The sequence below is a fragment of the Sinohyriopsis cumingii genome, chromosome 2 (genome assembly GCF_028554795.1).
Source record: "Sinohyriopsis cumingii isolate HCF-2022 chromosome 2, ASM2855479v2, whole genome shotgun sequence".
NCBI lineage: Eukaryota > Metazoa > Mollusca > Bivalvia > Unionida > Unionidae > Sinohyriopsis > Sinohyriopsis cumingii.
This window is the reverse complement of record NC_142962.1, coordinates 26,601,801-26,726,460: the sequence shown is the minus strand read 5'-3', so window position 1 is coordinate 26,726,460 and position 124,660 is coordinate 26,601,801. Positions and strand designations below refer to the sequence as shown.

The 124,660-nt window shown below is 36.2% G+C and overlaps 3 protein-coding genes across 5 annotated transcripts in view; all 3 read left to right on the top strand.

The window, feature by feature from the left end:
* Positions 1–3,698: 3,698 nt before the first annotated feature.
* Positions 3,699–25,926, top strand: LOC149804512 (HHIP-like protein 2). 2 transcript variants are annotated; one of them, XM_089940941.1, is made up of 9 exons: positions 3,699–3,850; positions 5,988–6,724; positions 10,880–10,962; positions 12,381–12,571; positions 13,687–13,833; positions 14,346–14,475; positions 22,714–22,853; positions 23,150–23,237; positions 23,518–25,926. In XM_089940941.1, the coding sequence occupies exons 2-9, from the start codon at positions 6,272–6,274 to the stop codon at positions 23,630–23,632; spliced, it is 1,347 nt and encodes a 448-aa protein (XP_089797067.1). In that variant the 5' UTR covers positions 3,699–3,850; positions 5,988–6,271; the 3' UTR covers positions 23,633–25,926. The 2 variants fall into 2 exon arrangements, with proteins under 2 accessions (XP_089797067.1, XP_089797059.1); XM_089940933.1 differs by lacking the exon at positions 3,699–3,850 and adding an exon at positions 3,872–4,068.
* Positions 25,927–38,998: 13,072 nt separating this feature from the next.
* Positions 38,999–88,001, top strand: LOC149804511 (HHIP-like protein 1). Of its 2 annotated transcripts, none has more exons than XM_089940914.1 (8): positions 38,999–40,356; positions 48,979–49,058; positions 49,530–49,708; positions 51,132–51,278; positions 61,632–61,761; positions 79,536–79,675; positions 80,124–80,205; positions 87,196–88,001. In XM_089940914.1, the coding sequence occupies exons 1-8, from the start codon at positions 39,829–39,831 to the stop codon at positions 87,293–87,295; spliced, it is 1,386 nt and encodes a 461-aa protein (XP_089797040.1). In that variant the 5' UTR covers positions 38,999–39,828; the 3' UTR covers positions 87,296–88,001. The 2 variants fall into 2 exon arrangements, with proteins under 2 accessions (XP_089797040.1, XP_089797047.1); XM_089940921.1 differs by having other exon boundaries at positions 39,004–39,657.
* A 33,867-nt stretch (positions 88,002–121,868) lies between these two features.
* The window catches only part of LOC149804510 (neuroglobin-like), a 12,655-nt gene continuing 9,863 nt past the window's right edge, over positions 121,869–124,660 (top strand). Inside the window, exon 1 of the mRNA XM_089932737.1 lies at positions 121,869–122,167. Within this exon, the coding sequence (XP_089788863.1) occupies positions 121,941–122,167 (227 nt within the window). The 5' untranslated portion in view covers positions 121,869–121,940. The remainder of the gene's footprint in view (positions 122,168–124,660) is intronic.

The following is a 124,660-nucleotide window of genomic DNA, read 5'->3' as shown; positions in this document are numbered from 1 at the left end:
TCAAACCCGTAGGTAATGAAATCTGAAACCACCGTATACATGTTTCGATACCAACACGTTTAACAAAATCTTACCGTATTTACCTATCTTAGGGAAAATTGTAACTTCTGCCTAGCCGTCTCAAACATATTGATGCAGATGTTGTTTGTTTTGTCAGCCCAAAGGGGTTTAATAATATTACTGAGGTTTCTCTCACGTTTTCATATGAATATATGAATGTGTACCTTATGGTATTGTGTCTCGGCGATAACGCCACAGAAACGGATCAAATGCCTTCAAACCTGTCAGAAGAGGTGCTTCCTTCCCTGGTTTGGCAACATTAATTGATGTTGTAGTGTTGTTCATTATATATGTATCTTAAAATGATAAAATAATCAAAGTGTTGGAGCGATTGCTCGACACCGAGTTTTTTATCATTGTGTTTTTTTTTTAAATCTTTCACCTTTTACCTTCTTTTTATGAATGTAATTTTTGTTTCTCGAGCCTCAAGGACTCGGCTCAAACAACCCGGAGGATAATATTAGGAAAGAATTTTGAAGTAAAAGAAATAAGATTGAAATTTTCTCTAAATTGTGTTAAAAGTAACTTTTCATTAAATTATATTGAAGTTAATTTTCTACAAAAATATATTGAGATTAATTTCATTTATTTCTGTATTACAACTATATACTATTTTAATAATGAAGATTGCGCCCTTATGAACAAAGGCAAAACTCTAATGCACTATACTTTTCTCTTGTATCGTAAAATCAGCAAAAATTACAGTCGGTACGTTGTGGAGGTTGCGATACCAGCGATATCCAAACCTTTCTTCTGAATAATTAAGCAATCTTGTGTGACAGAATTGTCTGTCTGATGACGTAGTCAACAGTCAGTTTATGTGAGAAGAAACAGAGCCTCGTTCTGATTCGAGACGAACGAACGCAAGAAATCTAGATGTGTGTCCATATTTGGCCATGGGCATATGTTCAAAATTGCGTATAAATAGAGAAAAGCTTGCGCAAAATCAGAATCGTTCGTCTAGGAATCAGGAGCCTCCGTCTGTCTTTTCTTACAGATAAGAATCGTCTGTGTTAGTAACCGTCTTTAAAGAATATGCACTTTTTAATATTTTAGATTTGAACGGTAAAATTCTTATTTTTGTAACATTATTCTGAGTTCCTTTATTTTATATTATAACGTAATGGAATGTTTAATTTTTTTTAAAGAATTTATATTCATTTGTATTTATGGTAATTATTAATGGAAAAGACGAGTTTGTTACCAACTCACGTTTAGATTTAATGTGGAAATAAAAGATTCTTTAGGTAATAATGGGTAATGTTTAGTAACCTATTCCAAATTAGTATTCTATTTTAAATTTAGTAAAATACATTTCTTCAAAATGATTGTTGCATTAATCGCATCTATTGAATTTTATACTCTTTGGCTATCATCAAGTTAATCAAGATTTAACTATCTGTATTATATTCTAAAATGCAGAAATTATATAAAAGTATGAAGTTGGTACGCTCGAAAGAAAAGTGTAATCTTGTACGTATTTCGTGTATTTTAAATATAAAGGCTTTATAGATGTATCTCTAGAATGTAGTATTATATATATAATATAACGTACCTCCGTTTGCCATTTTTCCTAAGTTGTAGCCGTATCTACACCGTTATGAGTAAAACCTATTTTAAGATAGTATGAGCTTCTTCTTCTCGCTCTCCCTTTCTTTCTGGTCATGGAAAACAGAATTGCTAAGAGTTTATGAGAAAACTATTCTCATAAAATATACTCACCTAACTTGAACTGGGACGCAATATATTTTCCGAAAAAAACTAATGGAAATGTTCACTGACCCTTAAGCAAGGTTATGCCCTGAACTTAAATGCTGACTATACATATTGTAATAAACAAAATCGGGTAAGTAAAAGAAAATAAGTACGTCTCCCCTCATAAGGAAAAATAATGATTCATACAATAAAGCTTTATTTTACAGATTAGTCGCACATAAACATGATACAATAATAATAACAATTACAAAAAAAGATGCACAAAATTAAGAAATATAGTACTTCTATATACTTGCAAAGGCATCTGCAATCACATTATATTTTCCTCTGATGTATCTAATGTCAATATTGTATTACCGCAGCATCAAACAAGATCCATCTTAACAATCTCTGATTTTTGTTTTTCATTTTTTAAGTGGGTTGTCAGAATAGAAAGGAAGAATTCAAAAGACATAGTATCGTGAATTAAATCCCAAATAATCCTATATGTCCTATATGCAAACGTAAAGAACGTTTCTGAATGAATTCCAATAGTCTTGGATGTTTTGATGCATCTTAATGATATAATCCTGAATGTTTATGAATAAATTCCCAATCATCCTAAGGTAGTGTTTTAATCCAAAATGTCAATGAGCACTTTGTAATTCCAATCATTAATTTAAATAAATAAATCTTCAAGAATGATATATGAACACAGCTACAAACTCTGATAATAGATTCCCAAAGATGATATGAAATAGGAATGAAGGCTTTCTTTACAAAACCTATATTTACTCATTTTACTTAACCTAAGTCACAATAGAATTTCTTAGGTAAAAAAATAATCAATAGTTGAACTCAATTTTTTGTAAACATTACCACAAACAAAACATGACAAAAATCAGATAGGCCAAAACTCTGCCCTCAATCACGACACACGTGAAGCACGTACAATAAATGAAATATTCATAATGATACGAAGCTATCAAGACAATCTGAGATCTATTTATTGTAGATTCGAATGAAAAAATCCAAAAGATAAAGACTTAATATTTACTGAATTTTACAGCAAGGTAAATTCTGAGTGTGAACAGAATTCCAGGTAATGTAGCGGAATTCACTCGTCTACACTAGTCCGAGTCTCGCTATCTTTGGGTTCTTTAGGATAGGTCTTTATATTGGAGAGATACCACGCTGTATATGTCATATTCATGGTTTCTTCTCACCGCCTGGTCGCCAATTAGATCGTCTTCAGGATCATAGTCCAAGCCTCGACTGGGTCGCACATACATACATACATACATACATACATAGTCACTATTTATGCATACGGGGATTACATTAGCACAATTTGCACTATGTAGTGCCAGTTAGACGGCACACCAGCACACTTTTTGCTTTATAATGCCAGTTAAGAATTAGGTAAAGGAACAATAATACAACGTCTTTTTGAAGATGAACCATTAAAAAAAATAAACATACATTCCTATCCAGTACAAAACGAAAGGTAAATACGACGTTAAATGATGTATATAAGAACGTCCCCCCACAAAAAAAAAAAAAACCGCTCCGGTGGCCTAGTGGTTAGAGCGTCCGTCTCGGATGCATGAGGTCGTGGGTTCGAACCCCAGCCGAGCGATACTAAAGACATAATAATACTACTAACAGCTGCCTCGCTAGGGGCTCAGCATTAAGAGGTTAGTGTTAGGAATGGTCAACCTGGTTTCAGGATAATGTGACCCAATGAGACATCATGCTACATGTCTACGGCATGATGCCCCAGTGCTAGACATCACTATAAACTGCCACGTTGCAGACATCACAGCGATATCGCTGAAAAATTTGTAAAGCTACGTTAACAAAAATCCAGAATTTACCTTTGCTTACGGACCATAAAAATGTGACTGCGTGTTCAAATTATACCTTTTTTTAAAAAGCAAACCAGAATTAACACCTTAAAAAAGTAAATCAACTGCATAACTCGGCCGGTTAACAATGGTATACCGACCAGAAGTTAGACTGTGTGACGATGGAAGTGTTATTGTCTCGTATGGTTTCTACATGAAGACATAATCGTCAAGTGCGTGGCCTACAGGTAATTTATGTTTACAGTTCCGCTGAGCTTATAGTTTGGATTTTTTTCATCATGTATGAGCCACATTCCATCTAATTGATGACAACTTCCTCCAGCGCCTTGTACATGTATTGATGAATGAATATACGGGTAGATCATAGTCTGAGGGAATGATGATTTAAACTCAATTTTCGGGGTGCTAGCCCGTATGTTCGGTGTGCCTTGATGACATTAAACAGGTAAGCTAGTTTATTATAAATCTCATTTCTTTTATATCTTTAGGGGCCATCCATTTAGTACGTACGCATGGAGGGGTAGGGGGTTAACCCAAATGCGTAGGCTTGCGTATGGGGTGGGGTCTACTGATAATGTACGTACACATAGGAAAGGTGAGGGGTGAAACATCGATAATAATTTGTCTAATACGTAACCTATTCGACTGGGTTCAGTTGGCGTTTGAATTTTAGCGGACACTAGACAGACTTTTTAAGGTTACGCAGCTTATTTCCTTGATGCAGCCAGACATTCAACGTCGGTGGACTATCTGTTTTATTAAACACGTTAAAATTAATAATCCTTGATCGTTTCTGCGTGTATTAAATATAGGACGTTCTAAAGAACGGGGAAGGGTGGCGTCAAGCGTATGTATGCGGGTGGGGGGTGGGTTGGAAAAAGTAGGCATGTATGTACTTGGGGGGAGGGAGTCAATCTTTGCCAGATTTTTGCGAGCGTACCAAATGGATGGCCCCTTACCTCGTTTATGTCCCGGTTATTAATCGTAAACCATTGAAAACGATGACCGACCCCACTTGCTTCGTATAACACCCACCCTCGTTTACCCCAACACACACACACACGCACACACATACACACACACACACTCTCTCTCTCTCTCTCTCTATCTCTCTCTCTCTCTGTACAATAGCCATGGTCGTTTGAGTTATCTAGGACTGTCACTTCTACATTGGCGTTCTAATTTTAGGGCTTTTCTAAAGTGGATAACCGCTCCCGTATCCTAAGTGGTTAGAGCGTCCGCCTCAGAAGCGAGAGGTCGCGGGTTCAGTCCTCGGCAGAGTCATACCAAAGTCTTGTAAAACGGTACTAGCAGCTGCCTCGCTTGGCGTTAAGCATTTAGTGGTTAGTGTTAGGACTGTCTGGTCTGGTGACAGGAGAATGTGACTGGGTGGGACATGATGCTACATGTGTGCGTATTGATTCCCCAGTGCTGGACATACTCTAAACTGTCACACTGCTGACATTGCAGCGACATGACTAAAATTGTTAAAGCTACGTTAAAATCCTAATCGCTCTCTCTCTCTCTCTCTCTCTCTCTCTCTCTCTCTCTCTCTCTCTCTCTCTCTCTCTTCTTCTTCTTCTTCCACTCACTACCGCTCCGGTTGCCTAGTGGTTAGAGCGTCCGAATTGGATGCGGTAGGTCGTGGATTCGATCCCCGGCCGAGTCATACCAAAGACTTCTAAAAATGTCACTAACAGCTGCCTCGTTTGGCGTTCAGCATTAAGAGGTTAGTGTTAGGACTGGTCGGCGTGGTGTCAGGATAATGTGACTGGGTGGGACATGATGCTACATCTCTGCGGCATGATGCCCCAGTGCTAGACATCACTATAAACTTCCACACTGCAAACATCGTAGCGATATGACTGAATTAAAGCTACGTTAAAAATCCAAATCTCTCTCTCTCTCTCTCTCTCTCTTCAGTACTAATCTACGCTTTCCATATTTGTACACAAAGCTGAAAATGTTTGCCTTGTAGTTGCAGTTTTCCATTTATATCCACTTGAGTGGACCCGTCTATAATTACTGTTAATTTGTCAGTGCTGTTTTCCATTTATATACACTAGAGTGGATCCCTCTTTAATTACTGTTAATTTGTCAGAGTCTACACAGGGGATCTGGCGGGGGGTGGGTGGGTAGGGGTATGAATTTCCTAAAAGCTTTGTATGCTTAAAGCTAAAGAGAAAATCATGAATGTTTTCAGGTTCTTTATTAAAATCTTTTCTTTCTTTCTTTGGGGAGGAGACGAACTACCTACAGTTAAAACAAAAAAGTTCGCGTAAGCTTAACAAATGAAAGATTCGTATTACTTAATACACAGGTGCCACGCAAATTTATTTCTTTATATGCATTTTTATTTTGCAGATGGTTGTCTCACGTTTCAGATGTGACTTACTGAAGACCTATCAGTAAATATGTGACGTTTATATTACACTGCCATGGATAGCAGATTGAATCAAATTTACTAATCCCATCGACAAGTAGACTGTACGAAATTCTCGTTACTGAAATTCTAATTTCATTCTCTCGTAAATTATAAATTAAATTATTTACTTAAGTTGGCTATTTGTGTTGGGATTAAAAGACACAAAATAAGTCATATATATATCTCTCATATCTTACACGGCATCGTAACTGACAAATTCAAGATGGAGTGGACGAGAGTAGCTGTTATCAGCTTGATAATGGCGCATGCTGCGTCTTCTTCAGATAGCGGATGTTTCTGTCTAAAAGAAATCGCATCAAATCTGAGAAATCCATTGTATATGGCCCATACAGTCCTAAATCAGGAGGAAGTGTATTTAATAGCAGAACAGACAGGAACCATCAAAAGTTTAAACGTAAAATCCAGTATAGTCCAGGACTATATTGATCTTAGAGAATTGGTTGTCATAGAGAATAGATTCCGGGAGGAAAGAGGACTCCTAGGGTTTGCATTGCATCCCATGTTTGTGAACAATCACAAATTGTACACTTATTCAGTCAGGAACTTTAAAAAGGACTATGCCGTCATCAGTGAGATAAAAAAGTCGGGGACCCTTTTGGATGAGAGAATTCTACTAGCAACACCGATACCGGGAGAACAGCGTAATGGAGGACAGGTATAAGAATCAAATGGTTTTTAATTAAATATCTTTTTTTTTTTATGAGACTAAATTTTAGTTTCACTTACATATTTGTATCTTTATCGCCTTGTACGTGACGAATGTTGCAAACAGAGACCATGCACCTCAAACCTTCGTGGTCTGCCTTTTAAAGTTTGAAAATGGCGAAATCAAAGAGATTGTTACTGATTGAATAAAGATTTAACATTAAAGATCAAAACGCTTTATTTCATCTTAGAAATTATGAAACTAAGGAGTTGAGTACATGCCCACAACTACTGAACCGTATACAACCACATAAAACAAGCCTCAGACTCTTTTTTATTATCATGGATTAAAGAACATTCCTTGTCATACATACAAAGACAGAGACATATGACAGATGTATTCAGACATACTTTTGTAACATTTGATCTTCGTTCTGTTTGCACAAAACGGACGAAAATGTTTTAATGAAATCCCCAAAATATTTCGAACTTGATACAATTTGTAACTGAAGTCCCAAAACGTTTCGGACTTGATACTGTAACTGTGAAGTCCCAACAATTGCGGACTTGACTTTGTTGTTGTTGTTGTTGTTGTACGGTTTAACGCCATTTTCAGCACACGATAGGCTATACATGGCGGCCAGTATTAATTTTGTAACTGTGAATTTAAATGTTAATGAAACCATGCATTTGACATCGGAGTTAATATAACAATATCAGGGTTGTGATCCTTTAGTTGACTGAATGCACACCAGTCAGTCCAAATTTGTTGTTGTAGGGTTTAATGCCATTTTTCACCACAGGATGGGCTATACATGGCGGCCAGTATTAATGGTGGAGGAAGAACCCGGGAAAACCCCTGAAAGAACCACCGACCCTCGAGGAGCTACTGGCACGTTTTCTCACATACCCACACTGGCCGAACCCGAGACTCGAACACACGCAGACAGAGGTGAGATGGTAGTGATCCGTAACGGTGAGCGCTTTAGACCACTCGGGGCCCCCAGTCCAAATTTAGTTTAATTCATTTCAATCCCAAATCAGTTCCATTTAGTTCAAAACGTAATCGAGTTAATTATGTGCAATATAAAAACAATTTTTAAGCAATCTTTGGATTCGAGAAGACAACTCAAGTTGGTAACAAATCGGTATGTCTTTGAATTCGTGGAGACAACTCAAGCTGGTAACAAATCGGTATGTCTTTGGATTCGAGAAGACAACTCAAGCTGGTAACAAATCGGTATGTCTCTGGATTCGAGAAGACAACTCAAGTTGGTAACACTGGACAACAAATTTTTACAAAAGTCATGTTACTGAAATAAAATTAGTCAATTCTTATCAATTTTTATGTGCTGAACACGAATATGACAGTCAAATTGCAAAATTGGCTCTAGTTTTTTTGTAATCTGCAAGAAATTAATGTTTACATAACGAAATGCATTCCAATAGTAAAAGGTCAACTGTAATAGCCTACCTATAAAAAATCAAGTCATTGACTACATCTTAGATTTCTTCGCCTGTCTCTTGTACAGCTGTTCGGGAGCATCTCTGAGGAGTGTCCAGCAGTAGTCAGCCAGCATTGTAGTGGACCATTTTCCCTGGTATCTTTGTTCCATTGTTGCGATATCTTGATGAAAACGTTCGCCGTGTTCATCACTAACAATACCACAGTTGCTAGGAAAGAAATCCAAATGGGAATGAAGGAAGTGAATCTTTAGAGACATATTGCAGCCAAGTTTCTTATACTTCATCAACATGTCTTCTACTAGTTCCTTATAGTTTTCTGCCCTAACATTTCCGAGGAAGTTTGTAGAAACTAGGCGAAAAGCATTCCATGCTTGTTTCGCGTCACCTTCCAGCAAGTTGTTGAACCGGTCATCTTTGAAAAGCTCTCGAATCTGAGGACCCACAAAAACTCCCTCTTTAATCTTTGCTTCGCTGAGTCGAGGGAATTTTTCATGCAGGTATCGGAATGCTGGCAAAGTCCGGTCAATGGCTTTCACGAAGTTCTTCTTCAAACCTAGTTTGATGTGAAGGGGTGGTAGCAAGATTTTCTGAGCCTCAACCAGAGCTGGGTGTTGGATATTCTTCTCTCCAATGACTACATTCTGCCTGTGAGTCCATTCCTTCCTCATGTAGTGCATTTCCCTTGCTCGGCTATCCCACTCGCATAAGAAACACATGTATTTTGTATATCCTTGCTGCAGTCCCATTAAAAGGGCAACTACCTTCAAATCACCACAGAGGTGCCAGCTGTACTTGTTATACTCAATGGAATTCAGTAGCTGCCTTAAGTTATCGTATGTCTCTTTCATGTGGACAGCATACGCTACTGGAATAGATGGAAGAATGTTTCCATTGTGCAAAGGCACAGCCTTGAGACTCAGTTTCGAAGAGTCCACAAATAGTCTCCATTCTTGTGGGTCATGAGTGATTTTTAAAGCATTCATGAGGCCCTCAATATCGGAACAGAATATCAGATTACTTTCCTTTCTGAAGAAAGGCTCCAATTGCTGGTGGCGCTTTCGATATGCAGTAATTGTGACATCTTCTTCTAGAAGATTCCATTGTTGGAGTCTTGATCCTAGCAATTCTGCCTTGTTCTTTGATAAGTCCAAATCACGAATCAGGTCATTTAGTTCTTCCTGTGTTATTCTGTGTGGGGTTGATGATGCACCACAGTGAAAATCTGGATCACTGCATGCTGATGGACCAGGAGAAGAACAGGTCGACTCACCTTTGTCTTCGTCAGATGAATCAAGAGAATATTCTGCTGGAGGTTCTGGAATAGGAAGTCCCTCACCATGTGGAACTGGTCTCAATGCAGACGGAATGTTTGGGTAGACTATTCTCGACTTCTTTCGCTTCGTTATTCCGCCGGAAAGAGGAGGAACCAAGCAGAAGTAACAGTCATTTAGGTGGTTGCTTGGCTCTCTCCACACCATTGGGACTGCAAACGGCATTGATGACCTTTTGCAATTCAACCACTGTGAAAGCTGTGTTGTACATGTAGCACAGCATATATGCGGAGCCCAAGGCTTGTCTTGGTCACCAACCTTGCATCCGAAGTAAAGATGATATGCCTTCTTCACTTGAGAATTGATACTTTTCTTCTGGTTGGCAAATGTCACTTCCCCACAAATATAGCAAAAATTGTCCGCGGTATTAACACACTTTCGAGGCATTACTGTTCTTTATTGTACGTAAATGGATAAAATAATAAGTTTTATGTAACAGTAGCTTGAACTGTCTCGCACAACGTCTAAAATATTTTAAATGCTGAACCTATCTGATTGGGCTTTATATAGTACACTGCTTACGTCAGCTTCAGCAGCCGCCTGGCATTAGTATAATAGGCCTACACATGTATAGTACACTGCTGACGTCAACTTACTTCAGCAGCCGCATGGCATTAGTATTGCGTTGCATCAGAAAATGATGCAATCAACTGTGGATGATGTGAGCATGATGGTATTATGCAATGTTACATCATTATTCCGGATGTTGCTGCAGTCCTACTGGAGAAATTTACACAGTGAAACATAGAAAATGAGGTATATGAATATCTTCAAAACGAGAGCCAATACAAATTTTTCACGGTTATATTCGTGTTCGGCACACCAAAATACTACAGATTAGGGCCTTTTCAAGTCAGTAATGATTTCACTGTTGACCAGTGTAATAAATCGGTATGTCTTTGGATTCGAGAAGACAACTCAAGTTGGTAACAAATCGGTATGTCTTTGCTAAAGGCATTTAGCTCCTAGTTCCTCAGCATGACATGTCCAATAATGTGTTCAAAGTGCCGTTATATACCAACCAACTAGCAACCTTGCTTTTTAAATAAACATTGTCCAGTGTTCGAATCTGGATCATAAGGTGTACAATATTGATATTAAGATTCCCCCATCGTAAAAACTTTCTTAGTCTTCTTATTTATACTTCTACTTATGTGACAAGCAGAATAGGACTTGCACTGAAGCCTGTCAACTCCGGACACTGGTTCTACCAGATTTATGATAAAACGAACGAAACAGGTGTGCAAGTCCTCCTTACTAGCTAATAGGGAAATATATTGGATCTACTCCGACTTATCCTATGTTACTAACACAATTTCTGATCAAAATATGTTCTTATTAGATGGGTTTTACTTAATCTCTTTCAGCTGCTGTTTGGGATAGACGGGTACCTGTACATATTTATTGGAGACGGATCAGAATCATCGAATACATCAAGAGCACAAGATCGGTTAGGACAGAACTTCGTTATTCTAAAGCTACATCTTTTAGCTCACCTGTCCAAGGTCACGTGAGCTTTTGCGGTGGGTGGGATGAATTTTTCGGATGGGCGGGTCCGACGCGCATCCTCGTCCTAAAAATGAGCGCGTAAGAACGGGCACGTTTCCTAAAGTAAGTTTTCTTTACAGGTAGATGGTTAAAATTGTGCGCTGGAAATGCTTAAATTACAGGAGCTTTTCAGGTACACCCCACCCACACACATACACACCGGTGCCCATACCAGGGGTTTTAGCTCACATATTCCTTGCTTACTGGTTCCCCCACAGTGCCGGATTAAACCCTGTGGAGGCCCTTAGACCATTACGCAGTCGAAATTTTGGGACCCCCCTCTCAAATTATCTCCCAATTCGTTTTATCAATATTATTTTGATCCGTTGTCGCGTGGCCCCTAGGTCGGTGCCTACTCTGTCGATTTGGTAATCCGGCACTGTTTCCCCATTCCCAACAAAATATTCCGGGATCGCCTATGTTTTCGGATGTCCCTTGGTCAACCCTGTTGCCGTATGCCCCAACGTCCGTCAAGCGTCTGTCCGTTCGTTTGTCATAATTGGTTAATCTCTCAAAAACAAAGACAGAAAAGCAAAGCGTGTTCTAACTTACTGTACGTGTTCCCGAAGTTTTATCTGAGTTGACTTCCGCGGCAATGTTGTTGCTTCTTCAGCAATCTGGTAAAAGCCCCTTTTCTGGTTCTCCAACACTTTTCAGGTAATTTTGATTAGCTTGGTCTTCTTGCTTGTCAAAATCACGTTTGCTTATTTCTCCTAATATCAAAAGGAAATTATTATTTTTCTGTTTATTGAGCTTTGTGATAAATAATGAAACGTGTTGAAACAAAATGCATGCAATATGAAAATTATGGATAGTAAAATAAACAATTTAATTGTGGATTTGTGTCGGTTGCCTGCCGCCTCCCCCACCCCCTTCTCCTAGAGATGTAATTTTTAGGACAAATGAACATTGAAAAATGCTTGATACACGTTTTTCTTGTAAAACGATACACATTTTAAGAACATATTGAAACCAATTTCCATGAATATTAAAAACATATCAACGATAAAAGTTAGTCGAGCTATTGCACTTATCAAATCGTGGTAACTGTTGCAGTAATCTTTCGTGAATTTCCCAATAAAACAGTATTTCTTTAACTCTTAATTTTTTAACTGTACGTTTTTTCTTTGTCTCTCAAAGACTTACATTAGTCTACGATAACATTTCGCATGTGAAAGGGCTTGTGAACGAAAATAATTTTTATTTGTAGGATAAGTTGTGCTTCAAGAAAGTCTTTGGCATTTTACCAAGGCGAATGCCTTATCCTGACGATCGGAAACGGGAAAGCTATTGATGCACTTAATTTTATTTTTTCCACAGAACAAGTCTTTTAGGCAAGGTTCTTCGTTTGGACGTGGATTCTTTTGAGATTGTGAATGACAAGATTCAGAATTACAAGGTACCTGAAGAGAACCCCTTCGTCAACGATACAGACTGGAGGCCAGAGATATTTGCTCTCGGGACCCGAAACATGTGGCGCTGTAGTGTCGACAGGGGAGACTCAGCTACAGGTTGCGAATGGTCAATATTTACCAGAAGGTGGGGGAGACAGCGATCTAATTTCGAAAATGTGTATGGATATTTTGCACTCTGTGTAGAACGTACGCCCTTTGCGATGCCAAATGTGGGCTATAAGTTTACCTTGCAGGTTAATTTACGATATTTTATGTGACTGTGTTGGGGAAAAGGTCGAATTTGTTTGCAAAGTAAGGTTGTTGTCTCTCCCACCTCAACTCATGCCTCCCGCACTCCCTTTCGCCAAGTCTCATCTCATGCTCACCCTTTAAACTTCACTCTCACTAGTTTTTTTTTTTTACCCCCCTACTGACAAATAGCCCAATAGTTGTTCCAGGTCGTGAGAAGAGCTCACCTCGAAATCTCCGTAATGGCAGGAGATACGCTCCTTGCATTAATTATGCCATCATTTGGCCATCGGTGTATTTTATGTCCCTTATCAGTAGGGGCTATGGGAAACCAGATTTTACAGTCAAATAATAAGTCCCATCGTCAAAATATACGGACTTCGTTAACCGTTTGTGGCCATGGGTTCATAAACATTTAATGAAATGTCAATGGCTGATAACATCTAGCAGAGGACGATCACATAACATCGAGCCAGAGCGTATAGTTTTCCATTTCTTTAGAAGGAAAGCAGCGAATCTTTTGTTTTTAATTTATGCATTTTTTTAAAAAACAAATCCCCAGGCATCTTTCAGAAAGTAATTTTTTGTTTTGTATTTTTATACATACAAATATTTGGCTGACCAATATTCAATAAATCGAGCGACCAAGTTCGATCTGTATTGCGGACAGCCTTGTAGATGATCCATGTATTCCAGAGAGCATATAATAATAAGTAAATTAAATAAAACTGTATCGCTGCTACGTAGTGTATTTGTGTAGATCACCCAACAGCTTCACATAATAATATGGTTACTCCATGCACATAAAATCTTGTTAATCCATGTACATATAATCTTGTTAATCCATTTACATATAATCTTCTTAATCCATGTACATATAATCTTGTTCATCCATGAACATAATAGAAGATGGAGCAGTATATTTCTACATCACACGTTGTCTCCCACATTTCAAGCTTTCTATCTTTTAATAAATAATTCAGGAGAAGGAAAAGGGACCATATATTGCGGCGATACAGGGGACGATTTGCAAGAAGAAGTCGACATAATTACCAAGGGCAGCAACTATGGTTGGAACTACAAAGAAGGCAATATTTGTCTGAATATTACAATGTGTAGTACAATTGCAAGTACGTTCTCCTTAGTTATGAATTTTTTTTTTTAAATGACCAGATTTGTTTTCCTTTTTTAATTTTATTTTATTTATCTTTATTTTATTTTTAATGGGTGTACGTTGTTAATTTTATTTTAAAAATCACATTTCTGCAATAAAAAAGTCATTGCAAAAGCATCTTGCTAATAATAACCTGTCTGTATGTCTGTCTTTCATTGCTGCAACAGAGGATGGCACTCCAACAACATGTTGCTAGTAATACCTCTCTCTCTCTCTCTCATACACCCTCCTCCCATAAAACACACACACACACACACACACACACACACACACACATACATTGCTGCAGTAATGTATATGTGTATGCATGTGGGTAATTATACACCCATCTCTCTCTCTCTCTCTCTCTCTCTCTCTCTCTCTCTCTCTCTCTCTCTCTCAGTAACTCATAATTTTTAATCGTATCCAGTGTCGTAGAGCAGTGATGTGTGAATTACTTAGGACTTGCGTCAACTGTGATTTTTCCAGATGAAGGGCATCCAGTACACACGTTTAACCACTCGGATGGGATTTCGGCCATTGTCGGGGGACCCGTATACAGAGGTACTCTGTTTCCAGGTTTAGCGGGAAAATACATATTTGGTGACTTTGGTTCTGGGTAGGTACAGCTGAATTCGTAACAAAGCTATATCAGAAAAGAAGTGCATATTTATTTAGCATTATTGTTTTGAAATTGAGTATTACAATGTCTAATATCAAAATAAAAGAAATGCACATAACAAGTATACGACACAATTTGATTAAATAAACCAAGTGAATTCATACCATGTGATTTAAAGTAACATCTACCTACATTTTTGCTGGTGTAATGCAAGAATAACTGGTACCCTATCGTGACGAACTGGTGTCCTCCATGGCGTCACAAATGTAATGTCGCCAATTTCAACTTCTTCAGTGACGAAACGCTCATAGCAGAATGGTGAACCAGTTTGTACGATAAAATTAGAAGGGTTTGTTATTTATTAATAGACAAATACTATACCCGTCTCTCACGAAGTAGATAAGACAGTGTACAGGACAAGAGTCTATTTTTATCGATGATCTCGTGTCCCTTTGTCGCCCTTTACGCGTGATGGGATCTACGGAAACAAAATCATCAGTTTTAAATCACGTATCGAAAGGAAACGTAATAATAACTGGCTTGAAAAGCTTGATCTAATTTTCTACATTAAATCCTCCTTAAGTCAAATAATGGGTTTTATAGTGTCTGCACAAAGAGAGTGGAAATACTTAATACATTCCAAATAGATTTATTTATATTTTCTTTATTAATATCCAAAGAAATATCATCCACATTACATTAATGTAGCATAGAGGTATGCCAACATTATCTCCATTGTGCATGTTTAGAATACAAACAACTTTACCCTACATACGTCACTCTCTCTCAAAAGTACATAATAACTGGTGAGCGCCCCCTCAAGTGTGTAGTCTGGATGCCGCAGTGTGAAGTCTGAGACGAGAATAGCAGGTAGACATCTAGACGCTTTCACAGTAATTTATGTGGTAATAAAAGACTGCTTACTGCTGCCGCCGATGAGATGAAATCTACTTTTCTTGTTTAACTGGCTATGCGATGTTTTTGTATTGTGTCCTGTAGACAGGCGAAGCAGGTAAGACCATAACAATATACCACGACTGCTATAAAACTGATGAAATGAAATACAGAATTCAATGAAATGAAAGAAAAACGAATGCTTTATTTTTCGGTGTATTTAATGATAATTGTAACAATGACCGCTGTGAACAAAGTTTAATACCATTACGGTCTCGCTGAGTTCCTCTGATAATAAAAATGAAGTAAATCTCACGAATTTATGAGTTTCTGGTAAAGGTTTAACCATAAGGCATTTTAATGTTCAGGGTATTCAAGAAAAGATGCATCGAGTGAAGTTACTGTTAACCTGAACAATTATCTGGACTTACAGAAAACCAGGGTGAAAATTTATTGTATGTCAATGGCTATGACAAACCTTTTTCCTAGTGATGGGAAAGCAGGAGGAGGTGGGCTCCTTGTGTATTTTAAAACTGGTACGATTGCTGAACGAAAGGAAGAAACACAGGAAGTTAAACCGTACATAGTTTGTTTAGTGTACAGCCCTTCTCCCCCACCCCCACCCCCACCCCCACCCACCCCAAAAAAAATCAGTACTGATTGGTGTGAATACATTGAACTTCAAATACATAAAATGTCAAGTGAATAAAATGAACTTTACAGGTAATGCATTTATAGTGGTATAAACAAAGGACTTCTCGGTGATCCAAATAATTTGATGAATTTTGCTTCTTTTTGGTATGGGGTAGCTAGTAAATGAACCCACTATAGAAACATCTTCCTCTGAAACAACGTGCATACTCTGTTTATACCACTACAGTGCCATGGAAGTAATGGTTTCTAATATTGGTTTAAGTCACGACTTTGCAATTTTTATTACACGTAAAGTCAATCGAAATTCAAAGAATTTATACTATCCATAAATCCATTACTTATAGATTAATTTTTAAAAAATCATGATACTACTCAATTTATGAAAAAGCTATATCAGATTCCATTGAACAAAATACAAATTTTTAAAGCGATTGTTGATTATTTAGGTACGGTACGTGGATGGATCATATCATGGAAACAGTAAACATTCATGTCCATTTATAAAATCACACAGGATAAAGAAAGAACATAAGCCAGGTTGGATCACCTCATAAATTTTAAATGCAATGAAACAAACTGACTGTCTTAAAACTGTTGGAAATTAAGCAGAATACACATTTGGGAAGAATAAAGCTAATCAAAAAATAAGTCTTGCCAAAAGAGGGCACCACAAAAACGGTGTTGGATGAAAATAGAAATAACCCTAACTATTTGGGCAGTTTGTACCGAGTTTGGTAGAGTAAACCGTATGGGCAGTTTGTACCGAGTTTGGTAGAGTAAACTGTACTGGCAGTTTGTACCGAGTTTGGTAAACTGTAAGGGCAGTTTGTACTGAGTTTGGTAGAGTAAACTGTATGGGCAGTTTGTAACGTGCTTGATAGAGTAAACCGTACGGGCATTTTGCACCGAGTTTGGTAGAGTAAACTGTACGGGCAGTTTGTATCGAGTTTGGTTGTTGTTGTTGTTGTTGTTATGGGGTTTTAACGCCATTTTTTCAGCACAGGATAAGCTATACATGGCGGTCAGTATTAATGGTGGAGGAAGAACAATGGAAAACCCCAAAAAGAACCACCGACTCACGAGCAGCTACCGGCAAGCTTTCTCACATATCCACATTGGCCGAGCCCGATAATCGAACCCATGCAGACAGAGGTGAGATGGCAGTGATCCGTGACGGAGAGCGCTTTAGACCACTCGGCCATTCGGGGCCCCACCGAGTTTGGTAAAGTCAACTGTAAGGGCAGTTTGTACTGAGTTTGGTAGAGTAAACTGTAAGGGCAGTTTGTACCGAGTTTGGTAGAGTAAACAGGAAGAGCAAAACTGAAATCTTATCCGTCAATCATGAGGGCATTTATGCTGATTCAAGTGATATCTCAACTATTTTTAATAACGTTTTTGTTCAAATTGCTGAAAAACCTTCAAGAACCTAATATTTCATCTGACCATCCGGAACTCAAAAGCTTTGTTCTGACAAACTCCATAATGACATAAAGTTTGCAATTCCTGAAATGATTTATGAATTTGTGCTGAAGTATATTTAAAAATGGATGATTGTAAAGCCAAAGGACTTGATCAGATTGGACCAATGCTACTAAAGGCAGCTTCAGCTTCTACAGTAGAGGATTTTTATTTGCGGTGGCATTATTCTGTCTAATGAATTTACACAATTTGAAAACCTGCCAAGGTAACTCCAGTGTATGACACTGGAACAAAAGATGATGTAAATAACTGCAGATCCATCACTATATACATATGCAAGGAGCACATTGTGTTGGTAGGAGGTACATACTTTATGGCTCTGGTCACGACGACAAAGGTTATAATCGTCATTTAATTGCTGCGTTCAGAGATTATCAGGACACCGAATTGATCCTAAATAGTGCTAAGACTATGCTCAACAAGTTAGTACATATTCATATGGATTATCCCAAGGAGATTTCCAAAGCTAGGAAAATAGTATGGCCATGATATAGGTGGCCAAACAGAACGGTAAACTTACCTCTGTTAGATCAGAGCCGCAGACATGATTTGTGGGTCCTTGGAAAAATGCTCCAGTAGGCCCATTTGAATTGCAAATTGTGACGAAGGTTGGTCCACGGAATTTTGTACTTGCTGTCCTACCCTGTCCGCGGCCTTGTATTAGATTCGATCTAAACTTATTATTGTTAAAGCAAAGCTAGAGCACGACATGTTCCCAGACGGGATGAGGGATAGTCGCTGCGTTTTTTGGTGGTCTTGACCTAGAGAATGAGTCTACGTACCGATATTGATGAGGCAGAAAGCGTCTTGTACCCACTACCATAAGCTGTTCAGCAAGATTGTTCAGCAGAGATCTATGATCCAGTTGCCTCTACTCAGAAGTAGGAAGTAGGAACCATGACTATGTTGTCAGAGGTCATACAACCCGTTTTGCTGTCTTGTATCATCATCTAGACGCAACTATTGGATCAGACCAAAATATGTACGATGAGAAGTCAACAGATTCTGAGATTCTCAGTGATTTAGAATAACCTGTTTTATCAAAGCCTCAAGGAGTTAAGCAGAAAACGATAATTAATAATAACTCTACTACTCTGAGATTGATGGATTATGGACCAAAACGACCAGTATATGTACCAAATAATGACAAGAGACGATTTTCTAATCAGAACCAGACAATTCAGCCCACTAAATCAATTTTTTGAACAATCATAAGCGCATGTTTCAAATACAGAAGATACCTAGTCAGAATGCACCAACCAATCATGATACCAATCATGAGAGACAGAACACGGAGAAAAACAGGACGATTCCACCATGGCTACAGGAGGACGAATATCACAAAAACAATTAATTTATGAAACGGGGAGAAGACATCGTTACGAATCGTTCTGTTCAACGTACAAGAACTCTCAAGTAAATCGCTAAGTAAATTGGAACTAGAAGAATTGAAATAATTTTTTCAAAATAATGATAGTATTCTTTTTACGGAGACTTGGACAAACGAACATCCTCAGAAATGTTAGAAGTTTTAAATCTATATTAAAAACCTGGTCTGGAAGCTTACTGTATAATTGCTCCTTATGTAAACACAAGTAAATAATTTACTGCGCTACCAAAATCGGCTTCGTGCTCAGTTTTGTTAATTTTAGCTTAAATGCTTCTAGTCGAGTGCCCTAAATGTTGTATACTTAGCTTTGTAGATTTTAGCTTTTTCAAAATCATTGTAGCCGAGTGCCCTAAATGTTGTATATTGAATTGTAGCTACTGATTGTGTAACTGTTGGATTGAGTTGTTTACTCGTGGTGATGGACGAATTTATACCCTGTATGTGTGCATATATGATTTACAATGTCTGATATTGTCTTTGTATATATTTAAAACCAGCACTCATGTAAACAATGTCGTTGGATGTTGTCGGCCAAGCAATCTTAAATCAAAATATTGTAAAAACTGTGCATCATTTTTATGTACATTGACATCTATGCATTGTATTTTAATAACAGATTGTACGTTTGGAGGATGAAATTAGCTTAAACGTTTATTGGCCAGCCGTTGGGATTGATTATATAAGCACTGTCTTAAAATAATGTAAAAATGAACACTAATAAAAAAAACTGATTTTTAAATAAAGAGTTATTTATTGTTTATAGCCGGTATAATAGTTCCTACAAACTTATGTTTCTTATTGTGTAATCCAAACTCCGACTTTAAATAAAATTTGTCTGTCTATGTCCAACTTTCAGAAGTATCTGTTGCAAATTCTAATTTTTTTTGCATTGCATCGAGTTCCAAAAAAAAAAAAAAAAAAAAGATTTATTATGGAGGATTATATTTAACTTCAGAAATTCAATTGCAATTAATTCCGACTCTGATGACTTCTTATGTATTCACTTATGATTTTTATACGTGATGAAGATATTTATATGTATTTATGTTACGCTGTGTCCGAAGGCTCAAGTCGTCAGGACCGCTCCAGTAGCCTAAGTGGTTAGAGCGTCCACCTCGGATGCAGGAGGTCGTTGGTTAGAACCCCGCTCGAGTCATACCAAAGACTTAAGAGATTAGTGTAAGGACTGGTCCACCTGGTGTCAGGATAATGTGCCTAGGTGGGACATGATGCTACATGTCTGCGGCATGATTCCCCAGTGCTAGACATCACTATAAGCTGTCACACTGCAGATATCGTAGCGACAAAACACACACACACACACACACACACAAGTCGTCAAGACATGATTGATGTAAGTGTATCGGAAAGATTGAATGATCACATAAAGCATATTGATAGCTTAACGTTGCTGGCATTTATTATGCGGGGATTTGAATGCAAGGACTAAGACATTGCTTGACTTGGTAGCAGACGATCACAGCATTATAGGTACACCGTTACCAGACAACTGTGTGTCCAGTTATTACATGCATCGAGCCTCAGGGGGGACTATGGTCAAGTATGGGGTCATGCACGTTTAAAGCTCTGTAAGAACGTCAGTGAGAATATCTTACGGACGAGTATGCAATGATTCAGATATAGGTGAATTTACCTGTTTAAACACGAGAGTTAGAAGTGTCGTCGATTATGTAATGTAATCAGTCGCTGTTACCGTTGTTTAATTCTTTTCTTGTAAGCCCAGCGAGATCATTTTCTGATAATTGTGCTATAAATTTAGTATGAAAGTAAAGAATTCTTCTTCATTGGGGTTTTAAAAAAATCTTCTCAAAATGATTTTTTGTAGGGTGAGTTGGGAAGGACACCTTTACAGATTGATAGATATTACCGTATTTTGAAATGCTGGACTAAAATTATCTCCTTAGATACTAGAACATGTATGTGTGTAACCTAATGCTTACTGACACAGAAAACCATCCTGGAAAGAAAATTTGGGCATCGTTAGTCTGGAATTTATCAAACAGTCTTGGTCTGGGGAAGTGTGGATACATGAAGTTGTTGGGAACATACGGTTTTTCTTATCTTTAGTTAAACAAAGATTATCTGACCCGTTTATCCAGAACTGGCAATCAGGAATTAGCTAATCTTCAAGAGCTATATCATAATAGAAAATTTTCACAAAGTTTCGGCTATAAGGTCTGATAGAAGTAAAATTACATTATACCAAAGTCAGTGAAGTAATTGTTTATAAAGAGTTTTCAGCATAATGGCTCACTTGTATGGAACAACATTCCAAGGGACATAAGACAGGCTACTGACATTTCTTCTTTTCATAAGGAATGTCTTAAATGGATGAAATCTTACGACAGTCGAAAAGTAATATAAATACCTCCATCTTTTATATGCTTTTACATTTTTCTCACAGATGAACTTTTAAATTAAATACAGTATGCTATTTCATGTGCTCACTGAAGTTTTTGCAAGTGTTACGGGCCTGAAACTTTGCTTGAATTTAAGAATAAACCAGTTTTTTGTGAAGTCAAATTGTATCACACTGTGCTGTATAGAATGTATATATTTTACATAACAAAAGGTCTCAAGGTAGACTAGTTCCTGTAACTAATTAACTAAATGAGTTACCTTCTCTAAAAATGTCGTCTCTATTATTATTATTATCTTTATCATCATCATCATCATCATCATTTCCTCTTGGTTCATTCTTAGCACAGACATACAAACTTCAAAAGCATCCAATTGTAAGCGGGAGAGAAAATACCTAAATGTTTAATTTGGTACGAATTCATATTTTATGTAATATGTAACTCGCGTCCTCTTTCGTACTTGTCAACAGTACCGATTCCTTTCTTGTTTTTCTTAATCTGGCTCAATTCGATCTGCTAATAGTATATCGTCCGATATCGAGTTCGTGTCTGTGGAACTAGATTCAATGACTAGTGTCGTAAGTTACCGCGTTGACACTTGTCACCAAATCCAGTTCCATTATCACACAAATTAAATAAACATCAGCATTAGCCTCAAGTGTAGTCAATATATTCTATACAAACGCTGGTTTTTCCCTCAAGTGTAGTCACTACTTTATGCACAAACATCGGTATTTCCCTCAAATGTAGTCACTATATTTTATACAAACATCTCTATTTACATCTGATATAGTAACTATATTATATACAAACATTTGCAATTCCCTAGTCTCTGTATACAAACATCAGTATTTCCCTCGGGAGTAGAAGCTATATTATGTACAAACATTGGCATTTCTTTTCATTGTAGTAACTATAATTTTTACAAACATCGCTATTTCCCGTTTTAAACAGTACTTGAAACGGTACGCCTGTGTATGGCAACACCCATACTATCACCTAAATATGTTTCAATGCCGCACCTACACTTTCCATCCACACTCTGAGAATTCCATACTCCATCCACACTTTTTTTCACACTCTGGGGTTTCAATGCCCCATCTACGCTTTCATTCCATGCTTCTGGCTTTCCATGCCCCATCCATACTTTCCTTCCACAGTCCGAAGTTTCCATTCCCCATCCACACTTCCCTTCCACACTCCGGTGTTTCCATGCCCCAATTCACACACACACTTTACTTCAACACTCACGGGAACTCGGCTCAGAAAATTACGATAAAGCTAGCTAGATGACAGTATATTGAATGTGATGCAAATTTTGTATACTTAGTTTTTTGCTTTATATGCTGTGTAAATGGCGACACATCAGTGAAATTAAGTTTCGGGCTTTATAGTATTTGTTGAAAAATCTAACACCGAATTCTTTTTGTTCATCAGACGCTTGTATATGCTGCAGCACAACTCTAGTCAGAATTGGCAGCGGTCGGAATTGAACTTGTGTCTTAAAAGTAAATGCGGCTGTAAGGCTCACGCGACACCAAAGCAGTTCTTGCTAGCGATAGGAGAAGGAAATTCGGGTAATAAAGCTTTTGTGATTTTGTTTTCTTGTTGAACTGATTTTGATCAAATTTAAGCTTTTCATTGGCATAAAATCGCACGTTACAATATTTATTATTATTATTATTATTATTATTATTATTATTATTATTTGAAAGATAATTTTAAAGACAGAAGATGAAGGTCATACATTCTTTTGGTAGTGGTAGAGTTGTCAATTTGTCGTTCTATTGCAAATGAATTAATTTTAACTGAAATATATGGAAGCATTTAGTATTTCAATTTATTTATCTTGACTATTTTTTTTTTTAAACAGGCGAAATGCTTCTTCTTATGACTGACAATATAATGGCTCAATCTGCAGCCGCAGGAGCTGTATACGAACTTGTTCCTCCTATGGATGAGTAACTATCTCTCTCTCTATCTCCCTCCTCTCTCTCTTTCTCTCTCTCTCTCTCTCTCTCTCTCTCTCTCTCTCTCTCAATATTCCGAAGTGTTGACCTAACCGAAACGAAATTTATGATGTTTCCGTTTTCATACTTCTCGTTCCTAATGATTTTTTAAAAAATAATCATCATTGAAAGTTATAGTATTGATTCTCTTTAAATGGAATTATGTTTTTTTTAAATTTATTTATTTATTTATCGTCGTTCGAGACATTCATACTGATGTAATTATTTTCAGCACCAAAACTGCGACCTGTGGATCTGGATCGAGCCGATCTTTCATTGGATTACTGCTGGCGTCAACTTTCCTCTTCCTCCTCGATCATTTCCAAACAATATTTACTGGAATCTAAAGGAATCTAAGTCTTCTCTGTTGCTATTTAAACCAAATGTTAGAGTCCCACCCGCCTTTAATCAAGCCAAATGTCAGTCCCACCCGCCGTGAAACAAGCTAAATTTCAGAGTCCCATCAGCCGTCAATCAGGCCAACTGTTAGATTCCCACATGCCGTTAATCAAACCAAATGTCAGATTCCCATCTTTGTTTCACTTGGACGTTAATCTATATTTGTAGTTGACAGTGGAGACTGAACCTTCTGAAAATATGCATTGTAGAGTTTACTTGGAATGAACAGAGGTTTATTCCAGATACATTAATCGAAAGTATATACAAAGTTTATATTCCAGTTTGTTCTGTTAAACTCTATGGTTTTAAACTAAATAAAAGAAAAGAGCGAAAACCAACAAGATTTGTAAAATGCAACAAATACTTTATTTTCCTGGAACATAAAGTGAAAATTTAAAAACGAACTTACAGCGTTGTTAATTAAATCCCAGATAGTCTATACAATTCTATCACAAATCCAAATGTATGAAGTTCCACCTGAATTCCACTGGTATTTTAGTTAAATTCCAATATTGAATGTGCTGATGTATGATTCTGCTTCAAATGCTAAGGCAAAAATGAGTAATTTTTCAACAACAAAAACAAAAATTATATAAAAGCCAAGACACATTAACAGAACCAGGATGTAGGTCAGTCTTCTTTATAAAACATTCAAAGTTGTCAACACGTTTAGGAATTTCCAAGTGGAAATTTGATGCCCTAGACTCAGTCCCAAATAAACATGTTTATAATGATCTGAATATTTTGCCAACACTCGTAGAGAAATATTAGCTATGTATTACGTTGCTTACAAAATAAATTTCACTGGACAGGTAAACAGTGAACTTAATTTTGGACAAGGTCAGATACTAAATACAAATGTATATAACATATAATCATAACAAAAGGTCGACAAATAATACAAATCAAATTAAAAATACATAATAGTTATATATACAGGTGTCTTACAATGGTATTTAATTATATGCAAATGAGTTTAACATGTTTTAATTTGTATTTTTAATGGCAACAATTAATTTTGTATAACTGTACTTGTTTCATTCTTTGATGATTCCATATAATATATCGTATTTAACATCTGTCCTACTGATATGTGTGGGACGTTTCTCCTGACAACAGGTTGAAAAAATGCACAGTACTCTTGTGATGTTACTCTTGAGAGTACCACGAAAAAATGCCCAGTACTCTTGTCACATTACTGTTGCCAAACAGTTAAATAATATACAGTACTCTTGTCAAATTACTCTTGAAAACACAATTAAACAATGCACATTACTCTTGTTATAGTACTCTTGACAACACCATGAAAAATGCATAGTAATGTTAATCTGGACAACGTCATGCAAAAATGCGTTGCTCATGACAATACCTTGAAAAAATGTATAGTACCCTTGTCACACTGCTCATGACAACACCTTGAAAAAATGTATATTACCCTTGTCACGTTGCTCATGACAAAAACCTTGGAAAAATGTATAGTACCCTTGTCACGTTGCTCATGTCAACACCTTGAAATAATGTATAGTACCCTTGTCATGTTGCTCATGACAACACCTTGAAAATGTACAGTACCCTTGTTGCATTTCTATTGACACCCCCATGAAAAATTGTATGGTACTCTTGTCGCATTTCTAATGGCAACGCCATGACAAAATCTATGTTATTGTGGTTTTTTTTGACAATACCATGAAAAAACACATTCGCGTTGCTCTTGCCAACGGCATAAAATATTTATATTACTCTTGTTGCATTGCTTTTGGCAACATTGAAAAATATCACGTTGCTCTTGACGAAACAATGAAAATGTATACTACTCTTGTCACATTACTCCTGACAACTCCATGAAAAATCTGTAGTACTCGTGTCACATTACTCTTGACAACGTTATGCAAAATGCACAGTACTCTTACCTCGTTGCTCTTGACAACGCCATGAAAAAAATCTATAGTATTCTTGTCACATTACTTTGGACAACGCAATGAAATAATGAACAGTACTCTTGTCACATTACTCTCGACAACGCCTTGAAAACTGCACAGTACTCTTGCCACGCTGCTCTTGACAACGCCATAAAAATGCACAGTACAGTACTGTTGCCACATTACTCTTGACAACGCCATGACAAAATGCACAGTACTCTTGCCACGTTGCTCTTGACAAAGGGTAAAATGAAATGCATAGTCCTCTTGTTCACACTTTTATACATATACCAAATTCAGATTAAAGAGTTGTATACTTATAATCTATTTTCTTTTTCTTTTGACGTCTTCGCTATACAATATTCGTACAGTATCTACTGCATATAGGAAATTGTTTATGCTCTCAAATACCACACTATGTGGGCACCATATTTATTCTACACTTATTAGAAGCTAAAATTCATAATTATTACATTTTGACATATGAAGTATAAATTCATCTTTATTAAATTTGACAAAAGAAGTCACAATTCATCATTATTACACTTGACATAAAACCTTTTTCATCATTATTACATTTGATATAAGACCTTTTTCATCATTTCATCATTATTACAGTTAACACAAGAAGTCGTAATTCATCATTATGACATCTGTCATACGTAAAATGTTCATTCATCATTATATAAGTTGACATACGAAGTGTTAATTCATCGTTATTATATTTGACACAAGTGTTAATTCATTATCATTACAGTTGACAAGTGTTCATTCATCGTTATTACACTTACATAAGTGATTATTCATCAATATTACATTCGACGCAAGAAGTAATTTCATCATTATAACGTTTGACTCAAGAATGATTATTTCATCGATATTATATTTGACACCAGACGTATTAGTTCGTCATTATGTGTGACTTCATCATCATTACATTTGACATGCTGTGTATTAATACATGAAAAAATATGGGAATCATAATTTCTAAAGAAAATTAGGATACTATTTTCACAATTCATACATATTTACTCCATTCAGACGTCAATAAGAAAAGCATGATGAATAGGATGTTGATGACGTGAACTGTGAAGTACAAGAAATATGCAGTATAAAAAGTCGTCTGCCATGTTTTTGATTTCCTATTCTTCATCATATTTACTAGGCCTATATCTTTGTTCTAAATTCTCAACGTTAGATTACCAGAAAGTAGTGAAGGGGGGCAGATTAGTGTCAAGGGGGTTTAATGTTAAAAAGGGGTATATCGAGATTAGTGTTAATGGGAATTTAACGTGGGAAATTTTAACATGGAGTGAATTGTATATAAATTGGCGTCAATGGAAATTTTTATTTTAACATGGAATGAATAGTTTATCCAAATTGGCGTCAGCGGAAAAATTAAGCTAGAACGCTTGGCGGGACGGGACATAGAACATTCCCTATATAGGTGCGCTAGCGTCTGTCCGCAGTGAATCAATGCGACAGAGTTTTCAAACATGACGGAAACTAAGAAGACGATGAATTGGGGTGCACCGGCCATTGAGACAAGAAGCGATGGCATAGCCGGGGCTACCAAAGTAAAAACTTCTCCACCTTCTCCTCCTTTAACGTACGTCGAGGATTTTAAACAGAGACAGAAAAAAGAATCGGGGAGTTTTTGCAACAGCAAAAAGAAGCAGAACAAGCTTTATTCCTTCAACAGCAACGGAGAGAAGAAGAGGCAAGAAGAAAGAAACGAAAGAAAGAAGAACAAGAAGAAGAAGAAGAAGAAGAAGAAGCAGAGATGAAACAAGGTCTAGAAGAGAAGGAGGACGGTGAAAGTTAAACAGTGACGGAACTGTTAGACATTTTGGCAGAGTTAAGGAGTCTGAAACAAGTGTATCAGACTTCTTTATTACAGCACAAGAGTAAAAAGAAACCTTTCCGAGCCAACAAAGAGAAGCAGAACTCCTGTTACAGTTAGCGAGTCTATCCAAAGACTCACCCTGTGGCATTCCTGAAATGCAGAAATTGCAAGATGTCCTAGCTTCACATTACACCTTGAAAGTACACCCTCAAGAACTGCGCGGACCTCTGTTGTTTCGAGGCAAAGATTTCAAAGACGGAAAGTACTTTCACGTGTATTATCACGATGAACATTTCGATGCCATCACCAGTATCACTGCATTCTTGGGATACGGTTATTACTGTGAGAAATGTCACTGTGGCAATAACAACTGAGAGCGACACAAGCATAAATATTCAGTTATTCTGGGACATACTCAATGATCTTTGCACTGTTCTTTCCTTCTATGGCCTTTCTACCCATCACACTATGGTATAGGTATGACGGTACCTTATAGAATGTAGTACCGTTGTCAAGGAAGAAAAAAGGAAGATTTCCAAAATTAGGCTTAAAAAGGAACGATGTCCTAGCTCGAGACTTCATTACGACAAGCATAAGACAGAGCCCAAGATTAATAGTTCATTATAACTACCAACACCATGCGAGAAAGATGAATCCTTTCAGACAAGGACAAAACTGGTTCATACAGTCACAATTCAAGTTCGGTGATTCTCAAGTGGAGTGCGATGCTGTGCCTTGCGATGACAGGGATGCCGTACACTGTGACCTCAGCGATTCAGTACCACATCATGGGAACTTTGTTATGACTACTTCATCAGGACATCATGGGAACTTTGTTATGACTACTTCATCAGGACATAATGGAAATTTCGCCATGATTACTACTACCACTACACCTACCATGTGCGTGTCAAACCTGACGGATGCGAAAGCGATGACACTCGTTATCGTGGACTCTTTACTGGTTTTCACTGTGGATGTCAACCTCCACATGAAGCCATGCAGCTATCACCCTACGAATGTCATCCAACTCCAAGTAAACTCCTGCGGAATTCACCGTAACCTCATCGAAATGAGCCTGTGAAAGACGAATATTTGATCCCTGTACGTTCGCATTAATTCTGCGACTTTAAAAGTCGATTCGAAAGGTTCCTAGAAAAATGGCCTAAATATCTGGGAGGACCTACCCCCCCCCCCCCCCAAGATTTAGCCAGAGCTGGATTTATCTACTTGGACAAAGGGGATAAAGTCAAGTGTTTCAGTTGCGGTGTGTCACTTCACGAGTGGGAGCAGAAAGATTCGTCTTACCTGGTCTCCGGACTGTCATTACTTACCTTTAGTGGGACGACCTTAGTAATCTCTGGATGAGTACTTTACAAGAGAACATTCATGGTTTGCCTATGGAGTTGAGAGAATGCATTTACCGAGAGTTGGTCAAAATACAAGTCTAACGAAAAGAACAATTGCATCCGTTAAGTCACCAATGTTGGAGCCACTGTTACCTGAATGTTATCAGAGGACTGATTCATTTGGAAGCGTTCCAATGGTCAGACATTGTTCAACTTAACGAGGACCAGAATAATTTGGTGGCTACTCATTCTGCTACTTATATGGTGACCATACTACAAAGAATTCCAGTGGAAGAGTTAAAGGATTACCAAAATATATTTTACGCTATCAAATTTTGTCTGTAGAAGAAATTTCTATGCGATGTGTAGTGCGTGAAATAGTGACTAAACATTTTCGATTCGCTACTGAGTATGATCCGTTCTGTGCAAAAAGTCCACTTATTACCTCAGTCAAAAGAAAGGCATTGTTGGGAATGTCTAGTTTAGAAGAGGACGTTCAGAATCTAGCTCTGTAACTGAGAGAACTCATTTACCGAGAGCTGGTCAAAATACAAGTACAACGCAAAGAAAAATTGTATCCGTTAAGTCACCGATGTTGGAATCACTGGTACCTGAATGGTATAAGAGGACTGATTCATTTGAAAGCGTTCCATAGGTCAGACATTGATGAATCGCGTGAGATTCATACAGTTGTGGATGCCACTTATTCTACTTACAAGGTGATCCTAATATACCGAATTCCAATGGACGAGTTAGAGGATTGACAAAATCTTGTATACCAACAATCCTGGTTCAAGAGGAAACTTCTGTATGACTTATAGTGTGTGAGTTAGTGATTAAACAATTTTTGTACGGTACTAAAATAAAACCGATGCTGTTCAAAAAGAACACCTATTACCAGACACACAAACCACCATGCCACGACTTTTATCACCCTTGATACAACGATTGCCGCGGAAGGAAATCAATTACAGTATTCAAACTTAGGAGGATTATCAACACTTATTACGAGCACTGTATCCCGTGAATTTGGGTCGTCGTGTAGTGTACGTCTTAGTGACTTCCTTTCTGGGATTCGTTTACTAGCCGTTTCCTTGTGGGCTCTATACTATTTGTGCAGTGAGGTACCGCCGAAAACCCCCATGAAAATGGTGCTGAAGATGTGTACGACGATGTGTGTGTAGCTTGTGACTTACACTATCACAGGACAGATGTACGTGATTGGAAAAGTTGGGGTTTCTAGGATTGGGACCAAAGAAGTGGACAATTATGCTCAAGAGTTGTAATCATGACTTTAAACGTCCAGTGAAAAAAGTAACTTTTAAACCTGTGTTAGTGACAGTGTCAGAAGAAGAACCCGTCACATAGGAAAACCATTCCCTTCAGGACATGACTGTCAGGGACATTCCCGAAAGGCCATTCCGGGAGGACACCTGTGTGACTGTACCAATTGAAGAAACTGTAAGAACATTACACGCTGTCCCTAGGACACCTTTGCTACTAAAAACAGGTTGTACAGAGACCTGTTTATATTACACTTTGATTGCTTTGATGTGTATTTTTTCGCTGTACTTAACCATTTGGCTTTCATGTTTTCTTGTCTTTCGTTTTGTTCCATTTAAACAAATCAATAAACGTGTCCTGAAAAAAGTAAAAAAATTCTTGTTTTGTCTGTCCTCGTGTCAAAAGTGACATTTCCTACATTACTATGGATACCTCTGCCGTCTCTGCTCCCTATTCATCCACTTTGAAAGTCATCGACGAAAACGTAGATCGTGCTTGTTGGGAGGCCTTGTATCTTCGCCATCCCTTTAACATGTTAATTGCCGGACTCAGTGGTTCAGGCAAAAATGAATTTGTGAAACATTTGATCGAACACAAACATAATTTGATCGATCGTCGACCTCAACGGATCGTGTGGTGTTACAAAGAGTGTCAATCAGTGTACAGTCTCTTGCGATAAAGTCAATGCGATTCCATCGTGTTCGTGGGTGGATGGCATTCCTGGCGAAGACGACGGGATCGTGCCTGACCCTAGTCGAACCCATCTGGTCATCTTATGAGAAGACGAAAAAGAAATTAAATCATAATGCCAGTGTCATTTACATTACTTAAAATTTGTTTCAACAAAGTAAAGTCCATCGCACCATCAGTCTCAATGTTCATAACGTGGTCTTGTTTAAAAGCCCTAGGGATAAATAGCAAGTAAAGTCTTAGCCAAACAGTTAGGAACGCCTTGGCTGACTCATGCGTACCACGATGCCACTCAAACCCCACGCTCCTATTTACTCGTGGATTAAAACCTTCCAAAGCCGATTATTTGCGATTTCATACCCATTTGTTTCACCACTGGTACCAAGACGGAGGACCTGTCGTGTACACGTCCACGTCGACTTAACAAAACAATCAATAAAAACCTCGGACACTTTGTGTTTGTCTCTTACAGCGACAACATGACGTCCCTTCAGTTTCATATTCCCGTCAAGTTGATTCGTGCCATGTACGGTATCAGTCGCGAACAAAATCCACAAATACATCCTCGTGTCTAAGAAGCCAGTCTCAAAGAAATCTTACGATAGTTTGCGGTGACAGCACGTCAATTACTGCAAGGCATCATTCAAATTCCACATCAAACTCAAACGCTTTTTGACAGAAACAAAGTAGCCTTGACGCAACTGGCTGATCCCAGCATCGACACTCAAACCAAAAAGCAAATCATTTTGAAACCTAGAGGTAGCGGTTTTCTAGGTGTCATCATTCGCTCCCTCTTAAAATTGAATCATAATGCCTCCAAAATCCTCCTCAAGAAAAAACCACTCCCCGACGTACCCAGAAGAAGACGTAAAAGAGTAATGATGTCAAGACCAGGTCACAGCCTCAGAAAAGGAAAAAATCCCAAGAAAAGACCCCCAAAACAGCTTCTACCCGAAAGAGATGTACTTCGGCCAGGACGCAACCTTACATTCGCAAACTGCGACCACGTATCATGTAGCATCAGGCTCTTCCACTTCTCCGTTGATGGTGATAGCAGCCAAACTCAATTCGACACCCGCTCTTCCTCATTTGATGAAACAATGGAAACACCTTTCTCCAAGAACTTCTACTTCAGCGGTGAAACCCTCTTCCTATCTTGCTGCAATGGCAGCTGATCACAAAGAACCTGCCCCCAATATCAAAACCCAAGAGAGATAGGGCATGTTTAAAAGTTTACTGGATTTATCCAAGCAAGAACTAAACTGATTTAGTTCTTTGTAAGCCCCATCACGACGCGTATGGCCTATCATCAAGTTGATACGACGTAAAGACAACCAGTGGCGACATATTCCAGTATAAAAAAAGACCTGAGGCGAACGATGTGAATCAGTGTTTTTGTGCTCCTGAACGCTCAAAGATTCCCCACTCAAAGAAGTGCACACCGTAACCCTCTCCGTTCTGCTGTACAAAAAGAAAAAGGAAAAAGACAAGGACATTCTCGTCATCCAAAACAAATCGCTTAGCCAAGCATCGACGTCACTCCCAGAAAAGACCCTATCGTCCAAAGAAAAGGAGAAGCCAGCAAAGGGGAGAAGTTTTTGGCATAGAACATATGGACAAGCAGTTTAAACAAAATCTTGAACAAAAACCTTTTTTAAAAAACAAAAAAAGACGCGTGTGAAGCTATTGACTTCAGTGTATTTTTGTGTGTGTTCCTGAACGCCCAAAGATGTCCACTCAAAGAAGTGCACACCATCACTATCGTCGTTCTTCGGTCTAAAACCATCATCCCAGAAGGCAGATTCTACGTGCGACGCGTGGAAGTATTACCTAAAGTGGGAAACGACATCGGCCACACTTTGAGCAGAACGACCGCCAAGTATCCAATACGAAGCGTGGAAGTAAAAACCTTCACCATTCCCGCTAAGAGTGATCCATGATCGAAGATCATCTATTCCAAGGACAGTTACTTAAACGTTTAATCATTGGTATCGTCAAGAATTCAGCCTTCAGTGGAGCCCACAATGAAAATCCTTTCGAAGTTAAGCACTACATAGTGAGCAAAATTGAAGTTAGTCGCGATGGCAAGACCTTGTGTACCAGAACGTTCGAACCTAACTTTGAACAGAAACATTACTGAGCTACTGGACAGTTAGGGACCAACACAAGTCGCAGCATTTCGTACGTGGATTATGCAGGAGGCTATGCGTTGTGGGCTTTTGATTTTACTCCAGGCCAAGGTAGCGACGAAGGACATTTCCACTCTATAAAATTCGACCATATTCGTGAGGAACGTCAGTTTGCAATCCCACCCGCAGACCACACGATGAACGTCACTTTGTATGCCGAATTCGATAATACGATAGAAATCAACATTTTGAGAGAAGTCCTTCTAGATTATTAGAAGCGATGGAAGACATATATCCCTCTTTGAATGATGGATCCTCTTCGGAAATGGAATGGGAGGATATCGTGGAAGTCGTGGAACACTAAGAAACCGTGGATGGTATAGTGATGAGGTCGTGATGACCAGAACAAGAACAACATTGAGTTTTCTGTTTTGCCGAACACCTGGCAGAAAAAATTACGGATCTGATCAAGAAAGATTGCAATGGATGTCAAAACGATCATCCCAGTCGAATTCAACACGATAAATTATGATGATAAGTCAAGAAGAAAAGAATTGGAGTAGCATCTGGAGGATGCGTGGGTTCTCATTTCGGAAGAAGCAGTGTTACATCAGTGGTATAAAGACTTACGTGATCGTTCCTCTCCTCTAGAGATCCATCACATCGAAGCTCTCTTGGCTGGAAGACGAGGCGAAGAAACGGTTACTTGTCAGAGATTTTTAAGCAAAATGTCAAAATTGATTTAATGACTTATCATTATCTGTGAAAACGACAAAACAAAAAATGGATACCTGGGAACCTTATTACCTTTCGAACAACAGTTCGTACTCTGCTTCTTTGAATCATGTCGTGTGTGCTAAAGATGAAATGCCTCATCGCAAACCTCAAGACCATCAAGCTTATGTCATCAACACGGACGACAGTTATCTCCCACGAATCCACTGGGTAGCCGTCTACTTCCCTAAAAATGGTTGTATAGAGTATTTTGATTCGTATGGATTGCCATCTTCGGAAGACAGCATCGCCTTTATGAGAAGAAATGCCCAGACGACACGATTCAATAATGTGAAATTACAAGGCACAGATTCCATGGTGTGTGGACAAAATATTCTGTGTATTTTCTTCATCAATGCAGTCTATGATATCCCTTAGAACATTTAGTGACTTTTCCTCCTATGAAGACGCCTTCTTATTTAGCTAAACTAAACGAAGCCTACGTGCATTTGCATCCTGTCAGGCAAAGCCGGATACCCATGCCTGAAGAGATGGAGAATGTCAGGATGCTGAAAGTGGCAGAAGACCTGCTGGAAGAGGTCTTCAGAGAGGAAATCAAGACGGATAAAGAAGAATAGACGGAGAGGTACAGACTTCAGAAGCAAAAAGAGCAGAGAGAGCAGCAGTAGCAGCAGCAGCAGCAACAACAACATGAACCATACATAGGATTTGTCGACTGCCGTGTAGACACAAAATAGTTCTCCTTCTCTTTCTGAAGAAGCAGACCTTATCCTGTTGGAAAGCCTGCCGCCACATGGGGACGCAATCTTAGACGAGAAAAGATTACCATACTCCCCGTCCACAAAAACAGTCCTTTTCAGGGCTACCCTAATACTCTAGAAAAGAGATACCAGTCCGATTGACAAAATGTGTGTATTTGTGTTCTTCTGTACGTTAAATATAGAAGTGTGGCTAGAAGCACTTCGTTTCTTTGTCCACGAAAATAGAAATGTGTCTATAAGCACTTCGTTTCCGTAGCTTGTCAAATAGTATGTGTGTTTTTATTTATAGTTAGTGATTGTAGGTAAAAAAGTGAGTGTTTCTTTTAGGTCCGCGTGTTCCACATGATGGATAGTAACGTGGGTCTTGTAAGGTTTGGTGACGAGATGTTTTCCTTCAAGTCAGCGCTTCACAAATATAAAGCGAAAGCGTTCGACAGTCTGGCCATCCATCGTTGATTCGTGGACTACGAAGAATGAGCAGTAGAATTGTTTAATTGTTGGAATTTCAGATGTACTTCAGTATGCGAGGCGCCTCCTTGACGAACTGACCATGGAGGCTATAGCCGAAGAGGCTAGAATTGAAGAAGAGGATGAGGACAAGTACTGAGACCTCTTTGTGAGGTTAAGCTTGAGGTGAGTGCACCTCTACAACTAGCACGACAACCAGTACCTGCACCACAACCATTATCAGCACCACAGCCTCGTCATCCACAGGTGTGGCATAGAAGAAGAAGGGAAGTCTTCACAATCCCAGAAACGGAAGATTGTGATTCTGAAGCAAATCAACCCTCGCCCCCCCCCCCCATGCACTCCCAAGAGCAAGACTAAACTGGGAGCAAGGCTGGAGTAGAAGATGTATGTGGCGCCCGGCCTGAAAGGTGGCAGCATTAAGCTGGTGCATCTGAAGTATAAAAAAAAAACTTTTCAGGGTTAACCAGATCTCTTGAAAAGAGACTGTTCAAGTTGCCAATTCGTGTGTATGGGGAGTAGTGTGATTATAAACACTCACTCATTTCCTGATATGGGTGTCTGTTTGCATGAGTTCGCGTACATTTGTTTGTAAGTGTGTTTGTATGCGTGCGCGTACGTTGTGTGAATAGTATATTTGAGGTTTGTTTTTTCATCTACCCGTGTGTGGATAGTATATTTGGGTTTGTTTTTTCTCCTTCCCCTGTGTGGATATTAGATTTGGGCTTGTTTTTCGTCTTCCCGTGTGTGAATAGTATATTAGGGCTTTTTTCCTTCCCCTGTGTGGATAATATATTTGGGGTTTATTTTTTCCTCTTCCCGTGTGTGGATAGTTGTTGTTGTTGTGGAGTTTAACGCCATTTTTCAGCACACGATAGGATATACATGGCAGCCTCTACCCGTGTGTGGACAGAATATTAGGGCTTTTTATTTTCTCCTTCCCCTGTGTAGACAGTAGATTTGTTTGTTTTTCCCCTCTTCCCGTGTGTGGATAGTATATTTGGGGTTTGTTTGTCCTTCCCCTGTCTTGATAGTAGATTTTAGGGCTAGGGGATAGTACATAATGGCTTTTTTCTTCCCTTCTGTGTGGATAGTAGTGTTATTTATATTTGATTTAATTTATATTTGATTTAATTTAATTGTTTGCGAGTTTTTAAAAAAAAATTTTTTTTATTATTTCATTACATGTTAAGTAATGTAATTTTATTTACTGGAATCTGATACTATCCAGAAATTAGTTTTACCTGACTGTTTAATCGAAATCACCTAAAATAGAACTTTGTATCTGTTTCCTGACCTAGTTCCTGACCTTGATTAAGAATCAAGTAAACAACTTCTTTTTTTACTGTGGGATACATTGAGTGAGATCGAGACTGTACTGGAATACGTGACCGTAGACATGTAAATAGCTTCTATCCTGTTCTAGAAGGTTATCACGTGACCCTCTACGGGTATCTTTTTGCGTCTTATTTGACTGTATAACCTTTGCATATAGAGAAATTAGCCAGTTGACCTTTTATACTTGAAAGTGTTTGTTTGTGACCAGTTTTGAGTTGAAAATTTATGGAATTAATAATTCTTTTACCTGGAAATATTTGAGTGCTCATAGAGAATTCTTGGACAAAAACATTTCTTAACATTTTATTCGGAAATTCAAACACCGGAATATTGTTTGTGGATCATCAAAGAACTGTAGATACATCCGTACTATAAAGGCTACAGTATACGTCATCGCCTTCCATTTTAGATTTTTCATCGGGACTGGAACCTGAATTCATAACATTTCATTACTAGGACTTCTAAAATTGAATTCGTGGATTATTCTTCGATTATTTTTGGATTTGATTCTTAAAACCGTATGTTCTTTTTTTTCTCATTCTCACATTGTTTTTCCAGGGAAATAAATTATTTGTTTAGTTTTCAGTTTTCACTCTTTCTTTGCAACTGTTTATTATAGCCTAAACAGGTAACATAAGAGTAGGTAATATGTGAAGTTAGAGTAAGGGATGTTTTCGTTCACATCCATGCTTGACACATCTGAAGTCGAGCATTCGTCATTCGAGCCATTCTACATTGAATACAAAACCTTGACAAAATGAAGAGATTGCTGGATATTATGGACAATTTAGGCATGATAGAGGAAATGCAAGTGAAACTTGATAATGATTTTTATTACAGTCCCCACAGAGTGAAGATGGAGATAAACAATCAGAGAAAATCAAAGGATATGTTGAGAGAAATGATAAATGAAGAAAAGAGGAAATGGAGGATGAAGAGGACAGAGGAAGAATGAGGGAATGGAATGAAAAGATATAAAAGGAAGAAGAGAATGAAAGAGGAAGAGGAAGAAAGAGGATAAGGATGAAAAGGAGAAATAGGAAAAAACGAGAAGAAGAAGACAAAAAGTGTAGGTCAGAAAATAAGAAGCTGGTGGAGGAAAAGAAGAAATTAGAAGAATAAAAGAAGAAGAAAACCAACGGCCCTTTTCAGGGCCACTCATATGTGTCGAAAAGACTTGCTCTCTTGCCTAAAAATCCTTTTTATTCGATTTTATACTTTAGATGTGATAGATTGATGTTCATCAATATATGTATGTATGTATGCATGTATGTATGTATGTATGTATGTATGCATGCATGCATGCATGTATGTATGTATGCCCCGTCCTGCCAAGCGGTCTAGATTTTTTTTCCCCGCTGACGCCAATTTGGATGTACCATTCACTCCATGATAAAATAAAAATTTCCATTGACGCCAATCTCGATATACAATTCACTCCACATTAAAATTTCCCATGTTAAATTCCCATTGTCGCTAATCTCGATATGCCCCTTTTTAACACCCCCCCCCCTTGACGCTAAACCGTCGCCCGTCACTACCCCAGAGAATTCCGTTTTCATGTACAAGACAGGATATATGCCTAAACGTTTCACAATCATGACCATTATAGTCATCTGCATAATTCTTTTCAGCATTTTGTGCACGTTTATGGGGTAGGTCAGATGTACGAGTCGGTGAAAATCCTCCACAAACTTCCATTATTTTTGTTTCGTGACAAAACTTAGTCGGGAAAAAAAGAAGAAAAAAAAATACACCACAAAATGTATTCGAAATACATATTTAAATTCATCTGGAATGATTTTGCTTTGGTCTGCTTAAATAAACTGATCAAACGTCCTTAATGAATCCCAGTCGGTTTTGCAGACTATTGTTTCTATCCGCATCTATTGATGAGAAAGACTTTTTGTTTCAATTAATGAAGCCAATGAAAATAATGGGACTCCAGCATATATGAATAAATGTATTTAATTTCATAATTTATCTTCGTTTGGGACTAATTTAAATCAGATAAAATTTATTTCACAATTAAAAATTAATGACTGTAGGTAGGAATGTAAATCAAACTGGTGCTAGAATAATGCAAACCTTTGTTATTCTCATAAGACAATCCCTTTATTATTATTATTATTATTATTATTGTTATTGTTGTTGTTGCTCTTGTTGTTGCTATGCCCAAGAGGTCTCACTACCGTGAGAATCAATTTCTTTGTGAATCTGGCTTTGACAGTCCATTGTTTGCTATTTCCAAGGACTCCAAGACACATTCGTTGTCAAAAGATATGTTCTTGAACACGCAAAAAACCACCAATGCACACGCAAACACCACAAATTACATTTTTTTTCTCTAATCACATATCACGAAACCTTCATCATTTCATACATGCATGATTTTTTCGTGTTTCACATTTGCATGATTCGTTAGTAAGGATTGAGGGGTGGGGTGGGGCGAATATTAGTACTTCGCGCCATTCAATACAAAACACGACCCAGGCACCGAATACAAGCAATTTTTCCTAGGTCAAATGAATAATGACATATAAATAATAATTAACTGATAATTCCTATTGGTCCATTTTATGAAACTAATTCATGCTGTCATAATATCCCGTGATTACTGCACATTATGACGTCTGCACATGGAAATTGGCTAATTACTCGGGTCGAGTAATACTAATATCATCCCAACGCTGATTCCCCATAATCAATAATCACTAGACGCAGAAACGGCCCTAGGATGTGCGGGGGCCCAAGGCAGCAAACAATGAGCGGAGCCACAAGCAAATCATTGCACTGGGGTGTTGATTTCCGTCATCAGCGCGGGGCCCCTGAAAGTGAGGGGCCCAAGGCGATTGCCTCGTTCGCCTTGCCCTAAGGCCGGACCTGACTAGACTCTAACGAAGCTATAAACTGATACGTAACTACAAATAGCACATAACCTGGTTTGTTACAGAATTATTTGGATCGATTCCTGGTAAAACATCGAATCTGACTCGGCTGGGAACCGACCATGTGCTTATCATCATAGACTGTTCTGATATGGATGTGAATAAAGATAGAACACGACCAAAGTGACGTATCTAAATGCGGTCTCGCGGGATATTCATTACCTTTATAATGGTATGTATTGAGATATATTTAGCAGCCAATCGATTAATACATATGCCTCATCTATCGTGCGTGACTTGTGACAAGTGCACATGACATTAGCTTGTACCGTAACACCCACCAGACTGACGTTATTCCAAGTATTCAAAACCAAATATTGATATACACACGTATATTTATAGGAAAATGAAAATTACAACTGCATATATTGTGATCACTTGACATGTAGGCTCTATAAATTTCACGGGAAATGTTGTTAACAATGAAATCTTGTGTGATTTATTTTGCTATTACCAAGAGGAGCACACATTGAAACAAAGAGCAGATAATAGCTGTTTCGATACAGGTATGTAAATAAAGGAAGTGAATGATCGTCACTTACAATCACTTCTATGCACAGGTAAACCCTTGTGTGGATCAAAAAGAAATATACATATGTATACGTGGCAGGAAAATATTACATAGAATAGTGACGATAAGTTAGTGGAAACTTTATTTTTATGAGCATCTTATTATAATGAATTCATTCATAAACATGGCCTTGTATGATATGGTTAACCAATGTACGCCTAGATGCACGTCCGGTCGCCTGATTTACGTAGCTTCTATATCGCTATGTTGCTTGATACTAAGTGCACAAAGTCTAAACGAGGAAACCAGCTGTTACTGTCTGAAAGAAGTTCTTTCAAAATTAAGAAACCCAATTCACATGGAACTTACTCAAATTGACGGCGAAGAGGTTTACATTATAGCAGAACAACCAGGAACGGTATTGCGTTACAATCCAAGAACACGACATATGGACACGTACCTAGATCTACAGGAGCACATTGTAAGTGATGACGGATCCGAGGAGGAGAGAGGGCTATTGGGATTTGCTCTCCATCCAAACTTCACGCAGAATAGAAAGGTGTATACCTATTCAATAAGGAATTTGGACAGGGAGTGTGCAGTAATCAGCGAGATACAGAGGACAGAGTTGACAGTTAACGAGAGAATATTACTAGTAATTGAACAGCCTACCGAACGTCGTAACGGCGGACAGGTAACGTCTTCATATAGTCTCAACTATGCTTTATCAAAGTACGAGGACAGCGACTTCGCGCTGTCGACAATTGCAGCCCACAATGTATCAACTTCATTATGAAAACCGTATATTTCGATGGCCATTAAAACAAAAAATCTGCCACTTCATGAAAATTGTGTTCGTTTTTGGTCATTCACTACAAATATCTGCCAACTCATGAAAATCGTATTTATGGAAGGCCATTCACACATAAACTTAGTCATTTCATGAAATCCTGTTTATGGTCATTCGCTACAAATATGTCAACTCATGAATATCGTATTTATTTATAGTCATTCACTTCAAATATCTGCCAACTCATGAAAGTTGTCTTTATTTGTGTCATTCACAACAAATATTGCTCAACACATGAAAATCGTATTTATGGATTGCCATTTACAGGAAAAATCAGTCAATGCACGAAATTCTGTTTGTTTATGGTCATTCGCTACAAATATGTCAACTCATGAAAATCGTATTTATTTATGGTCATTCTCTAAAAATGCCTGCCAACTCATGAATATCGTAATCATCTTTTGGTCATTCACTATACATTTTATTGACCGCTCCGGTGGCCTAGTGGTTAGAGCGTCCGTTTCAGATGAGAGAGGTCGTGGGTTCGATCCCCGGCCGAGTCATACCAAAGACTTACAAAAATGGTACTAACAGCTGCATCGCTTGGCGCTCAGCATTAATAGTTTAGTCTTATGAATGGTCGGCCTGGTGTCAGGATAGTGTGACTGGGTGAGACATCATGCTACATGTCTGCGGCATGATGCCCCAGTGCTATACATCACTATAAACTGCCACACTGCAGACATCGTAGCGATATGACTGAAAAATCCAAATGACACACACACTATACATTTTATTTGCAACATTAACAGTAGAGGATCTGCGTTGTGTATTATCTGCATTCAGCTAAATACTAATACTGCAAAGCCACACAAAATCTGACAAAGCCACACAAAGCCTGACAAAGCCACACAAAGCTTGACAAAGCCCTGCAAAGTCAAATTAAAAAAGTGTATTTATATTGTTAATTATATTGATGAATAAATTAACCAAACCGAAAGACTAGTTTTCAACATAATTATGCCAAATATATTTACCGAAAACAGAGTTCAAATTCGAACAATGATTAAGTATTGATAAAGTCTTGATACAATTATATCTGAAATGCTTGTTATTATTTTATAAATTGTTCTTTCGACTGATTATGGACAGAAAATGCAATTTTCCAATATATGTTATTACGAGTTATCAATTTTTATCTCTACATTTGTCTACACAACATAACAAAGGTACACAAAGCCAGAAAAAGTCATATTAGGAAGGTGTATTTATGTTGCAATATCAGATTGATGAATAAATCAACCAAACCAAAAGACGAGGGTTATACACGTACCCCATTAATAGACCGCTAATTGGGAGATTAATTAATTTGAATATAAAGTCAGACAAAATCATATTTGAAATGTTTTGTATTTGTATAAGTTTCTTGGATAAACTATTGAAATAAAATGCCGTCTAATTGAATTAAAAAATATATTTTGGCAAACTCAACAAGTGTGTCGATGTTTGACAAAGAATAACAAAGGCACACAAATCCTGGCAAAATCGTGACTAAAATGTTTATTTAAAAAATATATATTCAAGAAATTATCGACAGAAATGGATATTTTTCATATAGGGACACAATGTCATACAATAGCAGACAAAATCATGGAATGGCATCACAAAAGGTATTGTTATCATTCCTAACTTGAAAAGTACCCCCCGCCCCTAAATGTAACACATGTATATCTTTGAATACCTAACCAACTAAAGGCATGCAACATGCCAAATGATGCCTATTAAAATGCTTGGGGACACGTAAATATTGGTATATCAATTAAAAAAAGTTACCTCGTGTTAGCTTCATCGTATTTTTCTTACATCTCTCTAAATTATATCTCTTGCTTATATTTAAGAAACATCTTATTTATGTTTAAATTCGAAAATGCCTAGTGATTCCGTTCGAACAATACAAAGAAAAAAGAAGAAAAAAAGAACTGGCCTTGTGCTGTACGTGGACTTAATTGTGCTGTTGGTTCCTTTATTTGTGATAAGTGCAAGTGCTGGATGCATGCAAAGTGTGATGGGTTGACATCTGATGATTTAAAAACCATTTCTGGACAATATCCTTATGAGTGTCTTGTGTGCATTCGTACAGCCGACAGTGGAGCTCGACGTACAGTCCAAATACGGTTATTACACTTATTATTATGTTGATTATCAAAAAGTGTTTGTCGGTATTGACATGACAGAAACTCACTTATCATAAATTAGTAAATGAAAATAGTAGTTAAACGCTTACTATACCAAAACTCGTATATGCAAATGCTAAAGATTGTGTGAAAACACCAAACAGCTTTGATATAAATATTTAACTGCTCAGCCGAGGTAAGGCAAGGTTGTGTTTTATCACATATTTTATTTTGATTATTTATAAATGATTTAAAGACACATATTTCTGACCAGAATAAAGGCGTATCAGCAGAATCTATGAATAGTATGTGTGCTGTATCAATGATATACCACGAAATGTATAAAATTTTCATTAAAAGGAAACGTGGCTTGCACAACGAGTGGTACGTTGTGGATACAGCGTACATACTGTGCATGTATTTTATTTATATCACATACAAATACACATATTTGAATTTTGAATGGAGTTCAGACTGACTACGGGCAACTGTGTATTGACTGAGTCAATGAACTCGCATCCCTGCCGAGTGTGTCCGCTACAAAATGTAGTTCTGTCTTTTTGTGCCTATTCACAATCACCTTTTCATATTGATAAGTTGATTGTTTTAATTTTTTATTTTCTATTTTTATTCGCATTGATTTGATTTATACATGAAAGATGGTTTTTATCAAGAAAATATGGCACTACAAACTCATAGATTATTGAATAATGAACGCTCATCAGTGCGTTGACGTGCAGGCCCATGAATATTACCGTGGAATAGAATCTAAGCGAAATAAAGAGCCAACATAAGGTAATTAGAATATTTTAATATATTTAAAGTTGATCTAAATCATTGTTCTGCCTTAATCAACATTATTTCCTACCATAAAATTCTCTCTCTGTCTCTCTTTTTGTCTGTCTGTCTGTCTCTCTCTCTCTTGCTATGGATGGTTTGGCTTAACATTTACCATCATCCTTCATAGGTCCAGAGACATTGTGGTATTTCACAAGCGAAAATCCTCTATTCTTGCCTTTTCATGGATTTTTGCCTTTATCTTGATACGATGGTCAACAGAGAGAGAGAGAGAGAGAGAGAGAGATACGTCTTAAGATATTTTACAATTTAATTAAAAATAATCGATTTTAGAACCATATAATAGGTCTAAGATACAACAACATCAACAAAGCCTTAATACATTACATATGTGTGTCCGTAACCAAGACATTTACCTTACTGTGTCGACCGGCATTTGCAGTTCTGTATCATTGATTATATAAACACTTTAGATGGGTCCCAAGGGAAGTGTACACATACCGTTATGACGAATGATATTCTTGTAGGTTACTTGGTGCAGTTTCAATAATTTCAATGTTTTTTTTTTTTACAGCCCAATTTATTTTTCTCTCTCGGGACCGTGATCGTCTTTTTAGATGATATAGTTTCTTTTCTTATTCTCAAGATAAATATTTTTTCGTCAAATAATAGCATGAATATAATATTTTGTTTTGGTATACCCATTTACAAACGTTTTTGTGGTCACCAGCTGTAATTATTATCGCGTTGTTTCTTTGGCTATGGGCAGTGTCGCGCCCAATAAGCATCGTCCCCAAGACGTATCGGTCCTACTAAACACAGCAAAGACGCGCAAAGACAGGGAAACTAGTGTGAATTATGTCAAATATTAAATCATGCATTTTCTCAAACATTTTCTTATTATTATTTGTACAATATTCTAACATTCTAAAAATATTTAATTATGGTTAGTGTAAGTTTATACAAATATCGTCCAAGAATAGAGAACGAATTTTCTTATTTATTAATTCTACTCTTTCTCCTTTTGTTTGACAGTGAAACATCCTCGTGTCAATTTATAAAAATATTTAATTAGGTGAAGTGTTGGGAGAAAAAACGACAGGATCACGACGGCCAAATACATGGCAATTACTTACAATATTCGAAAATATATAGTGTTGATACAAAATTTATATCAATAAATATAATGGAATTAGAAATATTTACTTTGTCTATGATCATTGTTTTTTATTATCTATTTAACTCTGCACAAGGATAGAAACGTTTTTAAACTTACAATACTGATATAAAATTTACGGCATATGGTAGTGAAGTGCTACTGTATTCCATTGACACGCGTCAACGCCTGTTACAATCACAAGTAGGTGAGTAGGACCGCGCCACCTTTAACTCAACACATTTATATTATGCCATTTTATGACATGGTGTGTCTGTGTGAAAAATAACCATTTATATCGATAGCTTATCATATACAGACATTTAAAAAAAATAAGTCTGTGAGGCTCTGTGTGCCTTTTATGAGATTCAGTGTATTTGGAATTTGTCTCCCAATTACCGGTCATTCATTATGGTGTGCGTAGCAAATCCAACATTTTTCTTGGTAATTTATGCGGCAAAAACACCATACAACAATAGTACAGTTTTATTATCACTTTGTATGACTTGTCAGGCTTTCTTATGAAACATCGAAAGGTGTGTTCAGTTTGTCAACCTATGTTTCGACAATTAGTCAAATGAACAGTTTATAAAATAACAAACATTTCAAATATTATTTCTTTTCAGACTTTATCAGTACTTTATCATTATCTATAATTATGTTGAAAACTAGTCCTTCCGTTCGGTTACATTTTCGTCAATATAATTTACAATATACATTTTTCTAATATGACTTCGCATGACTCTGTCAGGCTTTGTGTGGCTTTGTCGAGCTTTGTATGTCAGGCGTTGTATAATTAGGACATATTGAGATATTGTATTTTCTTCCGATAATAACTCAAATGAACAATTTATCAAATGATAAACATTTTACATACGATTTTCTTATTATTCGAATTCGAACTTTGCCGCCAATGGTTTTTTTTTTTAATTTGGCATAATAATGTTGAAAACTAATCCTTCAGTTTGGTTAATGTATTTGTCAATATAGTTTACAATATAAATACACTTGTCTAAAATGACTTTTATGACTCTGTCAGGTTTTGTGGGGCTTTGTAAGGATTTGTTAGGCTTTGTATGACTTTGTCTGGCTTTGTGTGATTAGTATATATTGAAAAAATTGCACTTTCTTTCGATAAGTTCATTAAAAAATTTACAAAGTAAAAAACAGTTTACGTATGATTTTTTCATACTTTGTTATTACTTTTTCATTATTCGATTTCGAATTTGTACTCTGTCGTCCAATTTTTAGTCATTTAATTTTGCATAAATATGTTGAAAACTAGTTTTTCGGCTTTGTTAATTTATTCATCATTATAATTAACATTATAAATACGCATTTTTTATATTTGACTTCTCATAGCTTTGTGTGGCTTTGTCAGGCTTTGTGTGGCTTTGTCAGGCTTTTTCGGGCTTTGTCAGGCTTAGCAGTATTTAGTTGGACCCGGTTTGTCCTAAATAAGACGTAGAACGCATGTGAGGTGCGCGATATACACAAATAAATGTGGAGCGTTTATAAACTGTTTGGAAAGTCCTTATGACTTCAGTCTTCTATAATGAATATACTATTGAATTACCTCTCCCTAATCGATATTACAACATCCCATTTATATGCATCCTTTACATAATAACGAATTACCGCTTTTCCGCTCCCTAGTCTATATTTCCACGTCCCATTAATAAGTATCCTTTACATAGTAATGATTTACATCATTTCCCATCCCTAATCTATATTTCCACCTCCCATTAATAGGATACCTGTATGTATCATACGACAAAATAAGCATTCGATGACAGCTCTACCCCAACACACTCACCCACACACACACACATAATGCCCAATACAGCTATAACCAGTTATAATTAGTTTACTTTATCTTGGTTTCTCGGTTTCAAAGCCATATTTACCATCACTTGAATTCCATCAGAAGTTTTCCTTTATTTTCATCCCCACCCTTGTTAAATCCCCAAATCCATTTCCAGTCCTCATCATCATTTGTATAACTTTCCCTAATTAAAACGCAAACTTGAAACTTAGTGATACACATTCTAGATTCTATATCAAACTGGAGACTTAGTAATACACATAAATGAAATTCTATATCAAACTGGAGACTTAGTAATACACACAGATGAAATTCTATATCAAACTGGAGACTTAGTAATACACACAGATGAAATTCTATATCAAACTGGAGACTTAGTAATACACATAGATGAAATTCTATATCAAACTGGAGACTTAGTAATACACATAGATGAAATTCTATATCAAACTGGAGACTTAGTAATACACATAGATGAAATTCTATATCAAACTGGAGACTTAGTAATACACATAGATGAAATTCTATATCAAACTGGAGACTTTGTAATACACATAGATGAAATTCTATATCAAACTGGAGACTTAGTAATACACATAGATGAAATTCTATATCAAACTGGAGACTTAGTAATACACATAGATGAAATTCTATATCAAACTGGAGACTTAGTAATACACATAGATGAAATTCTATATCAAACTGGAGACTTAGTAATACACATAGATGAAATTCTATATCAAACTGGAGACTTAGTAATACACATAGATGAAATTCTATATCAAACTGGAGACTTTGTGATCCAGATAGTCTTAGAGTATATATCAAACTGAAGACTTGTTGACACACAAAGTCTAGATTTACGTCAAATTTATTGACATACATAGTCTAGATCAGAGGTGGGCAAACTTTCCAGTGCAAGTACACAAATTTACACCTTGTCGCAGGCCGCATAGTTCATTAAGTAAAATAATTAATATTTGAAATAGCAAAAACAAAAGGTTTTTCTAATCATAATTAATTTTCAGTTGTTAATATTTTGTTAATATTTGAAAACTTAAACTTAAACTTCAAAAGAAGCACGTTTATTTGATAAACAGAGTAAAATAAACAGTGTCAGTGCGAATAATGACTTTTTCCTAGGCCGCATGAAAACCCTTGGCGGGCCGCATGAAAGCCCTTTGCGGGCCGCATGCGGCCCGCGGGCCGTAGTTTTCCCACCCCATGTCTAGATTCCATATCAAACTGAAGACTTATTGACGCACAAAGTTACATCAAACTGAAGACTTATTGACACGCACGTTCTACATTTTATATCAACCTGAAGCATCAGAAGAGTAGAAGACCAGATGTACTACATAATGTCGTTTATTTGGTGGGGTATATCTTCCTATAGCATCTTCTTACAATTCTTTAAATTTTTATATTTACCTTTTATCTTGTAGTGCTTCGTGCTTACGTTCTTTGTAAGGGCTTATCTTATTTTCGTGCAGTTTTTCATATTTACATGTATAGAACTTCACCTTTAATTGGCACCATATAATCATTATTGTGCTGACGTGCATGTGAACCATAATATAAACAATTTGAAGATCCATTTATTATCTGCCGAGTTTGACAGAAAAACGTCTTCTAATCGTTATGCTAAAAGAAGGAAACTTTGTATTGGAAGTTTAACGGAAGTCATTCGGTACACGCAATCTGTAGGCATGCTACATCTTAAATGTGATTTACTCTATGTCAAGTGATATCATCTTAAAATTCTAATATATGTTAACACTGAAAGAAACCTACCTGCTTTTTATAGGTTATCACACTTTGCATAACACTTATGGTTAAGGGTCGGGGATTATAAAAGTAACCTTTATTTGGAAAAGAACTAAACTAGATCTATAAAAGAAAGATAAAGAGTTTAGCACACATGCTTGTACGTTTTGTTGTCTACATACTGTTTACTTCGTGCGCTTGTTTCATGTAACAGATATTTTTATAACCTCATATTGAAAATCGATATTATACTTTAATATAGTAACATTACATAAACTCGTATCATGATAAAAATCTTGTAGATTTACTTAATGGGATTTTATTGGACGTTTAATAAACGATAATTCTAAGTTATTTTATCAGTCAGATGGAGTATGCTAATTAACATCCGTGGAGACCGTCCTTGACCCATTATGGCAGGATTTCCGTACTAACAATTGTATATATTGACATTTTGTTGATCAGATTCAACCAAAATGTTTCACCAACCCTCCCTGCCCCGTAATCCTTAAACGATATATCATTTTATATCTTAAAAAATGTCCAATTATTTAACAATGTTTGTTCAATGAGTAGTAGACGTAGCAGTAAAAATCAATCATACAACAACAACAACAATTACTACTACTACTACTACTACTACTACTACTACTAATAATAATAATAATAATGAGATTCAAAGATACTAATCTATAGTCAACAATTAGAAAACACTCAAATGGCTATTTCTCTCAGGATAGAGCAAACACGTTTCGATATACTGTACACACGTAAGAATTCATGAAGGAATTACTTCTATATTTCAGCTGTTATTTGGTGTAGATGGGTACCTGTATATTTTCACTGGAGACGGCGGGCACATGTCAAAGTCGAAGGCGCAAGAGAAGTACAGCTATTTAAACTTTGTATAATTAACATTTGTACTTCTTTGAGCATTTGATATAAGTAAACATAAATTTATTTTATACCCATCTGAAAGATCAAGCAAACAAGTAAATGTTTTCTTCGTTGGTACCACACATTTTTTAAATTTACGCATGCACCTATACTATATTTATCTAAACCATAATGGTTTTAACATCTTGAAAACAACAAAACACAAACTGTCAAAAGTTTGCGTGCAGTTAAAATCCACATTTTCCATTTCAAAACCACATTGGTCTAATTTAAAAAGTCTTTTACATATACATGATATATGAAGAAGAGCAAATGTAATAATTCATCTCTATGATGCCAATATATTGTTACGGCCTGTATAGAAATATCCTTATACAAAAGTTTTAAACAAACATGCTCTCATTGCTGTCTGTCATTGTCTGTTAAGTTTTCCTAATGTTTTTATGTCATAATGTTTCAGGCGCAGCCTTCTGGGCAAAGTTCTTCGCGTGGATATCAACTCTTTTGATGGAGTCAAGAATTACAAAATTCCAATGAATAATCCATTCTTGGATGTAACAGAATGGAGACCAGAAATATTCGCTCTTGGCGTTCGGAACATGTGGCGTTGTAGTGTGGACAGAGGGGATCCGAATACAGGTATAATAAAATGGCTAGTTTTATCATCAGCAGACATATTTGTCAACCTGACATTTTTGTATGTGTATCTATATTTTTTGTAAATCCTGGTGCATAATTTTATCTACTTTTTGTAATTTTATTCATTGCTGTAAATTGCAGTGAATATCTATAGTTAGATTTTGCTTTCATGACTAGGGTCTGTTTTAGGAATATCAAGAATGCTGAATTGCATAGGATAAATAGATACTTACATACAAAATTCAGCCAATTTCCCATTGGACAGATTGGTGAGGAGGTATCATAGAAGAATTAAGTTAATTCTTATTGGATGAATTAGGTCACATGAATGGGTATTTTAAAACACCAGAACGAGTGGTATAAAACCTGTCATGTAGTCGCAATAGAATGGGCATATAAGGAGAGGACTGAGCAATCAAACTTCGTTCCTATTTTTTGGAGTCATTCTTATTTATATTGTTCCTGTTGTAACATCAAGTCTGCAGACATGTTTTTTGTGTGCGAAGATATTATTTGAGAGGAAAAAACATTTGTTTGGACTGTTCTGAGATAGAAAGTGCTCAATTGCACTATACTATTATTTTGGAGCTTTTGTTCATTATTTCAAGGAGTTCTGGACAATGCCATTTTGACAACGTCACGATTCTTTGATGACCAGTACATTTCCAGTTTTCAAATGTATACGAAACTTTTTTCTTTTGGACTTTCATAGAACTTGATGTGGTTTATCTTGGATTCACTTCATAATACTGTATGTTCCTCTCCATTTTCATTTGTAATTTTAATAATTAAATTATTTTTGTTAAGTTTTACAAAACTTGCTGGCCTTGCTTCTTCTGGTACATAGTTTAGGACGAAAGATTAGTATCAATATGTTTTCAAATACATTTACTGACAATATATTTAAAACTTCAATAATACTAGTTACGTTCATACATATGAAATTATTGTGCATAAATTAAAACTAATCCAAAATCTTCGTATGAGATTCATTTTTCTTTGAAATCTGTTAAAGTTATTAATTGCATGATAAAACGAAAATATAAATGCAATCTACTAAACATATTACTCACATGGTAAATGAAAAGGAAAAACGAAATCTGTTAAAATTACTTTCATGATGAATTGAAATGATAAATGTAATCTTTTAAAGCTATTACCTACATGCTCAATAGAAAAGATAAATGAAAAAGGGAGTTATCATAAAAATATACATCTATGATAGGGCAATATGTTGTCAAATCGAGATCATTTATAATCAAAATCAATACTGCCGATAATTATAAGCACCAAGCATCAATTATTTTATTTCAAAGATGCTATTTAAGACAATTTCAAAGATGCTATTTAAGCCACCTTTATTAACATGGTTTTATACACATAAAAGTATATGTATAAATAATACATGCTAATTTTATATCAGGAAAGGGTAAGGGGACAATATATTGTGGAGACACCGGAGAAGACCTCCAAGAAGAAATAGATATTATTACAAAAGGAAGTAACTATGGATGGGATTACAGAGAGGGTGCCATCTGTCATGAGAGCTATTTATGTGGTATTATTGAAGGTATGTTGCATTGTTAGATGTCTGATTAGTGACCTATGCATAATTGTCAACCAGTTACTGCTTACAACTTGATTCTGACCACCCAGATTGCTAGTCACATACACAATGTTTAATTACATTTCTGTTGCTTGTTTGTCACCGCCATGTGATTGAGGAATGTCATCTATATAGTTCCTATCGTGTACTATATTCCAGTTCTTAATTTAATGAGTTGGACTGTTTCCACTAAAATTTTCCAGTAAGATTTAGCGCCATTTTTCAGCACACTATAGGCTTTACATGGTGGCCAGTATTAATGGTGGAGTAAGAACCCGGGAAAAAACCCGGAAAGAACCACTGACCCACGAGAAGCTACTGGCAAGCTTTCTCACATACCCACATTGGCTGAATCCGAGACTCGAACCCACGAAGAGAGAGGTGAGATGACAGTGATCCGTAACGGAGAGTGCTTTAGACTACTCGGCCACACGGGGCCCCTCTAAATAAATGTACCAACAGTATTGTTAAACTGCGTCAGTATCTTTTGTTTGGTGGTGGTGAAGTCTTGCAATTTACAGAAGTAAATGTGTTAATAATTATAAGAAGCTTTGTCGATGTGTCAATGTAATACTAGACTGGTACACTTTAAACGAAAAAGAAAAATTTTATATCATCTCAATTTCTTGACAAATTTTTGTAAATCACACACAAATTTAACGTATTATTTAATAATAATTTCCAGCAGCATTGAGAAAGCTTGCAAATTTTCATATATGATGTCCTTTTAATTTATTCTAGACTGATTGTCTGCGTGATTCCTTAAGATATTTTGCGTATCTTTATAATAATTGAATATAATTATTGTCCAAATCATGAATGGGTACATTGTCTTTACTAAAGAATGCAATGTTTTGTTTTAGCATTTACCTGAGTAATACTTCTTTCTCCCACTCATGTATCTGTTTTTTTCTTTCTTGTATCAAATATATTGAGTATTCAATCCTCCCTCACCCGTTCCATATGCTCATATTCCTAGTTTCCTTACTATATTTTAGAAAATAATATGCTTAGTAGATCTCTTTCAATAATAATAGTAATACCGTATGATATATATTGAATATGATATGATTGTAATAGTAATACTGTGTAATATCTATATTTATTATATGCTTTTTTATATTTTTTTATCCGTTAACTTTACATTGTCAGAATCGTGCAGTATTACCCGATACTGAACCCGCGCGCCAATACACATATAGCACATATAGCATTCACGTGCATAGAGGAACTACTTTCTATTGTAAACAGACAATGGACGCATACGCCAGCACTTTTGATTTGTAAACAAATCATGCACATTTGCGTAAGAGGCGCTTTACGTTGTGGTTGTTTAAATTTGTTTCTGAATGAACTAAAACAGATGTTTCGTGGACTGCCACATACCAGCTGATTTGGCACATTCCACGTTGATACAATGTTTCCGATTTAGGCTAGCTACATTATACAACAGACGCAAGAAAATGTCCTTACAAATAATATACAAGTGACAAGTCATATACTTTAGCTGGTGATGAGAATGGCAAAAAATATACTTATAGTTTTACATCCTGAATTTCCTCAAAATGTACTTTCTTAGTTCTACAAATCCGAATTACATGAGCCATGTCATAGGTTCTCAGTCTTGATTACACATTTCGAAACTGTACTGTAATTTCGATGACAAGTGCAATTACATCCTCCTTACTGCACTCAAAATGAAATAAGCATTAAATTCCATAGTGTCTTTTTGATAATTGCAATTGAAAGATTTCATATTTTTCCCACGTTATGATTTCAAACATTCAATGACAGAAACAGAGACACGCTTCTTCCTAGCTTATTCAATCCCATGTATTTCATATGAAATTGTCACACACAAATCCAGTCCATAATCACGAAATTTCGTAGAATCGAGAAAAATACCAAAATCTATTCATTCCAGATCAAATGGAAAAGTTGTTGCAATGCACATTCATTCACAATATGACTCCAAATTTCAATTTTAACTAGACACGCTATTTTCTTTCGAAAGTTATGTCGAGCGCGCGACTAAGTTCAAATTTATCTGGGCGGATTTATGTGCGCAGTAATAATGTTGTTGTTGTGTAATGACGAATATGCGCTTGTGTATTTAGTTTGGAACACGGCATACATTCATTTACGTTATTTCTTCTAATGTATTTAGTTTATATAATTAAGCCTTAGGTAGAATAAAAAATGAGCATATAATAAAAAGGTTACTGCATTTTTATGGGAAAATTTGAACTCGTTTTGCCGGATGGATATACTGCACCCCCAAGGTCGTGCAGTATTCCATTCCCAAAACTCGTTCATATTTTCCAATACAAATGCAGTAACCTATAAGTAGTGTTTTGTAAATCTATTGCACACCATATTATTGTAATAGTAATACCGTATGATGTCTGTATGTAGTGTTTTGTAGACCTATTGCATACGCTATTATTGTAACTGTAATACCGTATGATGTCTATATGATGTGTTTTTTTTTTATCTATTACACACCCTACTATAGTAATAGTAATACCGTGTGATGTCTGTATGTAGTGTTTTGTAGATATATTACATCTGCTATTATTGTAATTGTTATCCCGTATGATATCTGTATATAGTGTTTTGTAGGCTGCTTGCTTGTTACAACTCTATGGTCTTAAACTACGTAACAGAAAATAGCGAAAACCAGCACGTTTTGTAACATTCAGCAAATAATTAAATTTTCGAGAATACAACGTGAAAATTTGAAAAGAACTTAAAGTATTGTGAATTAAGTCATAAAAGTCCTATAACAAGTAAACACATATAGAGTAATCAGAGTGAATTCCAATCTGGAATGTGCTGATATAGCAATAACCTGAAAATTTGTTGATGTTCTAACAGCCTTGATGCATCATATCAATATGATGCAAAATGTCTCTGATTTCATAATAATTGAAAAATAGTTATTTAGTTCAAAAGTATTTACGAACACGTTGTAATTCCAATGAATAATTTAAATAAACATATCCCCTCAAATTTATACTGAACCTAACTAAACGACTCATTCCACTTCCAATGTTAACATAGGAATATATAATTCAGATGTAAATTATCTTAATATAAAAACTAAGACAAAATAAGAGGACTAGGATGATGGCCAAAAGTTCATTTCCAGAACGTTTTAAGTTGTAAACAAGATCAGGTCTATGACTAAAATTTAATAAAGAACATTGCAAACTTTAGGTTGACCAGGAATTCTAGAGGCGAAAATCAATGCACTGAACTCAAATCCAAGTAAATATGTTTACCTACAATTAATAATTACCTTAACATATAATCTACAATCATAGACATAAGTTAGTTTAAAAATTGATATTAGTCATGGATACCCAAACTCCAACCCTCAATTATGGACAAAGGTCATTCAAACAATACAAATTAAATATATATAACACATCCATTAATAAAAAAAGTAACGATTTTTACAGTAAATTTTCTTATACACATTTATTAAATATACATATGATACTATAATAAATAGTTAAAATAACATAGAAAGATGTCTTATGAAAGTCAAAAGATATATAAAATAAAGCAATATTGTACATCTGTACTCGTAAAAGTACATCTGCAATTAGATTATATTTTCCTTTGTTGTGTTCAATGCCCTTGTTTCACCCCAACACTCTCTGAGATTTGTTTTTATTTTGTTATTTTATAGTTAGGGGTTGTGAAACACAATAATCAGAGAATGAGCTGAACGAATATACACTTGAAAGTGTTGCAAAGCCAGTATCAAATCCAGATATTCTTTCTCGATTGTAGAATAATTTCTCTGGTGCTTGTTTAATTTTTGTTGTAGAAAAATAGAACACTGAATAATCTACACTACTTTTGTCTTCTAGAATCAATACTCTACCAATCCCTACATCACTTGCATCAACAGACATTTTATATGATTGGCTGAAATTTTGGACCAGATATAAATGGTGCACTCTTATGAATGGCCTTTCACTTATCAAAAGTCTCCTAATATGAACTGTTGAATGCCTAATTCATGCGTTACTTGTTGGAAAGTTTTCAGACATAAAATTTGAACTTTGAACATATTGAACAGATTTGGGAAGGCCAAAAAGTTTTTTTTTTATAAAAAATAATATTTATCAAAGCTTTTACTATGGTTTTAGTGTTACTGTTCCTCAAAGGAAATGCATCTCAGGAATTATTGTGGACGCACACAGTTTGGTCAACGAATAATGTTTGCCTTACTTGGTCTTAGGTAAGGGACAGACACAGCTACCATTATTCTTCTTAATGGTTTCTCTAATGCAAGAAGAGGTTGCATATGAACCTTGGATATCTTCTGATTGGGTTTTCCTACCATTTTACAAGTGTCACAATATCTACAGTATCAAAGATATCTATTTGTATTTTTAGCCATAAAATTAGTGCATGGTCTTGTGATAAGTCTTGTTGACTTCCAAATGATCAGCCACGAGATTTTCATGGGCTGGGCTAAATAATTGATAGCTGACTGACAATTCATCAGCGACGAGTACCTCGTGTGGTCTTCTTTTTCTCATAAGGACCCCACTTTTTACGAAAGAACAAATATGTACTTATGTGCTTAAGTTTTGCTAATAGCCATCTGAAACAAACATAGAATGAGTAACTGTTTTTTATCACCCAGATTAGAATAAAGCGAAAAAGATGATCACTGTGATCAATAACTCTTGATTAATCAATACCATGAGCACAAGTGACCTCATCAAATGACTGACCTATAAATGTCAGATAAAGGGATAATTTCCCGATCAAAGTTATCCACAAGACCTCTGTTTGTCATATTTCTAGTAACTGCACAAGCAGGCTATAAATCAGGGATTTCATTTTCAATAGAATCGACTTTCTGATCCAAACAAGGCTTGTCAGTTACGAGTGGATTAACCTTAACCTTATTTCCAGCTATGTCATTGCCTAGTGATAAATAAGTACCTTCAATGGGAAAAATGACTATTTCAGCTGTCACGGGTCTTATGATACTTGTTACTTGTTTGGATCCAATATAGAAAAGTTCAATAGGAATGGTTCATAATTCTCCATTATAAAATCTGACTCAGGTTTTTTGACCCAACAAATATATTGCTTCCAATTCCTGACCTTGACATTGATCTCTTAGATGTAAGAGCATTTGGAATTATTGTGTTGCTTATTTTTCAATATATTGCATTCAAAAATAATGTGCATTTTCTTCTTGCAATAAGTGCACATGGAAGAGATAATGATTTCTTATCAGTCTGATTGGAAGTTTGATTCCTAAACGTTGTGTCAGATTGAGATTTGAAAGTGGTAACATGAGAGTGAGATGTTTATTTTACCAAAATGCTGCAGAGAGAAAGACGTACTGAGAAGTAGCATGTTATGTGTCATGGAATAATCGTCAGTTGTACGAGCAGCATCTTCCAAAGTTTCCACCTTTTTCTCATCAGAACAGGTCTTTACATTAATATGGATGGAATTCTTGATGTCTTCAACTATCAACCTTTTAGCTGACCACCACCTATCAAATAGTCTTCTTTTTCAGATGTAAATTCGATACATGTTTGTCCACTTTTACTTCCACAATTCCTAGACATTTGTCGATATACTTCAGATATCAACACATAACCCCTCGATATATATTCCTTAACCACTTCATATTCACCACTGTTCTACTGGCAATGAAATAAAGATATCATGAGTTCTTCTAATAAATACACTATGTGACAGCAAAGTCCAGTGCTCTCTTGGCTATTTCAAGTTTTCAGAAGTTTTCTCCAAGTGAAGACAAGATGTATGAACTTCTTTTTACTAAGTTGATATTTCTGATAACATCAAAGCTGAACTTGTGTGTAAATGGAGAATTTCAATTGCCTTTCAATATTTCTCTCTCGCTATCTCTTTCTGCATTTGCACCATTACTTCTGAAACTGAAGCTTTTCTAACTCTTAATTCCCTCTTTTTTAGCTGTAATTCCTTTCCCAAAACTCTAACCCTTTCTGGGTAGTATTTAGAACAAAGTTCTCCACTTCAGATAAAATTGTGAAAGCTTGTTTGTTTCACTAAGGATTTCTCAAAACGATGAAATGAAAATCAAAATACCAGGGACTAAACAAAAATTCCGAAACAAAGTGAATTTAAATTTAAAAACGAACTGAAGTATTTTGGAATATTTTAAAGAAGTTCGTATATGGGACGAGTGCACCTAATTTTCTGTTACAAATATATGGTCTTAAAATAAGTAACAGATACGTGCGAGAACCAACAATTTTAGTAAAATTCAACAAATAATTTATTCCCCTAGAATTCAGAGTAAAAATTTAAATAGAACTTACAGTATTGTTAATTAAATCCCTAACAGGCCTAAAAGTTCCAACACAAGTTCAAAACTATGGAGTATTCCGAATGAATTCCAGTGGTGTTCCGAATGAATTCTAATCCAATAACCCGGAATAATTTTGATGTGTTAACAATCTTTGTGTATCACGATAATATTATCCAAAATGTCTCTAAATCAGAGGTGGGCAAACTTTCCAGTGCAAGTGCCGCATACACAAATTTACACCTTGTCGCGGGCCGCATAGTTCATTAAGTAAAATAATTAATCTTTGAAATAGCAAAAGCAAAAGGTTTTTCTAAATAACATCTAATTAATTTTCAGTTGTTAATATGTTGTTAATATTTGAAAACTTGAACTTAAACTTTAAAAGAAGCACATTTATTTGATAAACAGTGTAACATAAACAGAGTCAGTGCGAATAATGACTTGTTCCAAGGCCGCATGGAAACCCTTGGCGGGCCGCATGAAAGCCCTTAGCGGGCCGCATGCGGCCCGCGGGCCGTAGTTTGCCCAGTCCTGCTCTAAATGAATTCACAATAATCCCAAAATTGTGATTTAGTTTGAAGGTATTAATGAGTACTTTGTAATTCCAATGGATACTTTAAATGAATAAATTCTCACAAATGAAAACTGAACACAACTATTACAGAACCATTTTTGCACTGCAATACGAACGTAGATCTATTATAGAACCATTGTGCCATCAATACAAACCTAAAATATTAAAGAACACTTTTTCCACAACAGCACAATCCTAGACCTATTATAGAACTTTTTCTCCACACCATGATGATTTTCAACTTGTTTTGGAAAGGCCTATGTTGTGTTAGAAAACGACAGGTAAGTTAAAAATAACACCATACAGCAACCAGTTCTGTTATATGGGCGTATTTGTACGATTTTAATTTGCAACGACACGGTGTACCGATTAAATTTTAAATATTTTTAATGAGGCACGAAGCTACATACATAAAATTGCAAATGCAGTTGTAGACAAATTCGGGTTTGAAGTAGAGAGAAGACTGTTATGCTCCTTACAAGGATAAACTGACATACAAATAAACTGTTTTTGAACAAGCTAAGGAAGATCCCCCCCCCCCAAAAAAAATTGTAAGGTAATAAATTTACTTCCTATAGACATAATACAATATTTTGCGCGGACTTTAATTTAAATAATTGTTATAACATCTAAGGAACACAAAAACAGATATGCATGTGCCTGGCGTTTGTATATTAGAATGACGCAACACGCTTCAGACTTTACCATATACATGTATTGGTCTGTCGGTTGACATCCACGGGCAAGAATAAACATCGGTGCACGCAACTTAGGCATTCTCGAATGTCTGGATACCAGGTTAGCGCATACTTTTAACAACACGTTCACAAAGGAAAACGGGTGTAATAAAAAAAAAACGGACAGTACTGTTGTACTAAGGCTCTAGCATGTTTTAAGTGCCAACAAAGCGATAATGCACGATGGTTACTTTTAAAAAGCCCTTTGTAGAAATAGTGGAGGCAATTAGTCATCCGTATAATCAACTATTGTCATGTTGAAAACAGAACCTGAATACTAATACAAATCAGCTTTTGGGCAAACATATAGAAGATAACATGCATCAAGTTAAATTTACCTAAAGATTGCCATGAAGATAAAATGGTTAAATTCATTTACCTACCGACTAGAAAACAACGTAGAGATATGAAAATAAGAAGAAAATTTAAAGCTAACACAAACATTGTTTTTGCAGGATTGGCAAAGCACGTGTGACGCATAATGAAAGTATATATTCTGTTTGCAAGACTGCCAATCCGTGCGAAAAAAGCTTAATAGATACAGGCTTTGTAAAAATAGCATCCTGAGCACTTAAATGGATACAAATTCCTTGTAGGATAACGAGGACATGGTCATTATAATATAACGAGTACAAAGCTCCTCCTAGCATCGCATATATACAAAATGTAACCTATAAACCGACTTGGAAGTTATTCAGCTACAAACATGTAGCATCATTTAACAGAAAAAAATCAGGAAGAAATTAAAGAAAAGAATGATATAGTCTTAAATTTACTCATCATAGGGAAGAGGTGGAAAAGACTAGAAATATACGAAACAAAGTTGTTCATCAGTTTAAGAAACCACTGAAGCGTTTGGGAGACTAAACAGAACAAACACCGTGACTGATTTTCTTGTTGACACTTATATATATATATATATATATATATATATATATATATATATATATATATATATATATATATATATATATATATATATATATAAAGTAAAATAATTAAAAATAACTTGAAATGTATGAATTCTGAGAATATCCTAAATTGTACTATCAATTCTCACTAATCCGAAAACTGTCCAAATGTATTCCAGATGAAGTTACTAATGTGTTTATGTGCTAGAGTGCTATCACCACTGAAGAACCAGTTTTAAATCCAAATGTTTTTGGGGGTTTGTTTTGCTTCAAGGTGTTCACTTGAAAGTTTCACATAATCCGATAGAATTATTTAAATATTCAAGTACTAGAATAAATTCATATAATTCAGTTTTAAGATTTTTCACTTTGCTAAATCCAACGAACAAATATTATAAATAAATCACTTTTTCTTCTTTACGACTCTTACAGAACTGGTATAGATTGAAGAATAGAATAATTGGTGCTCGTATTCTCATTATATAGTCTCTATATACGCACCAAATCAACATAATCTGATTCATCTCAAGATTCTCAAACAACTAAATCGTATTATTATGAAATAATTCAAGCAGTCATATTATGACCTTCTCAAACTATTAAACCTATTTACAGTTAGGGCATGCATAATTGCTCTATACAGCAAATGTACTCCTATTTCAAATAATGTTTACTTGACCACCATTCAAATTAATGCGTCCCGTATTTGACCTAAATAGGTGTTGACTTGACCTTAGCTATCGGCCTTGGCTTATCAATCAAATTCTTATGAGGTAGTGTACATGTACTTTACTCTTGTGATATACAGCCACTGAATTAAAGAATTAAAATATAAATGTAATAAATATAAATGATATATAATACAACTATATTATAAATTTAATAGATGATACAGTTATCCGTAAGAGTGGTATAACCAGAGAGCGTGTCACAAAATACTTGACACAACATCTGATTTATCATCAAAAAGTTCAGTATAGGATCCAGCTAAAACGTTTGAAATGATCTTGTTTAGGATTATAGACCAATTGTGCTTGATAATTAGTGACCTCGTACCTTTTGCTATTCGTATTGTGTGTACTTTTGTTTAACATATTATTGGAAATAGTTGTATTCGCTTGTTCTACAGCATGCGCATTTAGACGTGTAATCATAAGATTTTTCTAGTACGTAAAAATCGAACTTTTGTACTTGTCCAGTCAAGCTATTCCGTAAATGAATAATCTCTGCAATATTATTATAAGAAGTTCCATTTCTTGTGCAGATTTTTCGGAGCTACTTTTGAAGCGTTTTATCATCTCTGAAATTGGCAGCATCAATGTATCAGATAGAAAGATAGTATGACACAACAGCACTTTAGAAAAGAACATACTGGGTATTAAAATGTTTTGATGTATTCAGTCTCCTAATTATTGCACGTGGGCTTCGGCCACGCGAGAAAAGATGTACAGCTGTGGTAAATTACACTGCGGTCCAGTACTCCATTTATTTATCTGCTACTAGTGATTGCCGCTTTCATCAAGACAAGACAAGAAGGTTCAATTTAAAACTTATTATTTATGCCAATCTGCTGTCAAATATATTCAGTTACTATAAATGGAGAGACTATTAAACGACTTCTTACATGGACAGCTACTGTTGCATTGTTCTCTTGTACCAACGTAATAAATTCCAAGCTTTTTTATTTTTTCTTCAAAAATAAATTCCTATTTCCGTCAAATGTCTTTGCTCGTAAGTCTGAATGTTCTGTTGCAGGAGAGGTACTACCGATTAAGTCATTTAATCATTCGAAACGCATGACAGCAATTGTTGGGGGCCCAGTCTACAGGGGAACGTCATTCAAACACCTACAGGGACAATATTTATATGGTGATTTTGTCAGCGGGTAAGTCTCTTTCTTTTCAACTAAAATGACATAATCTACGTAATCACTATAAGAGCAACAAAAGGTTCCTTAGAAAAGTTTAAACATCGGATCAGATGCAATGTACAGTATAATTAGCATATATAATCGGAGCGAATATGGCCCAGATTCCTCTTTACCTTTGCGTTTTCTTTGAAAAATACTTCTTTTGATTATAAGATCTTACAAATTAATACGAGCTCTAAATATTGAATGGCTCGTGATGCTTTGTTGCGGAAATATCAATTTATGACAACTATAATGCGCATAAATTGTTATCGACACTTATGTAGATGATGGATTATCGATCTGAACTCTCGGACTATTTTTTAGTCTAGTAACTATTACGTAATGATTCACAGTTTGATCAATGGGTCATTAAAGCTTGTAATATGTTAGAGTTGATGGACAAATGAGCGAGGTTAGGGGTCCATCATTCGTGCATGCACATTTTTAAAATATTTACCTAACATTGTCAGTCAAACAGCTGTGTGAGATGCATGAAGAGTTATTGGGTACCAGTTGAGTGTATTTGTGACATTTTTTTTTTTTTACTATGCCCCGGCAACATCTCTGTAAAGGACATACATTACTGATCATATCCTTCCGTCCTGTCCCATTACTGCTCATGTCCTTCCGTCCTGTCCCAACTTCCGTTTTCGTTCAGTAACTTTGTATGGATATCCTAAATACTAAATTTTACGTAAGGAAGACATTCCAGTAAAATTTAGTTGGGTCATGGCCACTACGTGTTTTGGGACTATGCTGTATAATTTGCTTTATATTTGTCTTTCTTTTCAAGAACTCTCTGGGCTGAGGCTTCAGACTAGAGACACCTAGGTCAAGCTCGATTTTAACTTTTTCCCACCACCCCTCCACACAAATGACATAGGTATAGCCCAACGTTTGAACTTCCAACGTTTCCCTTAAAATCTTTAATTCTGCATCAGACTTTTCTTTCGAGGAGTTGGGGTAGTGGTTTGTGTCGACGTACAAGTTAAAAAAAGAATACGAGAAAAACGTACAGAGAATGAAAACATTGTACCTGGATTGTATGATAATTTAAAGGTTTTTCCTCCGTTAAAGGTATTTTCTCCATTAAGAAGGTAGTAATATTAACAATTTTAGACAGCAAAGCATACCACTGCTAATGCTATTTCAATATGGATTCATTTAGAAAAGGGACTGTATCGGTTGTCAGTAATCACGGGAGTTAAACTTTGACGACCTCTTTCCTTAGTAATAAATAGGTTTTGTTTGAGTTACTTTCCTTGACAACAATATCTCTATTGTATCTTAATCTTAATTGGTCATACGCCAGTAGAGAAATCAGAGGAACCTGACAAAAATTAAGAAGCATGTAAAATGCACCAATCAGTGAGATTTAAAACGAAGATTGATCTCTGTAAATGGGTATTTTCCGTAGCCATCTAAAAATGTTAGTAACAAAGAAGCTGATATTTAAAATCACAGCACAATCGTATATTTGGCACATGACTGAACTAAAAACCTTCGTCTAAATTTAATCGTATCCCTTTTCCATGACCGGACTAAAGACCCACGTCTAAATTTAAGCTAACCACAACACAATCGTATCCTTATTACATGACTGGGGCTAAAGACCCACGTCTAAATTTAAACCAACCACATCACAATCATATCCTTGGTACATGACCGGACTAAAGGTCCACGTCTAAATTTAAACCAGCCAAAGTATAACCTTATCCTTTTTACATGACCGGACTTAAGACCCACGTCTAAATTTAAACCGACCACAGCTCAATCGTATCCTTGGTACATGACCGGACTAAAGACCCACGTATAAATTTAAACCAACCACAGCACAATCTTATCCTTGGTACATGGCCGGACTAAAAACCCACGTCTAAATTTAAACCAACCACAGCTCAATCGTATCATTGGAACATGACCGGACTAAAGACCCACGTATAAATTTAAGCCAACCACAGCACAATCTTATCCTTGGTACATGACCGGACTAACGACCCACGTATAAATTTAAACCAACCACAGCTCAATCGTATCCTTGGTACATGATGGGACTAAAGATCAATGTCTAAATTTAAACCAACCACAACACAATCTTATCCTTATTACATGACTGGACTAAAGACCCACGTCTAAATTTAAACCAACCACAATACAATCTTATCATTGGTACATGACCGGACTGAAAACCCACGTCTAAATTTAAACCAACCACAGCACAGTCTTATCCTTGGTACATGATCGGACTAAAGAACCATGTCTAAATTTAAACCAACCACAATACAATTTTATCATTGGTACATGACCGGACTAAAAACCCACGTACAAAATACAATAAAGAGGACACTGAGGTCCACCGATAACTAGTGTGATTGAGGTATAAAAAGAAAACGTTTCCTCTGATAACTAGTGTGATTGAGGTATAAAAAGAAAACGTTTCCTCTCATAACTAGTGTGACTGAGGTATAAAAAGAAAACGTTTCCTCTGATAACTAGTGTGATTGGGGCATAAAAAGAAAACGTTTATGGTGCTTTGTATTAAAATAATATTTTATCTCTAAAAAACATACGTAATAAATGTAACACGCAAATGATAAAATCATAAAACGAACTATTCGCAAGCTTGAAACTGCAGATATATTGTAATGTACTCTAAGGAAGGACTGAGATGCTTGAATGTTAGTATACAATTTTGTGCGTCTCTTTTGACAATAATACTTATTTGTTTACTCCTTTTAGGTGCTGGGCAAGAATCTAGACACAATAAATTATATTTTCGTGGATTTAGAACCCTTTAAATTATTTTCACGCATTGCTAAACTGTGTAGATAAATCTGTATAACTTTCCTTTTCCTGTAAGTTCAAAAAGGAATGTAAAAGTTCACTGTCTTTTCATCACTGTCATGGATTCATATTTCAATAGGTTATGGAACAGTTTTAGCCAATAATCCATGAACAGGAGATTTTGTTTTGGAGGTCCCAATTTTGGATAGGAGAAAACTGTCTCAACCATACCGCCCGTCCCGTCTCATCACGTCACATCCGTCCAAAATTTGGTTTCCGCTGAATAACTTTGGAAAATTGTATCAATTTAATACAAATTTGGAATGAGACTTTGCATTAAGAAGACTTTATCAAGTTTGATTTTCATCGTATTCCAGCAAAGCATTAGGTAGTTATCGCCCCTAGCAGACTTCAAATCGGCCCTTTAATTTCATATTCGATCAATAACTTCTGAAGAGGTTCGTCATTTTAATTTGACATCCGTTCAATAAGTTTTGAAGGAGTTCGCCATTTTAATTTGATATCCGTTCAGTAAGTTTTTAAGGAGTTCGTCAGTTTAATTTGATATCCGTTCAGTAAGCTAAAGGTTTGAAAGGGTTCGTCAGTTTAATTTTATATCCGTTCAGTAAGTTTTGAAGGGGATCTTAAAATTCCGCTCAGTAAGTTTTGAAGGAGTTTGTCAGTTTAATTTGATATCCGTTCAGTAAGCTAAAGGTAAGAAGGGGTTCGTCAGTTTAATTTGATATCCGTTCAGTAAGTTTTGAAGGAGTTCGTCATTTTAATTTGATATCCGTTCAGTAAGTTTTTAAGGAGTTCGTCAGTTTAATTTGATATCCGTTCAGTAAGCTAAAGGTTTGAAGGGGTTCTTCAGTTTAATTTTATATCCGTTCAGTAAGTTTTGAAGGGGATCTTAAAATTCCGCTCAGTAAGTTTTGAAGGAGTTTGTCAGTTTAATTTGATATCCGTTCAGTAAGCTAAAGGTAAGAAGGGGTTCGTCAGTTTAATTTGATATCCGTTCAGTAAGTTTTGAAGGGGTTCGTCAGTTTAATTTGAAATCCGTTCAGTAAGTTTTGAAGGAGTTCGTCATTTTAATTTGATATCCGTTCAGTAAGTTTTTAAGGAGTTCGTCAGTTTAATTTGATATCCGTTCAGTAAGCTAAAGGTTTGAAGGGGTTCTTCAGTTTAATTTTATATCCGTTCAGTAAGTTTTGAAGGGGATCTTAAAATTCCGCTCAGTAAGTTTTGAAGGAGTTTGTCAGTTTAATTTGATATCCGTTCAGTAAGCTAAAGGTAAGAAGGGGTTCGTCAGTTTAATTTGATATCCGTTCAGTAAGTTTTGAAGGGGTTCGTCAGTTTAATTTGATATCCGTTCAGTAAGTTTTGAAGGGGTTCGTCAGTTTAATTTTATATCCGTTCAGTAAGTTTTGAAGGGGATCTTAAAATTCCGCTCAGTAAGTTTTGAAGGAGTTCGTCAGTTTAATTTGATATCCGTTCAGTGAGTTTTGGAGGTGTTTGTCAATATCCGTTCAGTAATTTTTGAAGGAGTACGTCAATTTAATTTGATATCCGTTCAGTAAGTTTTTAAGGGGTTCGTCAGTTTAATTTGGTATCCGTTCAGTAATTTTTGAAGGAGTTCGTCAATTTAATTTGATATCCGTTCAGTAACTTCGGCCCTTTAATTTAATGTTCGTTCAGTTACTTTTGAAAGGGTTCTTTAGTTTAATTTGACATCCGTCAGTAAGTTTTGAAAGAGACCGTCAGTTTAATTTGATATCCGTACAGTAAGTTTTGAAGGGGTTCGTCAGTTTAATTTGATATCCTTTCAGTAAGTTTTGAAGGAGTTCGTCATTTTAATTTGATATCCTTTCAGTAAGTTTTGAAGGGGTTCGTCAGTTTAATTTTATATCCTTTCAGTAAGTTTTGAAGGAGTTTGTCATTTTAATTTGATATCCGTTCAGTAAGTTTTGAAGGGGTTCGTCAGTTTAATTTGATATCCTTTCAGTATGTTTTGAAGGGGTTCGTCAGTTTAATTTGATATCCGTTAAGTTTGTTTTGAAGGTGTTGGTCAGTATAACTTTATATCCGTTCAGTAACTTTTTAATTTGATATCCGTTCAGTAAGTTTGAAGGCTTCGTCAGTTTAATTTCATATCCGTTCAGTAAGTTTTGAAGGGGTTCTTAAGTTTAATTTGATATCCGTTCAGTAAGTTTTAAAGGGGTTGGTCAATTTAATTTTATATCCGTACAGTTTGTTTTGAAGGGGTTCGTCAGTTTAAAACGTTTGCATATTTATGTCCCTTGTTTGATCTTCGTCCTTCAATTCCACTTCCACTCACTAGCTCAGGTCTCACTGGATAGTTTCGTATTTTGAATCCCCCTAATGTTTAAGGTAGAAGGCATGAACCTAATTATCACAAGCCTAGCATTTATAAATTCACGCATAAGCTATTTCTGAATGTGGTTTATATTTACTTTGAGTTAGGCTTGGAAATGGGTTGGCTTGTTGGTGACTGCCTGTCATAGTTAGACGAGCATTGGAGATCAAATGCGTAACTTGGGCTGCAAATGAGCAGATTACTTGGCTTACGTATTTACTTGTCTTCTACAGAGGTAAATACCTAAATACCAAGATGGTTGAGGGGTGATGAAAAGTATGCTAATTTGTTATAGTACTAGTGAACTTTATTCATGCATAAGGCATATACTGATTCTTTTAGCTGCCTTGTCACAGGAAAATATTCAAAATAACTATTTCCTGTCAAAAATGAATGTAAAATTTAGGGCTTGATGGCAGTGTTGGTTCAGTATAAAAACCACCAGTTGCATCAGGAATTAACCTGATTGCTGCAGTCAAAATCTCACATGTATGCTTTCTACAAAAATCATATAGTTCGTTTTCATTTGTATCTTCAGTGTAGAAGTATTCTCATTTTTCTGCAATAGGTCATTGTTGGATGAAAATTCATCAGATAAACTGTCCAGTGAGACCTCAGAATGACTTTAAATAATGAATTGAAATTTGCTTTGGAACCTGAAGTTCAGAAGTTCTAGTTGACATTGATTTTTACCGTTTTCGGCTGCAATTTGATGATGTTATCATCCCTGTTTGACCTAGTATTTACCCTTCAAATGCATATGGGCGTGTGTATTCCTGACGCATGGACGTATTTCTAGCTTATTCATGTATTACTTAGTACATTACATATTTATGCCAAAGACTGGTAATAAACCTGGCAACAAAAATTATTGTGTCGTAAAGGAGCATGGTGCCAGATTTAAAACAATAGTAAACGCACCTGAATGAATGACAAATTTAACATCACAGGATTGCGACCACCTTTTCTGATGTACGTAGCTGGACAATATACTGAAAATTCGCGTGAACAAAACCATACATATACGTATTATGGCTTCTATCAATGCAATTAATCTGGTGAGAAAAGATAATTTAAGATATAATTTATGAAGAGATAACAGCGTGTGGTAAATATCCGTTCGAAATTACTTGTAAATCCACAATACACTAGGCTTAGTGTCATTACCTTGCCACCCTAATTTGACAAAATATCCATTCCGCGATGGAACTGCATCGTTACAATAGAAGTACTGAAACGAAACCGACATCAAAAGACGACACACAGAAAAATTCCTAACTCGTAGCAATAAGCTCACGCATTTAAGTCCCGACCATTGTCTGTTATATCTCTGAACACGAAATGTACCATCGCTTGGTATATTTTATCAGCAATTAGTGAGGGGAGGGGTGAATGAATGACGGTGATAACCTGCGATGGACTGACTTTATGTGACATTGCCATGGAAACCGAAATATACTTCCCGCCTTTCAGAGGTGATTTGTGGTTGGCTGATGAAATAGATTGGGAAAGAAACTCAAGAAGGTAGACTATAAAAAAGCGGTTGACTTTTACCTGCTTGTTTCCATTCAGATGCTGAGTAAATGTAGCCGTACCTTTGAAGATGTGACCTTAAATCTGTATTGGACAAAGTCTTTGCATAGTATCTGGCAGGATGGTGCTGACCTCAATGCCATTTATCATTGCATAGAAACAATAGCAAAGTAAGATTCTTACTGTTACATTTGAAATTGCCTTTAGAGATTCGAAATACGCAAAACCGCATTCGAGTTTGATACGGTGTAGAGATACGTGGGGCTGAGATATATTGATAAGTCGTATTAAACGAGTAGTCAGAACAACGAATATCAGCAAAACATGAATGTAGTTTTGTATGTATTACATAGCCCCCCATTTACGCTTTCTAAATATATAAGCTTTTCTGTACAAGTGAAATTCAAAATGAATCGGAATTCGGTTCACTGGAAGAAAAGGTCTAAATGCTGACGTTAAAGAAGGCACCTAATATCGTTCGAATTTGGTGTGTTATACGGAAATATGGACTGAACAGTTGTATTGAACGCCAGACCTGTATCTGTAGATGATGTACGTAGCGAAAACAAATACGGGTACTTAACTGCTGGTGGAGTTCGTATCTTAGTAGGTCTTGTGGGATGCTGACTTAAAAGCTTCCACTGGCTTGGGTTCACAACATTCTCATCGAGCCAGTTCCAAAGCACAACAGTTTTTATAAAGAAAGAGTGTTTAAATTGTTCCGTATTGAGCCATACTCAGCGTGTAGGAATGAACGGGTATGTAATAACGTATTTGAATGATTTTAGTACAAAATAGAATGTTAGGCCTACTTATATGAGCTGTTATTTATTCTTTAATCAGAAACTTTATGGCATTAACCTGAGTTTAGCTATTGACACCTTAGTACGTAACCCTAATCATTGACCTCTTGATTTTGACAGTCGGCTTTAGCGTTCAGGCACGTGACATAACGGGATTCTCATGTTGCGCAGATCTGCAAGTTTCTGAAGCGATATTATATACAACAAATAAACTTATCAGATATGTTTCTCTAATCTGGGTCCACATTGCAGTTATTGTCCTAAATGCAATTAAGTTCTACTAAATCGCATATTTTTCATGACGTGTTAGTCAATAAACCATTATTGCTTTGGATAGTAATCTTGCAATATAAAGTTATAAATCAATGTTAAGGAACTAAAAAGAAAGTCGTTTGATCCACTTTTCACCAAATATGCGGAGTAGATGCAACATTAGGTCAGTTATATCATCATTGGATTCATAGCATGTCAAGGTGGTTCCAAGAACTTGTAAGATAGTTTCAGTTTAAGAGCCCTCGTTCAGTAATGCCGTGCTTATGTGTGGCTCGTTTGATGGCCAGAAATTAAAATCGTACCCACTCTGAGGACACGGGAGAACTTAAAGGATTTGCTTATGTTTTACAAGTTTAAACCAGCAGTTACTATTGATGATATCAACCGTTTTCTTGGCCTTTGATGTTTTCAACAAGTGAGATATGTTTATGTTCTTTGTAACAATTGAAGTCGAAGGCGGCTTAACCTGTTGATGTGACCAAAGCTCAGGAATAATCTGTCAGTAATCTCCTATGTTCAATCTACAAATACGTCATATGTAAGAAAAGAAAAAAATATAAGATAGATTAATACAATATATTGCAGAGTTCAATATATGTTTCTATGCAAGTGGCACTGCCTGTATAATGTGACTGAATTCATTCATGAACACTGTTTCAGAAAGTTAATTGAGAAGATAAACATTAATCTCATGTTTCAATTTACGTGCCTGGATAATTCTCGATGAAGTAGCAACTAGCCTTCTTCCCTTTCATTCATTTTCTTATCAATTATTAATTTTCCCAGAAAATGCAATTAGATTTTCCAGCAGCGAATTCAAATTAATAATGTTGAAACGTGATACAAAACTGCGTTGTTTATCGTTTATATGTACAGATCACTCACAGACTTCATTCCATACCGCGTTAGTTCAAGTCTCGACACGACTTGTATGGGTATAGGAGAAAGCCTATCAATAGTTTTCCGTGGGTCGGTTTCCTGATTCTACAGGTTCTTCCTCCAACAAACTATACCGGCTGCTTAAACAATGGCGTTAACAATGGCGTTAAACCTAACAAAACTAAATCTATCACATAGTCTCAGCTTTGGAAAGAGGGAAAAATTAAGAGTTACTTGAGCAACCCCTTATCAAAAAATACATTTTATTCCAAATGGTCATTTTGTGCACGTGATGATTTAAACGCATAAATAAGAAGTAAAAATTCGCCAGCATTCGCGAGATATTAGCACTTTTGGCGACAATTTGGACAGTTTGTCTCATGAATGTCTATTAGTACAGCAGCAAACCACATTTTCCTTACTTTCAAAGATATCGGTTGCCATTTATGAAAAATATAAAATAAAACAGGCTAATAAAAAGATATGTAGAAAATGAAAAACAATATAATAGAAATAGCAACATTTCTAGAAAAGGACTATATGTACGAAACAGGCAAGCAATGGCTAATGCAAGTTATCAGCACAGTACAAATATTCACACCAGCAAACAATGAAAAACCTAGGAAAAATAAACGGCATATCAGCATCATAGTGGCTGTATGGCAGCAAATAAAGATAAAGTTTTGAAAATGCAAATGGAAATAATTGTTAAAAAAATATATAAATAATCAATTACATCCAAATCCATAAGTGAAGTACTATCAGATAAATGATAAAAAAAGAAAGAGAATGTATAAATGTAAATAAGAATGTAGACCAATTAAATCTTTCAGATAAAGTTAGCAAGAAATACTATAAAACAAAAGGTCAAAGGTAAACATCACATTATTTTTTCTTGGAAATTTTTTTTCTGCCGATGTTTTCATGTCAATTTTTACATTTACTTTTTACGATCTTCCCCTTTAATTAGCGTTGTGCGGGCACTATTGTGCTGACGTGTCGATGTACCCTTTGTACATGAATACATATAAACCTTCTACCACCTTGCCTTGGAATGGGAACACTTTCTTATCTTTATTTCTCGTAATGGCAACTATCTGGAATATTAAGCAAAGAACTGAATAATTATGTACAGTTATAGATGGTGTAATATGAACTCATTTTTCTTGCAATGATGGAGATAACTAGTTCACCTCAAACAGCAGACCGCTATTGTTCCAATTGATTACATCAAATCTTGTTTGTCCTTTTCGTAGAATATAAATCTCTTAGACGGTTAATTTTTTTTATCTCTAGTTCTTTTTCTTTATTTTAAACATTTTTATCGCCCCTCCCCAAAACGAAATGAGGGCGAAATACCCGAACATTTCCTATAGTATGTTGTTAAATGATTATTGTATTCCCTTGAGACACTTAAAATACAGGAGACTCCGGGGGCTTCGCACCTTGGGCATCTGCTAGAGGTTCCGTCCCAGAGACCCTCTCTGACTTGTTTAGCGTTCCCGTTCTTCCCCGATATGTTTGGATCCGCCACTGTTCATTATTCTATATGTGTGTTTTCTCTCTGTGATAAACAGTAAGTAAATATTTTTCTACACATGTCACTGACCGCTCAGGTGGCCTAAGTGGTTAGAGCGTTCACCTCTGATACGGGAGTTCAAAGGTTCGAACCCCGGCTGAGTCATACCAAAGACTTACAAAAATGGTACTAACAGCTGCCTCGCTTGGCCCTCAGCATTTATAGGCTAGTGTTAAGACTGGTCGACCTGGTGTCAGGAAAATGTGACTGGATGGGACATGATGCTACATGTCTGCGGCATGATGCCCCAGTACTAAACATAGCTAAAAACTGCCACAGTGCAGATATCGTATCGATATGACTGGAAAATTGTTAAAAGCTACATTAAAAATCCAAATCACACACACACACACACACACATATGTCACTATTTATAAATCAATGTATGTGGCAAGCTGTAAAAGATTTTTTGTTCCATGCGTGTTACTCTGTGTGTCTCTGTTCACGACAAACTGTAAATAATTTATGTTCTCCAAATGTCATTATTTGTGCATCTCTATGTATGTAGTTTTTTCTTCATTCATAGTGGGGGTCTACTTTCAGAAAGAGCGTATTAAATTAAGTCTTAAATTAATGGAAAACTTTGCATTCGTTATAAATCGTAATGAGCCAATCACAGGAAGTTAATTAACTAATCTGCTAGCACTACATCTTCGCTAGCCAAGGTTCCGACTGATATGATAACCCTATCTACACCTTGGCGCATCGAGCAGATATTTTTGTGCTTCGGGTAAGTGAATTTCCTTGGACAAGCCACCGCATCCGATCAAAATCAAGTTGTTCAAATTTGAACACTGTTCCTACATGATCGAGACAAAGGGAGAACACAACATGAGTGGACTGATAAATAATTTTCCACTGCTGGTCCCTGTTTGTACAAATACCTTTCACTCAAATGCACATTTGGTACGTAGTCATACTTTCGATGTTAAACTTACAAAATATTCTTTTTAAGTCAAATGCCTCCACCATATTCGGCCGATGTACAAGTCAGTGTCTTTTATTACACCCTATTGGTTAGTTGGCATTACAATCTAAGGGAGGAAACTCGTGAACTCCAATAGATAAGGACCAAGCTGAAATATCTGTTCGATCCGTCAAGGTGTAAATAGGGTTATCGTATGGGAACCTTGGCGAGCGAAGATGCTAGTACTGCGGCTTGCTTTTTAACAAGAGAAATGCTATCGTTTTAGACGTGGAAACCTGCTGTGGATATGAGATTATAATACTTGTAATAGCATGACTCCTGTGATTCGAAATTGTAAATATTCGTCAGACATAGCTTCATTTGTCGAGAACCTTGTCGATAAATCGATAAATGTATGGTCACAAGATTATTTTTTATATGCACTGGCTAGCTACGGGAGTGTACTAAATTTGTAAATGAAAACTTGGTCAGTTGTTCTTAAAACCTGTTATCGTGTAAATATGTTGTTGAAAGATATGTAAAACATGAGAAAATCGACCATGGGTCGAAGCATAGGATTGGACTGAAATTTAAAGACGATCGGTTTTGACAAATAGCTATCATCTCGTTGCAAATAAAATAGGCTAATGGCTATAAACTTGTGGAAGGAGTTAAGTTGAAAAAAAAGGATCACACCTAGGTGACACTTTCAAATGAACTTTATAAAACAAGTCGAACAATTTCTATTATTCTTAATTTTTGCAAGCCTAATTTAAATTACAGCACTCGTGGCGGATCTTTTATTTGGAATGAGTACGCATGTGTGATCATATTTTTATCTTTTTAAAAAAATAAATGAGGCAAAGTTGCGATTCTTTGACATGTATACCATGAAAACTTAACTTTACATTTGTAATAATGTCTCAGATTTGGCCCCTGAAATGGACGGAAAACCAATAGCAGAGAGAAGGCGAGTTCGCATGACCCGGCTAGTGATGTGTTATTTTCAACATGATCTGAGTGCAAAATAGGATGACAGGCCGTAAATTAAAAGCAGAATTCAGAATTCACGGATAATTAGAGAATGAACTTTATTATTACACAGCAACAACCTAAAAATGACCTAACAAAATGACCGGTATGGCAGAAGACATATATTTATAAGACCCGTTTTTCTCAGGCGATATATATATATATATATATATATATATATATATATATATATATATATATATATATATATGACGCACAACTTTCACCTTTTCAAGACTCGTTTTATGTATGTAGATTTTCTTTATATCTATCATTCGTTTCTTTTATTAATGGAAATATATCTGCATTGTTCAGATTAGTGATGAACTATATTTTTTTTAAAAATTATTAAATCACAAAATTATTGAACCTGGAGCAAAGTCGGATAAAGAGCGATGAATAGTGATACAAAATTAAAGGAGTACCCGCCTATATTTCTACAACGCTCGAGCAAAATTGATTTTCCTGACTTCAGTGTGCCAGCATGTTCAAGATGTAAGGTCACTTTTATTGTCATATCTACTCAATGCGAGCATGCTCAACATAAAAGGTAAATTGATTGTCCTGTTTACACGATGCCAGCATGCTCATCATGAATTGTCAAATTGATTGTCCTGCCTGCACGATGCCAGCATGCTCAATATGAAAGGTCAAATTGATTGTCGAGTCTACACGATGCCAGCATGCTCAACATGAAAGGTCAGATTGATTGTCGAGTCTACACGATACCAGCATGCTCAACATGATGGGTCAAACTGATTTGTCATGCATATACGATGCCAGCATTCTCAACATGAATATTCAAATTGATTGTCTTGTCTACACGATGCTATAATGCTCAACATGAAAGATCAACTCGATCGTCATACCTACACGATGCCAGCATGCCCAGCTGGAAAGGTGTTTTGTGTTTTGTTTTGTGTGGTTTAACGCCATTTTTCAGCACAAGATAGGCTATGGATGGCGGCCAGTATTAATGGTGGAGGAAGAATCCGGGAAAAGCCCGGAAGGAACCACCGACCCACGAGAAGCTGGAAAGGTCAAATCGATTGTCCTGTATACACAGTGCCAGCATGCTCAGCTGGAAAGGTCGCATTTGATATGAGTTATATAGTGGATATTTAAAAACATAAAGCAGACGAATTTACAAACATGTAAACAGACATAAATTCTATGAAATACATACTAACACACACACACACACACACACACACACACACACACACACACACACACACACACACACACACACACACACACACACACACACACACACATGTACAGTAGTTTTGTATACATCCGGCATGACATAGAAAGATTTGTTGAAAATTTCCAATCTGTGAACCACTTTCGATTAAAATTAAAGACCTTTTTCCCGTAATCATTTTGTTACATTTTTATTTCTGTTTTTCAGTTATTAGAAAACGTATGTAAGTATGCCTGCCTGCCTGTTTTGCTTGCATGGATGCATATTTGTATGTATGTCAGTCTGTATATATATATATATATATATATATATATATATATATATATATATATATATATATATATATATATATATATATATATATATATATATAGAGAGAGAGAGAGAGAGAGAGAGAGAGAGAGAGAGAATCATATTAATAGCTAATTATGTTCATTGCGGGTTTTTACTATAAGACAAAGTCATTTTGTTTTGTAAATACGTTAATGTAGCCTTTTGACCTTGGAAGGTGTAGAAGGAATCTTGTTGATAACTTTGATGGGATTTGAGTTCAGGTCATTGGTTTCCCTTAGGAAAACTGGTTACCTTATTTCTGATTGGCTGTTAAAGGACCTGACTACGTACACCAGTAATTACAATGGCGATACATATTTCGGCTTCACTTTAGAAAATCAGAAAAATATTAAAATAAATCTGTCCAATCAAGAGTTACTTTGTTTTGTTTTGTTATTACTGTTTATCTCTTTACATTTGAAGACTTAAGTATATTATAATTCTCGCCTGTATAAGTGTTTTCGCATTATTTAAAGAAGGAGAGATTTATAGGTTAGACACTACTTAAGATTCCTCCAGAACACATACTATTTAAAAGTAAAGGAAGGTAGGCATAAGACAGTGTAAATATAAAATATTTGGTTTCAGAATACTCCTTGAATGAAACTGGGTTATCGAAAATCATGAGGGGATATCGGCATTAAGCACGGTGTTAGAGAACCAATACTCCTTGATCAAAACTGGGGTATAGCAAATTATAAGTGGATATCGGCATTCAGTCCGGTGTTAGAAACTCAATCGATCAACATCAGCTATGTTAGAAAACATAGTTAAGAAGTATCAAATTGGTGACTGTGATTAATGTATATACGGTAAACTGGCTAAAATTATTTGATTTGCTTAAATGGCTGAAACACCTCAGTCCAGCAGTCGAAATCCATACACATCCTCTCTCTCCGTACCGTCCCTCGCCCTTCTCAACCAATTCAATCAATCAATCAATCAATCAATCAATCAATCAATCAATCAATCAATCAATCAATCAATCAGTCGATCATTCCATCCATCCACAGCTCCCCTTCCCTCTATATCCCGCTCCGTTATCATATCTGGTAGTGTGTTTAATTTCCTGCTGGAAAAAGATCGTTTAGATGCAGAAATACAATACTCAGTTTGCTCGTTATCCACTAATGGAACCTAATTGTAAACCACAGTAACGATGTTGTTGTCTGTAGGAGACACGGTAATAATCTAATTAATATAATTAACCCGTGAAGAAGCCATAATACTGAAATTCAACTATTTTTCAGTTTCTGAATACTCAGGACCAATCCTGTATCTCACACTGCAAAACCGTCTTTGACGACTGCTTACGTGCTGAGTACTGCAATTTTTTATAACTAACACGTGCTTGCAACTTAGTTACATGTTCCGCACCTGAGAATAACCTGCTGCTTTCAATATTGGGGTTCAAAAACCAAACTAGTAAAATGACTGACAGTGCTTGAATAGAACCTCTCCCACATCTCAGTTTAAATAAGCATAACATCAACTTTCAAACTATTTCACTTAATTTTGACTTCTCTTTATCAACCAATCATCTCCCAAACCCATATATTACATATTGTATGTACCCATTTATAAATTGATTCTGATCTTTTTGTCATTAGTACTTTTAGTCGTAAAAATAACAAGAGCACGTATGACTGTTATGTGTATCTATACTGTTTGTAACTCCTGGTACATGCAGGGCCGGCGCTACCATATAGGCAAACTAGGCAGCCGCCTAGGGCGCTGATTTCAGGGGGGCGCATTTTTTATTTATTTTTTTTGTTTATAAATTTGGAAATTGATATTTTCCGGGGGGGGGGGGGGGAGGGCGCCAGAATCTAACCTTGCCTAGGGCGCCAGATAGTCTGGCCGGGTCTGGCGCCGGCCCTGGGTACATGATTTCTTTTAATTTTGTAATTTTTGTTCATGGCTGTAAATTGTACAGAATATTTTTAGTGAGATTTTGCCAACCTGACCTGAGTCTGCTAGGAGTGTAATATTACACAGGATATATAAATATATCGTGTGTGTTGACAAGTACTAATAACAGTCTTGATGACGACTTTGGCTGATGGAATATAGACAGATCTAGAAGAATTACGCAATTTTCCATTTGATGAGTTAGGTCACATGACTCTTGGTTTCGTAACAAAATGAGTAGTATGATCCGTCGCGTAGGATTACATTGTGATATAGAGTCGCAATAGAAAGTGTGTATACAGAGAGAACGTCAGTTTCATTCCGATTTTTGGAGTCATCATCATTTCTTGTGTTCCTGTTGTAATTATGCAGACGTCTTGTATGTTTTACTTAGATATTATTCGAGAGGAAAAACATTTGTTTGGACTGTTCAGTGGAAATAGAAAGCGCTCATCATTTGGAATGTGTAATATTATTGAAATGAGTTACAGACGACATCATCTCGACAACTTCGTGATTCTTGGTGGACCAATACACTTCCAGTTTTGAAATTTATACAGAACTTTCATTGTTGTTTTTTTTTTACATTATTAACACTTTATCAGGCATTATTTTGGATTTCACTTCATAATATCTTCAAAGCAATTTTGTTTATCTCGGAAACAGACTCTTGCTAGGAATGAACTATTTTTCTTTGGCACCTTAGAGTCAAAGATAAATCCGAATAGCTAGTTCAAATACACTCCTCTTTGTTTTAGTGAATCGTGGGATAGTGATCTCAGAATATAGGGATATTGAATTACTGAGCTAAATATACACACCATTTGATGTGATGGTTTTCCTTTAATATTCATATAGGTAAGCATAGAAGAACTATAGGCTGCATATCTCTAACCTATACATGCTGCAGATTGTAATCATAAAAGAAGACATTAGAATCACACACACACACACGTGAGCTACCCTATACGTAGATAGATCATGAAGTGCATCATTTCAATGACGTTTGTTTTTAGAAGGTACACAGAGCTCTGAATATCGTTGAATCCAAATAGGAAGCTGGTGCTTGTGGAATGTGACTAGGGAACGGTCCTTGTTGGGACACAAATATCTCCAGGCGTTCAGTCCAACATCCTCCATTGTCTTGGGCCAATATTACCTACCCAGATTCTTGTATTTAAAAGCAAACAAAAATGGTCTTTTCTCCTGCTCTAGTGTTGTTAACATATTCTCCTAAGAGGTCTAGATATTTTTGACGTATTTTGCTACATTTGATGAATAGTGATAAGATTGTCTGCACCTAAATATTAGATATCAAAGTGTTATAATCCACGAAGTCTCGAAATACGTTTTTTGTTTGTTTGTTTCTGTTGTTGTATATTATTTACTATTGGCGCATCCTCTACTATACTGTTGGGGACAAAACTATCAAGTTTGAGGCAATTAAAGAAAATTGCCTCAAACTTGATATTTTTGCCCCCAACAGTATAGTAGAGGATGCGCCAGTAGTAAATTGTATATATATATATATATATATATATATATATATATATATATATATATATATATATATATATATATATTTGTATCAAGAATTCGATAGCAATGTGCCCAATACAGTATTGTGCAAGTTTCAGATCGAAGGATACAGTTTGTGTTATGTGTAAGGATAGTGCCTGATAATTAAGAGATGGGATATGGTTTTCAATTAGCAACAGTGCGATTTATTATGCTTGTACATACTGCTACCAAAGTCCTGGAAAGAATCTTTGATAAGGAAAGAGCGATATGAAATCGATGGAACCGAATATATTGACCAGCAACCTGCCGTAAGTCATGATTCTCTGAAACGTGACAGCTTGAATACGGGTTTCATTGATTGAAATTATCGGCATTTAATAATGATTGTACTTTGGCACATACTAGCTTAAATTACCGAAAGAAATTGTTCATTATTACTGCAATCTGGTGATAACACTATAAAAATCAGCCCTCCTCATCGATGTCAATATGATGAGGAATTAGTCACGCCCTTCCCTGGGTAATTACAAAGTGATTCATCGAGTTCCAGGAGGCATTCGGCTAATGAAGATGAAATCTTTAATATGTATCTAATCTGGTATCTTTTGCAGGCAGTTATACTTGCTTCTTGAAAACAGCGATGGCACCTGGCAGGATTCACAGTTAAACCCATGCCATTTCGATTTGTGTGACTGCGATTCACGTGCGTTAGCAAGCAAGCACCTGCTAGCATTTGCCGAGGACAAAGAGGGTAAAGTTGCCGAATAAAATGATTTATGGAGAAAACAAATCTCTATATTTTGTTATCAGATCTACACATAGAGATGATTTATTTTCCAAGAAATAATCTTAATTTGGATAGATGATTAAGGTAATCTAACATAGGTGTTCCATATAAATTGTTTTCAGTATTTGCACGTGCAGAACCAGAATATTTAGGGGAACTCAGTTGTATTGAAATAGGTATAATTTACTGCTTCTGTTTGGATTTTCAGCCTCTAAGAATGGCCTATAAAGTTTTGATCGTGTTGCAATAAATATTAGAATATCAGGAAATCGGCAAACCTTCAATGAGTACAGCTCCAAGGTAATTTTCTATTGCACACAGATCTAGTGCTACTCTTTATTATTATTATTATTATTTTCAGTTTTAATTGTATTAAATAAATGTTGCATTCTACTATTGTATCGTGTTGTAGGTGAGGTATTCCTGCTTATGACGTCAAAGGCAGCTCCCTCGGAAACTGACGGCACTATTTACAAATTGGAGCCACTTAAAAAGTATGAATTATAGCTGGAGTCTTTATGCTTCACTATTACGTCAAGTACATACATACATACATACATACATACATACATACATACATACACTCGCTGTGATATTAGCAGTATTGGGTAAATGTTTAAGAAAGGTTCTGGCCAGATTAGAGACCGTCCATAAATGACGTTACGCACCTGGGGGGAGGGGGGTCACACATTTGTGACGATGTGTGACGAGGGGAAGGAATTTGTTTAAAAAATGTGTGACGAGGGGGGGAGGGGTCAAAAATTGGCCAAAATCGCGTGACGTCATTTATGGATGGCCCCTTAAGCCAAAATGAATATTTAGTTCCAAATTGACTAGACATAATTATTTGATAGTATGTTTTAATACGTTGTATCGTGTATTTCTCTTAAATATTTGCCACATTGATTCATTGTTTTGTTTCAAAATTTTATATTAAACTGAGCTTAATTAATCTGATGTAATCTCTGTTCAAGAGGAAATACATACATACATATATACATACATACATAGCAGCGTTTCACCGGGATGGTGATCAGACCAACTGTTTTGGAGAGGGGGTAGGGGTGACCGTTGCCGCCACTGATGCTTGCAAAGGAAACATAAAAACGAGGCACAGGTTCCCAAAAACTATACTTTGATCGGTATCGTCGTCTTCGTGACTCCAGGGATAAGTTTGAAGTCGAAGGCGTTGCAAAAATATTATTAACACGTTTCGCATCGAAGAGACAGACTCATCCGAACATGCCGAACTGGATATTTGCCGGGGTACAAAGTCCGAAACGATAGCCTTATCTTACGTAGGCTAATGGCAGGCACACACACACTGCCATTCTAAAGACGAGGAATTCCCCATTCGCCTGCGGCCTTAAGTCCCTCGATTAAAAAGTAAAGAAGGGTGGCGGTGTCGGTGGTGGCCGTGGACAGTAGTAGACAAGCATCACTAGGTGAGGACAGAGCACCGCAAGGGTGAAAGAGTGGTTGAGATTTCGGGACTTAATACAAAGAGTTAGCAACTTTGGAAGTCTAGTTCGTGGCCAGGGTTCGGCCTTGTTGCAACGATTGGCGACATCAATCGCTGTTGGCGCATACTTTTACGTCTATCGCAGAAATAAGAAGAGGGCCTGGTACACCTCGTTACGGGCTGGAACATAATATCACGGCCGACGGGTCTTCGCGGCGATGGCAGGTATATCTGGCACATGGCTTAATTTTTGAGCCATGCCGTGGCAGCATATGGCGAGACTTTGACCGGTCGACACCACGCTCTTCCAGTAACTTTGCAGGCTGTGGTATATCCCGGCAAGCTTAGTATCCATCGATTTTCTTCAGACAATTGTTGAGCTGAAAAATGAACATCTCACACTCCAACTCGACGGCGCAAGAATGGCCCATGTCAGTGCTTGTAAGCCACAAAGCCTACTGTGGCGAGCCCAAATAAGCACATATTGTTTCTTACATCTGGGGCGAAGCGTGTAGACGTTCTTTCAACCGATGACCAGAAAATACTCGCGGAGGCTTCATTAACGTCCAGAAACGTTTCTCGGCGTGCCCCTCGTTTCAGCTTCTCGTTGAGATCATCGAGTGGCTCGGATCTCTTGTGTTTGAAGTCGGCCTGAGCCACTTGATAGCCTTCAAATTCATTGTCATGTTGCTCACACATTTCATCGGCTTTCTTTCGAATTTTCAGCAAGAAGAGATTGTTAAAACCAATTAAGGCCAACGGTGTTAACATTTGTCCTGCCGACCGTCGCCATTGGTCATACCTTGTTTATCATTTTCGTCTTCATAATGTCCTATTTCATTAACATATCTCGCTTTCAAAGAAAGAGGGATTGATGGCAATCGCCAATGCTACGTCCTCAACGTCGAGATGCCCTAGTTCGACTGGTCGCAATGTCAGGTATTATGTGAACATCGTATAGCCTATTTCAAGCCCACCAAACATAGTTCAATAAATTTTCAAGGTCTTTGGCGTAAGGTAGTATGGACCTCTTGTAGCGACAAGCGATATTCCATATATAATGGGTCTAGCAGTCGTCCCTTATACCTTGCTGCGCTTGTTGCCGGAAAACCTTTAACACGCGTTTTGCGAATCTGTGCTGGCGAACGGCATGATGTGTAGACAAGGCCTGCAGAAGCCAAACTTACACCACCCGATAAAACATTATAGGATTAAATTATCATGGTTGGGTATTTATCAATGTGTAAAATTTGCCTAATCACTCACACAGTAAAGTCCGAAGGACTTTATGTTAACTTTGTGAGTGATTAGGTAACAATTTATACATCGATAAAGACCCAACCGTGATAGTTTAGTTCTTATAATTCCAATTTACATTCTTTCTGTCATGTCAGAATATTTCATTAACAAAGCGTTCACTCTTAGCTAGCTTGAAGTTTTCTTTCATTAGCCTCTTCACTGCGAGAGAATACTTAGTTCCATCTTCATTAGCCAACATTGTTCGATTTGTATGAAATAATATAGGGTATAGTGTCAGAGTAGGTCATTCCTGCTATCTAAGGAGCTCGTTATGATTCTTTCTTTAATTAAGAAAAGGTTGATGATATTTAAACCAAGCTGTTCCTCGTTTTAACATTACGCGTACGCATGACACGTGTTGTTATAGGATCCATTATTCTCGCTTTCTGCGTATTTCGATCTTTCAAAAGCAAACTCGTGTCCATTTTTAGTGCGATCTGTTGCTCGTCATATGACCCTGACCTTGTAATAACATCTTTTCTGTTCTCTTCAAATCGCGGCGCCATCTGTACACGTTTGTAAGTAAAGGTTGCCCGCAGCAAGTGATGCCAGAGAAGCTCCGTTCTTGAAATACAGGTGGCCGTTGATACTCGTTAATTTATTTGGACGATCAGGTATTTTTCATGACCGATCGTGAGTCTTTCAGCATTCTCAATCGGCAGGTTGTAGCTGACCGTATATAGCCCGAGCAGAGACGTCCAGAAAACTTTATCATCCGAGCCCCGAATTTAGATTCGTAAAAGGCATAGGTCTTTGCGATCTTATCGCTCATCGCCATGAGTGAGACCATCAAAAAAGAGAGAGCGACTGAGGTACTCTTTTGCTGCGATGGAATATGAGTGATAGCATAACCTTCGCCGAGAGGTTTTGAACATTCCATCGCGACCAAAGGGGTACTTTGGTCTCACTACTCAGCGGTCGGCCTTATCGCGTCCAAGATAGTGCTTGAAATCATAGGCGGAGGTGACACAACGACACTTTCATTCGTGGCAACACCTAAACCAGACCAAAACAGCATCAATGATGGGATGATGAAAAGAAACATCGGAGAAGTTTACCGATATGCTTGATACGCTATCAGAAAAGTGGTGACGGTGTTGTCCGGAATGATGGGAACCATCTTGATGTTCTTGTTCAAGAACGCAGATAATGCCATCTGCTGGTTGGCCAGGAAACCCGTAGTACTTTTCATCCCAAAAGAGTTGGTGTTCTTTGTGTTTCTCCTCTCTCACAATAGCAAGCTCAGACAGTGTGCTGCGTTGTGCCAAAGTTTATCGGAGAAATCACAGGGAAAACATCTGCGATATCACCCACGATAAATGCTATTTTATCAGCTTTGTGGTCTTTGACATCTTTTGCCGTCTGCAAATTTTCCATGGTGCCGTTTGAATAGTATGTTCACTCATTCGGACTCTTGTACAGGCATATTTGTTGCACTGATTTCAATGTTGGTTCCGATTGCCGTGGTGTCGTTGGCAACGATGAGCTGGTTGTTTTAGTTACCATAGGTGCCGACACTGAGCTCAGTGTCGGATGGAATCAGGTAAAGGCCGCCCTTGAGGGCATAGTCAAGCAGGTTTCTTACGTATCCGAGGAGCTCCTGGTACTTTCGAAACCGTTTGTAGCGTTCTTCACGCGGACGACCATATCTCCCACGTTGGCGAAGAATTGCTTCTGAAGAATTAAGGCATTCTATCCATGTACTATTTATACGAATATCTGATTTTGTGCGCAAAAGATGACCCATGTGTACTAGAAATGCTTTCAATTAATTGTTTCACATCGTTCCCGATGAATGCCTGCGACCGATTAAGCATGAATACCGCCCATCCGTTTTCCTCACCAGATCCCCGTTGGGAAGAGTAGTCAAATTTCAGCTGACATAGAATTATCACATGGGGTGTGAAACTATGGATTTTCAATAGAGTCTGTCATGGGCAGGGGAATGGCGGTATTTTATTCCACGTCCGTTGTTGCGGATCTGCTTGTTGCGTAAGTCAGCACTTTTGTCCACATTAGATTCATTACAGAAGCGCTCGTAAGCAGTCATGTCAATCGATGCATGCTCATGGGCTCCCCAGCATGTCAGGAACGTAAAAGGACAACACATCTGTGTTATAATCTTTTTTACACACGTATCAGCAGGTATTGGTGGACGCTGATGCCACATCCGGTGGTCACGTAACCAGACAGAGAAGTTGGCCTGGTTTTGTCACAGCTGCATTTCGCAGTCTAGTGTGCCATAATTCCAGTTTTTATTATATCTTCGAACTTGATCGTCAGAAGTACGTACCGGTCGAGGATATCGACAAACCTGGTTCGGAACGAAACGACGTCTCGCACATAAGCGTCGATGTTGATCAGCACGTGGATTTGTACTCCCTCTTCATCGAAGTATGCGTCGCAGACGCTTTACTTCAATATTGTACTGAAGAACCTGTGGCAAAATGACCATTATATTCTCAGTCGGATATAACTCTGAATATCGTCATGACGAAAACCTCTTGATGGGCAGGTCGAGCTGGAGCAAGCAATCCTAACTGGCCTCAGTACTAATGTTGGGCTGTGCGAGATCTCCTACAGAACTGGCTGGTATAATGACTCAAGTGTTAACTTTCCCCCACCACGTAAATTCAACAACAAAATAGACAGTAACTACTGTTAGAATCTCAGATGGGTATCGCCACTTTCACGCCCTCATTAGGGTCATCCAGGCTTCATTTTCCTGGAATGACAGCGCACTATATCGCGCTAACTACGAAGATAAGCATCACGCGTGCTGATCACAATTATCATTTTTAGCTCAGCACGCTCATCCAATTACTTGGCTTCAAGCTATTTGGTTTCCATCGAACTGGCCACCACACCTCACCCAATCAACCAGCTCTACAAGTGTTACTCTATATACACCTCGACCAGAAAAACTCAACAGGCAAGATAGTAAAAAGGACGTAGAATGTGCTGCTCCATGCGGTTAGTGTTGGTAGCGAGTACTCTGTGTGTGGGGGGGCGGGGGCGTGTACTTTTTAGTAAATAGTACCAGGTTGCTGAAAACTCAGTATAACTCGTGATACAAATCCAGTACGAAAATCATCAACTGGTCAAGCTCTTAGAGTGCACCATTACCCTTCTTAGCTTGGAATAAATGGAAAAGAAAAGAAAAACGCACGACAAAATTCGAGTTCTGGCTGAAAGCATAACGAATCACGTGTCCCGAGCGTTGCAGGAAAATGTCGTTTCAGATGACAAGTTGATCCTCGACGATAATGGCAAGTATGTGAACATGGGAAACGGCATCCGAGAGGCCGCGCAAAATTCCTGTTCTCCTGCTCACATCCCCGTTTTTATGCTATTAATGTTGCCAGCTATATAAATGCGTCAATAATAAAGTACATTTGTTTTCCTACCTAGTGATAAATCATGATCTCTTCTAAATAAAGTACTTGCTCGTAACTACCTATTTATTCCTTCTCCTTATTTACTGTCTTTAACTCGTTTGTTTGTAAATTTACTATAACTACACTTAAGATAGAACCACTAGATCCAAGAACGAAAGAATTCCCCAGCCACAAATACTGGATATGGTGGACCTTTCCTTTGAAGATCGTAAATTACATCAACCATCTGTTTCAACTCATTTTTCCGCTCAACGTCCTTATTACTCAGCTCAATAACCTCGTCCCCAATCCCTTTACACTAAACAGTAAATACCCTTCGTCATTTTCCATTTTTCTTGCCAGTAGTAATATTTGATTGATAGAGTAAAACCTAATGTGTGCATTCATTTAATAAAAATATTACCTTAGTCACATAAAGAACGCATATTTGGACCCCAGATGCCTCTCATTTCTGCCTCCATCGACTGTCTGCTCTGGCCCTTACATCACACTCGCTTAATTACTGAGTTTAAGGCGTTTAATGCACGCTTGAAGACCAGATAACAACCAGTCCTCTGGCGTACAAAACAGTCAAAGGGCGAGAAGACATTCCGTCACGCGGAGTAAACAGCTGATGCAATCGAGTGTCAAATACAAGAAACTAGGGTGTGGATAAAGCAATGTGTGGACTTTTCTTGCTCTTAGCAGAATAAATTTGTGGAAAATTTCAGTCGCTTTCTAATGTATTGGACAAGAACGTATACATGTAACAATGAATCTTAAAAAAGAGCTAGAACTAATTTTTGCTGGGTAAGTTGTGGTTTTGCATTAATTAACCAGATACGCCTTTTGCAACAAACATTTTCTCCTCTTCTGACATTATAAAACACTTTATTGACGTAATGGCTATCTCTAACGTCACTAAAGGGGATACTCAAGACATAAAGCATTGTTTCCAACATGCCTACGAGCCTCAAGAGATACACCCCAATATGATTTTGCCTTTGGAAAGAGAGATTGCAGCAATGGTCACTCCTACCAGTAAGTGAGTTCGAGTTCCTCTTCCACCCCCACTTCACCACCCCGCTGTTTACGTAGATGCATAGTGTTGTAATTATATTTCCATTTTTTGATCATGTGCGTTGTAAACTACATGGTTTTAAAATAATGAATTTGTAATGGATATGATGCTTGTTCGTGACTATCGCTAGGATTTTGCCATGAGTATGAGACGAATCTTGATCTCGGCGATAATTTTTTGTCATGAATATGGCGCTGTATTTTGACCTTCGCAAAGTTTTCGTTTCAGAAAAGTATTAATTCATATCTTCTTACATATATTTCAGCACTAAATCAGCGACTTGCGGGTCTGACGATCATGGAGGAAATTTGTCTGCTTTTCTAGTCACAGCTACTTTCTTTGTTTTTGTTCTGATAGTAATTTGAATAACGTTCCATAAAAGGGTGTGGTCGTGTCTATCGTCTTGTGCGCCTGTGAATGGCATTGGTGTCGGAACCACCATCGACGAGATTCTCGACTTTTCTAATTAGAAACCGTTCTGCTTCTCATTATCAGCCTTTGATATACAGCCAGTCTGAACTCTTTCTCTCTACAACAAAAACTTCTTATTTTAGATCACAAACGAAGAAAGAAGTTGTCATCGTAAAACTAGTCAAAACTGTATTCAAAGTTTCTCCTTTTTAGAGGGAGACAGACATATTTATTTATTTATTTATTTAGCGAAAGTAGATAATGGAAATTATAAAAAAAAGTCATTAGCTTAGTAGATTTTCTCTATCGTTGTGAGTTCGTCTGAAGTGTTTCTCAATATTATGTGAAGATTGAATTCGTTCCAATACCCGTCACACATATTCTGCCACAATTAAAACATTTGTACCTTCCATATATATGAACAATAACACTTTCGTATTAATATAATAATTACTTGTTATAGTATCATTTTTATATTGACTCACATGCTAATGTCATTGATTCGATAGTTTTTTTTTCCTTTTTATTCTAACATTCTGCAACTTGTTGTATCCACATGCATACACTCAGTGATTCAGTATGATATTATTGTGCTATCTGGTACTAATTTTATAAGAATATTTAAATTATTTAATTTGTTAAAATAAAGTTAAAAACTAATTTCACGTCTGTTGTTGGTCACGATATTGTAAAATCTGAACAGTATCACGAACTGAACGATCATGAGAGCTATCTTTAAGGCATAAATGCTGTAAAATATATGTCATACAGAATGAGGTGGTGAAAATGTACCGTAATAGCCATTTGGTGACAATTACAAACTTTATCTTAATTTACCATTGCGTTTCATGACCTTTGAATAACATCTGCGTCAGTCTTACAGATTTTAACTAGAAGGTATTGGTCGACCCAAACACCCAATATAAGAATTATTTCTGACATAAGTTACTAATCATGTATACCTAAAATTATTCAAAGATTTCCCTATGTTAAGAAATTAGAAACTGTCCGTTTTACTAAACTAATCCATGCTGTTAGTAACATCTGTATACTGTGCATTTATGACGTCTGCTCCTAGAAATTCGCTAATTACTCAGGCTGAGAAATACCTTCCCAACACCTACTCCCCATAATTAACAACAATTACAAAATATGGGTTATTCCATAGAAATTTCCACAAGCTGCAACTATAAATAGATACTAGCATTTTAATAAACCAATTTCCACAAGTTGTGATTATAAATAGATAGTGGGTTTTTCCATAGCAATTTCCTACAAGTTGTGACAATAAATAGACACTAGCATGTTTCCACTTAGTATTTAGTAGAGTAAATTGATGGTCTATTTTGTGAGATTTTATCTCCTCTTATATTTTAAGCTGACACAGGGTGTTTGAATAGTGAGTATAATTGATGGTATAGTGGGTGTAATGGATAGTATTTTTGTGGTGTAAGGGATAGATATTTTGTTAGATTTCATCTCCATCTCTTACATTCTAAGTGAACACAAAACATTTGGGATAGTGAGTATGATATGTTGGATAGCATAGTGGTCTGCTGGTTAATACTTTTATGGTGAAAGAGATAGTCTTTTTGTAAGATTTCATCTTGTTTACTTCATTGTGAGATAAAAAGAAAAGAATTTTGGGACAATGTGTTTTTTAGTGGGTGTTACATGGTATAATTAATGTGATGGATAGTAATTGTTGTGGTGTAAGGTATAGTCTGTTTTGTGTAGTTTCATCTTCTTCGTTTATATTCTAAGCTAACAGATAATGTTTTGAGTGTGTGTTTGTGCATGTGTGTATTGGTCTTTGTCCGTATAAAACTCCCTTTGTCCCTATCAAATTAATTTCACCTACCTACCTACAGAAGCGCGTATTCAGGTCAGCCACTTGTAACACCGTTGTCATTATTCCCCTAGTTTATAGTACAGTGACGTCATTGAAGCTAGAACTTTTGAGGCTTTAAATATAGACTTGGATTTTTCCATAGGATTTTCCACAGGTTGTAGCTATAAACAGATACTAGGGTTTTATACAGGATCGTCACACGTTGAGGAAATAAATATATACTGGCTTTTCCATATGAATTTCCTACAAGTTGTGACTATAAATAGACACTAGCGTTTAAATAATACAAATTAAAAAAATAAAATAATAAAATTAGGAAAACTCAGTAGGGAATAAACTAATCTGCTAACCTCAAATAGGGTACAATGTAAACATATATTAAAACCTAAAACAAACATCATAAACAACATGATAAGGGAACCAGCCAAAACAACCCATCTCCCTCTCCTCCTATCATAACACGCTCTAACAACATCCAGCTAACAACAAACGTAACTATACCGTACAAACAACACCACCACCTAGGTGACAGTCCCATTAAAATACGTTATACCCGCAACACCCCAAATTAATACGTATATGGTGGTCTAAAAAACCAGACCATCAGGGCCGCCCACATCATAAGATAGGACCCAAGACTAGATTATATAAGGTAGTCTAAAAGCCCAAAGACTATCAGGCCCGGCAGCACAAGGCTGCAAACAAACTCGAACTAGGCAGTAGGACCCAAACTTAGCACATATAAGGTAGTCTAAAAACCCAGAGACTATCAGGTCCGGCAGCACAAGGCTGCAAACTAAATAGAATCAGGAATTAGAACCCCAAAACAACCAATTAACAATGACCACTGCACTCTTATCAGCAAAAGTGGACCAAATACCCAATATCAGCAGGGTCTGCCACATTAAGTGGCAACTCTCACAACCACAGCTGTCAACCTAGACTCTACAAAACCCTGCTCTAACCAAATCTCTAACAACAACAGCACAGAGGTTTTTATTCAAAATTAAGACGGAATTTGACCATGGATACCCGGATGTCTAAAGCACTAACGACTTGTGCCATTGGCCGCCTCCCGAACCGCAACCTGGCCTCCTTTACCACGAACAGACACCAATACCATACGTGCAGTGCACGCCTAACAAACAGCAATGCGACCGTAGGATGGAACCATTCCCCCTAGTCGCATATCATAGCAACTGAAAAATGAGTGTGTTGAGTCCAATCCCATTCATTCTGGCCCTACACTCAGTTCGACAGGCACTCAATAGTACCTCGATCTGACGGCCCAATTAAATAGTACTATGTGAGTACAGTAAAGCCTGGGGGATGTGGCTCTAATTTCTTCCCCCAGGAGTAATTAAAAAGATGCCGGTGGCATCATTAACTAGTAGTACATGTCCCTAGTTGGACGAACACCACTATAATTAAATAGATAAGATAAGATATAGTCATTATGCTAAAGGTACCTATTACATGCGTGTGCAATCTGTTGTTAAATACTTGCAACACTGTTACTAATTACTCCGCCCAATTGAGGTCAGACACTTACAACATTGTTGCCATTTTCCCTGTGTCCAGTACCGTGACGTCACCCATATCAATTTCTCATTATCCCTATACAGACCTAAAAAGAACCATATTAAATTCCCATTGTCGCTATAATGCAAACCACATATTTAAAAAAAAATGTCACATTGTCGCTCTATCGCCACCTATACTACTAACGTGCAAACACTACAGTAATTTATTCTAATCACCTAATGACCACACATCAAGAAACTCTAATAAGTGCATACTTGGATATTTTTGTGCTTCACATTTGTATGATTCGCCAGTAAGTCTTTCCAAGTCGAATATTAGTACTTAAATCCCATGCAGTGCAAAAAACGACCCAAACCACCCAATACAAATAATTATTCCTATTTCAAATTACTTAACGCGCATGCCTAAAAATAACAGGAGAGTTTCCTATATTAAGAAATTAGAGAGCGTCCATTTTGCGACACTAACCCGTGCTGTCGTAAAGTTTTGCATGCTGTACATTATGACGTCTGCTCCTAGAAATTCAATAATTACTCTGGCTGAGAAATATCTTGCCAACACTGACTTCCCATAATCAACAAATAATCATTAAAATCTAACAAACATACAAACGGATACGTAAATACAAATATCATACACCCTAGGTTTATTAAAATATGTTTGAAGAAGACGTGTGTGTGTGTGTGTGTGTGTGTGTGTGTGTGTGTGTGTGGAGGGGAGATGATTTGGATTTTTAACCTGGCTTTAATAACTTTTCAGTCATATCACTACGATGTCTGCAGTGTGGCAGTTTATAGTAATGTTTAGCACAATGCATCATGCCGCAGACAAATAGCATGATGTTCCACCAAGTCCTGACACCAGGTTGATCAGTCCTAACGCGAGGCAGCTGTTAGTGCCATTTTTATAAGTCTGTGGTATGACTCGGCAGGGGCTCGAACCCGCCACCTCCAGCATCCGAGGCGGGCGCTCTAACCACTAGGACACCGAAGCGGTCAGAAGACTAAAAAAAAGCTTATTTTAATGACTTTGTGAATCACTGCTAAACTAAACGCGACTGCTTTACGTGTCATATTTGACTGACACATATTGTTTAAATGATAATTTTTGTAATCGGATTCTCTTGTGTGTGAATGTGAAAGTTCAAAATTCGACGGTTGTGACTGGTTATCAAGCAACATTTAAGCTTTAAACCGTCAACTTCACTGAAATAGTTTATTCACCAAAGGAAAAAATTATATCAGTGAATTAACATCAATAACACATTTAAGGACAAAGCTGTGGAAGGAAATAATAAACATCAAGGGACAGAAAGGAATTGATTAATTTTGATCTGACACAAAAGTTATAAATCGTGACGGATACAATCATTTTGCAATGGCACATGCAAAGTAAACTTTATAGTTCAACGTAATTGCCACACGCGATCAAGAAATTAGTCTATATTACAAACACACGGACAGCAGGGGATCGGGATTGAGTGAACATTTCAGAAGAGATCGCGGGAAGAGAAACATGTTTTACCAATTACACATCATATATCATATATCATAATTAAGTATTCATTTCATCTTCATGCTGGTCTAATGCACAATTGTTAATAATTAATCATCCCGTTTGCACAATTTTTTTAGCCTTCTTGTTCTTATTTTCTGCATCATAACATTCTTTTCGACTACTTAAAATAGGACATTTGTAACCACAAAATCATATGCCCCTCCCAAAAAATTGAGCCAATGTTTTTATTTTCGAATTAAGGCGGAAGAAGAGAAGAATGCGACCAGGCTTCTGATTGGATGAAGAGGGCAGAGGATGCCCAATTTTGAATGAACGCTCACTCTTAAGGGAGGACCAGCTCAAAGAAGCAGACTTCCTAACAAGCTTCGAAGCAAAAGGGTAGAACATGTCTCAAGCAAAAGGTCTGTTAACCCTTGAATATAGTCAATATCTAAGGACATAAGCACTTCTCCCATCTCCTTAATGAGAAAGATAATCCAACAGATGTTGCTCCCACTAAGAGAGAAATAGTAAGAAAGTCACATAATGCGTATCTCAAGGTTATTAATAGAAATACAGGATAGTGCCTCGATAGAAAAACTAGAATCAAATTTAACACCAAGGTCAATGAACACATTCATGACTGCCCACAATGCATATATTCAAGGACGTCATTGGGGTGAAGAATCAGTTGCCTCCCCCTGCCGAATTTACCTGTGCTGTAAAGTTGTTGTAGCCTATATATGAAAATTAACAAGACCGTCAAGTTTTGCCCCCCCCCCAATCAAGTTTTGCCCCCAACCCCCACCCCCCGAAAAAGTTGAAATGACGTCCATGCATATATTCCAATCTCTTAAATTGGGAACGCTTATTTAAGGTTCCCAAATGATACAAGATATAAATTCCAGCTATTATATTGTATGGGTTTCAAAATTCGAACTTGGTATGCAGGCTGCATTTACCAACCGCCTATCTTTTACTATAGCTCTCAGTCATAAGCACATGAACAAATAAGACAAAATTGCACTCCAGTAGTTAGGAACAGAAAAGAGAGAAGATCTTCTTATACAGAATTAGCAGACCAGGAAATTGTCTTTACTGAGGTAATGTAGACCACTGACCCAGATTATAACGTTAAATAACAAGCACGTAAGAAAAGAAATATACAATTTATACTCATACACATGTAATGAAATATATCATTGTTATTCCTTAGAGTTTACATTACAAAATGCTTTGAAATTCTTTTCTATATTTAAGATAGATTAATAAAAATAACATTTACTTGTACTTTGCATGGCAGATAGACAAACAGCACCAAGCATGTGAAGCAGAGAAAACAAGGAAATAAATTTTGAATTCGTGATTCCAAAATACCTGTTTTCTTGTCTCCGTATGTAACCTTCTTTGCGGAAAACAACTGTTTTGTTTTCTTCAAATTAACCTTTAATCCCCATTCAATATTTTCAAGTTGATTAAACAATGGCAGTATCTCAATTTGTGTTTCAGGAAATATTGCTAAATCATCTGCATATATCAAATTAATGTGCTATTAATGTCTTTAATGGAAAATGCACTTTGAAGGTCATAAAAAACAAAAGAAAAGTAATGGTGGCAGTATGCAACTTTGACGTACATCAAAAAAAAAGAAGGGCAATGGAAGGAATCAGCCTATCCGTCTGTGGTCATAACAAAAGCCTATATATATAAGAACAATTATCATTTCCTGCTCATTTTCAATTTTTCAAATCTATGCCAATAAGCATTTTTATTTATAGTATTACGTGCCCTCTCAAATATATGAAAATACAAAAGAATCTGCCATTGCATTTTCGAAGATATTTCCATACGAGTGAACCGCTCCGGTGGCCTAGTGGTTAGAGCGTCCGCCTCGGATGCGGGAGGTCGTGGGTTCGATTCCCGGCCGAGTCATACAAAGACTTAGAAAAATGGTACTAACAGCTGCCTCGCTTGGCATTCAGCATTAAGAGGTTAGTGTTGGGAATGGTCGGCCTGGTGTCAGGATAATGTGACTGGATGGGACATCATGCTACATGTCTGCGGCATGACGCCCCAGGGCTAGACATCACTTTAAACTGCCACACTGCAGATATCAAAGCGATATGACTGAAAAATTGTTAAAGCTACGTTAAAAATCCAAATCACACACACACACCATACGAGTGTGTGACAGACAAGTATAGTGCCCATTGTACTGAAGTATTTTCTAAAGACGGCTTGTTGGTCATCAATTTGGCATTTCTGTTTATCTCAATTTGTAATCCTCTTATTCAAGATGGATGTGAAGACTTTACTTAGCACGTTTAGCAAACTAATTCGTATATAAATATTGGTTATATCTTTGTCCCCTTGTTTATGCAATGGTATAATCCCTTTATAATTATTTGGGCTATTGTTGTCTCCTTGTTTATGCAGTGGCATAATCCCTCTATAATTATTTGGGCTATTGTTGTTCCCTTGATTATGCAATGATGTAATCCCATAATTATTTGTTCTATTTTTGTCCCCTTTTATGGAATAGTGTAAGTATTTCTGTACACCAATCCTTAGGGACGTAACAGGTTTGAAACATTATGTTAAACATACGAGTCAACAGAAGCGCTGGATTAACGAATTCAAAGGCCATGTCATCAGTACATACTGCTTTCCCAGACTTTAAGCAATGAATAACTATTCTAACTTTATCGTCTTGGATTTCAGAATATAAAGGTTTATTTTCAAGGTTTTGAGAAGTATCAAATTTACACATCATCGTTTGTAATACTGGATCAGAAACATATGAAAAATTGATGGAACCACTCCTCGTGTGGAATTTTCCTGGAGCCAAAAGTGCTTCTGTCTTAAAATAAATTAAAAAATATCTTCGATCATTTATTTTTCAAGTGCTGCATTCGTAATTTATCGTTATAGTCACATTTCCTATATGCAGTAGCCTTTATATCTCGAGATTATCTTGAGATCTTCTTCAAGATAATCTCGAGATCGAACGATTCTTTCTAAGTGCTCTAATTGCCATTGCTACTTTTGACACGATGTATCAAGCAATGGTAGTCTTGTTGTGGATGTTTTATGATTTGTTTTATAACTGTTACCAGACCGTTTTACATTATAGCTGTTACCAGACAGTTTTGCGTTATAACTGGTACCAGACCGTTTTACGTTATAACTGTTACCTGACCGTTTTACATTATAACTGTTACTTGACCGTTTTACAGGGTTTTATTTCATACCAACATTTTCAGCTGCATTCTGAAGAACCAGAACTACTGTTCCCATAGCTTTGTCCAAATCAGATCTTTACATCATATGACAAAAATATCAAAGGAAACGATATGACATTGCTCACGCAACATTTCTGACATGCATTTTGCTCTTTTTGAATCCATATTGACTTTGCCAAGGGCTCCTATTTCTCAGAATCATTATATCAGTATACATCAGAGTTCCATGTATACCTATATCAGCTTTACATGATTTACCAGTATATATCGGCTTTATCAGTTTTACCAGTATATATATATATATATATATATATATATATATATATATATATATATATATATATATATATATATATATATATATATATATATATACATATTTATTTATTTATTTATTTAAGTATGCTCTTAGATTATGTAAGAAGGAGGAAGTATAACAGAGCAGATTCGCTAGCACAAACATTTGAAAATGTCGACCAACGTGAGTTCTGGAAGTAAGTTAAACAAAATACTCTGGCAACTTCCAATAAACTACCAATTTGCATTGATGGGAACCACGGTCAGAATAATATATGCAAGCTGTGAAAAATTCATTTTGAAGACTTACTCAATAGTGTTAAAAATGAATCGAATAAGAAGCATGTGCTTTCAGCATTGAATACCCCTTCTGCTTGTATTGAGGTAATCACATTATCTGAGATCCAAAGTGCAATAAAGACAAAAAGGTGGTAAATGTCCAAGATCAGATTTTTTTTTATATGTGGAACATGTTAAATTTTCAGATACTAGACTTCATGTGCTATTGATGACTTTATTTAATTGTACGTTTGTGCATAACTTTGTACCAGATGATTTCACAAAAGTTACAATTATACCGCTACTAAAATGAAACATTGGTAACCTGGCGAACAAAAATAATTACAGACATATAGCTCTTACGACCACTATTTCAAAAATATTTGAATGTATCATACTGCAAAGATGTGAAGTCACAATCTCCGATAATCAGTTTGGTTTCAAAATGCAGCATTGAACAGATTTATGCCTATATGCCTTTAAGAAAAATGTCAGCTATTATGTAGAACTTGGCAGCCCAGTGATAGTATGCTTCTTAGACGCTAGTAAGGCGTTTGGTAGGGTCAATCATTGGACACTCTTTAAAAAACTGAATTAATATTAAAATACAGGTCTACATATATACGAGTTAAATCGTAATCTGGGTCAGTGTTACATCTGCCACCAAATGTGTTTTATAACAATTTTAGTTTTGCTGATGATATGTCATTGATAAGTCCTTCTATCACAGGTTTGAGGAAATTATTAAAGATATGTGAACAATACGCATTTGAGAATGATGTCATCTATAATACAAAAATATCAGTATGCATGGTCTTTCAGCCAACTTCTTTCCAATTACCATCTCCTCCCCCTGTACATCTTAACGGCAAGGCTTTTACGTATGTCAACAGTTATATGTATTTGGGTCACATTTTGAAATCCAATCGGTCAGATAATGAAGATAAGATGAAACATTACCGATTTTTGTGTACTCGAACATACATGTTTCTACGAAAATTTAAGAATTGTTCATTGAATATCAAAATTAGGTTATTCAAATCTTATTGCTGCACTATGTATTGTGCTCATCTGTGGACAAACTTAAGTGAATGTATGAAAAGAAAACTAGTTATTGGTTATAATAATAGTCTTCTTTTTTTTAATTAGGTCTTCCTAGATGGAACAGTGCCTCCAACATGTTTGTAAATTATATTGTATTCAGTTTTGATGAAGTAATGAGAAAGTATGTATTCTCAATGATAACAAGAATATCTAGTAGTAAGAAGTGTACATTGAAATCTCTTTGGAACTGTGACATTCAATTAAATTCTCAAATTATTAGCAGAAGGAACAAATTACTCTTTAAATGCGCCACTTAATTTCATTCTGAACAATGCAGGGCGCAGTTAATTGTGTTGATGTGTCTGTATACTTGTACGTATGATATATATGTTCTTTTATGTTCACAATGTTTTTACTTTATATCTATATTTTAATTTAGATGTATGGACTATGTAGTCTGAAATAAAGAATTCCTATCTTATATTCTTATCTTATCTTATCTTATCATATATATATATATATATATATATATATATATATATATATATATATATATATATATATATATAATATATAGAAATGCAACACAATAGATGAAGGCACAAACATAAGCAATTCAAATCTTATGAAGCCCTATTAATTTATTTTAAATCAAGAGTTAGCACAATTGTAAATAAATGAAAACCAACATTAGCAAATAGATATGTTTTCAAATACCACACTTGAAGCATATGTATCGTTACAAGCCAGGGGTATTTGCTTGACCGAGCGGAGTCAAACCCTGGCGCGATTCCGCTAGAAGGTATAAGTTTACCCCAGATTTCCAAAGACTTCCATACAGCTTCAGTTGTACATTAGAAAGCCCCACGTGTTTATTTTATATATAATTTTGTCTGTAATCATTGCAAGACCACATATCTCACTACTATTCAAATATCTATCAACCGCACAACTGCATGGTTCCTCTTCATCAACTCTCCGTACCGTCAGCAGTTCACGCCGAAGAAACTATGCAGCTAGTCCCTAACACAGGGAACTATTTTTACTAGGTCACCTTAGGCCAGTCAATTCGTGGTTTTAAGGCACATTCCGCCAGTAAAACTGCATCACATTTGCCGTGATATTGACATAAACGCCATCTGCCGAGTCCATTCTTGTTGATTCCATTGTGTAATTTACCGGTCTCCTACCGTAAATACTGCCAATGCAGTCACACCACCAATGTACACCACTAAATTTTAATAGGGAATATGGTACGACAGGGACACTAATGCGGCTCTGTCCTGAATTCATCAAACGTTAACTATGGCATCATGGAAACTCGCTAACACTTCACTCCGTGATGTTTGCTCCTAGTAATTTGCTATTTATTTCGGACTAAGGAATATTTCCATTGGACCGAGTTCCAATAATCAAACAAGTAATTACAACAATCAAAGAATTCCTTAAAACGGAACGCTATAACAAAATGCGCATACTCCACATTTTTTTTGCAGTATTGTGCAAGGACTTGTTAACAGCCAATCGTTTTGAGTTTCTGTCAACTGAGATAATGTTTTCTGTTGAAACATATAGTATCCATCAGACATATTTTTACCTGTATTTACTTCCTAATTTACAAAATTATGTAACCTCTGAAACTATGATCTTTTAAATAATGCACAACAAAAGTGATAATCTACTACTCGCTTTGCAGTAAAACACAATTATTTCTTGCATTATATTCCTGAAAGCTGTATAATCAGCTGAGTATATATTTTATCTTAATGGAATACTTTGTAATGTATAAAGTCTTATTATGTCGCATATTCCATTTTTCTGCTTTAATCAATGTAAAGGCGTCCAAATATCCCTAATGGAGTTCTGATACTTCTTTCATGTTTACTCTCCTCGATCACATGTATTCTTGCCCCAATTAAGTTTCACCATGTTAATTTGTCTGGAAACCTTCCAGTGAGAATAAAGGCGTTGAGACACTCTTCTAAATAATACTTTCTGAGTACAGTATGGATATCGTATATAAAAGGATTATAACTGTTTTTGAAATAAAAAATGAAATTGTTAACAATCCAGAAGAAAATCTTTTTGTCAGTTAAGTTATCGATGTTCTAAATATACGACCTAAAAATAGAGGAGTTTGCTTAGCTATGCGATCTTCCACTGAACTCATTCCCAAGCATGCTGTAGTGGATCCTATTAGCAACCTTTGATGGGTATATTTTACTCTCCGGACGAAATATCGTTGTATTTTCTACAATGTTTCAGTGCCCTATTTTGTCATACTGAACAGGAATTATGAGCCATAAAAAGGAGCGGGCAGAATAACTCTTCCCAGGTTTTCACAGAAACGATAGAGTTCATTTCCATAGCATGACTAGCACTTTCCGTTCTGTTTGTTGTATATTTGTAACACTCTATAATTATTTCCACATACCTTGATTTATGTCGTAGGAATCCGGAATGACTGTGTAGTTAGATGAGAATTAATTACTAGTTCGCCATGCGATTGTCTGATACGTACGACTTTGTGGCATCGTTGTTTGTTTTGTTTTTTTTGTTTCTTTTTTTTGTGGTGATGTGTGCTTAGTCGTAATTGTATACGGACTGGTGCGTGCAGGCAAAGCGATGGATGCTGTTTACCCGTGGACCTGGGATCGAATCTCAATAGAGTATTATTTGTATTAAATATTAATTCTACCATAGCATCAACAAGCATTCTCCAGGAATAGCAGTTTCTCTTCTGTTTGGTGTATATTTATAATTCTCTCTCTGTCTCTCTCTGTCTGTCTGTCTGTCTGTCTCTCTCTCTCTCTCTCTCTGCACACACACACACACACACACACACACACACTTTTTCGAAAGCAAGCTTTTTGGTAATATAGCTTGTTTGCTACAAGAGGAAACTTGAAATTATCTGTCATCACTATAATCGGTTCAAATCCTAATAAGTTTATGTCTCTCCTTGTTTAAATTTATTAGATTATAATGTCGGGCAGGTATAGAATAACATTGTTGTAAATACAATTGCGTGATTGGGCGTCATAAAATACAAATATCTAGAATCAAAGCAAACTGCTTTACAAATTAAACAAATAGCTGCGGGATATAATTGTGTTACTGCCTTCCACATGATGGTAGTTTTGACAAAAAAGTAAACAGACAAGCAAATCGTCAAGTAATAAATCAAATCAATCAATCTCAAAAAGAACTTTTTCAAAACATCATAACCATCCTACCAGAACCAGGGTCAGATAGTTGAATCCAGGGGGTGGTCATTTATTATTAAAACTGATAGGCTTCGAAGCAACAGTTGCTAAGGTATACTAGAGATGGAATAGGACTGGCTGAAACAGTTGTATTGAATAGCAGATGAAAAATTGAAACAGGCCAAAATAGCTGTATAAAATATTAGGATCTCTTCGTTTCTAAATTCTGCCTTTGAGTGTTTACAATGTGTTTTCCTTTTCTCTTCAACTGACAAGAAAGAAACTTATAAACTGAAAAGCTGTCTTCATTAATGATACTTTATTCAGCTTTAAATTATACAATATTTTATGTGTCAACTAGACTAAATAGTTTGCAAATGAACACCATCTGTGAATTATTAGACTTCAAAAGAGTATAATTTAATGTAATAAACATAGGGCATGTGTAATTTGTATTTACGCTTCCGTTTATAGCCTTGTTTGATTTCTGTGATTATTTGTTCGTGTTTGAGGGTCAGTACTGGGAAGATATTTCTCATGCCGTGTAATAAGCCAGTTTTTAGGAACATATGTCATTATGTGCAGTATTTACGAGACTTTGTGATAATATGGAGTTGTTTCGTAAAATGGACCATCCATATTTTTTAACACAAGGAATTCGTAAAATAGTCGAACGTATAAGTGTTTAGCAATTTGAGATATAAATAATTCTTCTGCATTAGGTGTTCGGTTCGTGTTTCGGGATAAATGGCGTAAAGTACCAATCTTCGGATTGGAAAGGCTTACTGATGGATCATACAAATGTGAAGCATTTTTTTTTATTTAAGGTGTTAAATTAGAGTTTCCTGGTGTGTAGTCACTAGATGATTTTAATAATATTAATTTTAGTTTTCTGCGCGTTTAAGAACCCTTCGTTTGACAAAGAATGTTTTCCTGAGGTCCTTAAAAAATGAGGCAACAGTGTACCTTAAGTCAGGCTCGCGTTGATGTGGGTTGATTCGCTCTGCAGTGACATCCATAGCGTGTAATACTATTCCAGTAGGAATTCAGGACCTTCACCTCTTGAATGACGTATGTCCACTGTGGTGGAATGGTAATTCCTCGTACTGCAACAAGAGACGGTAAAAATTATGAAATAATCATAATACAAAATTTAACACATATTTAATTTTGGCTTTGGAAAGATCTAAATGGATCAATTTTAATTAAGAATGGCCATTACTACAAATCAGAGTGCAGTAAATAGTGTTAGTCAACTTGCGTATCATGTTGAATTGGCCTAACCATTCTGAAATGCAAGCAGGTATACATTGATGAGCAGGAATCTGTCGCTACAAAAGCAGTCATATCTATGTACATTTACACCGTGCAAGGAACTGCTATCTCAGACCATTGAATCAGTCAGTCAAAAGTATGCATTCATGTTGTATTTCTCCATCCCATATTTATCGTGTTCGTGTCTGCACTCTGTATTTGATCGCTTGATACGAAAGTGTTTGAACACTTTCTAATGATGAATAACAATCATTTCAGTAGTTAACTAGTACATGTCCTAGAGTTCTGATTCCTCTTGTCTTTCCTCAAAGTAATTGTTGATTTAATAAATGTGTTTGTTGCTTCGACAAAAACAACGTACATTAGTATAAATACATCCCATCATTATGATTTTTTTAATTATAAATCAGTAAGTTTTACCATCTGAGGAAAATATTGATATACATGTACATGTATCGGCGGCTGAATCATAAAAAATTATTTTATGTGAAAAGTATTTGTTCAGTAAAAATTGTTACCTTTTTATCTCACCTATGCCAAAGGACGGCTGATTTTTAATCAAAGACCCCAAAGCCACCATTGACCTCATTTGTTCCTCTTATTACTTAGAACACTTCCAAAACAGCTCTCATTGGCCTAACTTTCCATATTACAAACATAAGGTAATGAATTAACAACTTCCCATGTTCTTGCAGGTTACTTGGTGCAAATAAAGTTTTTCTTTTTTCACTCACTCCACATACGTCGCCCGTATTATCTCCCTTATGCATGAGAGAGAGAGAGAGAGAGAGAGAGAGAGAGAGAGAGAGAGACGGGAGATTTCGAAGAAATTCTGAACCATCTTTATTTCGTTTTGAAGACTGATAATTATTGTTTTATCGTAAGATTAATCAGCGGAAATTCATCACAGATTTAGAGAATATAGAAGCGATATCCTACTTTGTAATATACCCTGATGTTGAAACAATATACATGTCTGATTCTTGCAAACGATTCGTTGCTTGAATGCTAAACACTAATGTTTGTCTAGTGAAAATGTGACAATTGTTTTAGACCTATCAATCCATCAGTGTGTGTGTATGATTTGGATTTTTAACGTAGCTTTAACAATTTCTCAGTCATATCACTCCGATGTCTGCGGTGTGGCATATAGCATCATATCCTAACACTAACCTTTTAATGCTGAGCGTCTGGCAAGGCAGCTGAACGCACCATTTTATGACTTTTGTATGACTCAAACGGGGACCTCCCGCAGACGCGCGCGCGCGCGCGTGTGTGTGTGTGTGTGTGTGTTTTAAAAGTTATAAATAGAGGCACGGGGCCAGAAAGACAAATTTGAGAGATTTCAGACCAACTGACAACAAGTTCACAGCAACAGAGATTGGTCCTGATTATGTACCATCTAGATAAACAGGATACACTAATTTAAAAAAATTAAATCCAACTTGAGTTGATTCTTTTGAATACTAATTATTATTTTTCTCATAATCAAGTGAAATCATTGGAGTGTCGATTTTACCAATGTGTACCGACCGTCAAAACGACTAATATTTAAATTTCGACATTGTGAAATGAGAACGAAGCGTCACATTGTAAATCTAGGTGTGTATCAAATGTAAGGACATTTCATTCTTAACTACATATTAAAGAGGGATTTGTTTCAGTTGGTCACTGAAAATAACAATCAATGCATCCGTTTTGAAAATCTCAAGCAAGTAAAGGCGATTAAGAGCAAATAGGATTACAATTGGCTGTTAACTGCACATGCGTAGTTACCTCCCTATATCTAGTCCTAATCACCTGCTTTGATAACAGTTTCAGTACGTTTCATTTAAATTTCTCTCTCTCTCTCTCTCTCTCTCTCTCTCTCTCTCTCCGTTCTTTTGTATCCTACCTTACTCATCCTTCCTTAGTCTATCATCTTTTCCTTTCCTTAGTCTATCATCTTTTCTTTATTTGTTCACTACTTTTATTTCCGTTTGTCCATCATTCATTCCATTAACTCTCTTCACATCTTTTTTCCATCCTTTTAGCAACCCTTTAATAATTTGAATGTGCGAATAAAGAATCAAACAATAACTGAATGGAAACTTAATTTTCTTTCTGATCCGAATCCGTATCTGTAACTATTACGCATGATTTCTGTTTCGTGGAGTGCCACACACCAGCTGCTTTTGGAATATTCCGCGTTAACTTTTCTTTGATACAATGTTTCGGATTTAGGCTAGTGATAGACGCCATAGAGGTCATAACATTTTGCTGGGGTCCCTACAAATATCATGCAAGTGACTGGGCATAAACGTGTCGTCTTTAGCTGGTAATAAGAATGGCAAAACTATGCTTACAGTTTTACATCCTGAATTTCCTCAAAATGTAATTTCTTAGTTCTGCAAATCCGATTTACGTAAGCCATGTCATGGGTTATAAAACTTGATCATACACTACAAAACTATACTGTCATTTCGACTACATATTCAACTGCAATAAAATTCTCCTTAGTGTACTCAACATGAAATGAACGTGATATTCCATAGCACCTTTTTGATAATTAAAGTTGAAAGTGTTTATATTTTCCCTCATTATAATTCCAAACATTCAATGACAGAACGAAACACACTTGCAGATGAGTCAAGATACGTTCCTCCTTGCTCAAAAGGACGATTCTTCTCGAAACTGATGTCGAGCGCGCGACTAGGTTCAAAGGTCGCTGGACTGTGATATGTAAGCAATAACATTGTTATTGTGTATTGAAGAATATACTGTTGTCTGTTTATCACATAGTTTCTATTTTAATTGTAATAGTTTAGAGAGAAAGAATAAGTTCAGTTATTTCTGCTCAGACCTTTCAATTTTTGCGAGTAAAATAGCCCATATGCTGGCTCTCTCCATTATTTTTTTTATCCTACCTTACTCATTCTTCCTAAGACTATCATCTTTCCCTTATTTTTTTACTACTTTTTTTCTTTATTTCCGATTGTCCATAGTTCATTCCATTGACTCTTTTCACATATTTTTTCCATCCTTTTAGCAACCCTCCAATAATTTTAATTTGCTCATAAAACATTAAACAATAAATGAATGGAAACTGAATTTTCTTTCTGAACTGAATCCGTTTCCGTAACCGTTTTGCATGATTTCTGGAAATTAAAATCGCTTACCAAACGTGAAGTACAGGCAACTCTTTTATTTACTATCAGTCCTCTAGGAGCGGCAAGCACAATTACATAATTTAGAATAAGTGCTTTCTTCTCGACTGTACAAAAGGTAACAAAAGTACAAGTGCACGTGGAGTTTTCAGTTTTGCGGAATCTTTTACGGATGTCAGAGAACTTTTATTCTCTTCATCGTGACAATTAATTTTTAATTTTTGTTTGTTTCTTTCTTTACTGTTGTACTAGTTACTCCATTTGGAAGAGGTTATATTTTCCCTCTTTTCGAAACCTTGTCAGTAAAATATCTTTTGCTTCCATATTTTGTGCAAGAGGAAACTGAGACTGAAACAGATAAACTGCTGCTTGGAACTATACGTCAATCCGGATATTAGAGCACGATCCTTGTTTACAATAGGTCACACACCTCGAGAGCCGATTACGAACGCAGTGATTAATCATTTGATGTTTTCATCCTTTATCTGTTCTTTCAAGGCAATCTTCGTCCAGAAATAATGGTCTGTAGGAAAATTACAACGCTGATAGGTAACATATACATTGTGCACTTTGAAAATCAATGCATATTAAATTAATCGGTGATTTAATTCAAAAGTCAAGCTCAACCAGAAATAATTTTCTTCAGTTACTGAAAACAATGCCAAAATCTAGTCGTTTGTTTTTATACCATCCTAATGAATTTCTTTCATTGTTACATCTTATCACCTGTCCATATATGGTAATAATTATCACTTTCATAAAATACAAAATATTATTCTGAGGTCTGAATGAGTGAATGCGTAACATGCAATTGGACTTACTATATATACGTATTGGTTACCTCGCGTGCTTTAAACTCATGAAAACAAGGTATTTTGTTCCCGCGTGGATATTTTTAAATAACGAATATGAAAGTAATGCAACATTTACAGATTTTGTTTTGCTCATCACATTGTCTTGATTGAACTCTGCACGCTAATATCACATCGCAGAGCTCATTGAAACAATGTATTGAACTAAACTAAACCCGTAATTCTATATTGATTATATAAATATATTAGTATCTCCAATCTATCACACACACTTTTACTAAAAGAAAGTTATAATACAACTTGGGTCCTATTCTCAAATGTATTGTGGACATTTTCAATTATGTTTGTATATAACAATTTGGTTTAAATGTATTATCCCAACATCGTTTACTCCAGAAAGAGAGTATTCCGTCATTCTCCGTGTGTTTAACTGCATGTATGTTACTCTAACTTATCATAAAGTGTGTAACACTGCAGATAGGCTACACAAAACATGCAAAGTGTATGCCAATGAGAAATGAGTATGAAGCAACGAGATCGGAAAATACGTTAGATTACAGATCTAAATAAATCAACACGTGACAATTACATTTTTATTTTCGTGTAATCACGTTCACCTTTGTTATTTCATTTCATAACCACTTAGACTAAAGTTAATTGTATTTGTTTATTCCGCCATTCAAACATTCTAAATAGCACAGCGTAAGAAACAAAATAAACACTGACAGAAAGATAGAAAGAATAACTAAATAAAGAAAGAACGGGGAAATGATAAATATTTTACATTTAATTTATCCATATGCATCAATATTCGAATATTTGTTAAAACAGATTATTTTCCTCAGAACGTCTGTTTCTAGAAAAAAAATCCTGTAATTAAATTTTTAGATAGATTTTGAAATCTGTAATTAGGTTTTTGGAAAGATGCAGAAAAACAAGATTGAGCACGAATATTCCTCCAACCGATAAAACTCAGTTAATTTATTTTGGGAGTCATGGCTATCAAACGTTGAAATTAATTTGTGAATTCTATAAATTCCTTTTTGGACATTAACACAAATATAAGAGTCTATATATGTTAAATGATGGAAACTGTTGATATAATTCAAGAAAATCACAATTTACTGTATTTATAGGTTATTGCTTTTGTATGGGAAAATATGAACCAGTTTTTCTGATGTAAATACTGCGCGACATTTGGAGCGCAGTATATCCATCCGACAAAACGAGCTCATATGTTCCCATACAAATGCAGTAACCTTTTTATTATATGCTCATTTTCTTATTCTACCTAATGCTTAATTATATTAACAAAATACACTACAAGAAACAAAGTAACTGAATGTATGCTGTATTCCAAACTAAATACACAAGCGCAGATTCATCATTACGCAACAACAACATTATTACTGCACACATAACTCCGCCCAAATAAATTTGAACTTAGTCGCGCGGTCGACATAACTTTCGAAAGAAAATGGCGTGTCTAGTTAAAATTGAAATTTGGAGTCATATTGTGAGTGGATGCGCATTGCAACAACTTTTCCATTTAATCTGTAATGAATAGATTTTGGTATTTTCTTTCTATCCTACGAAATTTGGTGATTATGGATTGGATTTATATTTGACAATTCCACATGAAATACATCAAATTGAAGAAACGAGGGAGAAGCGTGTTGACGTCTGCAAATGTGTTTCTGTTTCTGTCATTGAATGTTTGAAATCATAATGTGGGGAAAATATGAAGTCTTTCAGTTGCAATTATCAAAAAGACGCTATGGAATTTAATGCTTATTTCATGTCGAGTGCAGTAAGGAGGATGTAATTGCACTTATATTCGAAATTACAGTACAATTTCGAAATGTGTAATCAAGACTGAGAACCTATGACATGGCTCATGTAATTCGGATTTGCAGAACTAAGAAAGTACATTTTTAAGAAATTCAGGACGTAAAACTGCATTTTTTGCCATTCTTATTAACAGCTAAAGAAGACGGTTTATGCCTTGCCACTAGTATGTTATTTGTAAGGACCCTTTCTGGCGTCTACTGTATAGCTAGCCTAAATCCGAAACATTGTATCAAAAAAGTTAACGCGGAATGTGCCAAAGCAGGTGATATGCGGCAGTCCACGAAACATCTGCTTTACTTCATTCAGAAACAAATTTAATCAACCAAAACGTAAATGCGCCTACTACGCTAGTGTACATGATTTGTTTACAAATCTAAAGTTCTGGCGTCTGCGTCCATTGTTTGTTTACAATATAAAGTGGTACCTTTATGCACGTGAATGCAATATGAAGGTGTGCAATATCGTAAAATAATGAACGATTCTGACAATGCAAAGTTAGCGGAGAATTGTTTAGCATATAATAAGAACAGATTTTGTAGGGCGTCCAGATGCCTTTGGCCCTACACAGTTGCCTTATTTGACGTCATTTCTTTCTTTGCAACGTCATCAGATGTTATTATTATTATTTTTATCTCCGTTAACTTTACGTTGTCAGAATCGTGCAGTATATTACGATACAGAACACCTTCATATTGCACGCACCTACACGACACGTATGCCCAATAGTAGTATAGTATCTAAAGTACGGAAAGTATTATCTGATGTGTGAACAAGAATACATGCTAAACTCCAGTCACGTTTTCTCAGTTCTATAAAATCATTCTCTACGAAATACTAAATTACGTTTTTAAACATTCCTATTTGCGAGGATTCATCCTGTATGGATACCATTTCATAGGTATGGAATCAACAGTTTCAACGTTATTAGTAGATTTTATTTGTTCGTGTTTGAACATCTGGAAACACGGGTTCTTATGGGATTGATACAAATATATTGACTGCATGATTAACAAGACAACCTTTATCAACACATTCCTTTATAACTTTAACATCCCAATAGTATTATTGGTGTAATTTAAGTCAGTTCCTTTATTTCCAACTTTAGAAGGACCATAAATCTTAGCCTGAAGAAGATCTTGAGGCATGGGCAAGAGAACTCTATCATCAGCCTGAAAATTTCTTTCGCTTATATTTTTGTCATACCTTAATTTCATTTTTACTTGGTCTTAGGTAAGAGACCGGTCCTGTCTATAATATTCTACTACATGGTTTGTCAAATGCAGGAAGAGGTTGCAAATGAGCCTAAGGTATCTTCTGATTGGATTGTCCTACCATGTGACGATCGAGACAAGATCTACAGTATTTTTAAACATCACTTTTAATTTTGTGATAAATCGTATTGAACCCTAAATGAACAGCGAAAGGAGTTTCATGGGATAGACTAAACATTTCCTGTATATACAATTTAGGAACAACAATTTGATTACTCACTGACTACTCGTCACCAGCGGGTATCTCAGATGGTCTCCATTACCTCATAGGAGCTACATTTTAATAAATAAGAAACAAGTACTTATGTGGCTTAAGGTTAACTAATAAACGTCTGAAAGAAACAGATCTCATGATCTTTCTCCTCTTCTACGAAACGTCGTTTGTCACCTGACTAGAACAAAGAGAATGAATAGTAAAAGAGGGTCACTGTGATCAATATCTTTTGATTCATCCACACCATGTGGAAAAGTAACCTCATCAATCACCTGGCCATCAAATGTGTCAGCTTAAGAAATAATTTTGGGATCGACATAATTCTCAAGAGCTTTCACTGTCATGGTTCTAGCAACTGCACAGCTAGATATAAATCATGGATTTCATTTTCAATGGGATCGACGTTCTGCTCCAAACAAGGTTCGTCAGATACAAGTGGATTAACCACAACCTTATCTTCAGCTACGTCATTGCCTAATAATAAATGACCCCATTATTGACTGCGAATGTTGCAGATGCCTCACCGTCATCCTCAACATGAGCGATCATTGAATTGCAGAACTATCGCATTGAATTTCTCTGGGAAACCAAATTTTGCTATGTTCTTCCAGATCCCACCACTGTTGCCGGGTCAAACGCTTTTGGTATGGCAATGAATGACATATAGATATTGGAGTCCTGTTCCTGTATTTCACCTGGAGTTGAAGAACTAGAAACATCAAGTATATGGTCCATCGCCCTTTCTTGAAGCCACACCGACTCTATGGTAGGAGCCATTGACTGATGTGATGCTCAAGACGATTCAGCATAATTCTGGTAATGATTTGTACCAGTTTTGACAGCAAGGACATGTCCCGTCAATTGTCACAGGATATTCTGTTGACTTTCTGTTTGTACAACTGGAGTATGGATGCAACCTTGTACTCATGGGGTATAGCTCTCTGAATCAACATTAATTTGAGAGAGAGAGAGAGAGTTCATTTAGTTTATTTGCCATGTGTGAACCTCCGTCTTTGTAGACTTCTGTTGGTATAGCATCTTCTTCAAGTGGTTTGCCATTGGACATCAGGTGCATTGCGTTCACAGCTTCATTCAGCTCTGAGAATCAGCAAGTAATATGTTGATTCCCACTAGGGGCAGTCAGTAAACTGCCTCTTAACTGATCGATGAGTATTGGCTTAGCATGTTGTTGAAGTGTTTGGCTCATGTTCAGGTATAATTTTTATGTCAGTGAGAAGCGTGGTACTGTCGGCACTCAGTAATGCCGCTTATTTTTCTACCTTTTGAATCTCATGTGCCTTATTGCCTTGCCATGAATCTTATATCGTTCTGAGTCCTCTTCGTTTTTTAAATGTTGCTTTCTTTGATGTTGACATGATGTCTATCAAAGTTGGCCTTCTGCAGCCGATGTTTCCTATTCAGTTTCTGAATGGCAGTATCATTTTCATGAAACCAATCTTAATGTTTATGTGTGGTGGAACCAAGGATTTGGGATGCAGTCGAGCACACAGTCTCTGAATGATGCCCAGTTTTCCTCTACATTCTCGGAGTTTGTCTCGTTTGTTGGCTGCACAGTTCTTTAACAAATGCCTGTTTCACATTTTCGTGCTTCAATTTGGTGACATTATGGTTTTGGGGTATTATTTTCCTTGTGGACTTCGGATCGGCTGGGCTGAATCTGAATGATAGTTAAATGATTTTTATTCCCGACAAGAAAGGTCTCACTTGCATTAACCTGTCCCTTTGGGAGATTTGTGAGCATACTTACTGACTGTGATTTGATGGCAAATCCAACAGCAGCTCCACGACGCTCTTCTTTACTGCTCTTACTTCGGTGAGTTGTCCTTCCTCAGCTTGGCGACTTTCACTTAGTGCTGCTATCTACAGAGGCAGCGTTATGAGTACGCGGGGCCTAGGGCCGACCATGACCGCGAGGGGGCGGAGTATCGGTATCTCGACTGGTATGCTACTGCGATTTGGCGCACGAATTTAGTTTTTTCGTTATTCATTTTAAAAAATCCTGTTTGTGGACTACGGTTTTTTTTAATCGAAATAATAACATGACGACAATGCCATTGGCCTAATAAACTGATTATTATTGTCATTTTTCAAATAACATGAAGACACGAATTAAGATCAATAATTTGCGTGCATTACGTGCGGCCTGTTTCAGCGTTTCCAATTTACCGGAGAATATAGCTTGACAAACTCATCAGAACGACCTTAGGCCTGAAGAGCGGGGCCACCTCAAGAGCGGGGCCTGGGGCGGTCGCCCCACTTGCCACCCTCAAACGTCGTTCATGGCTATCTTAGCCTATCAGTCTGTTTTCAAATGGAGCCGGTGATATGATGTTTAGTCTAGTTAGTGTTTTTCAAAATTATTAATAGTAATAACTGAACATTTTTTGCAAGATGAACTTGCTGAACATTAAAAATTGTTTTTATCTCAGTTCATGTTACTCTTCGATATCAGATAAGTTAAATAAGAAATAATAACAAATAAACATTCCGAAGCGGCAGCTATTTGCTTAACCAGAAGAGACTATTTACATCATTCATTGTGACTCTAGATTTCTACACTGTCATCAAGGCATAATTATCATAAATAGAGATCCGCGATGGTAGGTTATTGATCACCTGTCCGACATCTGCCCTTGGCCAAAAACAAGAACAGTTCATCAGAAATCCGGGTTTGAAAAATGTTTCATGTACAAATGTCTTCTAATGTTATTGATTGCATATGTTCTGGAAGTAATTATTTCATTACTTCCCTTTTTTTGTGTTTCTTCATTCATTTTGGATCGTCGATCCAATATTGAACAGCGTCTATGCCAGAATGCACTTTGTAAAAGTTGGTCCAATCCTACTGAGCGTTTATCGCCGTTAATTTACTTGATTAAATAAAGTTGCCAAATGTTTACTGGGAGTTTGTTGTTGCTTAATAATATTTTTATCAATTGTAAAAGTATGAAAAGCTTTCGAAATAGAACGCATCCTATAAATTCTGATACAATTCTCGTGAATAAAGTTTTGAAACGTTCTTGTGAAAACTTTTAGGTTTTAATTGATGGGGCAATATTGGAAGCAGAAACTGCAATACTGACATAGATTTGAACGCCCTTTATGATAGAGTCCTTTCTACCCAATTTGATCGTATTATGTTGAGTGGTATTAACCAAGTAACCGTTTAAACTTCTTTCTTTTTGTCGCTCTTGTATCTTTTGTATTGGTAGCCACATTCTAAGGAAATTCGGGATTTTGTTTATAAAATATAAAGTCATAAATGTCTGAGTGCTTTCTTAAAATCAAATTTGGTATGTAAAGCAGTTGTTTTTACAATTACCGATATGCAATATATTTACATGACATGAGGTAAATCAACACAACCCTTTTGACACGATGTAAATTGACACGACCGAAATTATTTCTATAGGAACAACGAAGGGAACTTAGTCTTAGTCCGTCTTCATATTTTGAGATTTGTTCTTCGAATCCAAGAAGTCATTGCATTTTAGTGAGATTGCAACTATGGGGTTAATATCACTTGCAAGTGATACCACACTACACTTTTCTACATTGTAGTGCAAATCGAAAGTCTCCAACATCGTAAAAGATCTTACATCATTTAATCTATCCAATGGGAATTAACTGTATTCTTCTAAGTCACCACCTGACTGACCTGTTTATGGGAAGAAAACCCGATGCTTGTCAACATATTTACTAATAATTGTATTATTAGTAACTTTAAACACATACGTCAGAATCTATTTAAAGATTCTATGCAATTATTTTAAAAATAGAACCTATGCTCATACGACATTTCAACTAAAGATAATAATTTTACAATTTACAGCCATAACTAAAATTTACAGAAATTATATATATATATATATATATATATATATATATATATATATATATATATATACATACACACACACAACAGTACTCATTTTTAACTTGAACAAGCTTCTTAATAGATTCTTTGCACTTTCTACTTAGATTACAATTACGTCAAAAACATGCTGAAAGAAGTTAACAATTTGAACACAGAATCGATGAAATTAGATGTTGACAACTATATACAAAGTAAATAACAAAAGAAATAAGCAATGAAAAAGACACAAACATACACAAACAGATCCAACAGAAAAAGTTGTATTGCATGAACACTTGGAAAGTGTTCAAAACACAAAAGCACAAAAGTTGAAAATTTACTACAGTTGGTCCAACATTTAGAGACAACATGGAAAGTATGGACGAACATTACAAGAACTACAATTAGACGAAAGAGACTGACGTTTACTGAAAGAGAATGGAGTCAAAATTGCTTATATTGCTACAGTAGTAGCAGTGACTATATCAACAGTTACACTGCAGGTGCTATTCGGGAGGAGAAAGCGGAGAGTAGAGTAAAATGGAGCACGAAACAACTGGAACGTTTCTTAAAGTAAATTTTATTTTCGATTAGGCAGTTAAAACTATGTCCTTGAAAAGCTTCAACTTGCATATCAAGTTCTCTGTTGACTGAAAAAAACAAATTAATTTCCTTCTCTTATCTCTGTCATTCACGTGTGATTAGGAGAAAAGAGGCTCATATCTGGTCTGGATTTTCATCCGGATATAATTATCTTCACCGGGACATATATATTAAGGTGATGCTTTGATCTATTTTCATTTGAATTAATATTCATTTATAAAGATGACAATATGTATGTATGTATGTATGTATGTATGCGTGCGTGCGTGCGTATGTGTGTGTGTGTGTGTGTGTGTGTGTGTATGGTGGAGATAACACTATACCAAGCGGGAATTTACGAGTTTCCTCGACTTTATTCATTCAGCAGTTAGCTCACTAGCAAATATTTACGGCATATTTTCTTATCATCAGCAAAACGCTTTTCAAATTAATATACATGTCACAACGGCACATGTGTCTTCTACGAAAACCTGAGAGCCCTGCGATAGCCTATGCGACGCCAAAATCGGCGCCACCCTATGTGAGCTGCTAAATAGACCCGCTATGTCAGGACGTCACTGCTTATGTGTAGGTCTTCCTTTGTTTGACAATTGATGACCTCTGGTGCAAGATTTGTCTATTTCCTCAGCATACCTTACAGCTTTAAAGCTTGCTGCGCAAGCGCGATGGACCTTATCTGAACAGCCCATAAGTTGCCTCTTATGAATATGTGAAGTGTCGAATTTTGAATTGCAGTGAACTTTAAAGTTGAATGCATTGAGAATTAAATTTTATCGCATTTAAGCCAGAAAAGTCTTTGTGAAGGGTCAATTCGACTTTTCTTCGTTCATCTACCCCATGTCACTGTAAACTTCTAAGGGGCAGGTTTCCAACTCATTGAAATTGACAGGGGTATCTTAACACGGTCTTAGAAATAAACTTTTGAGCTACCAACCCTAACCCCTTGCTAGGAGCCTATGTCCACTTATCATTTTTTTTTCAAAAGGAGATTGTCACGCACTGTCGTAAACAGATTTTGAGCTGTCTAAACCTGATGAAAGGAATTATTTCTTTGGGAAAAATTAGGGACCGCTGCCAAGATTGGGCAGAATAAATTAGGGCGTAACACTTTAGAGCAATCAGACTTTAATGTGACGATCTTAGTCGAAATTCTTTAGTCTGAAAATTGCCTAGAAGGATAATTTAGAGATTAGTGCTTTCCTCGTGAAACAGGAAAGGGACCAGGTGCTCGCCTTGTAAAAAGAAAGTCATGTTTTAGTGCTAGGTCGCACAAGTTCCGAAAGAGAACAACAATAAGGTACGCACTTTTAGTTTCATGTAATATTCTATTATTTGATTGTTTGTTCTATGCACACGTGTTTGCTATGGCTAGGTTTCCATATGCGTGTTTTTTTAAATTTTATGGAAATGTGTTGATTTTAGAGTTGTTATGCAATTTATTTTATTTTATTCAATTTTAAGGAAATGTGTTGATGCTAGAGTTGTTATGCAATTTACTTTCATTCAATTTCATGAAAAGTGTTGATGCTAGAATTGTAATGCAACTTACCTTCTCATTTTACAGTTATTTGTTCGTTGGTAGAATTGATTCCATGCGATCCAAATGTTGATATGTGTAGGATTTCAAAGAGTTATATGAAATAACTTCCTTTGTTTGTTAGGACGACATAGATTATCATGAGTTAACGATACTAACCTAATTATATCTGTTTGAATAATCTTGTAGGTTAAGGATTGCTGTGAGTTACAATTTGTGAATTTTATGTAATAGTAATCGAACATGTAGTAGCATAAAAAAGAATACGGTACTATTCGGTAGACGCTCACGTGGTAATTTAAGACTTGCGAGGTCAATGTCCTATCGTACTAAGTCAGAATTTACGCAGTGTGTGGATAACAACATGCTCTGAATAACGTAAGTGAATTGTATGTACCTCTAGAAAGTGGGATATACATAATTATGGGGTAAATTTGTCCTTTAAGGAACAGCTTTCTGGGAGAGAGACGAGACAGTCTGGAGTCAGAAGTCCGAGGAAAAGAAGGACGAGGTCAGAAAAAAGTCCATGAAGGGGCAAAGCATAGAGTTTAGGAAGGATGAACTAGGAGCCGTTGATATACGGTCAAAGGGAAGAAAGGTGATGCAATCAATCGTGGACATTGCGCTCTTTTCACCTCTCGTTATGATGATGAAATAAATCCGAATTAGACACACCTATTAAATTCTATTGATATAATCTAACTTGAATTGGAATTGCCGTTATGAATTTGTTCTGATTAAATTTGTTATTTTCTTGTCAAAAGGGGGCTCTTATTGCTTTATTTCTCCCCAGTATTCTCGCTCAGTTCTCTGTCGAAATTACATTCTTCTTTCAGTCCCACCGGGCTATAATATCGAGGGAGGTCATCCTCTAAATAACGCCAGCCAAATCCAATTAACCACCCCTCTCACTAAGAGAGCGACGTTACAGAATTATTAACTTGTTATATTCATCCATAAATCTGCTAAACTCGTCGACGTCTATATTTTCGTCATTCAATATGTGTGATACCATAGTAATGAATTAATTTTTTTCCTTGTCATAGGTGTGGATTTTATTTCGATGTTTTATTATGTAGATTTAACCATTGATCTTGAACGAAAGACATTGCTTGCTGTTATTAAGACTACACGCACAATAATAATGTCCTCAACGGACGCTGGAAGACCCAACACTTTCGCGACTAACCCTATCCTGGTAGCACCAGTGCCTATATTTAAAACGGAACGAACTGCTGTGATAGTATTATCGCTCAATAATATTAATCGTATTATGATATTATCTATGTGGTATCCTTCGTCTGTCCTTTATGTTCCTCGAGTGTTTATCTCGTTTATCTTCAATGAAAATCTTACGTAGCCATTTCATGTTTTAAATAGCATTAAACCAACCTGAGCTATTCCACTCCATCAGCAATGACGACAGGAACAATGTTTCTGTGCTTTATGCTAGAATTTTAAGGCACAGACAGCTCATTCTAAACAAAGCAACACCGCATGGAATATAGATATGAACTCACCAGTGAGTAGGGCGTATCCGCTAATGCTAATTAAGGACGAGAATATGAGTCATAATGTAAACCATTAATAAACAAGATTTTAATAACCGTTGAAGGTCGACGCGCAGGGAATGCCACATTGCTAAAAGGGGGAAGAGGTCTCTAAGGTAATTTGTCGAGACAAACAAAGTGGGCAACTAACATTATTGATTGACATAGGCCAATTTTATCGCTCACAGTACGATATGATCCTTGACAAACGTACGCCAGAATAATACAGTCCTCACGGGTCTAGTAGGTGAATAGAAATAGCCAACGGGTGTGTTACAGTTGAAATAAGAAGATGGTACTGGTGCATTGAACGCGTACGTATATCTGCTCATGGATGCACAGCTAAATATTTAGAATAAAATGTTTATCTCAGCAAATCTATTAGAGCATTATGACCGTTAACTATTGCAGATTTGGTGAGATTTGTTTAGTATGCGAATTATCAGAAAGACTGTTTTATTAATATTTTAATTAAATCATTATTGCTTATTTTACAATCGTCATGAACAATGTTTGCAGCCGTCCCTGTGCTAAAGGAACAGAAAAATAAAAACGTAATCTTAATTAAGCGAAATCAGAGATCTGAACGAGACTCCGAAGGAGACGTGCATCTGGATATAATGTGTTTTGAAAAATGTAAAAATACAAGCAGATTCCTTATCCTGGATGACATAGATTTTCTATGTAGTTAGTCTAGGCAAAGAAAGGATATTCTTATGAAACTGAAATTGTATAAGCAGACACGTCAAAAGTGTATGGGCCAATTCTCAGCGCAATACATCGATGTTCAAGGATTTTCGCGGACAGACTTTTATGGATTGCTCTCCATTACTGTAAAGATGCCGACACAATAAATGACGTGCTCCAGAGAATAATGTTACTCTATTAAAACATTACGACGAGATTAAAACAAAAAAGAAACACAAAAAACCATCACGCCGCATGGTCGTTTGTTAGTAATAACTAAACCTCATGTATCGTATAAGATTTGAAGCTGTCCACGCATCTTTGCTGTTCCACAGACGCATCACTTTGTGCGGATCTCGAATCTGTTTTTCGTTACTTGCTCCTCTCTCTGAAGAAGTAATTACTTTCAAGCTCGGTAAACCGCCAATCCAATAAAATGGATATCGAGATAGACGCTAACAATGAAAGAACCTACACCTTAATCGATACAAGAACCTGAGTAGATTCCTTGGCAAGAACCTATTCAAGTAACTAACAGCTTAACTTAGAAAAACTGGAAGCGTAGAAACCAGATAAAGATTAGCAAAACTTAATAATAAACTAACAAATGTCAGTAGCCCGACATCATAGGTGCATACGTCTTCAAAGTTAACAAGCAACTAACTGATCAGGCCCTCAGTCATACTATCAGAGTTGGTCTTATCGGTGTAGCGGTACTTTTGTGCTGTTGTGGAAATACAGCCGCACCAGACGTATTGCCTGATACTGTCACTACCACAAAAGTGCTCAGAAGGCTACAATTAGAAATCTGCCCGATCCCTTTCATATAGAATATTGTCCACTGTTATTAAAGAATTAGGTAACTTAATATATCATGCAGATGCATAGGACTGTATTGAAATACATGTTAATTGGAAGAAGGGGTTTAAAACGAAACCCATCAACGTAGACTACTTCTATACTGAAGATGTAGCTAAGTCCGTTGTAATTAGGGCACTCGCCCTATGCACACATAATACACTTACAACTTTACATATTCTTCCACCATCTCCATTTCAGTACCAAAAACGGAGTTGCAAAGTTGTGCTATGGCTAAAGTAGCGACGCTGGTAGGTTGAGTAATAATTATCGTGTTAGCCTTAAAGGGGTTAAATGATTTATTTCGATAATGGATTAATTTTTTTTAAAAGCAACGGACGATTAATATCGACGACACAAGAAAGCATTAGAAAAATTACAACAACACAGGCAGAGTATCAAAAACGTAAGCAAGGCTAATGCTCACTTTAACCAAAGACTTCGCAAAGATCTTAAAGCAGAGACAAACTTCAAAAGTGTGGAAGAAGTCAAGCAGAAGAACAGTATCATTGCAGGCAAAAGTGGGGGACCCATCCGCTCTTTCAGATTTGTGTTCGCCGTTCCCTTAGCAAAATAGACTATGAAATAATATTTATTATTGGAGGTATGGCTGCAGCATGAATTATTTCAAATAAGAGCCTGTAGCGCAGCGTGACAAGCGCGCAATGCAGCAAAGCCAGTGAGCCCAGGTGCGCAACTGTGAGTCGCGGTTCTAGTCATCTGGATATAAATCACAGTCGTGGTCTCTCCGATGTGGAAAAATTATCAATAGCTGTAAGAGTATCGAATGACGTGGCTTTGCGTTGGCTGACGAAGTAGGCAGTTTGGCAAACTTCTAATCAAAATTTAGGCCAACATTTATAGCCATTTATACAAATTTCTACACCAGGCTGATATTCTGTATTAACTAGTGTTAACATTAGGAGAAAAGCATACAAATGCGCACAAACATTAATTGATGTTGCCACTAGGTATATAGAAGCCAAGCCTCTGCCAAATAAAGATTAAGAAGAATTTACAAGTGATGTGGAAAAGATATACACACGAAAATAAGTATCCCGCCGAAATTATTGTTGTGGGATTCAGGTCAAGACTTGTGGGTTATGTGACTCGAGCTCAATGTTCAAAATATGATGCGGAATAACAGAACTTCATAGGATATTGTCGGAAGGTGTAGCTAAACTTTATCTAAGAGCTCACTTATGTTTCCGGGAGATGATAAGCGCGTGTCGTATTACTGAATGGTGGACAGACTACATGATGTGGTGTGTTCTATAAATGCTATAAAAAACAACATTTTTTTCTCGTCACCCTCCGTTAGAATAAACGGGTAGGTAAGTGATCAGTATGCTAATTGCTAGTGGCAGGAGTTCAACACCTCAGTGCAACTCACTGCCAGATCGCCTCCTGGTCACAGCTTAGCCCAGCAGTGTGTGTAGCTTAAGGGTGGGCTGCAGTACGACTGCCTGGACACCGCATAGACGCGATGAGAGGACAGCTGCCCGGCTGTACTGTTATGTATATTTAATTTGCATTGGTTTTTTTGGGCGGGGGCTTTCCTTAATGACTTTATGTTATGTATATTTGTATTTTTTTACTTTTCCTTATCCAAACGAAGGTTCATATTGTACCTAACCTGTAACATTTATTTGTAAACAACATAATATATATCTAAAATACTCTCTGTGATTTTGGATTAAATATTCAGATCATTATTATTGATAAACATATTTATAGTCTTGATTATGACCTTAGAAACTTCTAGAATGGAAAACTCTTTTAAATTGACAGTATTTCCAGAAAATGAAATTGTGATCTAGGTCAAGTAGAGGATAATATTATCTTGTTTATCTAGGGATTACTCATTCTTGCATTAAGATTTGAAGAATAATCAGTCTTATTGTTGTGTTCGGTCTTTCATTTGGGTGAATTTATCTATTCTAATTATTATTCACTGTAATTACAAAGTGCTGAATAATATTCTTGGGCAGAAACATTAATTTGAAATTATAGTTAATTCAGACAATACAAAATATGGATTATATTATTATGATACGTCAAAAGACTGTTAGCACATCATCATAATCTAGGCACATTAGCATATTTGAGACTACCGGCACATTAGCATATTGCAACTGATTTGGAATACCACTGGAATTTACTTGGAACTTCATACATTTGGACTTGTGATAGAACTTTGAGGACTGTTTGTGATTTTATTCACAATGCTGCAAGTTCCTTTTAAATTTTCACTTGGTATTTAAGGGAAATAAATTATTTGTTGAATTTTACAAAACTTGTTGGTTCTCGCTTTTTCTGTTACTTAGTTTAAAACAATCCGATACTATGATCGAGCATATTGTATTCCAGTGAATAATAATCTGAACAAATAATTCCACACGAACTAAAAAGTGAACACAACAATAAGATTGATCCTGTTTCATGTTAAGGCAAAAATGAGTAATTTGTCAAGTAAACTACATTATGTATAAAGATACGATGCAGGTCAGACTCCTTGATAAAACATTGAAAGTTGTCAACAAGTTCTGGAATTTCCAGGTGAAAAACTTAATGCCCTAAAGTCGTATTCTAGTAAACATATTTACAATTAATAATGATCTGAATAAATCTATGATCTTAGATAAATATTAGATACACATTATGTTCTTTAGAAAATAAATGTTACTTGTCATGTACAGCACTGCCTTGATTTTGAATAAAGTGTACTACAAAATATAGATGTACATATCATATATTCATTATGAAAAGCCAACAAATAATGCAAGTTAAAAATACATAACAGTTAATTGTCATGTTGCCCTAGTAAAAAAAAACATTTCTTTTATTTTGTGTTATCATATCCCACTAGATGTAATAGACACAAAATTGTGAAAATCTATCTCTCACATTTATCAGTTCGATTTCTATTTTGTTTTAATTTATTGTTATAAAATCATTTATATGAGATGTAAAATGCCCCCACCCCCATCCCGAAAACATACATCGTCAACCTTCCGATATTCTTTACTATTCAAAAGTTTAACCGAAGTGCTAGCATTAACATCATTAACATGTTTAGAAGTAAATCAAGCAAGTTCTTTCATAACGTATACAAATACGTAAAACTAAGACCATCATCGTAACCATTATTGTACTCATCGTCCAAATAACATAAGTTGTATAGCAAGTATCAAATGACCAATTTCTCAGCCTTCGGAAATCAAAACAAAGGAAATTAAAATATGGATATATTTATAGAAGGTGTAGATATATCATTGGATAAAAATTAACAGCCATATTTCTTTTTACTTTCTGTAATTCTTCTTATAATTCACATAGAAAAGGTATAACAGACCAAAAAAGATATTAAATTTACGTGAAAGAGATTGTTGAATACTTTTAATAATCTATAGATTTTAGCGATTTAGATGCGTCAGTGTGAGACCGTATATATGTATATACTCTAGATCCACCATCTCTAAAACGCAACTGCTTCACATTTGAATTTAGTTTTGGAACATATCCACGAAAAATATCCTGTACTTCATAACTCGATACAATGTTTATAATCATTATAATTATCAAGCCATTCTCCTGTCAACCACTTTTCATGAGCCACGTGTTAGCAAAAAAATCGATTTTAGGCTGATTGGTTTGCAAATTATGCTTTATTGGTAACGGTGTCGTGGCGTGTAACTTTTCCATCAATTTCGCAGTGCGTTCTAATAGTTATGTTTTGCTTGTGTAACATACATTGCCCTAACAATTTATTAAATCTACAAATCGCCTTTGCAGTTACCATGGCAACGAATAATAACTTTGAATATAAGAGGAACCAATGTGCTCTGCTAGTTCAGTTGAAGTGGACTGGCTCGGATCTCACGTGTACTCTTAATGAATTTGATGAGATAAGTTTGTCTAATACATTGTGATATACATTCCGTTGGATTCTTTCAATGGGGTGTACTGTTTCAGCCGAAAATGTTGCTGTCCCAAAAGGGAAAGAGCAAAATAACTCCATGCAAAAGAAGAAGATCTCAAACGATTCGTCATTTAATATAAGAGAACTGCCAAAGTTTGACGCTAGGATTCCTTTGACGGCACGTCAACGTTTCAATATCACGAAATCATGGAAGGGGATTGCTCGGAATATGGAGCACACGGGCATTCTAATGTTCTTAAGGTGAGGAGAAACAATTTTATTATCTATCGAACATCTTTATTATCACTGTTATCATCCCAAAAAATTATCCATACTCTTCATTGCCAACTACTACTACCTTTATACACACGCACGCACACGCACACGCACACGCACACACACATACTCTCACTCACTCTCTCTCTCTTTCTCTGCCTTCCAGTAGTCTAAAACGGGTTGTGTGGATACATTTTCAGTTTGTTAAATTGAATGGCGGACAGTAAAATAAACAAATAGTTTTCATTATATAGTGTGTACAATATAAAATAAAGCCAGTAAAATACGAAATTAGATACGCATTTAGATGCAGATCAAGGTAAATTCAAATTTACATTTAAGCAATTGTATAACAATGTTTTTGAAGATAACTGAATATAAAACTCTATTTCTATAAAAAAAAATCTTTATAACTGCAAGAAGATATATTTTTATAAATTTAGTGTTCCGAGTGTTCATAAGTTCTAGAAATTGAAACATATTTGCTCTTTTTATGAAATATTTTCAATTCGTTTGTCTCTAAGACATTTATACGATACGCGTTTTCAAGAATAACATTTTCGTCATCTTCATGATGGTTACAGATAAAACAAAGTCCCTGATGAATTGGTTTATACGGTAGAGTCCATCTTCAAGACGGTTACAGATACAACAAAATCCCTGATGAATTGGTTTATACGGTAGAGTCCATCTTCAAGATGGTTACAGATACAACAAAATCCCTGATGAATTGGTTTATACGTTAGAGTCCATCTTCAAGATGGTTACAGATACAACAAAATCCCTGATGAATTGGTTTATACGGTAGAGTCCATCTTCAAGATGGTTACAGATACAACAAAATCCCTGATGAATTGGTTTATACGGTAGAGTCCATCTTCAAGATGGTTACAGATACAACAAAATCCCTGATGAATTGGTTTATACGGTAGAGTCCATCTTCAAGATGGTTACAGATACAACAAAGTCCCTGATGAAATGGTTTATACGGTAGAGTCCATCTTCAAGATGGTTACAGATACAACAAAGTCCCTGATGAATTGAGTATACGGTCTCACCAATCTTCATACTTAAGTTTGAGTCTCCGAGAGTGTACCCTAAATTTAGCAGCTGCATTTCTATACTCCCAAAATTTACAGTATTTAAATAAAATAATGCTCACGTACTGTTCTTAACACGATCCAATAAGTTTTTGGATAAATTTGTCCGATAATGTTAACTTAAAAATCTGTTTAAAAAATACGTCAGTGCTACCGACCCCTTGATTTTTTCACAAATTTCATAGAATCCTAATCTGGCCAGTAAATCTTTAACTGAATGTCAAATTTACTTTATTGCGTTGATCTACATCGTTCAAAATAATTGTTATACAAGTAATTAAAAGTGTTAGTTCCATTGCAAATATCTTCTCATACATAGACATTACATGCACGTGTTAGTGTATAACTTCTTTTGAGATAGTTCCGGTCAATTTCCAAAACTTCTTAATAAGAATTTGAAGCAATACATTTTTAATATGTGATTCAAAAAGTAAATATCATCTTTAAAATCAATACATGATAAAGATAGTTATTCTATCTTGTGCTTAATTAAATTTCCATAAAAGGACATCTTTAATGTCTTAATAAAAGTCGTTAATTCTTAATATCTACAGACCGATATGCCTATAATCTGCAACAACCGCATGTCCTTTAATAGGATCCCGCTTTGAATTCCAAATAAATCCCAGAACAAATGTGCTGTGTCAGGCAATGATTGAATAGTTGTGTGAATTTCGTTAGAAATAAAGATTTAATTATGTTAAATTTTCTTCCATGCAGAGTTATTTTATATCCATTTCCAACTGTTAAAAGTTTATTTTCAATCTTTTTCGTTAAAAAAAAAACTAATTTCTGTCATAGAAATAGCTGATTAATATTTGGTTATTATTATCCATTATCATAAAATCATTGAGACTGAGCTATTCGACGTAGACATTCTATGAGATTATACTATTTACTGTATTTAATGTAAACATTATACGAGATTATGTTATTTAATGTAAACATTATACGAGAATATGCTATTTAATATAAACATTCATATGATATTATGACATTTAATGTAAAAATTCATATGAGATTATGTTATTTAATGTAATCATTAACACAGGATTCTGCTAATCGACGCAATCATACTTAGTGTCATTCGGTCACTTTACATGGCAATACGTTACAAAGACATTCATGCCTTGTGTCACTGGGACACTTTACATGGCAATACGTTACAATGACATTCATCTCGTGTGTCATATGGGCTCCTTACGTGGCAATATGTTACAACGACATTCATGCCTTGTGTCATTTGGAAACTCTTCTTGGCAAGACATTACAACGATCTTTATGCCTAGTGGCATTAGAACACTTTAATGGCAATATGTTACAACAACTTTCATTTCTTGTGCCATTTGGACACTTTACACTACAATACGTTGCAACA

Coding starts and splice junctions, on each gene's coding strand:
- LOC149804512 (XM_089940941.1), top strand. CDS start 6,272: ATGGAGTGGACGAGAGTAGCTGTTATCAGCTTGATAATGGCGCATGCT. Junction 13,834..14,345: donor AATGTGTAGTACAATTGCAA/GTACGTTCTCCT, acceptor TGATTTTTCCAG/ATGAAGGGCATCCAGTACAC. Junction 22,854..23,149: donor GATAGGAGAAGGAAATTCGG/GTAATAAAGCTT, acceptor TTTTTTAAACAG/GCGAAATGCTTCTTCTTATG.
- LOC149804511 (XM_089940914.1), top strand. CDS start 39,829: ATGAATTCATTCATAAACATGGCCTTGTATGATATGGTTAACCAATGT. Junction 49,709..51,131: donor CAGAGGGGATCCGAATACAG/GTATAATAAAAT, acceptor ATTTTATATCAG/GAAAGGGTAAGGGGACAATA. Junction 80,206..87,195: donor AAATTGGAGCCACTTAAAAA/GTATGAATTATA, acceptor CATATATTTCAG/CACTAAATCAGCGACTTGCG.